This window comes from Borostomias antarcticus (assembly GCF_949987555.1).
Source record: "Borostomias antarcticus genome assembly, chromosome: 2".
In the NCBI taxonomy this organism is placed as follows: Eukaryota; Metazoa; Chordata; class Actinopteri; order Stomiiformes; family Stomiidae; genus Borostomias; species Borostomias antarcticus.
Window position 1 is genome coordinate 5,455,665 of NC_140235.1, and position 137,500 is coordinate 5,593,164.

General features: G+C 45.9%; 8 protein-coding genes across 13 annotated transcripts in view; 4 read left to right on the plus strand and 4 right to left on the minus strand.

Annotated features, from left to right (window-relative positions):
- The window catches only part of hnrnpll (heterogeneous nuclear ribonucleoprotein L like), a gene marked incomplete at both ends in the record, with an annotated part of 35,052 nt that extends 16,956 nt beyond the window's left edge, over window positions 1-18,096 (plus strand). For both annotated transcript variants that reach the window (XM_084452643.1, XM_084452644.1), the window contains 12 exons: window positions 426-544; window positions 5,543-5,780; window positions 8,575-8,667; window positions 8,760-8,849; window positions 9,034-9,106; window positions 13,102-13,173; window positions 13,768-13,982; window positions 14,348-14,469; window positions 15,927-16,128; window positions 16,626-16,683; window positions 16,927-17,025; window positions 18,041-18,096. In XM_084452643.1, the coding sequence (XP_084308769.1) occupies window positions 426-544; window positions 5,543-5,780; window positions 8,575-8,667; window positions 8,760-8,849; window positions 9,034-9,106; window positions 13,102-13,173; window positions 13,768-13,982; window positions 14,348-14,469; window positions 15,927-16,128; window positions 16,626-16,683; window positions 16,927-17,025; window positions 18,041-18,096 (1,437 nt within the window). The remainder of the gene's footprint in view (window positions 1-425; window positions 545-5,542; window positions 5,781-8,574; window positions 8,668-8,759; window positions 8,850-9,033; window positions 9,107-13,101; window positions 13,174-13,767; window positions 13,983-14,347; window positions 14,470-15,926; window positions 16,129-16,625; window positions 16,684-16,926; window positions 17,026-18,040) is intronic.
- Window positions 18,097-28,803: 10,707 nt separating this feature from the next.
- Window positions 28,804-52,075, plus strand: LOC311323805 (atlastin-2-like). 2 transcript variants are annotated; one of them, XM_084456102.1, is made up of 13 exons: window positions 28,804-28,879; window positions 35,860-36,227; window positions 43,944-44,075; window positions 44,199-44,303; window positions 44,789-44,839; window positions 44,931-44,987; window positions 45,922-46,014; window positions 46,402-46,540; window positions 46,718-46,845; window positions 48,097-48,153; window positions 48,501-48,572; window positions 48,768-49,199; window positions 50,593-52,075. In XM_084456102.1, the coding sequence occupies exons 1-13, from the start codon at window positions 28,807-28,809 to the stop codon at window positions 50,710-50,712; spliced, it is 1,827 nt and encodes a 608-aa protein (XP_084312228.1). In that variant the 5' UTR covers window positions 28,804-28,806; the 3' UTR covers window positions 50,713-52,075. The 2 variants fall into 2 exon arrangements, with proteins under 2 accessions (XP_084312228.1, XP_084312227.1); XM_084456101.1 differs by lacking the exon at window positions 50,593-52,075 and adding an exon at window positions 49,921-50,579.
- A 437-nt stretch (window positions 52,076-52,512) lies between these two features.
- slc29a1a (solute carrier family 29 member 1a) lies at window positions 52,513-91,827 on the minus strand. 3 transcript variants are annotated; one of them, XM_084455983.1, is made up of 12 exons: window positions 91,800-91,827; window positions 64,148-64,214; window positions 63,956-64,037; window positions 62,571-62,749; window positions 61,483-61,622; window positions 60,169-60,303; window positions 59,873-60,052; window positions 58,027-58,103; window positions 57,695-57,800; window positions 57,472-57,560; window positions 53,985-54,184; window positions 52,513-53,775 (listed from the first exon to the last, which is right to left on the minus strand). In XM_084455983.1, the coding sequence occupies exons 2-12, from the start codon at window positions 64,174-64,176 to the stop codon at window positions 53,664-53,666; spliced, it is 1,329 nt and encodes a 442-aa protein (XP_084312109.1). In that variant the 5' UTR covers window positions 64,177-64,214; window positions 91,800-91,827; the 3' UTR covers window positions 52,513-53,663. The 3 variants fall into 3 exon arrangements, with proteins under 3 accessions (XP_084312109.1, XP_084312110.1, XP_084312108.1); XM_084455984.1 differs by lacking the exon at window positions 91,800-91,827 and adding an exon at window positions 73,963-74,008 and having other exon boundaries at window positions 58,027-58,100; XM_084455982.1 differs by lacking the exon at window positions 91,800-91,827 and adding an exon at window positions 73,963-74,008.
- Window positions 91,828-99,723: 7,896 nt separating this feature from the next.
- On the minus strand, window positions 99,724-101,463 carry LOC311329536 (F-box only protein 5-like; the record flags this gene model as incomplete). Its single annotated transcript, XM_084461411.1, has 4 exons — window positions 99,724-99,984; window positions 100,126-100,239; window positions 100,577-100,667; window positions 100,808-101,463. 4 exons carry the CDS (start codon window positions 101,461-101,463, stop codon window positions 99,724-99,726), a joined length of 1,122 nt encoding a protein of 373 aa, XP_084317537.1.
- A 1,611-nt stretch (window positions 101,464-103,074) lies between these two features.
- mtrf1l (mitochondrial translational release factor 1-like) lies at window positions 103,075-105,838 on the minus strand (the record flags this gene model as incomplete). Its single annotated transcript, XM_084461412.1, has 7 exons — window positions 103,075-103,281; window positions 103,538-103,674; window positions 103,926-104,043; window positions 104,533-104,696; window positions 104,962-105,145; window positions 105,284-105,363; window positions 105,454-105,838. 7 exons carry the CDS (start codon window positions 105,836-105,838, stop codon window positions 103,075-103,077), a joined length of 1,275 nt encoding a protein of 424 aa, XP_084317538.1.
- A 1,659-nt stretch (window positions 105,839-107,497) lies between these two features.
- On the plus strand, window positions 107,498-109,222 carry fbxo5 (F-box protein 5; the record flags this gene model as incomplete). The annotated part of the gene is made up of 4 exons (XM_084461413.1): window positions 107,498-108,138; window positions 108,279-108,369; window positions 108,707-108,820; window positions 108,962-109,222. The coding sequence occupies 4 exons, from the start codon at window positions 107,498-107,500 to the stop codon at window positions 109,220-109,222; spliced, it is 1,107 nt and encodes a 368-aa protein (XP_084317539.1).
- Window positions 109,223-115,878: 6,656 nt separating this feature from the next.
- vip (vasoactive intestinal peptide) lies at window positions 115,879-117,066 on the minus strand (the record flags this gene model as incomplete). The annotated part of the gene is made up of 4 exons (XM_084461414.1): window positions 115,879-115,891; window positions 116,029-116,163; window positions 116,476-116,580; window positions 116,972-117,066. 4 exons carry the CDS (start codon window positions 117,064-117,066, stop codon window positions 115,879-115,881), a joined length of 348 nt encoding a protein of 115 aa, XP_084317540.1.
- Window positions 117,067-127,763: 10,697 nt separating this feature from the next.
- anapc1 (anaphase promoting complex subunit 1) overlaps window positions 127,764-137,500 on the plus strand; it is a 44,947-nt gene continuing 35,210 nt past the window's right edge. For both annotated transcript variants that reach the window (XM_084451952.1, XM_084451953.1), the window contains exons 1-14: window positions 127,764-127,945; window positions 129,190-129,426; window positions 130,750-130,911; window positions 131,705-131,747; window positions 131,988-132,088; window positions 132,651-132,733; window positions 133,057-133,130; window positions 133,319-133,464; window positions 133,723-133,973; window positions 135,092-135,310; window positions 135,584-135,679; window positions 135,775-135,865; window positions 136,384-136,449; window positions 136,584-136,721. In XM_084451952.1, the coding sequence (XP_084308078.1) occupies window positions 129,214-129,426; window positions 130,750-130,911; window positions 131,705-131,747; window positions 131,988-132,088; window positions 132,651-132,733; window positions 133,057-133,130; window positions 133,319-133,464; window positions 133,723-133,973; window positions 135,092-135,310; window positions 135,584-135,679; window positions 135,775-135,865; window positions 136,384-136,449; window positions 136,584-136,721 (1,683 nt within the window). In that variant the 5' untranslated portion in view covers window positions 127,764-127,945; window positions 129,190-129,213. The remainder of the gene's footprint in view (window positions 127,946-129,189; window positions 129,427-130,749; window positions 130,912-131,704; window positions 131,748-131,987; window positions 132,089-132,650; window positions 132,734-133,056; window positions 133,131-133,318; window positions 133,465-133,722; window positions 133,974-135,091; window positions 135,311-135,583; window positions 135,680-135,774; window positions 135,866-136,383; window positions 136,450-136,583; window positions 136,722-137,500) is intronic.

Below are 137,500 nucleotides of genomic sequence, written 5' to 3' on the forward strand. Positions count from 1 at the left end.
CCATCAGGAGAACGTCTGGATGTAGTTGAGCTAAGCCATTTTGAGTTAACAGTTAAATAATTCAACCTGAAAGTGCTCCTCCTCTCTCTCAGACTCTAATTTTAGAGAGGTATTGCAGAGCACACTACACATTTACGACTTTATGATTACCTCTGATTAATGGTAAGCATAACCTGTGTGTGTGTGTGTGTGGGGGGGGGGGGGGGGGGTATGCCAGGTTCTGAAGGGCTCTAACCAATATTGTGTGTTAAAGGTGTGGTCTGTCCCATAACCTGTGTGTGTGTGTGTGGGGGGGGGGGGGGGGGTATACCTGGTTCTTAAGGGTCCTAACCAATATTGTGTGTTAAAGGTGTGGTCTTACCCATAACCTGTGTGTGTGTGTGGGTGTGTGTGTGTGTGTGTGTGTGTGTGTGTGTGTGTTGCAGGATAACGGAGAGGAGTCCCACCGGATCGCCCCGTCTCCAGTGGTCCATGTCAGGGGGCTGTGTGAGGCCGTGGTGGAGGCTGACCTGGTGGAGTCCCTGGAGAAGTTTGGGCCCATATGGTGAGAGACAACAGCACAAACACACCAGCAGATAGAGCGGGAGGGTCGTCACAGTGTGTGTGTGTGTGTGTGTGTGTCTGTGTCTGTATCTGTGTGTGTGTGTGTGTGTGTGCGTGCATGCGTGTGTGTCGGCTGTGGGAGACTGTATCTCTATGTATGAGTATGTTTGTATCCGTGGGTATGTATGCGTGTGAGTGTGTGTCTGTATCTGTGTGTGTGTGTGTGTGTGTGTGTTGGCTGTGGGAGTCTGTATCTCTATGTATGAGTATGTATGTATCCGTGTGTATGTATGTGTGTGAGTGTGTGTCTGTATCTGTGTGTGTGTGTGTGTGTGTTGGCTGTGGGAGTCTGTATCTCTATGTATGAGTATGTATGTATCCGTGTGTATGTATGCGTGTGAGTGTGTGTCTGTATCTGTGTGTGTGTGTGTGTGTGTGTGTGTGTGTGTGTGTGTGTGTGTGTGTGTGTGTGTGTGTGTGCTTGCAGGCCAGCGTGTGTGTGTGTGTGGGTGTCTTTATCTCTCTTCTCTCTGTATGAATATGTTTATATCCTTGTGTGTGTGGAGGGTCTGTATCTCTATAAGTATGTTTGTATCTGTGTGTGTGTGTGTGTGTGTGTGTGTGTGTGTGTGTGTGTGTGTGTGTGTGTGTGTGTGTTGGTTTGCATAATCCCTCCACATCACATGTCGGTGTGAGTGCTGCAGCTCATCACTCACTCAGTGCCTGCGTGGAACAAAGGTTTCTCTCAGGGCCTCATGTCTTATACAGGCCATCTTTGTCTCTAGCCTCAAAATAGACCCACCACAAGGAGACAAGAAGCTTTTTATCCTCACTCACTCTCTCTGGAATAGGATGAAATAAACATCTGAGGCATGGGAAGAATGCTCTGAATTGAGTGTGCAAGACTAAATTAGTGTCTAATAAAGGGATACATGCTGTATCAGATGCAACACATGTTCAATACATTTGAAGCAATTCCCCTGAGGGCTAGCACTGTGGTGCATGACGCATCATTTATCTGGTTGAAATGCCTCCGCACGTACGCACGCAGGCAGACAGACAGATGCAGCAGTATTTTTCATTCATTCATTCATTCAAGCCTCTATTTATTCTCGGAAAGACAATTGAGGTTACCCTCATTTCCAATGCCGCCGAGATTACAAACACATTAAAAAAAAATATATATATAGAATCACATTAAAAAATACAGAGAACAACATAAGTCAATGATTAAAGGAGACAGTAAAAAAAAATATCAGAACTAAATCAATTTAAAACAGTTGCCAGAGATAAATAACTAAAAACAGCAAAAGAGGGAAGAATTTCCAGTTTTAAGATGTTTTGTAGCTTGTTGCAAGAGTTCGGAGCATCAACATAAAATGCAGTCTTCCTAAGTTCTGAGCATGCTCAGGGAACCCTAAGAAGCAACAAATCGCTGGAACGAGTCGCAGTTTCCATTATTCCATTCTAAAAGCGATGAGATGTAGGGAGGTTGCTTACCAACGAGGGCTTTAAAATAAACTGATACCAATGTATATTACGCCTTTCAGTAAGCGTAGGCCAACCTCCATTGTCGTATAAAAGACACTGGTGAGCGTTATAATTGTCACCAGTAATAAATCTGATGGCAGATGGTAGACCGAGTCCACAGATCTAAAGCCCAATTTATGCTTTGTCGAGCGACACTTTTCAAGAAGCATAAATTAGGCTTAAGGGTTTAGCTGCACCATGGCGATAGATTACATCACCATAGTCTTGAACTCATAAAAATACTGATTCAGCAACCCTCTTTCTACTAATCAGAGGAAAGCTGGATCTGTTTCTGAACAGGAAGCCAACTTTCTGTCACAATTTTTAGGCAAGATTGTCCACATGGAATTTAAAAGTAGATTTTTCATCAATCCATAATCCTAGATATTTATATTCAGTGACTCTCAATGCAAGAACCATTGGATATATGTACATTCTTATAAGCAATATTTCTGCCTCTAGAGAAAAACAAATTTGGTTTTGTTAGCCTGAAGAACCAATTTAAGATTAATCAGAATCTGCGATACAGTACACAATTGCATCATCAGCATACAAATGGGCATGACAACTGTTCAAAGAAGACACAATATAATTTATGTAAATCGTAAAAAGAACAGGACCCAACACTGAACCTTGCGGCACACTTTTAGTTATAGGCAGGAACTCAGACTGGGCTCAACCAGACCTCATACATTGGCGCCTAGATGACAAATCATGAAACCAGTTAAAAGCACTGCAATCCCTATGTTAGATAATCTTTTTAATAGTAGGTAGTGATCAACCGTATCAAAGGCTTTTGACAAATCCACAATAAGGGCCGCACAATGCTTTCTCTTATCTAACGCCGAAATTAGATCATTCGTGACCAGAGTAATAGCTGAGCTTGTACTGTGTTGGGCTCTGAAACCAGATTGGTGAGGACTAAGCACTGAGTTAATTGAGAGAAAATTTTACATTTGATTATTTATTCAAGTCTCCAACACCTTTGCCAAGCAAGGTAATCTGTAGATAGGTCAACAATTATCCAAAGGATAATCAAATATCCAATTATCCTCCTTTATGCAACGGAATCACTCGGGCAGACTTCCAGGAAAGAGGAAGTGTACCTGAGGTGATGGAAAGATTAAATATGAATGTCAACTGCTCAGTGACAACTGGAGCAGCTAATTTAATAAAAAAGGACTCCAAGTTATCCTCACCAGTTGAACACTTATCAATGGATAATAAGAAATGAAGTACTTCATTTTGAGTAGAGGAGTGAAAGGAGAAATTTGCAAGGGGGGGGCACAGTATTCAGACAATCAACAGCAACAACAGGATGGGAGCCTTTGTAGTTCTTATCGAATAGATGACCAGCCTCAACAAAGTGCTTGTTAAAGGCTAGACCGATTTCATTGTGATCACAAATCACCGTGTCATCAACTACAATGTGAGTGTGTAAAGAATTAAAGGATTTTTTTATTATTAAAATTCACAGCACTCCAAAATTTGGTCGGATTAGAATAAGTGCTTGTAATTAGCTTCAGGTAATAATTCATTTTAGCTTTTCTTACAGCAGTGGTACATTTGTTTCTAATCTGTCTAAAGCTATCAGTCAACAGTGCTGATAACTCATGAGTAAACCAGGAAGAAACTCCTTAAAGGAGTAGTAAAGGGAAAATGCATGTTTAGCCCTGTTTTAAGGTTACTTATGATCATATAAAATGGTTCAGATCAAAACGTTGACAAACAAACAAACTAGCACTTTTGAGAAAGTCTGATAAATGTAAAAAATCATTCAAAAAACATGTTAAACTCCCAGTTTCAAAGACAAGAAATTCACAGAGGTGTTAGTTGGCGTTCTGACCTATAATTCGCCATAAAGTAAGATTCTAGTTCATTTGGAAAGGCTTTTTTAAATATTTAGCATAGAACTATTTAGTCGCAGCACATACGTGTGTAAACTTCCGCAAACGAGGTAGCCTAGCAACATAAACAATAACAATAGCTACCGTAAGTAGTTCCGCTTCCTGAATCCCCTCTGCGGATTGATCTACACTTTCTACAGACTTTCTCAAAAGTGCTAGTTTTGTCAACGTCTTGATCTGAACCATTGTATATAATCATAAGTAACCTTAAAACAGGGCTAAACATGCATTCCCCTTTACTACTCCTTTAATACGAACCCTCTTAAGTGGCGCATATTTAAGGAATCAACAAAAGAATCCAGGGCAACCTGAACATCAGTAGTCTCCGCATTGAAGTTTGATGTTCCTTCCAAGGTCATCTAGAAAGGCTTGAGCATCAAAGGATCTAAAATTTCTCCTCATAACTGTGTGAGATCTCGATTTAGCCAAACACTTCTCACACAGTGGTCACGTATACCCTGGTCAAAGACACCACAGGCAGAAATCCTATCACATTTATTAGAGAAGATCAAATCAATAAGAGTGGTCCGTGAATAATTATTAGGATTTGACCTGGTGGGCTCAGTAACCAGCTGAACAAGACTAAGGTTCCCACTAACTTCTTTAAGATGAGTTACTACTCAGCCTACTGAGCCTACGACTCATCTAGATTAAAATCACCCAGTACAATCATTTCCTTAAATGTATGCACAGAGTAGTTCTGCTAATCTATTAATAGAGAAAGCAGAAGGAGGTCTATAGACACCAGCCACATAAACAGAATTACTGATCCCCAAATCAACCTTTAGAACAAGCACCTCAAAGCATTTTGGGATAGAGACCGCATTGATGACAGAAACAACAAAACTGGACTTCACACAGATGGCCACACCACCACCCCTACCAACCCTATCTATTCTGTATGAGTTTAATTGATGCAATACTACAGACTTCTTCAGACAGGACTCAAATATCAGGACCAGCTTCTGACCCAATCATTTTTACATGATCTAATGTATGTTCTTGAAGGAGACTTCTTATATTCAAGTGAATCAACCCCAGACCAATTCTTTCTTTGAAGGATTGAGGGTTGTTTAGGAGTAATTAGGAGGGATCTAGCTCAGATAGCAGAGAAATAGAGTGTAGGGGTGTAATAGTTAAGTTAGAATAATTTACTGCTGGCTGTTGAGATATACTAAAATTACTTCAGCCTACTTGAAACCTGTCAGTAATCCTAGTTGCTATAATTAAAACGGTAGGTGGGGGAGGTAGATGGACATTGTGTGGACAAGGTCATGAACGTTATTAATTCCTTGAGAATTGCAGACAGTAATGTAGTCAGTAGCATCCGAGTGAACAGCCCACAACACACACACCTTAACACATCTACTGCACAGCAGACCTGCGGGGGCCGGTGCGCATGACAAATACGTCTGGGTCTATCAGGCATTGAGGGCGCAGTGGAAAATTGCAAAGGTGTGTGAACTCAACATACAGTGTGAGCTATATCTGATGTGCGTGTGTGTGTGTGTGTGTGTTTGTGTGGGTGTGTGTGTGTGTGTGGGTGCGTGTCTACCCTTCAGCTACGTGATGATGATGCCGTTCAAGCGGCAGGCGCTGGTGGAGTTTGAGGGGGTGGAGAGCGCTGACCGCTGTGTGTCCTGTGGCTCCAGCGAGGCGGTGTATATCGCCGGCCAGCAGGCCTACTTCAACTACTCCACCAGCAAGAGGATCACCAGGCCCACCAACGCTGACAACCCCAACAGTGGCAACAAGGTCCTCCTGCTGTCCATACAGAACCCCCTCTACCCAATCACCACGGTAAGAACACTCTTAGAACCCCCTCTACCCAATCACCACGGTAAGAACACTCTTAGTATATCCTCTACCCAATCACCACGGTAAGAACACTCTTAGTATATCCTCTACCCAATCACCACAATAAGAACACTCTTAGAACCCCCTCTACCCAATCACCACGGTAAGAACACTCTAAGAACCCCCTCTACCCAATCACCACAGTAAGAACACTCTTAGAACCCCCTCTACCCAATCACCATAGTAAGAACACTCTTAGAACCCCCTCTACCCAATCACCACGGTAAGAACACTCTAAGAACCCCCTCTACACAATCACCACGGTAAGAACACTTTTAGAACCCCTTCTACCCAATCACCACGGTAAGAACACTCTAAGAACCCCCTCTACACAATCACCACGGTAAGAACCCCCTCTACACAATCACCACGGTAAGAACCCCCTCTACCCAATCACCACAGTAAGAACACTCTTAGAACCTCCCCTACCCAATCACCACGGTAAGAACACTCTTAGAATATCAAGAACACTCTTAGTATATCCTCTACCCAATCACCACAGTAAGAAGACTTTCAGCATTTAAATCTAGCAGATATGAGTCTTTTCAATATTAACAGTTGCATTGCTTGAGGTATAATTGGTGTATCTTGCCTTGTACACTTAATATTAACATAATAACCATGATTGGTCATATTCAACCCTTCAGAGTCTGCAGTGGAATAATGAAACCTTATAGCATCACCATGGTAACAAAATATAACCCTGCTTCCTGCCAGCTTGGCACAGTAGTCATGCCATCACTATGGTAACAGCAATGAACAGGAATGTCCCTATTTTAAGAATCTAAAATATCTGTAATTTACTTCTTTTTTTTTTCTTTACTAATAACTTCCGTCCATTTTGTGTTATTCACTGACTTCATAGTTGACTCATGTCTCTTACTCTCTCCATCTCTCGCTCTTTTCTCCATCTCTCTCTCTCTCCTCTTTGCATTTCTCCATCTCTCTCCTCTCTCTATCTCTCTCTTCTCTCCATCTCTCTCTCCCCTTTGCTTCTCTCCATCTCTCTCTCCCCTTTGCATCTCTCCATCTCTCTCTCCTCTCTCCATCTCTCTCTTCCCCTTCCTACGATCAGACAACCTACATACATACTTACGTAAACTCTTCCAGCGGCTGTTTCTACGTTTATTCCTCCCTGGGTTCCTCCCTCTCCCTCTTACTTACTGCCCTCATCCTATCTCTCTTTATCTCTCTTCATCTCATCCTTTCTTACTGCCCTCATCCTATCTCTCTTTATCTCTCTTCATCTCATCCTTTCTTACTGCCCTCATCCTATATCTCTTTATCTCTCTTCATCTCCTCCTTTCTTACTGCCACACCTGGGAAAGACTCTAGAAACGAGACGCTAGTAAAACCATTGATTTCCTATGATACGGCGCGTCTGACTGGCGTTCCGGCGTCTTTTTTCGACGGGCGTCTTTCATGCATCTTTTCTTGCAGGCGCGTCAGTTTTGACACGCGTTTGTAGACGCTGAATAAAAAAAAAGTTGAACTATTTTCACCTTTTGAGCGTCAGATGCGAGAAGCGCCATTTCGTCATCGTCATATTTGGCCCAGGCGTTTCAAGCGTTCAAGTGTCTTTGAAGCGTCTGCGCTTCTAGCGTCTTTCCCAGGTGTGATCGCCCCCTAACTGCCCTCATCCTATCTCTCTTTATCTTTGTTCATCTCCTCCTTTCTTACTGCCCTCATCCTATCTCTCTTTATCTCTCTTCATCTCATCCTTTCTTACTGCCCTCATCCTATCTCTCTTTATCTCTCTTCATCTTATCCTTTCTTACTTCCCTCATCCTATCTCTCTTTATCTCTCTTCATCTCATCCTTTCTTACTGCCCTCATCCTATCTCTCTTTATCTCTCTTCATCTTATCCTTTCTTACTTCCCTCATCCTATCTCTCTTCATTTTATCCTTTCTTACTGCCCTCATCCTATCTCTCTTTATCTCTCTTCATCTCATCCTTTCTTACTGCCCTCATCCTATCTCTCTTTATCTCTCTTCATCTTATCCTTTCTTACTTCCCTCATCCTATCTCTCTTCATTTTATCCTTTCTTACTGTCCTCATCCTATCTCTCTTTATCTCTCTTCATCTCATTCTTTCTTACTGCCCTCATCCTATCTCTCTTCATCTCTCTTCATCTTATCCTTTCTTACTGCCCTCATCCTATCTCTCTTTATCTCTCTTCATCTCATCCTTTCTTACTGCCCTCATCCTATCTCTCCTCATCTCTCTTCATCTTATCCTTTCTTACTGCCCTCATCCTATCTCTATCTCCACCCAGCCATCTTCAGGTGTAGAGAGAGCTCCTTTGGGGAGTCTGAAGATAAGAGTATTAAGGAGCTCAGATACATCAATCTTTCACACACACACACACACACACACACACACACACACACACACACACACACACACACACACACACACCACATACAAGCGCAGGTACAGGTATCTCACGCATTCATGCAGACTTGTGGAATTCTAATGGTCACAACTCTGTGAGTGTGTGTGTGTGTGCATGCGTGCATACAGGCATGAGTGTGTGTGTGTGTGTGTGTGTGTGTGTGTGTGTGTGTGTGTGTGTGTGTGTGTGTGCGTGCATACAGGCATGAGTGTGTGTGTGTGTGTGTGTGTGTGTGTGTGTGTGTGTGTGCATACAGGCATGAGTGTGTGGGTCATGGCTAGGCTAACACTGCAAGCTGTTCCCCTCTGTTCTGTGTCTGATCTGGTCCTTCTCCTCCAGGACGTTCTCTACACGGTGTGTAACCCCATCGGCAGTGTGCTGCGCATCGTCATCTTCAAACGCAACGGCATTCAGGCCATGGTGGAATATCCTGTCTGATGGCTGGAGTTAGGGGAGGGGGTGTGTGTGTGTGTGTGTGTTGGTGTATATGTGTGTGTATCCTTAACTGGCCCTTCAGGTTTGAGTCAATCCAGTGTGCTCAGAAAGCTAAGGCTGCTCTCAACGGAGCTGACATCTATGCTGGCTGCTGCACCCTGAAGATTGAATACGCTAGGGTAAGAGACTACACACACCCACGCACACACACACACGCACACACATGCACTCACACACACACACACACACGCTCGCACGCGCACACACATGCACTCACACACACACACACGCACACACACACACTTTTCGCATTACCCTTGAGTTAATTCGTCCTGACCACATTCTGTTGTCTGCCCTCTGTAGCCGACACGTTTGAACGTGATCAGGAACGACAATGAGAGCTGGGACTACACTAAACCTTACCTGGTCAGACGAGGTAAGACTGTCACCTCACTCTGACTATCTATCTGTCTACTGTATCTATCTCAGTGCTCTTCTAGCTGTCTTGTACAAAGGGCCCCCATACAGCTCAGCTACTGGGCCGTGGTGTCCCATAGACATCACATTAGACAGAATCAGGTCTCTCTCTCTCTCTCTCTCTCTCTCTGTCTGACACAGCAGTCAGTCTCAGATCTGTGTAGACTGCAGACGGAGCTGAGGAAAGGCAGTGGAGCAGTGGCAGTATCACACGTTTTCTCATTCTCTCCTCATTCTTCGCCGGCTGGAGATAAATCAGCTATAATCTGCCTGGAGAGGGAGAGAGAGAGAGAGAGAGAGAGAGAGAGAGAGAGAGATAAAGAGAGGGGGGTACAGAGGAAGAGAGGGGTAAAGACCAAGGGTAAAGAGAGACTTAATCGCTGTTTCAGTCCGTGTCAGCAGAAATTAGAAAGAGACAAACAGCTCTCGAACTAAGACTGCTGACTGAACTCACTATTGAGTGCATGATGTGGTGACGCTGCCTCTAAACACAGATTTCAGATCAGCTCACGCCCCTCTTATCCTACACCCAGGCGTCTAGGAAATTATGCGAAACTGACCCGGGATACGTATTTAGAGGCAGCCTCACCTCCACCCTGAGTGATCGCTAGATACACAGACAGACGTGGAGAATACAGTGGAGAATAACTCTGTTCCTGTACTGTACCCGTAGCTAGGATACCTGTTATTACCAGGGGCTGTGTTATTGCCGACCCCCCCCCCCCCCCCCTGCCTTTCTAGTCATCATTTTGACTATACTGCCCCCAACTGTTGGGAGGTCATAGAGCACCTGTACGGACCGCAGACCTGCAGTCAACCAAGAGCCTACCGGCGCGCACGCCGCCCTCTCCAAACCAACGCACTCTCACACCCGCCTGCACCCCTACCGCGGGGGATAGAGGGAGAGAGGGAGAGAGAGAGAGGAAAGGAGAGACAGAGGGACGGACGACAGGCTGACCCCGCACTGCAGCACGCCTCCATCTCCAGAGAGACTCCTCATTCACCCTGACCACACGCAGACGCATCAACACGCCCAGGAGGCCACTGCGCCACCCTCTGGCCGGGAGGACCATGCCGCTATCATTATAGAGACACTCTGCTCCCTGTCTTTTCCTCTTGTCGTCGGTCTAGATCTCTTAGACGGCAGGAACCCATAATGAGACCTGCCTTGAGATCTGTGCGCAGAACGTTTGGATCCTGTTACGATGTAATGTTTATGGTCATGTTCTGTATGATGATGTCGTTGATGTTGGCACATGTGGATGAAGAGAGTCAATGTCCTTCTTTGGGAGTCAATGATCTACACAGAGTCACTGATCTGAGCCCACCCCCAAAAAAGTAATATAGACCTAGAAAGACATGCAGAGGAACTTGTATCTCCAGGGTGTGAAAGAACACTGTGGTTGGATGTGATCTGTTTCCTCAGTGCCTGTCAGTGACATCACACACACACACACGCGCGCGCAGTCCCGCTGTTAGCTGCTAGCGGTCAGCCACAGGGCTCATGTTGCTGATACCCCCAGAGTGAGGATTAGCCGGTCAAGAAGCTCTCCTCAAGGACAACGTGTCCTCATCCAGAAACAACCCCCGCAAAGCCACACATGAGACACCAGAATAATCAGTCCACACACCCACCTACAGAAGGCACTCGTGTAGATTGGGGAATCACCCGGAAAGGTAGAAGTAGTACGGAAAACCTACCCAGCCTATCACAGGGCGTGGTGGTGGTGCTGCCATATTGCTCATGCCCGTCCTGCTCTTGTACGTCGTACGGTATGCAGGTACTGTACGTTGGATGATTGATACGGTACGCGGGATGTCAGGTCTCAATGGGTTGTTTCTGAGAAGGACATGAATAGGTTATCTCCTCAAACAGCTCTTCCCCTCACTCTCACTCTGCCCCCGACTGGCAGAATGCCCTTCGGGGGGGGGGGGGGGCTGGTAATAATAATAGCCCGTCGTTTAAACAGAAAACAGCTGCGTTTTCTGAAGATGGGGAAACCGCGTCGAAGAGGCCCGTTATGATGATCGTCGTCGTTGTCGCGCCCGCCGCACAGCGAGAGGGATCGCTCTGGCTCCGCAGTGCGCGCCCTCCTTTACCTGAGGAAAGGTTAGACACACCGTCTTCTCTCTGGGGGGGGGTCCTAATGATGGATGGATTCCCGTCCTGTTTCTGAGCGGAGGAGAGGAACGAGGGAAGACAAGCGGCGATAGCGGGATGATGGAAGGGTGGTTTAAGGCATAATAATAGTGTTTAAGGGGCTGGTTGTGTGTGTGTGTGTGTGTGTGTGTGTGTGTGTGTGTGTGTGTGTGTGTGTGTGTGTGTGTGTGTAAGGCGGGGGGGGGCTGGTATAGGAGATGTTGCTGCCGCTGGCACAGCAGACACGCCCGCCATGCACGCTCGTAATCTCCTGACTGAAGGTCACTCCTGCGTGATGAAGCACTCGCTCTGTATAATCCCCCCCTTATCGTTTTACACCAATGCAGCATCTCGGGCAGTGTGTTTACGTATGTGTGTGAATGAGAGAGGGAGAGAGTCACTTGGCTCTGGACCCTACCCCCATTACACATACACACACACACACACACACACACCAATGATCGGAGAGCTGACCTGTCTTTTTTCGGGTTTATAGATTCACCCCTCCCAGCTACAGCTGGTCCTTATAGGCTATTAAGACAGGATCCTGTTACTGCTTAGTCAACCAGTCACACTGGGGCTCTTTTGCTGGCTCAGTCCTGATCCCTTCCTCTAACTCTGCTCCAGCCTGTTTCTCACTGCAGATCAGGGCACGTTCCGATCCAACGATTTTGATCAGATGTCGAGAGCATGCAAGAGCCTTCAGTGAATGCCCATACATGGACACTTGGAATAGTATAAAGAGATTTGGACTTTTCTCTATCCTCTAACCTCTCAAACAGATGGTTCTGAACAGGAGTACTGCAGAACTTGTAAACAAGGGATCTTTTGACTCGTCCTAGAGGGATTTCTGACCTCTTTTTATCCACTGTGCTTCCCCCCCCTTTGGCATTTTGTAACCAGCAATGTCCTAGGTCATACGTAACGTCACAACATTACAGCCATAACACAACGTGACATTAAAAAAATAAAAATAAAATGCCCAAGGGGGTTACCCCTGTGTCTCCACCATGGACTTGACCTGACTGTACCATACCATGTGATGATCGACACAGGTTGATGTTGTTCTCTGGTCCTGAGAGTGAGAGAGACTTCCTGTCTGAATGAAAGACAGTTCCTGTCTGTGCCAGTAGACAACCAAGCCCTTTCTCTGTCAGATGGTTGCTGTACCCCTGTAGAGCCCAGGTACTGTTCCTACATCCTGTCTCTGAATTAAAACAAGCTGTGTTTTCCTGCTCGATGTACCTCTTCTGTAATAAGCTTTCTCTTCTTGGATTGTATGTTCTCTATTGTACTCTGTGTACTGTAGGTCACCATTTTAAGTGTTAACTGTAAACTGTTAGTGAAGGAATGTCCTGTCGATGCACATGTAGGCGTTATGATACTGAAATAATGCTGTACAGTCCAATCTTTGGTCTTCTTTGGTCTGGTCATGTTTCTGATGCAGACGTGACTGACAGCTCCACTGTTTTATGAACATGGTCTTGAATGTTAGACAAACAGAGTGGGCTACAGGCTTGTGTTACAGGCTCACCTATAATGTCAGACAAAAGCTGCTGTAAGCTGGTTAATTGCCCTGTCTACTGTTATGTCCCTACAATGACCTTTTATCAGACAGTTCATTTGACTAGCTCTAATTTGACTGTTTAGCCCAAGGCCTGTCCTCAGTCTCACTGTGCGTGTGCATGTGTGTGTGTGTGTGTGTGCATGCCTGTGTGTGTGTGTGTGTGTGTGTGTGTGTGTGTGTGTGTGTGTGTGTGTGTGTGTGTGTGTGTGCATGCGCGTGCGTGTGTGTGTGTGTGTGTGTGTTTCAGAGCGTGGGAAGGGTAGACAGAGGCAGGCCATACTGGGAGAACACCCGTCATCATATGGAGACAACGGCTACGGTAAGACGACCCTGGCTCCAGCTATAAAACTCTAGTTCCGCAGTCTGGCAGCCATGGAAATGTAGCCCACTTCCCTGTTTGGTAACTATGCCAACGTCATTTCAGTTGACCTCACAGAGGTGGGGTACGTCCACCACACTCCTCACCTCTTCAGTGAAACTAAAACCTAGGACTTGTACGGTCGCATGCACACACACACACACACACACACACACACACACACACACACAGACACATACACACCTCTTAGGTGAAAGGTATAGATTCCCTACCTTATTGGTTATAGACACGGTGTGCCTTCCACTGTGACTGCACCATCAAATCCCCGTCAGGAGAAAGTTGGAAGAAGAATTATACACATTCAACTGTAGCCTTGTACTTGTACACACCCCACTCTTCCTCTGCATTAGTAGACTTATGTCCTTCATAATGACATATGCAAAACATTCAGAAGGAAATGTTTTCATTCAGAACAGCCGGTCTATCCATGGTTAAAGGCAGCTCTGTTCATCACTCAGACGCCTTCCTTTCCTGGTGGTTAGTAGCCTAGCACCCCCCCCCCTCTCTCTCCCCTGCTCCCCTCTGCTCCTTCAGGCCCACACTGCCCCCTGCTGCCTCTGCCCGGCAACAGCAGATACAAGCTTAGCTCGCACGACGTCCCTGAGGTGGTGTCCTACCCCCTGCCCCAGAGCTCCTCCTACCTCAGCCACGCCCCCAGCTCCGTCGCCATGGTGAGCGGCCTGCACCCCGCCAAGATGAACTGCACGCGCATCTTCAACCTCTTCTGTCTCTATGGCAACATTGAAAAGGTCAGCGGGTGTCCAAAACAACGGGGGAATGAGGCAGAGTGTGTGTGTGTGTGTGTGTGTGCGTGTGTGTGTGCGTGTGTGTGTGTGTGTGTGTGTGTGCGTGTGACAAAAACAAGCATGTGTGTGTGTGCGTGTGTGTGTGTGTGTGTGTGCGTGCGTGTGTGTGTGTGTGTGTGAGTGACTGTGTATGTATGTGCATTTGCATATTCCTTTATGAATTGTTTTAATTGAGAGGCGCATGAATGAGAGGGTAACCCATTGAATTGAATTGCACTTATGTGTGCGCGTACGTGCGTGTGTATGTGTGCGCATGCGTGTGTTCGCGCGTGCGTTCGTGCGCGCGTGTGTGTGTGTGTGTGTGTCAGGTGAAGTTCATGAAGAGCGTCCCAGGCACCGCGTTGGTGGAGATGGGGGATGAGTACGCTGTGGACAGAGCTATCACACACCTCAACAGCATCAAGGTGTTCGGCAAGAGACTCAACGTCTGGTGAGTGAACACCCGCGGTGTTCAGGAATCCCATATCCTCTCATGCTTACCTCAGAATAACAGGGATTACGTTTCCTACACATCCCCTCACATTTCAACTCTACCGAGAGCTGAGGTGTATTAACAATTGGTAGTCCTGAATGCAGTGGGATCCCTTCAAAAAATCTTTTCCTATAGGGAAAAAATTTCATTTTTTTTAAATCACCAAAATAAGGTCTTTGTTTAGCACAGACCTCTGAAACCTTGACATTTGTAGTAAAGCCTCGGATACACTAGAAGACTTTGACAATCTTAACAGATTATGAAATGACTGGGAGTATAGATACACTAGACCACTGGCTTCTGATGATTTTTGTATGACAACTGAAAAACTGGGTATCGCACATTTAACGACTGGACCAGATGGTGACGAGTTTACACTACACGACTGCGTCCAGAATCTGCTCCAAAATATCAAACGTTTGATATCCTCCGACTCGCTCTGACTCAGATCGGGAGAAGTCTGTTCTCATCATACACTTGCCAATTTAAATCTGTACCCCTCATACACTTACAGATTTCTGTGCCAAATTGCCACTCCGACTACCCCCAACTAGTGCAGACTGCTGCTGACTAGGACAGACTTGGCAGGATTGTGAATCGTGTATAAAATCAGGCATAATATCTTGTAGTGTATCCTCAGCTTTAATCTCTTTCAGATGGGATGCCTAGCAGCAATTTTTAAGCGGCGACAACACCTGGAAATAGATTAATCTGTGACACTGAATGTATAATCTGCCCTAAGACACCAACAATTTTTTTCAAAATCCCAAGGGAACATTTGAATGTGAACTACACTTGCCTACAATATGGCGATGTGACTTTGGCTCCCTTTTCAACTAATTTTATACTTCAGTGGATGTCATCCGCATGAGCAACACGTAGCTTCCTTAGAAGACAACAATAACCATCTTTCTCTTCCAATCCTCTCTCTCTCCCCTGGCCTTGCTGCACACCCCTGTTTCTCTCCTCTCTCCTTCTCCCTTTATCTTTCTCCTCCTTCTCCTCCTCTCCCTCCTCCTCCCTCTCCCTCCTCCTCCCTCTCCTCCCTCCTCCTCCACCTCCTCCTCCCTCTCCTCCTCCTCCTCTCCCTCCTCCCTCCTCCTCCTCCTCCACCTCCTCCTCCTCCCTCTCCTCCTGCTCCCTCCTCCTCCTCCTCTCCTCCACCTCCTCCTTCTCTCCTTCCTCCTCCTCCTCCCTCTCCCTCCTCCTCTCCCTCCTCCTCCTCCCTCTCCTCCTCCTCCTCTCCCTCCTCCCTCTCCTCCTCCCTCCTCCTCCTCCTCCTCCTTCTCCTCCCTCTCCTCCTCCCTCTCTTCCTCCTCCTCCTCCTCTCCCTCCTCCTCCCTCTCCTCCCTCCTCTCCCTCCTCCTCCCTCTCCTCCCTCCTCCTCCTCCTCCTCCCTCTCTCTCTCTCTCCAGTGTGTCTAAGCAGCACGCCGTCATCCCCAGCCAGGTGTTTGAGCTGGAGGACGGCAGCAGCAGCTACAAAGACTTCGCCATGACCAGGAACAACCGCTTCACCAGCGCCGGCCAGGCCTCCAAGAACATCATCCAGCCGCCCTCCTGCGTGCTGCACTACTACAACGTCCCGCCCTGCGTGTCAGAGGAGCAGCTGCTCAGGGTGAGGCTCCGCCCCCGTCTGTGAGTCGGCGCCGCCGGCCCTTTGACGCAGTGCAAAAACAACATGGCCCCTGGATTACGGCGTTAAAGTTGAATATATTTGACTGATTCAGTTGGATTTTTTTTGGGGGGGGGACAATATCCTGTGGTTGATGAGGTAGTTAGGGTGAATAACAACAAGCTAATTGATATGTGAGGGTTAGGTAGGGGGTAAAAGGTACCCCCAAAGTCAAAGTAGCCCCCCAAAAAACAAAGATTTCAGTGGAAAGGGTTGGGAGGTGAAGTGAAACAGCAGTGAAGCAATAGTGAAAGAGAATCTGTTTTTACTTTGGCCACTGAGGGTTGCTCCTTCTTGTCCAAAGTTAAGCGTCACTTGGCTGCTTCCCTAAAGAGCTCCATCTTCTGGTGGGCATGGGTAGAACATTGACTACAGCAAGACAGGACTGACTACAAACTTCACTGTGTTTTTGTTGCTCTCTATTTGTCTGTGTTTTACAGTTATGTTCGGAGCATGACGTGCCTGGTTTCGTCAAGTTCAAGATGTTCGATGCCAAGCGTAAGTTTCACTATTAGCAGTCGAAATGATCGTTGAATTGAGCCTGTGGGGGGAGAGTTTGATGGAGTGAAGAGCAGCCGGAGATGGTCAAACGTTTTGTGAAGTACTGACTCCCTCACCTCACCACAATGCATATTGCAGGAACTGGTAGACTATGAAACTAAGATGGATGTGTTGTTCTCACGTCTCCTCTCCTCCTCTCCTCTCCTCCTCTCCCTCTTCTCTTTCCTCTTCCTCCACCAGCCTCCTCCAAAACCATTTCGGGGCTGTTGGAGTTCGACTCCAAGACTCACGCGGTCGAGGTCTTGACTGTGCTCAACCACTACCAGATCAGAATACCCAGTAAGTGACCACAGGGCCTGGCTCTTCTCTGAAAGGCCGACCGCATGCTTGAACCACAGCCGCACTGTGCTCTACCTGGCAACCGTCCACATTCAACCATGATTGGAGCAAGAACTTGAGATGATTCTACCAGGGTTTGTAGGGGAAGTGGAGCAATGCGGCGAATGTGGTCACTTCCTGCAAATCAGTGCGTAATAGAATGAATTGGTCCTTTTCGATTAATCGCTATGCAGAGACCATACATTCAGGCTTTAAAGGATGTGTTGCTGTAGCCATCTTTCCTGTAAAGCCAGTGAGTATGAGTGAGATGAATCAGGCACCAGGAGAGACATAAATCTGGTATCACTGTCGGTGCAACAGCAGGTGGTCGATTATTTCATCCATCTCCGTTGGCAACGCAGGTGTCGTAGCCTGGCCCTGTGGAGCCCTTATTAGAGTTTAGGAGGAAGGTGTGTGTGTGTGTGCGTGCATGTGTGTGTGTGTGTGTGTGTGTGTGTGCGTGTGTGTGTGTGTGTGTGTGCCCGTGTGCGTGCATGTGTGTGTGTATGTATGCACACGTGTGTGTGTGTGTGTGTGTGTGTGTGTGTGTGTGTGTGTGAGAGAGAATGTGAATGTGTGTGTGTGTGTCTGTGTGTGTTTGAGAGTGTGTGTGTGTGTGTGTGTGTGTGTGTGTGTATGTGTGTGTGTGTGTGTGTGTGTGTTTGTGTACAGTACACAGAGAGACATGGGGAGTCACATCAAGTCGCACCATCTGCTGAACAGACCGGACACTGTTGTGTTCATGCCAGGTTCCACAGTAGTTGCCTGGAATGTGTGTGTGCACGCCATACGGGCTTGAGTTGATGATATAGGCATTGTTTGCATAGTTTGTGTTGATGCAACGTGTGCGTGACTGTGTGTGTGTGTGTTTGTTTATGTGTGCATGCGTGCATGTGCGCGTGCATGTGTGTGTGTGTGTATGCATGTGCGTGTGTGTGCGTGTGTGTGTGTATAACTCTGTGTGTTTGTCCTCCAGATGGCTCCAACCCCTATACCCTGAAGCTGTGCTTCTCCACCTCCTCTCACCTCTGAGCTCTCAGTACGCGCCCTGGGAGAGCAGCGCTACTGGACCACGGCCCAGAGAACGACGGAAGGGGGGATGGAGAGAGAGAGAGAGAGAGGGAGGAGTAAAGAAGAGAGGGATAGTGAAGGAGGAAAACGACGGAGAGGTCGAAAGTGGAGCTTTGAGTCATCAGGACGCAGGAAGAGCACGCTACCCAGACTCATCGCCTTCTCGGAGAGAGACTACTGAAAGATACGCGTCTGTGAGACGCCGCAGAACCTTTTCTCTTGTTACTTGTTTATCAACTTTTTTTTTCTTCTGTTCCCTCCGTTTTTGTCACCTGGATTACAGAGAGCCAGTCAGAATCAAGAACGTGACACAACACACTGACGTCTCTTCCCAGCATTCAGCGGGGTTGAGTAACAGGTGACCCCTGTGAAGACTGCTAGCAGACAGGCTGTGGAGAACTTGGAGGTGTTACTGGTGAACCCAGTAACGGAGGTCTAATATGGTCCAATGTGGTGAGACCCATCCAAGATGGCTGCCACACAGACTGGTGAGCTGCTTTTAAGCTCAGCTGAGACAAACGGACAAAACAGCAATGAATCAGTCAGTACTTCAGTTGATCAATGTGTCAATATTAACTTACTGTAATATGTAAATGTGTATAGGGTAATATGCGTTGGGAATGTCAAGTTAATTATGAGGATAATGATTTGTCTTGGGATGCAGAGTGGATCTTTGATGGGACAGGATGGTGGATGGTGAACACAGGTGCTGATCTCGGTCAGCATTGATTATTTCCACTAATCGTCACTATCAAAGGACTGTATAAGCTGCTCCTAGACCAGGGCTTATAGCGGGCCTCTCCCGCCACTGTTTCTGTATGATGTTTAAACACACAGAGCCCACACTCTGGTCTATGTATTACGTCAGTGTTTTTTTAGGGGCGCATATCGTGTTGAGTGTTAGTGCTTCTGGGTTCAGTGTTTGTGATGTCATGGCTAACCTGCATAGGGTCAGTCTGTGTCTGTAGATTTGCACATTCACACTGTTTTAGTGTTCAGACAGAAAGAGAGACAGACATAGATATGGGCCTATGGTATGATGTCGACAGAGGCCTTGCTCATGGCTTCACTGGGGCCAGCTCCTTGAATGAGTTAGACTGCAACCTATTTCACTCACCAGGCGTTCTTCAATCCTTCAGTGATGTGGTCGATGTACAGTAGACTTCATTCCCCTCAGCCCCCTAAAGTCTTCTCAAGTCAGAAGTGAACCGCTCAGCTAAAAAGGTCATCGTAATAGGAGTGTACATAATTTTTTCCACAAGAAACATTGGATTCAGATAAATTAGGCATAAAAGGCAATACATTGTACACAAATCTGTATATTCATTTCAACAATTCTACTCTATGTCAGTGTAATTTCAAAGTACTAACGTTTGTACACATACTGTAAATGTACTGTAGGCCTATAGTTCAAGTCTAACCAATCTGCAAGTACGGCTTATGAAAGGATGAAGAGATGGATGTTGATGTTCCATGTCAGCGTGACTTTCATTAAAGAGTCAGCAGTGTCAAGGACCTCTGTTTTCAAATGATTTCATTGTTCCAGATTACAGTATGACTTCCTGAAATTGGGGAGTTATTTTGAAACTGTCTTAATGAGTTAATTCTGTTACCGAGCAGCAAAGAAGCTCTTTTTATGCTCAGTACAGTCACGGTGTCTGTGGTATACGTAGATGGATCACATTCATTAAATGGTTCTGTGGTTTTGTCTAGTGAAGAGTGTGTGGACAATAGAATAAATTGCTCATCAACACTATAGATGATTGTAGTTTTCCACCAGTAGAACTCCTACACCTTGGATTGGAGAACCAAACACATTCCAACACCTCTCTTTCCTCCCTCTCCAGCTCATGACCATGGGTCTCGGATCTTCATATTTACTGTGGCCGGTTGCTGTCCACGTGTGTGTGTGTGTGTGTGTGTGTGTGTGTGTGTGTGTGTGTGTGTGTGTCTCATATTTCTGTGGCCTGCTGGGACAAGCTAAGAATAGAGGGGTGTTGACACAGATTAGCGCATCCCAACAGAGGACCCTCTCTCTCTCTCTCTTTCTCTCTCTGCTGGGTCACTTTCTCTGTTTCTCTATATTTAACTGTTGACCTGCTCTCAGTATCTCGATGGACTTTGCAGGGTATGTGTGTGTGTGTGTGTGTGTGTGTGTGTGTGTGTGTGTGTGTGTGTGTGTGTTTGGGGGCTAGGTCTGAGCTCATCTGCATAAAAAGGGTGTGTGCATGATGTTCTTTACAGGGGTGTTTTCAAAACAAAACAAACATCTTTATTTGTCAGGCAGTGAGACATGCACATCACACAGGCGAAGCACACACACACACACACACACAAAATGGCTGGAGCATCCACCGATGAAACTTCGGCGCGCCCCGGGGCCAACCAATCACTCCTGTCCATCTTTGCCAGGGGCCGACAACGTTAGCGATCTGTTCTTCTGCATGTTTTTCATATTGGTTTCTTTATGGGGAAAACCCTTGAGAACAGGGTGAGAACATGCAAGCTCTGCACAGAAAGGCCCGAAGACCTTCTTACTGTGAGGAGACAGCACTAGGCACTGCACCACCGTGCCGCAAGTGAGCGATTTTGGGGTTCGGCATCTTGCTCAAGGACACTTCAGCACACTCTGGAAGCTCGGATCGAACCGCCAATTGCTCTACCTCCCGAGCTACGTGCCGCCCACGATTTTTCATGTCCCAATACCTTAATATATGTGTGATCATACTGCTGTACGTGTACCATGAACCATGTCAAGGAGTAGGCCCACCAGGAACCTTTGATATGCATCAGAGATTAGTATGATCTTAGACAGACAGGCGTCAAGATACAACACTTAAATAACAAAGGGGGGATTCTTGCTCCTGGACCCTTCCATACACCAGTTCTCTCTCCAGGCAAACCTGTTCTTGTTAACAGCTGTCATTGAGGTTGTGGATGTACTACATTGTCCCTAAGCACCATAGTTCTGTTCTGTTCAGTGCTTTGTATGCAATGCAGCACATGGCGCCCAGGAAAGTCTTTTGGGAGAGTTGAAATGTCACTTCTAATCCTTGGATGGAGGGGGATCTCCTGGATCAGTATGTGTGTGTGTGTGTGTGTGTGTGTGTGAGAGAGAGAGAGAGAGAGAGAGAGAGAGAGAGAGAGAGAGAAACTGTTTATGTAGGTATGTGTGCTCACTGTTTCCCTGAAAAAGTGTATTATCCCAGTGGCACCCAGACACCCGATCGCTGTCTGCCCCTCAGGTCCAGGTCATCTGGTTGGGCTCTGCAGCGTGTGGTCATTTAAGACAAGCAGTGAATCCTCCTCTATTTGCCCATTGTACCCTGGTGCCTGTCCTGCACATCTGACCACAGAGCCCTGGCTCTAGCCTCGTCACATGGCTGTAGTCCGTTCACTACCGTTTGTCTGGCTTAGCACGGATATCTGAACTGAGCCTTTATGGTTCCTGACAGAGGAGATGGAAAAACAGAGAACCAATGTGATCCAATATGCTCACAGCTTTGCAGGAAAGATGACATTTTCCTGTAACAGATAGGTTATAATCCTCTGCCTCCTAGGAAACAGTTAGAGCATTGTTATGAAAGATGGTAGGCTACTTAATTCAAGACTAATTTGTTTTTCTGGGTAAAGGATCTGGCTCTTTCTCTTTGCCACTGTGAGCTTTATTGAATTGTAAGCAATGCTCTTAGCCCATGGAACAACAAACACCAGGGTAAATATATATTACCATATTACCCCTTAATAAATATGTAGGCTAGTTCTCCCGAGAAATGGCATTACTGTGCAGTTTGATAATGATCACTATTGAGCTTCTCCCAAACTCTTAACAAGCTCATTTATTTAGCTAACTCCAGAGAACTTAAGGGAGACAACAAGTTCAAATGCAGCAACCAGGGAAATTAAGATAGCAAAGCAAGTTCTATAGCATCTTAAATAAAGGGATTGGGGGGGGGTTCTGCTTGGTTTTTCTATTGTGTGTGGGAAGAGATGATTACAATTCATACTATGCCGTCCCACATCATATGTAGCTCACATTCGATTTCACTCCGCAGATGCACGGCATGGACATCCAACCGTTCTAACGGAATCCGCTCGAACAGAAATGTGTTCGTGCCAATCACAACCGTTTATATAATATGGGAGGTTTTAATAAGATGACAGAACAGAGGAGCGCCGTGCGCCGTAGAGGCATTTTCGTTGATTGGTTGTAGGTCTATCCAATTGCGTCCAGAGGTATTTTGATCTACGCCCGTTGGTAACGCCCCTTAGGAATCGGAAAGCAACTTTGAGTTTCCAGACTCTGGCGAAGCGAGGCTAGCTCCTTTCAGTGAGTTTATGATTCAGGTCTCTCTTTGCCCATGTTACCCCTCTTTCTACTGTCTCTCCACACAGGAAAAGGAATGAGATGTGAGCACCAATACCACTGACCACTCCATACATTTTACCACTCTTGCAATGCCATGACTTTCAAACGAGGCTGAAAAACTCTAGCCTACTTGTCAAAGCCCTGAGGTGACCTCTGGGATTGCATAGTAGGCCTAGGCCATGGCCCAGGCCTACCTCGACCATGGTGAAACTGTATTGAGAATTTGATTGTCTTGGCAACCCAGACCCAAAACTGACATGACAGTTATTTGAATAGTTACAATAGGTCAACTTTGACAGGTGCTTATATCCAAATTAACTTTACATTAAAGGAGTAGTAAAGGGAAAATGCATGTTTAGCCCTGTTTTAAGGTTACTTGTGATCATATAAAATGGTTCAGATCAAAACTTTGACAAAACTAGCACTTTTGAGAAAGTTGATAATTGCTCTACCACTGTTTTGGTCATACAATGGATGTGGGTGGGCACCTTGAAAAATCTTTCAAAAACATGTTAAACTCTCGATTTCAAAGACAAGAAAGGTGGGAAAAGTAGGCTAGTTTTACTGCCCTTAAGCAAACAGCTAGAACAGCAGATGTTAGCCACTGAGTAAACTGATAAATTTTATTGCTCCTCTCAGCTGAAAATCTTTATGGATTTTCTAAGTGCCGCAATGATCGCTGTAGGTACTGCAGCCTACCTATCTTCCATGATGACACAAACAAGTCTGCTAGGATGTTGGGCATGGGTCCAGTAACAGAGTCCTCCTCCTGTAGCAATACAGAGCCAGCCAAATGTGCAGGCCACCTCATAATGGCAAAAAATATTATGTTTACATTACATTACAGTCATTTAGTTGACACTTTTATCCAAAGCAACTTACAATAATTGCATTTTGCATAGGAAAAGCCAATGTACTACTTACTTGTACTACTACTTTCTAAAACAAGTGACCATAAGAGCATAATCTAGTGCTGAAGGCAAAGAACAAGAATAGCAATCTATAAGTGCTTAAAAGGGAGAATCGTGGTAGTACTTCTTGAAGAGATTGTGTTTGGCAGCCCCAATGGACAATGTTTGTTGTGTTATCCTCCAAGGAGGCTGTCATGTGATTTCCTTGTACTGGCCACTGATCTATAAACTGTAGGCTATCTATGGAACTGCTGTGGGTCATCGGATCCTCACAACTGTCTCAGTTTTCCTCCTAGTCTGCACTGATGTCCTTCTCTCTCTGATTAAGACATAGACCGGGAGCCAGGACCAGCCCTCAAGATGTTTTCTGCTACCTTTTTTCACTGTTATTTTTTGTTGGCCCATACCTTGGACCATCACAAGTTGATAACGCACCCCCAACTCGGCCCTGTTTGGTCTCAGGGGGCCCAAAAAAAACTTTTGGGGTCATGGTCCTAGCGAAATTCTGTATATTAAGAGTAAAATATCAAGGTACTACAAAACCATAAATAGTCATACAAGTATGAAATTTGGCAGAGTATCCCGACACATAGGTGAAAGAAGGGAAATAAGATAAGGCTTCACAACATCCTCAAAAAGACAAAAAAAGGACTGTCCGCCTGACAAAGTCTCATCAAAATGAGTAGTACATGCAGGACTGGTAGTCTAGCCACTAATACATAGAGGACTGGTAGACTAGTCACTATACAAGAGGACTGATAGACTAGTCACTAATACATAGAGGACTGGTAGACTAGTCATTATACAAGAGGACTGATAGACTAGTCACTATACAAGAGGACTGATAGACTAGTCACTATACATAGAGGACTGGTAGACTAGTCACTTTACATAGAGGACTGGTAGACTAGTCACTATACATAGAGGACTGATAGACTAGTCATTATACATAGAGGACTGATAGACTAATAACTATACATAGAGGACTGATAGACTAATAACTATACATAGAGGACTGATAGACTAATAACTATACATAGAGGACTGATAGACTAGTCACTATACATAGAGGGCTGATAGACTAGTCACTATACATAGAGGACTGGTAGACTAATCACTAGCACATAGTGGATTGATAGACTAGGACCTGTGCCGATTCGGCTGGAGGTCCGCCAGGAGGTAAGCAATGCTCTTAGCCCTTGGAACAACAAACACCAGGGGCAATATATATTACCCCTGAATAAATAAGAGAAAAGGCTTTATTGTGCACAGTTTGATAATGATCACTATTGAGCCTCTCCCAAACTCCTAACAAGCTCATTTATTTAGCTAACTCCAGAGAACCTAAGGGAGACAACTAAGTTCAACCAGGGAAATTAAGATAGCAAAGCAAGACTAGTCACTATACATAGATCAGGGTTTCCCAACCTGGGGTCCGGGTCCCCCTTAGGGGGGCGCCAACGATGGCAGGGGAGGCGCCAGGCCTCACATAATTTGAGGCCTTAATATTAGCTAGACAAATATTTGGCAAAGAATCATGTTGTTGACATGTCACACAGCAATTTTAACAAAATGCTATGCACTGCATCATGATTATATCTGATGAAGGGCCAAAAAGCCTTGTATTTACGGCACTGCAATACCATATAAATTCATCTAATTAATGTGAGACTGTGAATCATGTCAACATTAATATTACTGCTACACTGGCGAAGTGCTTCATTGTACCCTAACTTACACCTGATAGAATTTGCGCACATATGAACACACACAGACTGGATGTTCACAGAGATTTGGGGGGGGGGGCACAAATTCCATCAGGTGTAAGTTAGGGGGGCTCTGGGGAAGAAAGGTTGGGAACCCCTGACATAGATGACTGGTCGACTAGTCATATACATAGAGGGCTGAGTCACTATACTTAGAGGACTGGTAGACTAGTCACTATACACAGAGGACTGCTAGTTAAGGGCTGGTCACTAGCCAGTAGTGAAGAGAAAGAGGAATATCCGCACACAATGTCTGCGTTTGGGTCCTACCTCCACCAGCCTCAGACCCTAACAGAATGAACCGACCAATTATGGACCCAGCGGACAACTTGAGCAAGGTACCGTCAAACGTTTGGCGTTATGTGGAGGCTGCCAGTAATGCTTTTCGTCTTACGGATGAGAAGATGTTTTTGGAATTGGCCCTCAAGGAGATTGAGTTCTGGTCCCTGACTGACTCTCTCCTGTTCCTCGTGAGCCCCGGCAGCCTTCCATGGCTGTGCTCCAGCAGGCCCCCTTGGCTGTGCTGTTCCCTGAGTTTCAAGAGACTCCTCTTCCTCGTGAACCTCAGCAGTCCTCCATAGCTGCGCCCCCACAGGGCCCTGACCCAGAAGGTCTTGTCCCAGGCCCTGTAGCCATCCCTGGACCGGCAGCTGACACTGACCCTGTAGTCGTCGCCATTGCTGTAGCCATAGCTGTGGCTGTCCCGGTAGCAATCCCCGTTCCAGTTCCAGGCTCCAACTCCATACCTGACCCAGTCCCTGTCCCCTTAGTGGTGGCTGTCCCTGACCCCGGCAGCTCTGTTAGTAGCTCCAGTCCTGTTGGCTCCAGTCCTGTTCGCTCCAATCCGGTTAGTAGCTCTTATCCTGTTAGTAGTGCCAGTCCTGTTAGTAGCTGCAGCCCTGTAAGCTCCAGCCCTGTAAGCTCCAGCCCTGTTAATAGCTCCAGTCCTGTTGGTGGCTCCAGTCCTGTTAGTGGCTCCAGTCCTGTTAGTGGCTCCAGTCCTGTTATTAGCTCCAGCCCTATTTGTTGCTCCAGCCCTGTTAGTAGCTCCAGTCCTGTTAGTAGCTCAGGTCCTGTTAGCTCTGGCCGTGTTAGTGGCTCCAGTCCTGTTAGCCTCAGTTCCTCAAGCCCCAATCCTGTGAGCCCTGCTAGCCCCAGTCCTGTTGTCCCTGCAGTCATCCCAGTCCCTGTAGATGACTCGACCCCTGACCCCATAGCCATAGTTGTAGCTGTAGGGGTAACTGTAACTTTAGCAGGTCCTGACCCTGTCTGCCCTGGTAGCCCAGCTAATCTCTGTCCCGTTAGCCCAGCTAGCCACAGTCCCATTAGCCCTGTTAGGCCCAGGCTAACTCATGGTCGACCTCCTGAGCGGTTTCGCCGGCTTCAGGGGTTCTGTCTACGTCGCCAGCCGCCTTGGTGGATCCATCTACGTCGTCGGTCCCCTGAGCGGTCCTGCCTGCACTACTGGGTGCCTCAGTGGTCCTGCCATCACTAATGGACGCCGCTCCGCTCCCCGAATGGTTCGGCCGGGCCTCCTGGTTTGCTCTCGGGTTGCCTGCCTGAGACGCCCTGTTCTGCCCCTAGCCAGTTCTCTGGCTGCCCACCTGTGACCCCCTGTGCTGCCCCTTGTCAGTTCTCTGGTTGCCTGCCTTGGACCTTCTGCTCTGTCCCTAGTCAGCCCTCTGGCCATCCGCCAGAGAGGTTCTGCTCTGTCCCTGGCCAGTTCCCAGGCCGTCCACCCGAGGCCCCCCGGTGCTGTCCCTATTTCCCTCCTCTGGACCCCCTCCGCCCTCCCTGGTTGAGGTTTTGGGCTGTCTGGGATTCGGCCCTTGAGGGGGGGGGGGGGGGGGGGTACTGTTATGGTTCAGGCCGGGTCTGCCTCGGTTCACCCCCTGCTCCCAGTCTGGTCACTCTCCCTTTCCCCAGACCCCTGGTTCACCCTGCTCACCCTCTGTTCCCAGCCTGGATTCCTCACCCTGAGCTCCTGTGCTCCCTGGACCCTCCTGGACCCTGAGCACCTCCCCTCTCGCTGCCCCTGCACTACCCTTAGAGACTTTAGCACATTGTTCACGTTGTCACCTGCTTTGTTCTGCCTCCATGTGTTTCGTCTTGTGTTGCGTTGACTTGTCTTTTATGTTGGTTTGTGTCCTCCCAGCCCCAGCTCTAGACACCAGTCCCTCACTAGTCTCACGTAACTCCAGTCCCTCCTCTCCTGGCCCTCTAGTTCCCCCCTCTAGTTTTCTGCCCAGTCCCATTCCCAGTCCCAGCCTTGTTCCCTGTTCCCTTCCCTTGTGTCCTTGTTCCTCTGTCCTTGTGTTGGTTATTAAAACCTTGTTCTGGTTGGATATTAAAACTTTATTTTTGAACCTGCGCTGCCTACCTGCCTGCTTTTGGGTCCTACTTCCACCAGCCTCAAACCCTAACAACGATGCTATTATCTACCTACTCCACAGTTTCTACTCACACCTGGAGGAGCATGGAAGTTCTGAGTCATGTTCATTGACTTCCAGTACAGTCAACACCATCCTGCCTCTTCAGCTGGCAGAAAAGCTCCCAGCCATGCAGATAGACAGCAGCATGGTGGCCTGGATTACGGATTACCCTGCATGTAGAGGTTCTGGAAAACAACACATTAAAAAATAGTTATGGGGGTCAGAGTTCTTTTTTAAAGTATTATTGTTTATTCTATTTTATTGACATTTGCCATGCAGGCACCTAGGCAAGGCAAGTTTATTTGTAGCACATTTCAGCAACAAGGCAATTCAAAGTGCTTTACATGAGACATTAATAGCATCAAGACAAAGTGCAAGAAACACATAAAAGGTAATATAAAACGAAATGCAAAGGAAAGCAATACACATACTGGTTTATTGCTTTCAGTAAATCTGTTCAAATCGATGTGGGATTAAAAGGCATTCTGAATGTTAAGTAGCCTAACAGAATCATATAATTCACCTTAATCTTTAGCCATAGTTTTCATGGGTGGCAGCTCAATCTAACTAGAACTGTGAGGGTGAGTTTTCAGACATCTGAAAGCGTGACTGGGTGAAAGAGAAGACTTTTTTTTTTTTTTACTTATAGAACAGCCAGAGCAGACAGACGGTCAATAGACAGGGCAGATATTCCAAGAATAATACAGGAAATGGACCTCATTTCCCCTCAGCCTGAAGACAGATATGAAACAACACAAGGATTCTCATTATCAGACCATTGATATGTTTTATTAGAAAAACAAATCAATTAAAGGCCTCTGATGATGACTTCACAAAGCACTGCCCATTCACATGGGCTACCCTTACCTATTTTTTTAATCAAAATAACCTAGATTCTATGTAGCCTAACATTGGTAAATTTGACACATGTCACATTGTAGCCAGCTAAATTTTTGTCACAAAAAAGATACATGTCACACAGCCATGAGTCGTAAATGACATAACTGTGGGGGGTTTTGGGACAAGTTAAAGAGGGCAAACGTGGCAAAATGAACAGTTCATTTAGCTGTGGGACAGGGCAGCGCACCAACTCTGCAACTGAACACGGTAGTCCTGCTCGTGAACTTGATAAGGCACGAGGGGAAACGGGATTCATGACGTCAGCTCTCCCAGACTGACTGAACCAGAGCAACATGGCGGAGGTGAGCGGACTGAGGACTCGGAATCATTTCGAACCAAACTGCAAAACCCGCGTCTTTGACGAAGGTAACTTTTTGAATATTTCAAAAGGAATGTGTGGCGAACATACATTTGGCACGGTTAGAGGCTACAACACACCAAGTTTAATGTAGTTTCTTCTCAGGAGTGACAGTTTGGCTAACTGGCTATCCGTGTTTTCTGTTATATGCTAACGTGTCTGATACAGCCACACCGGTGACTAGGGTTTAATGCCACTTTGACCTGCCTCGGTCCCTCACTTCCAATCGCTCTTGTTGCCCCTTTCTCAACTTGTATTGAATGAATGCAGTTTGTTGAGTGGAGTTTGTGACATTGGCATTACGTTCGACAACTCTGTGAACTCGATCCTGGTTTGCTAGTTAAAAATACCACATGTGAATCTAGCTAACGTTACCATGTTCAAACGTAAGCTAAACAAAGTTACAGCAAGACCCGATAACACAAGGTTTGTCCTCCTTACCCGGCTAATGTGGGATATTTTAAGCGTGCTATTCTTAGTCAATTCACTGCTGGTTTAGTGATGTTCTCTAGCTAACGTTACATGAGCTTAACCAGCTTTGCGTGGGGGTCAGCATTGCATTGCATTGTTGAACTCAAGAGACATGTATCCTACCATACAAGTCCACCAAAGACATGTAGCCTACCATACAAGTCCACCATGTTGAACTCAAGAGACATGTAGCCTACCATACAAGTCCACCATGTTGAACTCAAGAGACATGTAGCCTACCATACAAGTCCACCATGTTGAACTCAAGAGACATGTATCCTACCATACAAGTCCACCAAAGACACGCTTGGTTTGCTCCTCTCGCTTGCTGCAGCCCACGGTTGATGCAACCGGCGAGACGAGACGTTATTGCATTGGTGTTGTCAGGTGCAGCTTGCAGGGCCATGGGTTGTGTTGTAACGTGAGCTGTGTTTACATACAGTAGGCAGCAGGCTGGAGCTTCTAGCCAATTGGTGAAATACTTAGGGTGCTCCACACGTGCTTGCCTGCCTGCACAACCGGCAGTAATATCGCAGGTCACAGTTCTGCTCTCGTCCTGTCTCTGACCTCCCCCGTTTCATTTCAATATTACATACCCATCTTTGTCAGACTTCTGTGGACCATAAGTGTTCTTTTTTTGAATTTAGGATAGAATTCTATTCTAGTTCCAATGGGGGCAAAAGGATCACTTCCAGTGTTTTGATAACCTTTTTGTGATTATGAAGGAAACGCAAACATTCACAGGATCACATTGACCCTTCACCTTTATCATGATGCTCATTCATAGAATACATAGCAAAGTTCAGCACTCACTGGCTAGACTGTACTGGACTTTGTCCTTGTAGCTCAGCTCCCCAGCGGCAGTTGGTACAAATGGCAGTTTTCCCTGCTGGACTCCCATCCAGAGAGGGGGACTTGTGTCCAGGGGCTGCGTCTCAATAAGTCTGAAGTAAGGATGAGACGGTATGGATTTTTTCATTACGGTATGGTATGGTACGGTATCTAGTTACACAGTACGGTTTACGGTATTTCATGGTATACGGCATTTCACCTCCCCAACACACACAAAAAAACAAATATTTTACTTTGAAGGAAAACAGCTTTATTGAACATTAGTGTGCGTGCCTGTGCAGTGTGAAAAAAATAACATTTGTTTAACTTAAGGTTGTTAGTGGGGGAAAAAAGTGGGTGGGGACTGACCTAGAATCATGCAACCTAAAACAGCCAACCACGATGCCGCTTTTTCTGCAATAGGCATAATCTTATGCCAAAAAATGGCAAAACAACTAAATCAAGAGTGATGTTGCAGCAGTCTGAATTTGAATTCCCCCGGTGTGTTGTGAGTCGCTGTTGCAAGGCGTCTGAAATATCTTGTCAAATCGCTTTTGCACAAGAATGTTGCAAGTGATTGGAAATTGCAAGCAGTCTTGTGATTTTTTGGGGATTGAACTGGCCTTTAGAATCAAAGCCTTTTCATGATGCTTTCTTTCATTAATCTCATGGATTTTTCAGAATGTCAAAGTTGGCTAAATCACTGGGGTCATGGATGCTGCGATGGGAGTTACAACTAGTAGGCTGCAGGGCTGAAAATTAACACCGGCCAAATGCAGGTAAAATTTCCAATTGGTGATCTGAAAAAAGAAAAAGAAAAAAAAGTTGGCTGGTAGATTTTTTTCATCTACAGTCCCCTTGGCAGGTGACTCACCGTGAGCCAAAAAGTAAATTTTCACCCCTGGCTATAGGCTACAACATTGGTTATTTAGGCCTGGCTGTATCACACAATATTGTAAATGTTACTAAACTGCTTGTTTAGGTGGAGATTACATTTGCAATATTTTATTTTGTAAAGCTCATTGGGAATGGGAACGCACCTGCTGTCTGAAGTGTGGTGATCAAAATCAAAGACAGAGGAGATGCAGTAGCCTAGGCCTACACTCTCCTCTCGATGCAAAATAGCCTATTTATTATTATATATGATAAAAGGTCCTCTTTCGGCTCTTTATAAGGATGAATATATTTTGTCTCGAACGGCGAAAGTGTGCTGTATCTCATCTTTCTTTGATTATGCCGTTTTAGCAACTGGAAGTCGGGAATGGATATAGAAGGGCCCAGTCTACTTCCTGGATCGAATAATAGGCTTTTTTTTATCGACTAGGCACAGGCGTTTGAATAGGCTGAGTTCTAGAGCCCTACAGTGCAACACATGATGGAAAATAAACACTATTGTGATTAAGCTGTTTATTAATAGCAAGCTTATATTAAATTACAAAATTAACTGCTGCAAGCAACTTGAAATGGGAAGTTTCAGCAGCGCATTATTGTGTAATACCGTAAACACAGGGAATGTCACGGTTCTAATACGGTTTTACGGTATACCGTCTCATCCCTCTGAAGTGCCTGCCAAGGCCTGATTGAACAGCAGTGAAGGGAAGATGGGCTATTTTGCTTCTGTCCACTCCAGACATCGCCTGTCACCACCAGGAGGCCAGCAGGAAAGGAAACTGCTCTGGTGGATCGAAATGCATCCCAGAAGTTGACAATGGTCATCAGTGTCACAGCCTGGGCGGGAGGAGAGGCAGAGGACGGGGAGAGGGTGTTGTTGCTCATGAAGGTCCCTTCATGTGGGGAAAGTTTCCCATATTTGGACAGAGGGCCGAGCTAAGTAGAGCAGGGCTCTTATCAGGGATTCTGTGATGCAGTGCAGGGCAGGAGTCTGGGCAGCTCCGCTCCGTTTTGGGACAGGGAGAGCCAAGTGGAGACTTGACTGTAGTGCTACACCTTACATGGCCGTTAGACTCTGGCCTGTGGGCTGATGGGGTCAGGATGATGGACTTGAGCAGAATAAGAGCGACGGTAATGAGGCTGCACATTCTGGGCCTGGCTGCACCCGGACCGCGCCGAGGGTATAAGCTGAGCGCATGTTTAAAAACTTTTATAAAAAAACAACAACAACAACCTTATCTATTGTTTGTCCCTTAGCAGTCTGAGTCTCTTGAGTCAGAGATAGTGGGCTAGAGATAGTGTTTGGTGGGTGTGACTGAGGGTCCTCTATCTCTCTTTCTAACACAAGCAGACACGCACATACACACACTCTTTCACTCACTATACTGTATGCCTCTTATCTCGAGCCCAGTCCCAGCAGTATAGTGTATTTGTCTTGATCTTATCTAGTTTATCATGTTGAGTGGAGCTACTTAGTTTCAGTTTACCATGTCCTCTGGATGGGTACTAATACAGACAGACAGAGCTATGTAGCCCTAAGTGTGTGGAGTGGTCTAGTTTTAACTCTGGCAGCTAAAAACAAACCTTAGCCAGTGACACAGATGCCTAACTTAACATCAGTAACAGCTCTGAAGCAGTAGCCTAGATAGAAGGACTGCCTGTAGTCTCTCCATGGTGTGATAGATGGTGCTTTTGATGTTATTTCATGCATTTCCCCTGATGTTAATCCACTCAGTCAAATCAAAACAACACTCAAGAATTGTTCATCCTCAGCTCTGGTGGATGTTTTTCCGTGGACAAAGGGAGTCATGTGTCTGTGTTTGTGTGTGTGTGTTTGTGTGTGTGTGCGCGTGTGTGTGCGCGCGTGTGTGTGCGCGTGTGTGCGTGTGTATGTGTATTCTTCTACATAGAACAGTGGGGTGCCTCTGCCAGCTGTGAAGGCAGCCTTTAGCAGGATGCTGTGTGGAATGCTGCCATGTTCTTTCATTCTGTTCTCTCATGCCTTCTGTTCTCTCTGCTACTGGCATCAGACGGCAAACACTATTGTTCACCATAGCAGATGAACGTCAACCTGTACCCCCTAGCCACACACAGCCTGGGGCGTTGACGTATAGAACAGGTAATAATGAATAATGTTCAAAATCACTCGTCTGTTTGCTTGATGTCATCACATCAAGGAGTGGATCTGGCACTGAGGGAAATTTCAGTACAGCAAGGATCCAATTATGACGGATATATCCATGATGTTACAAAGAAAAAACTATTGTTGGTTGCCTTTTGTAGTAGGGCTGCACAATTATGACATTACCATAGCAGGAAAAAACAATACATTTTTATTCCTGATATGGTAAGAGTGATTAATATAAGTGTGATGCCACTTTATATATATATATATATATATATATATATATATATATATATATATATATATATATATAATTGCAACTATCGTTCTAGTTCGCTGTTTGCACAGTATCTGTGCTTCAAGGTCCTCTGGCATGAATTAATGCGCCAAATCTGCATTAAATCTATAATTAGGCCTTGTGCCCGCCCTCATCATGAGCGACTTGATATAGGTCTCGGCTTTATGAATTGTGTGACCCAACATTTAATCTGTCTCAACGTTTTTAGCAGCATTAGCCCAAATCCTATGCGTGAAGGGATTAAAGAGGTGTGTTTAGGCAATATAATGAATGACTTTGTTCATTTCTGTCAGCACACCCCAGAGGACACAACGCACATTTCTGTGATTTATACTTGCGTGCCGAGTAGAGCTGTTTAAATCCAGGAATCTGTGATTTTTAAATGCAGAATAGAATAGAAGTTTAATTTACAGTAACTTATCAGCGCTAATCAGTTCCTCATACGCAGGTCCTAGGTACGTAGCTAGACATCTAAATGTTCCCAAACGGGCAACATGTGACTCACAGGAATGCATTAATCGCGGCCTTTCGAGATTAGTAGGCCTATATTGCAGAGGTCAAAATTGCGATAATTAATTAATTGTGCAGCCCTACTTTGTAGTGAAGGTGGCTTGATGACCGCACTTGCGTGATTGATTAGTAGGCCTAGCTGAAGACCTCGAGACTCGAGGTGGCTTGTCAAGCTCATGACCTAGGTTTAGTTTGGAGAGCTATACAGGTCATGCGGTAAGCAAGAAACCTGGGTTTGAATCTCCCACAGTAAATTAAATTTCTCTTTCCAATGTTGATTTTGTTTCTCAAGTATGACTCTGTCTTTTTGGGCCAGAGGAGGATTCAATAGGCTGTGTGGGCGGATGAGTATCCCTATTTCCTGTCCTACCTGTTTCCATTAATAAGGAGCCTGTTTATATTACAGGTGGAGAAGGTGTCTTCTGTCAAAGGGCGCACTGTGCTATAGTCTTAACACAATAGGAATAGTGTCCTCACCCCCAGCGGAAGACAGGACAGGCTCATCGCTAGGGCTGTAGGATTGTATCGATACAACGATGCATCGCGGTACGTAGTCTCGCGATACTGTATCGATCTTTCAGCCCGGAGTATCGATACAGCCGGGCGCTGTAAAATGTTTAAAAAAAAAAATAAAAAAAATCTTTTTTTTTTTTTTTTTTTTTTGATTTACATTTTTAAATCCAGTTTAAAAAGCATATTCTACAATATTAAGTTAAAAAAGCATACATATAAATAATTTTGAAAAACCATAAATACTACAATGTTGACAGTTTAAAAAGCATGGATATCAAATGTAAAATATTTTAGCTAGCTCTCTGTCCAGTCATTGAGTTTGAGTTATCTATATAGTGCATTTGAGCCATTCAGTTTTCAGTCTTGAACACTTAAAATCTTTCAGTAAATGATGTGTGTATCGCAATACGTATCGTATCGTATTGTATCGTGACCTCTGTATCGAATCGTGACCTGTGTATCGTGATGCGTATCGTATCGCGAAATCCAAGATGATATACAGCCCTACTCATCGCTGGACTAGAGGAACATTCTTTAGTGGACAGACGAAAGAAAAGGAAGAACAGAGAGGAGGGTTTTGAAATGCTACCCTCTCCCCAGCCTGTGTGCCGTTTGTCGATGTTCTTTGAGGTTCGAGAGTGTGGCCTGGATTCCAGTGAAGAAGATACTGCAGTGTTGGCACTTTAGAGAAGGAGCCTAGCTCCGTTCTGTCTTACTGTAGCTAATTCAAAAATACCCTCAACTCCTCCTCTTGTCCCAAATACTTAATGCCTAAAGTCCGGGACCGGGAGAAAGCGCTGCAGTATTGAGGGACTGTGTGGCAATATGACTCCTAGCAGGGCCTTAAACCAACACCCATCGCATGCCAAATGTTAATGTAAAATTTGGCACTGGTGGTAAAGCTGTTCAATATCGTCAGCCACTTTGGCATGTAGCCATGTATTAAAAAAAAAAAAAAAAGAAAGAAATATTTTTAGGTTCACTGTTGTCTGCAATGTCAGCTGCCAAATCCATATTTGAGGGAGACACTGGTGTTTAACTTCTGCCCCTGAGACAAACTGACAAGGTGCCATGCTGCCAGGGGCAAGAGATAAGAGATTTCATGCCCTGGCCTTTCTAGGTCAATGACGGTGCAGTTTTAGACTGCGTAGCAATGGGGAATTGGGATTGAATGGCCAATATGTCCCACGGCTGATGGTTTCTTATGTCCGGATGTTGCATTCCCCTCTCCTTCCCTCTCCTCTGCTGTCTCCCTCTCTTCTCTCCCTTCCTCCCCCTTCCGCTCGCTCTCTCCATCCAGCCGTAGGCGTCTCTGACAGCTGTGTCCTCTCTCCTCCTCTCTCCCACAGGTATAAGTGGTGTGGAGAATGTCCCTTTGCTGCTCCCACACAGGAGGCCTCCTCTGGCCGAGCCTGATGACGACGGAGAGGGGGAGGCTGACGAAGCCCGGCCCCAGCCTCAGGCCTCGGAGCTGGGCTCAGACGGCGACCAAGGCCTAGGCGAGCCGGAGCCCAAGGAGGAGAAGGCGCGGGCCATCCAGATAGTGCTGGCCCACGAGGACAGCCATCACTTTGAGCTGAACATCGTGGAGCTGGAGAAGCTGCTGCTGCAGGAGGAGGTCAGGGACCTGAGCGTGGTGGTGGTGTCTGTGGTCGGGGCCTTCCGCAAGGGCAAGTCCTTCCTGCTCGACTTCATGCTCCGCTATATGCACAACCAGGTGAGACGCACGCCAGGTACTGCACTGCCTAGTCATCAACCAGTACTTTGTACAAGCATGACCTACCAGTTTCCCTATTCGCACACACTTTGAAATGCGCAGACTTATCGTCAGATCGCCCAACTGTAGGCTATGGGAAACTATCCCTAACCCTGCTTAAAAACAAGGGAGCATCCGAAGTAGATGGACAGTGTGTGCTAGATGACAGTGTGTGCTAGATGATGCATGTTTAGCAAGAAAAATAGGCGTCTTTCACTGTGCTGCCTGTGAGTTTGACAGCTCTGTCCCAACTCTGGTCTCCCCTCAGCCTAGGCATATGAGAAAAAATGTAAAAAGGAACGAATCTTTCAATCTCTGGTTTGAACAGGCGAATCTGATTCGACTCAGAGAATTCAGAGTCGTGTACAACCCTAACAGCGCGCGCACACACACACACACACACACACACACACGCACGCAAACCAACTGAGGAGTAATTTTCTTACACTTAATCTGTGTACACCAAATGAGATTCCTACTAGATCACCTTTGTGATCCAGAGAACGTCCTCTACTGTAGCTGTTTCTAGAGCAGCCAGCGGGATATCCCCTAGACACGATGGTCCTACATGGATCCTAGTTGCTCCGACGCCATCCTCTGGGATTAGTCAGTGTCTCCAAACCTCTCCTCTCTCCCTCTCTCTTCTCCCGAAGGCGTCTTTGGTTCCCGGGCTCCCCGTGTCGCGCTAATTAGCTTCCCCCCCAGGTTGCTCCTCAGAAGAGTTCCAGAGCACTTTTGTCTCATTAACATCCTGTTAGATTTAGATGATGAATGTCCTCCGCTGTTTTTTTATTCTGGGGCAGCGGCTCCCTCAGGGCAGAGACACGATTCACCTTGGTTCTGTTACTGCAGCAAGACTCTGCTGGTATTAGTACAAGAAGTACAAGCCGTGTTTTAGAACCCCTGAGCATGAGTGGTGGTCCGTGCCAGAACGCCGTCGCTGTAGCCTGTGGTTTCAGAATAGATTTATTTGGCCAAATTAGGTTTACACTTTCGAGGAACTTGCCAGGGTCTGTTGGTGCATCGCAATAAACAGTGCAAGAACAAGACAAGACTGTGCAAGAACAATAACGAAGAGGCAGATGCAGGGTGGCGGTGGCTGACCGGAGGCTCAGACAGATTGCGGAACGGTCAGCCCCTTAAGCCCCAGTCGTGCTGCAACAACAGCTGGAGAGACGGAGAGACCGAGGCAGCAGCCTGGCTCAACTTACACACTGCGGCCACAGTGCGATTATACAGTTGGTCACGGAGAGGAGAGGGAGGGGATTTTTATACCCCGCCCTTCCAGCTGCCGCAAGGGAGCTGTGCGTGTGTGCCCATGTGCGTGTGTGCCCATGTGCGTGTGTGCCCGTGTGTGTGTGTGTGTGTGTGTGTGGGTCAGCAATGTGCTCCGCTCCAGACAACTGCTTGTTTCCCGCCAGGCTGTCTCAGGACAGGCTGCAGCAAAGTGAAGTCTGATTAGAAACCATGAGTTCACAGTCAGGGCAGAGGAGCTGTTTGTGAGTGAGGGCGCATGGTGTGTTCCAATGTGCTTGCCTGTGTGTGTGTGTGTGTGTGTGTGCGCGCGTGTGTGTGCCTGCGTGTGTGTCTGCGTGCGTGCGCGTGTGTGTGTGTGATCTCTTTAGTGCCCGTGTGAGTGTGTTTCTGATGGGAATACATGGGGTGACACTCAAGAGCCGTGGTTGCCTGCTGGTTGTGTGAGCTGTGAAACGACACGCTCCATTTTGCCGGGGGTCAGCTGTTCAGGATTACTCTGTACCCTAGAGGTCTGTCGGCACAGAACACAAATGACCAGCTCGACCTGTGACATGTTATCCTCCATTTCCGGCAGGTCCTATATGGACAAACTATATGGTCAAAAGTATTGGGACACACCTCTTAATCATTGAATTCAGGTGTTTAATTCAATCTCATTGCCACCGGTGTATAAAATCAAGCACCGAGCCATGCACTCTGCCGATACAAACTTTGTGAAAGAATGGGTCATTGTAACGAGCTCACTGAATTCCCGCGTGGTACTGTAATAGGATGCCACTGTTGCAACAAGTCAGTTTGTGAAATTTCTTCCCTCCTAGATATTCCAGGATCAACTGGTATTATTGCAAAGTGCACTCGTTAAGGAACCACAGGAACTCAGTCACAAAGTGTCAGACCATGTAAAGAGCGAGGTCGTCGAGTGCTGAGGCTCAGTGTGTAAAAATCACCAACGCTCTGCTGATTCAATAACTGCGGAGTTTCAAACCTCCTCTGGTATTAACAGCAGCACAAACGCTGTGCGCTGGGAGCTTAATGACATGGGTTTCCATGGCCGAGCAGCTGCACGCAAGCCCTACATCATCAAGCGCAATTCCAAAGTGTCGGATGGAGTGGTGTAAAGCACGCCACCTCTGGGCTCTGGAGCAGTGTCTGGGTTTGTGGGTTTCTGGGTGAATGCCAGGAGAACGTTACCTGCGTGACTGCATTGTGCCAACCCTTTTTTTGGGTTGGCCTAGGCCCCTTAGTTCCAGTGAAGGGGAATGTTAATGCTTCAGCTTACCAAGACATTTTGGACAATTCTGTTTCCAACTTTGAGGGAACAGTTCAGGGAAGGCCCTTTTCTGTTCCAGCATGACTGTGCCCCAGTGCACAAAGCAAGGTCCATAAAGGCATGGTTGGGTGAGGTTGGTGTGGAAATACTTGACTACCTGACCTCAACCCCATCAAACATCTTTGAGCTAGGCCCTCTCGTCCAACATCAGTGTCTGACCTCACAAATGCCCTTCTGGATGAATGGGCAAAAATTCCCACAGAGACACTCCAAAATCTTGTAGGAAGCCTTCCCAGAAGAGTGTAAGCTGTTATAGCTGCAAAGGGGGGAACAACTCCATATTACATTAGTCATTTAGCAGATGCTTTTATCCAAAGCGACTAACAATAATTGCATTTAATGTAGGAAATGCCAATGTACTACTACTTGCCAGAACTCACAAGTGCATCTAATTTCTAAAACAAGTGATATAATCTAGTGCTGAAGGCAAAGTTCAAGAATAGCAATCTAAAATTGTATTCTTGCAAAGTGCAAGAATAGCAATCTAAAATATGAATGCCTAAGAATTTAGAATGGGATGTCATAAAAACTTCTGTGGGTGTAATGTGTAGGTGGCCCAATACTTTTGTCCATATAGTGTATGTATCTTGTCTGTATGACGCATCAACTCTGCTCTGCTGAAGTAAAGGTACCAACGCTGGTGTCTAGACTGACTATATGGCCCTTATAGAGTACTGCAGTGCTCACGCGCCCATGGAGATAAGTAGAGTAGTTTTATGATATGTGCTGCTCAACGTCCTCAGTCTCCTACTGGCCCAATCCCTGATCCCACCCCTGCCTCTCCTCAGTCTCCTACTGGCCCAATCCCTGATCCCACCCCTGCCTCTCCTCAGTCTCCTACTGGCCCAATCCCTGATCCCACCCCTGCCTCTCCTCAGTCTCCTACTGGCCCAATCCCTGATCCCACCCCTGCCTCTCCTCAGTCTCCTACTGGCCCAATCCCTGATCCCACCCCTGCCTCTCCTCAGTCTCCTACTGGCCCAATCCCTGATCCCACCCCTGCCTCTCCCCTCCCCTCCTAGACCCAGCGCTCCATCCAATCCTTCCCCAGCTCTGCGCTGCAGCACCAGAGTTCTGGAATGAACAGATCAAAGCTTGATCTGGGGCCTCATTTATGAGCGCTGCGTAGGTACAAACCTACAGAGCTTTCTAAGCAACCTTCAGTATTTATAAAAAATGAACTTGGATGTGAGAACATCGGAAAATGTGCGCTTCTCCACTTGCACTTTGACCCACGCGTACTACGACTCCGATGGCAGAAGGATGAAACTCAAAAACGGGTGAAATTTTGTCCCTATACTTTGGGTAAAATAAATTGACATGACCTCTCCCTTATAGGCCTACGTCTCAATGATATACTGTAGGCTTCCTGAATATGATGCGACTTGAATATGAGCAGATGTGTGTTTATGACAGCAGTTATGGCTCAGAAGTTTGACTGTGCTGTGCTATTGAATACATATTAGGGTGTGTGAATGTTTTCACGAATACCCCAACGTGTGTCGGTTTGTGTCCCGCATGTTGTCACTCTTTTTATTAACATTATATCACCGTCAAGAAATAAATGTAGGCCTACTATTTTAAACCCTGCTCTCTTCTCACCTCTAATGGGCATGATTTAGGATAACAGGCCTACAAACGGAGATGGGTTATTTAGCAAAAACAGACCTCGGTTAGGTTGTACAGTAGTGTAATTATGAGTCATATTTCGATTTGTAATCGGATATGTAATTATTGAACAATATTTAGGAATTAGTTTGTTCAAGTGTGAGTCAATGATCACAAGGAATTGGAACAAACCCCTGGGTTTAATTTGGAATAGGCTACAAAACCTTGCCACCCACACACGCAGGCCTACAGGTCTACAGTATGTTGGCTCAAAATGAACAAACAGGATAGGCTTAATCATTTAGCCTAGCCAAACGATTTACACAATACTTGCATGTGTAAACGGATTGGGATTGAACCCGTGATCCTCTGTCTTTGTGACCGACGGCGTCGTTCAGCCAGCGCGCCAGTCATGCCTCAACCTCCGCTACAAGAACTTCTATTTCACACTCAAATCACCGTCATGGCGTCACTATGTATGCGTGGAAGAATGGGTAGTATTTATAGGCAACCGTAGGCGTTAATTAGGGTGTGACATGCACTCACGTGCGCCAAGTTTAGGGTTGATTGTCATTTATAATGGGTAGCTGGCGTTGAACTGACGTGAGTCGACGTGGGGTGTAATACGTCTTATAAATCTGTTTTTTGCGTATTTTTTCAAACTTGCTTAAGCAAGTTTAGTAACGTGGATCCTCGGCACAGTTCTATAAATGAGTCCCCAGGAGTTTGGACGTGACACTGACTGATCCCTCTCCTCCTTCTGGGGAAGAGTTCAGCTAAAATGCAACATTCTCCCCTCCTTCTGTGGAGAAATCACTGATCTGATCTGAGTAACACATTGGCAGCAGCAATGGAAAGAAATGCAGGTCAAAGTCCAGCCGTCCAGGGGGGTTCAATCAGAGCTCGAGGAAGGTAGGAGGAGGAGGGGGGAGGAAGGAAGGAAGAAAGGCTGCATTTTTGGAGAATTCAGACAGCGCGTTGCTCTCATGTACGTGTGTTTTTCAGTCTTTCATAGCACGGTGTCTAGTAGCGGTGCAGATACAGGAGCACGATCCACTGTCTAGTAGTGGTCCAGGCCTTTTTAGGCATCGTCACAGGATCAACCTCTACAAGCTGCGCTATAACTTTTTTCTTTATTTTTTAACATGAATAGATTTTGGTCTAATGGTTTTGCTGTGATAACTGTTACCAGCAGGCATTGTAAAGTCCCCCTCATTCTTCACCTTCCACTCAGGAATGCTGCCGGTACATTGCACACACAGACATAATTAAGATGGTTGTTATTGCGCATACATTAATCCCTTCAGCTATGAATGATATGCAAGGCAAGGCAAGGCAAGTTTATTTATATAGCACATTTCAGCCACAGGGCAATTCAAGGTGCTTTACATGAGACATTAAAAGCATTAAAACAAAAAGCAAGACATTATAGACATTTAAAACAAAAGGCAGGACACATTAAAAGCATTAAAACAAAAAGCAAGTCATTATAGACATTTAAACAAAAAGCAGGACAAATAGAATACAGGAATAAAAGTTACAGTGCAGTATACAGATAAACATAGCTCCTCTTAGAAAGCAGTGGCAAAAAGAAAAGTCTTCAGGCTTGTTTTAAAAGAACCAAGAGTTGCAGCAGACCTGCAGTTTTCTGCAAGTTTGTTCCAGATATGTGGAGCATAAAAACTGAATGCTGCTTCTCCATGTTTTGTTTTAACTCTGGGGACAGAAAGCAGACCTGTGCCAGACGACCTGAGGGGTCTGGATGGTTCATAGCATATGAGCAGATCAGAAATATATTTTGGCCCTAGACCATTCAGTGCTTTATAAACCAACAGCAGTATTTTAAAGTCAATTCTTTGACAGACAGGAAGCCAGTGTAAAGACCTTAGTACTGGTGTGATATGCTCCCCTTTCTTAGTCTTAGTGAGGACTCGAGCAGCAGCGTTCTGAATCAGCTGCAGCTGTCTGATCGATTTTTGCGTATGCCTTGGGCAGCATTTTTATGTAGACAGTCAGCTATTCTGTCATACTATATACTCCTCTTATCCATGTACTGTCTTGTATATTGGAGTATCTAATACCAATTTGTATGGTCCGCTGCTCTACCAGTAACTAGATCTGAATGTGATATCACAGTGCCCCCCAGTGGCCGTGTATGATAAATGCAGTCCAATAGGACTACTCTTACTTGTGTACAGCTAATAACCGCCATCTCTCTCCTGTCTCTCTCTACCCCCCTCTCCCATGTCTCTCTCTACCCCCCTCTCCCCTGTCTCTCTCTACCCCCCTCTCCCCTGTCTCTCTCTACCCCGCTCTCCCCTGTCTCTCTCTACCCCCCTCTCCCCTGTCTCTCTCTACCCCCCTCTCCCCTGTCTCTCTCTACCCCCCTCTCCCCTGTCTCTCTCTACCCCCCTCTCCCCTGTCTCTCTCTACCCCCCTCTCCCCTGTCTCTCTCTACCCCGCTCTCCCCTGTCTCTCTCTACCCCCCTCTCCCCTGTCTCTCTCTACCCCCCTCTCCCCTGTCTCTCTCTACCCCGCTCTCCCCTGTCTCCCCTCTCCCCTGTCTCTCTCTACCCCGCTCTCCCCTGTCTCTCTACCCCCCTCTCCCCTGTCTCTCTCTACCCCCCTCTCCCCTGTCTCTCTCTACCCCCCTCTCCCCTGTCTCTCTCTACCCCGCTCTCCCCTGTCTCCCCTCTCCCCTGTCTCTCTCTACCCCGCTCTCCCCTGTCTCTCTACCCCCCACTCCCCTGTCTCGCTCTACCCCCCTCTCCCCTGTCTCTCTCTACCCCCCTCTCCCCTGTCTCTCTCTCCCCTGTCTCTCTACCCCCCTCTCCCCTGCCTCTCTCTACCCCCCTCTCCCCTGCCTCTCTCTACCCCGCTCTCCCCTGTCTCTCTCTACCCCCCTCTCCCCTGCCTCTCTCTACCCCGCTCTCCCCTGTCTCTCTCTACCCCCCTCTCCCCTGCCTCTCTCTACCCCCCTCTCCCCTGTCTCTCTCTACCCCCCTCTCCCCTGTCTCTCTCTACCCCCCTCTCCCCTGTCTCTCTCTACCCCCCTCTCCCCTGTCTCTCTCTACCCCCCTGTCTCTCTCTACCCCTCTCTCCCCTGTCTCTCTCTACCCCCCTCTCCCCTGTCTCTCTCTACCCCCCTCTCCCCTGTCTCTCTCTACCCCCCTCTCCCCTGCCTCTCTCTACCCCCCTCTCCCCTGCCTCTCTCTACCCCCCTCTCCCCTGTCTCTCTCTACCCCCCTCTCCCCTGTCTCTCTCTACCCCCCACTCCCCTGTCTCTCTCTACCCCCCTCTCCCCTGTCACTCTCTACCCCCCTCTCCCCTGTCTCTCTCTACCCCCCTCTCCCCTGCCTCTCTCTACCCCGCTCTCCCCTGTCTCTCTCTACCCCCCTCTCCCCTGTCTCTCTCTACCCCCCTCTCCCCTGTCTCTCTCTACCCCCCTCTCCCCTGTCTCTCTCTACCCCCCTGTCATGCAGTCTGAGTCGTGGATGGGGGGAGATGATGAGCCTCTGACGGGGTTCACCTGGAGGGGGGGCTGTGAGAGGGAGACCACTGGCATCCAGATCTGGAATCAGGTGTTTGTGGTGCCCAAACCTGATGGCAGCAAGGTGAGACTCTCTCTCTCTCTCTCTCTCTCTCCCTCCCTCACACTATATATACACTCTGGCACACATGCACACGGTGGAATCTCTTCACAGACCAGCAGCATTCAACCTCTTAACCGTCACCAGGTTGCAGTTCTGCTGGTGGACACCCAGGGGACGTTTGACAGCCAGACGACCATAAAGGACTGTGCTACCGTGTTTGCTCTCAGCGCCATGACCAGCTCAGTACAGGTACGTACATGTGTGTGTGTGCTTGTGTGCGCGTGTGTATGTGTGTGTGTGCTCGTATGGGCAGGCTTGCCAGATGGAGAGCAGCGCTGTGATGACTAGTGCTCATTATTGCTAGAAAGTACCCAACCAGCCACAGCCTTCGTCATGGTACTGCATGTCTGTGTGTGATTCCAGGTGTATAACCTGTCCTATGTCATGTCTGTGTGATTCCAGGTGTATAACCTGTCCTATGTCATGGCATGTCTGTGTGTGATTCCAGGTGTATAACCTGTCCTATGTCATGTCATGTCTGTGTGTGATTCCAGGTGTATAACCTGTCCTATGTCATGGCATGTCTGTGTGTGATTCCAGGTATAACCTGTCCTATGTCATGTCATGTCTGTGTGTGATTCCAGGTGTATAACCTGTCCTATGTCATGGCATGTCTGTGTGTGATTCCAGGTATAACCTGTCCTATGTCATGGCATGTCTGTGTGTGATTCCAGGTGTATAACCTGTCTCAGAATATTCAAGAGGACGACCTGCAGCATCTCCAGGTAAGACACAGCTCCTGTGTTATTGATGGCCGCCTGTGCGCCTCGTAGCAGGACTGACGGCCATGTTCTCTGCCTCATTCCCTCCCTGTAGCTCTTCACAGAATACGGCCGGCTCGCCATGGAGGAAATCTACATGAAACCCTTCCAGGTAACCGACCGACCTTTAGAACGGACTCTTCTCAGTGCTACAGTAACAGTCGAGTTGCGTATGGGCCCTTTTTTCAGCCGAGTCATTACTGTTATCTTGAATTAAAAACGAGCGTACATCAAAGGTGCAGGTATGAAGCCAGAGTTGATCAGGAGAGAATTGTTACACAGCGCACACTTGGACGAGAGGATGCATGAAGAGGATCTGTTTAATAGATCGTCAGCCTGGCGAAGCAACATGCGAAACGCCTCGCTCTATTAAACACATCCTCTTCATGCGTCCGTGTTTAAAAAAAAAAAAAAACTGCCCACACTACAAAAATATCTCTGACCATACGAACAGCCAAAACACGAACACGATCGCCCCTAAAGCCTGCAGTGCCATGCCAGGCCAGTAGGTAGCGCTAAGTAAAATGCCAAATACCGTAGAAGAACATTATGAGCATGCGCAGCCACTCAAACGGCGGCAGTGACTCAAGACGTGAACAGAGCACTCTTTGAAACGGACAGAAAAAAGTACAAAATGGACAGAAAAATAATGGCGAAGAATAATATGGTACATCTCCGCCATTGTCGTTTTTGAAAACCGTTTTGCTTCAATGCGCATGTGCGAACGGCTTGACGCTTGATGTCATTGCATCAACACCAGCTCCGTTTAATATAACCACACGGATCCACTCAATCGAATATTTTTTATTATTTCTTCCCTTTTTTTTTTTTACCCATTTAAAGAAATCTCAGATTGAGTGGGTGAAATCGCCGTGTTCGTTTGGTTGAGAGGCCCAATTGTACAAAAGAATGTGCGTTTAGAAATAAATCCGTGTACGTGTAGTCCAGGCCTAAGTGTGCGCTGGGTAACAATTCTCTCCTGAGTAGCGTTATCCGTCGACTTCCTGGAGTGACCCCTGGCTGACCCGCTCGTATTGTTGTTCCAGTCTCTGATGTTCCTGATCCGGGACTGGAGCTTCCCCTACGATCACAACTACGGCCTGAAGGGAGGGAACCGCCTCCTGGAGAAAAGGCTGCAGGTGAGGCGGGGTCGAGGTCCGAGACCGGCTTTCACACACAAGCCACACAGAACTGGACGATAGGAAAAGACATGCACATTCCACTGTACCCGTTAGGCCGGTTGCTGGAGCACTAAATCTTGTGGAGAATATCGTTACGCCCAGAGCCTGTGCTCGAAATGTCACTCGCAATAAAATCTGGTTTGCGGAACTCGATATTCTCTACAAGATTTTGATGAGTCTTAAGTGCTCGAAACGTCACTCGCAATAGAATCCTTTTAACGGAGGCCGTATGGTGTGTGGATGTTCTCCCCAGAATGGGAGGATATGTCTTGGAGAACAAGGGGTGGACAGTCAAGTATTTACCTGTGTGTGCGTGTGTGTGTGTGTGTGTGTGTGTGTGTGTAGGTGAAGCAGAACCAGCATGAGGAGCTGCAGAATGTGAGGAAGCACATCCACTCCTGCTTCTCCAACATCGGCTGCTTCCTGCTGCCCCACCCAGGACTCAAGGTCGCCACCAACCCGTACTTTGACGGAAGGCTAAAAGGTGAAGACACACACACACACACACACACACACACACACACACCTCCAACCCCCACTATAGGGAACCATATGTGCCACCACACACATACAAACAAACACATACACACACACACCTGCATTCTTGATGCTAACTGTGTGTGTGTGTGTGTGTGTGTGTGTGTGTGTGTGTGTTGCTCAGACATCGACCCAGACTTCAAGGAGCAGCTGGCGGACCTGGTGCCTCTGCTGCTGGCCCCAGAGAACCTGGTGGAGAAGGAGATCGGAGGTTCAAAGGTCACCTGCAGAGACCTGGTGGAGTACTTCAAGGTGACCGCTGCTCTCCTCTCTCTGTCCCACGCTGCTCTCCTCTCTCTCTCTGTCCCACGCTGCTCTCCTCTCTCTGTCCCACACTGCTCTCCTCTCTCTGTCCCACGCTGCTCTCCTCTCTCTGTCCCACGCTGCTCTCCTCTCTCTGTCCCACGCTGCTCTCCTCTCTCTGTCCCACACTCTCCTCTCTCTGTCCCACACCGCTCTCCTCTCTGTCCCACGCTGCTCTCCTCTCTCTGTCCCACGCTGCTCTCCTCTCTCTGTCCCACGCTGCTCTCCTCTCTCTGTCCCACGCTGCTCTCCTCTCTCTGTCCCACGCTGCTCTCCTCTCTCTGTCCCACGCTGCTCTCCTCTCTCTGTCCCACGCTGCTCTCCTCTCTCTGTCCCACGCTGCTCTCCTCTCTCTGTCCCACGCTGCTCTCCTCTCTCTGTCCCACGCTGCTCTCCTCTACGCTGCTCTCCTCTCTCTGTCCCACGCTGCTCTCCTCTCTCTGTCCCACACTGCTCTCCTCTCTCTGTCCCACGCTGCTCTCCTCTCTCTGTCCCACACTCTCCTCTCTCTGTCCCACACCGCTCTCCTCTCTGTCCCACGCTGCTCTCCTCTCTCTGTCCCACGCTGCTCTCCTCTCTCTGTCCCACGCTGCTCTCCTCTCTCTGTCCCACGCTGCTCTCCTCTCTCTGTCCCACGCTGCTCTCCTCTCTCTGTCCCACGCTGCTCTCCTCTCTCTGTCCCACGCTGCTCTCCTCTCTCTGTCCCACGCTGCTCTCCTCTCTCTGTCCCACGCTGCTCTCCTCTCTCTGTCCCACACTGCTCTCCTCTCTCTGTCCCACGCTGCTCTCCTCTCTCTGTCCCACTGCTCTCCTCTCTCTGTCCCACACTCCTCTCTCTGTCCCACGCTGCTCTCCTCTCTCTGTCCCACGCTGCTCTCCTCTCTCCGTCCCACGCTCTCAACGTAGACTAGACACGCCTCCTCATCCAGGACAATACTAGTGTCAACAGACGAATACTACCGTTATCATAACCTAAGAGATGGTAGGCCCGCTATCACTCCAGGGAACTTTTAATTTATCGTTCTAATACATTTCCTTTCAATCGCTAGATGGTTTTATGGCGAGTGCAAGGTGCGGTGTATGGGATGTGCTCAAGTTTGATTTGATTTTATACTCTACACACATGCTCTTGAAGATCAGCCTGGAGTCCCGCCTCCTGTCTTCTGAAATGCTCTTTTGAACACACGTTCTTCCCTCCAGGCCTACATCAAGATCTACCAGGGAGAGGACCTGCCTCACCCCAAGTCCATGCTGCAGGTCTGTACTGGCTGGACACTTCTCTAGAGTTTCAACGAGTTTTTTCCCAGTCGTTTTTCAGTCGTTCCACCCATAGTCCCTCTCTCTCTCTCTCTCTCTCTCTCTCTCTCTCTCTCTCTCTCTCTCTCTCACTCATTCTGTCTGTCCATCTCTCTCTCTGACTCTCGCTCTCACTCCCTCTCACTCCCTCTCTCTCCCTCTCTCCTTCACTCTCTCTCACCCTCTCTCACTCTTTCCCTCTCTCCCTCTCTTTCTTTCTCTCTCTCACTCTCGCTCTCTCGCTCTCTCTCTCTCCCTCTCTCTGCTAAACTTACCATCTCGTTCACTCACTTTCCTCTGTCACCTAGGCAACAGCAGAGGCCAACAATCTCACAGCAGTGGCAGGAGCTAAAGACACTTACAGCAAGAACATGGAAACGGTACACTCTCACGCACACACACATACACACACACACACACACACACACACACCACTGATGATGCATCCACACACAATTTGTCCACCCGTACCTATACATCAGTAATTACTGATACATTAGTAATTACATTGACACCACACACACACGTGCACGTACTTGCGGTCACGCCAGCTCCTCCCCCCGCCCGTGTGTCAGATCTGCGGCGGAGACAAGCCCTACATCGCCCCGGCGGACCTGGAGCGCTGCCACCAGGAGTTCAAGCAGTGCTGCGTCAGCCAGTTCCGCTCCGTCAAGAAGATGGGCGGAGAGGACTTCTGCCAGCGCTACCAGCAGCAGCTGGAGGGCGAGCTGGACGACGCCTTCGCCAACTTCACCCGGCACAACGACAGCAAGAACATCTTCTACGCCGCGCGCACGCCCGCCACGCTCTTCGTGGTCATGTTCGTCACCTACGTGGTGTCCGGGGTGACGGGCTTCGTGGGGCTGAGCACCGTGGCGGCGCTGGCCAACCTGCTGATGGGGCTGGCGCTCATGGCGCTGTGCGTGTGGGCCTACGTCAGGTACTCCGGAGAGTTCCGCGAGCTGGGGACCATCATAGACCTGCTGGCCGAGGCCCTCTGGGAACAGGTGGGTGTGCGTGTGTGTGGGCTGTGTGTGGTGGTACTACTAACCTTAGCATTTTCCAGCGTTTCCTGATGATTGACAGGCCCGTGGAGCTCCCATGATCCTTCCCTGTCGGCGTGCCTGACACTTTTGATTCCTTCGGACTACAGATCCCATCATTCCTAGCGCCGACCCCATCCGATCATGTCACCAAATCCTTTATCATCAAATGATCTTCTTCCTCCAGCCCTTTTCCAGTCATCTCCTGTTGCTTTTGCATGTGAAACGGGACAGTCCGCCGGATCACCTGTCTCTCTCTCTCCTCTTACCTGAGATCTCCTCTTCTCTCCCCTCTTCTCTCTGCCTCAGAGGACGCCCAGGAAGGTGAGGTGTTTCCTGGGTCAGTCGTTCCCCTGCCTGCCAGCCAGCCTGTCTGGGAATCTCTTACCCAAACTCTGTCTGGTTGTCTCTTTCACTCTCACTTTCTCTCTCTCTAACTCTTTCTGACTCTCTCTCTTTCTCTCTCTTTCTCTAACTTTCTGACTCTCTCTTTCTCTCTCTAACTCTCTCCTTCTCTCTAACTCTTTCTAAATCTTTCTCTATCTCTCAAACGCTATCTAACTCTCTTTCTCTCTCTCTCTAACTATCTAACTATCTCTCTAATTCTCTCTCTCTAAATCTCTCATTCTCTCTCTCTCTCTAAATCTCTCTCTCTAACTCTAACTCCCCACCTCCGTGTCTCCAGGTATTTTCCAGGCTCTGTGATTTGGCCAAGAGTCGAGTCTCGTGGATCGCTTACCTGACGGAACTTCCAGGAACGGGAGCAGCCGTGTCCCAGAGAAACAGACTCCCCTCTGCCTCCTCCCACTCCAACCACCAGAAGACAAACTAGCTCTTGGCTGTTGTGTTTGTTTGGCTCCGTAGCTCTGTAGCCTCCAGCCTTCCACTCTGCCGTAGTCCTTCCCTCCAGCCGTAGCGTAGCCCACAGGGCTGGTGTTGATACAGGGAGGGGCTCACTGGCCTGGTCCCACCCTACATCTAGGGCTCAGGTTGGAAACTCTCCCTACTCTCCTCTGAATGTCAAACCCACAGCACGACGGTCCCACTGAGAACTACTCAAACACCTCCGGATTTCTGTTGTGGGATTCTGCTTCTTTCAGTTGATGTCATGTGAATGTGTGTGTTTGAGGTGATTTCTTTGGTTTGTGGTCTGCATGCTGGACAGTTTCTTCTTTCTTTCTCCTCATCAGTTTGTCCTCGTCACGTTTCCTTCTGCGGTGATTGGATGAGGACTTATAATCACACCCACACTCCTTCTGTCCCCCCTCTTCTTTTTCTCCTCCTCACTTTGCTCTCACTCCTCCCACTTCACCTCTATCACTCTTTCTCCTCTCCTCTCTCTCTCGTGTGTCTCTAGGTGTTGAAGCCTCTGAGTGAAACCTACATGGAGGACAACGTGAGACAGACTGTGTTGAACTCTCTCAAAGCTAGCCTGACGGACCAGGCTTCACAGCGTGCTAAGCTAAAGACACACTGACCCCCCCCCCCCTCCCTCCCTCCACCTCGTCCGTCTCTCCCACCCCCTCACCCACGGTGGAACTGTTCAAACCAAAGTTTACCCCTCCCATCTGCTGTAGTACTGTAAGACTGCTGGCTGCGCCGCATCACATCGCCCCCCGGTGGCCGGAGGACAATCGGCGGGCTATTAAAGAGCGAGGAATCACCTGCAACTCTGGTCTGCTCTCTGTCTCTGGCCTTCACCAAGATCTGACCTCCCGATTTCATTGAATGTGCCATGTTGTTAATGCACCTGTAAAAGCTAGCCATCACACGTACACACACAGGCAGTTCTGTCAGGTTTGTCAATTATATGTAACGTCAGGGAAAGTGTTGTGTTATGTCCAGTCAAAGCAGATTGCACTTGCTTGGATGTCCACAGTACTTCAGGGAAAAATAATCAGCAGTTTGTAGCTGTGACATTGGACGCAAACTGAATCTTTGTGCATGGTTTATATTGTGTCCAAGTTACTCTGTCCGTGGCCTGAGATACAAACTACCCCCCCACTAGAGCAGATCTGAGAAGACTGGATAAGGTTGAGTTAGATGGTTCTAGCGTCTTCTCGTCTCCTGATAGATTGGAGGGAACGTACTTTGTCTGGCTTCTACCTGTCAAATGTACTCTTGTTCATGGAGACACGGCAGTTTCTGTGTCCATCCCTCTCTCCTCATAGTTTGGTTGAGATTGACTGTATCCTTGAGCCTCTTGGTTGATTTTCATTTGATTTGCTGAACTACCTACCTACCAGTATTGCCCCTCTGTGTGTTGCTAGAGCTCCAGGATGTGGCGTAGCACTAGCCAGGCTCTAGGGCTCAGCTGTTGTAGTTGGCAGGGGCATTTTATTCTGAACATTTCATTTATTTCACTTTTCCTTAAAGCCCATTTCAGTGGGAGAGATCAGATATTTGCAAACCTAGCCGTTTGTTTTCAGATCAACGCAGTAATAATCGTAGCATCAGTTATCTGCTTTAGAACCAATTCCATCCACTACCGTCTTGAATCGAATGCGCCAGTCTTGTACAGTCTCATTTTTATGTACGTATTACAAATAGGGCATGTATACGACAAATATTTAATAAAATTTGTATGCATTTTATAGTGAATCTATTGATGGGGTGATTTTTTTCTGATGAGCTTGAACTTAGTTGTGGTTTGTCAGGAATGTTGAGATTATTACACTAGAATTATTAGGTAAGAGTTTTGTCAAACAGTAAGGAACTTAAAGGTTTTGAGCATTTAGATTCCACCTTCCAACCACAAGCTTTTCTGGAATATGATCAGTGGGTTGACATGTTTTGTCTTGTCTGCCTTTTAAATCATTTCCTGTAATTTATTTTTCAATAAACAGTACATTGATCTTATTGAATAAAAATGAAACCTATTGAATAAAAATGAAACCTACTGTTGACTCGTCTGTTCTACGGGGGAGGAAGAGTTGAACGCTGCATCTCACTTCCTCATCCTGCAGAGATTTCATTGGCTTTAGTCCCAGTTTGATGACTCAGGAGGGAGAGAATGCTTGAAACATCCTATATAACTTCCCAGAGGGTGGGAACAAATCTCTTCCTCTGCCACATTGTGGTTCTCCTCGTCGCCATCTCCGTCATGCATAGTTCAGTACGTGTCGTGTCTGGTGCCATGCGTAGTTCAGTGCTTCCCGTGTCTGGTGTCATGCATACAGTTCAAGCATTCAGTACTAGTCACGATGCACATGGAGGTCAGCAGTCTAATAACAGCAGGAGTGGAAGTCTAAAAAACAACCAGGAGAGGGAGACAAAGTCTTACAAATACACAGGGTTTATTTCCCCCCCGAACTGATTCATCACATAAGCCACATGGTTCAAGAGCCTCCAGCCCACGGCAGGATGTCCACAGAACAACTTGTGCTTTGAGGTGCATGGGCCTGTTGATGTACTAATACGGTGCATATTTGACAAGAGCAGTTTTTAAAATAAAAAAAACATTCAAATTAATCATACAACAAAAAACAGTTAGGCACGTATTTTTATCTCAAAAATAACCACTGACATGTACCAATCAAGTTATAAAAACAGAGAAATCTTTAAACTAGTTAAAATACTGTATATAAAATGGTTTTGATGGCGTTAATGAGTGGTTGAGTTTAAACAAACACTCAAAAACACTTCACAGGCACAGCTGCCATCATAGGCTGTATATAGGCTTTTTTTTTGCTGTGCTTTAAAATACTGAAATACAAAACATTTTATACGTCTGGAAGACAAAGCTATACCATGACAAGTATTTACACACATTCGCATAGGCTAGGCTGGCACAACATTAGAGATGTAAAATCTATTGCTAAACTAGAACTTGTACAATTCAATTTAAATACTTAGACATTAAAAGCTGTGTAGGTTCACAATCATTTTGGCACTAGGACCTGGGTACATACTTATGGTGCACTTGATTTAGCATACGTGGTGGAACTGGATGGGCACATTGGGAAGACTGTGCTTATTTTGAGATGTACATTACATATTGATTCACACTTCAAGCACTTGAAGACACATTTCAACCCAGGCCTACACCACATAAAACTACATGAATCTTTATACAGAAACCGAGTTTAAACTGATTCATCTGAAATTTTCAAAAAGGTCCAAGGTTCTTCTCCACTGGGTTTTACACGTGTGACTTCTGAGATTGGCCATGCAGCAGATCAGCCTGTCAGTAACTACAGCTGCGCCAAATTACAGTCGCATTCCTTCATTACGAAATGGGGGGAGTATCACCATCACCATCTCACTGGAGAAGTTGGGAAACGTTCCCTCAGGCTCCAGCGTTTTGTCAGAGTGTGTAGCCTGTAGTCTGGTGTGTGAAATGTGCAGTGTGCTGCCATTTGAGACAAACATGAGTCAGTACAGAGCAACGGTTCTCGAGGGGAACCGTTCTCGGCAGGGGTGGGGGTTCTAGATCATCATCCTGAGGGGGAAAGAGAGGCCGGCTCCTATGGCCAGACCCAGGGACAGGAAGAAGGCCATGATGGCTCCCGCCGTCTCCGACTCATGCGGCGCCACTTTCCTGTACGGAGACAAGCGATGGACAAAAAAAAAAAACATGAGGGCACTGGGCAACAGGGCGGTACATACTGCACATGGTATCCTCCGAGTAGGTTTTATACTGTACTACAGCATATGAATGTATATTGAACACATGACAAATAAAATGACAATTTCAAATTTCATTTGAAAAAAAATTCAAAAACGAAGCGTCCTCCGCTCCAGGCTCACTTGGGTCCGAAGCACATGCAGAGGCTGGCCAGGTATCCGTTGGAGAAGGCGAAGATGATCATGAAGGCGATGTACCAGAAGTCGTGGGTGAAGAACGCGGGCAGCGTGTGACGGGGCTGGACGTTACACAGCATGAACAGGGGCACGAAAACCACCCGGAGCCCCACCATGATGGGCAGCCACACGCTGTCCTTACCGGGCTGCAGGGACAGGAGAGAGGGGTCAGTACGCTGCTGTACCATGTCATCGTGTGTGTGTGTGTGTGCGCGCACATTATTTCCCAGGGTGAACGCTAGGTCTCTAGCACGTAAATCCTATACAATGTCAACCTCAGTGACGCTGAGACGTGGAGAACCAAGCATATTTGCCTGCGCCAAACCCGACAGTCTCTACTCTACCTGCCATCAGCGTGAACGCCCCCTCATCAGTCACCCCCCTTTGGATGGAGACCTGTAGGGAGTTTCCACCATGTCTGATATGAAACCCATGCAGGAGCGTGAAAGAGTCCAGAATGTTCAGGGAGAACTTTGGGAGCTAAACTCCTGATAAGACAGTTCTCACACCAAAACATATTTCACGGTTTCTAACTTTCTACAGATTCAAACATTCCACTATTGAATGTCTGAGACGCGTACCGTTAACCACCTGGTCTGACATGATATCAACCAGCTGCGTGTACGAATAGTTTGGGGTTCTAGCACTATGTCAATATTGCGCAATCTAGATCTTGTCTGTTTGCTAAGTTGGATGGACTGACATCTGGATTCTATTATACGATCTCTGCTCAGGCACCCATTTCCATTCCTGTGTGAACACAAGGGGCGTCAACATTATCCCACGACCCGATCCACGTCACGAACGAATCAAGAGACAGTTCAATCACTCAAGTACCCGGATATCATAATTGACAAGCTTTCATTTGAGCAACACACTACAGACGCCACACAAAAAAACAACAGTGTCTGTCGGTCATCACACATCTCCGGGACCTCCGTGTCAAACCCAAACCCCTTCTGCTATTGTACTGCAGCATTGTGGAGCCATTGCTCATCTATGTCAACATATGCTTCTTCAATCTGCTCAGAGTCAAACAACGCAGCAAACGGTTACGGATTAGAACACCGCCCATAAACCCCCCGACCTACTTCCTCCAAGTCTGTCCTTATTACATGTGTGCTGTGCTGTGCTCCGCAAAGCAGGGCTCATCTCCACTTCACCTGCCCACCCCCTCCATCCATACTCACTAGAACACACTTATTAGCCTACATCACCTGCCCACCCCCTCCATCCAAACTCACTAGAACACTCTGCCTTCGGGCCGCATGTATCGGACTCTTGAGAAGCCGCACTGAGCTCTTTAAGAACAGCTTTTTCGCCCTACAGCATAACTGTGTTGAATAAGGCGTAGTCTGGCCGGGTGGACGCAACTGTTGAACTTTGTTGTTTTGTGTATCTGATATGCACTGGATGTACAGTACACAGGGTATGTGGGGATGCACTGTTTAATGTATATAGGATCCAGCTGTAGCCTGTCCCTTCATTAAAACCTCAACTAACATCATTTACATTACCGGGAACCAGCAGAGAACGCGAAACCACGGACCCTTTCAACTCGCTCTCCAAACTAAACGGACGTGCTTTACGTCATATAAATAGGCCAGCCATTCCCGTGTGGGTGATGAACTATAGTCCGACTGTGGGAAGCCAAACTAGACACATTTTCACAGGGAGGGGAATGAACTATTCCTCTCTTGGCTGTATTGGATCTAGTTATGTAATTGGACAAGTGATTTTTCCAGGGTGTGTACATTGAAGTGTGTGTGTGGTCATGGTATAGGGTCATGCAGATGACAGTTTAGATGGAGGGGAGGTGGATATGGTACTCAGACAGCAGGTCACTGACAGATAGAGGGTGAGCTGTTGTTAGGGGAGTTATCTTTGATTAGCAGCCTACAGAGGGGAAGTCCAGCCTGAGACGCCCTTACTACATCACAGAGGAGTGTGGCCGGAACATCAGTTAAAATCACTTATTGAAAGGAAATTCAATCAGAACTTGGACGCAGCCAGTCCCCAAGTTAAGTTATGCTGATTGTTTTCTAGGAACTTTTCCAGAAAGCCACTTCAGACAGCTGATGGTAGACAGAACTGTGATGGAAAAAGAAAACATAGCCGTGTTTGTAATAATCAAGAAAACGTTTACAGGACAAAAACAAGTAAAGGTGTTTATAGTATATTATTATTATTTGGGTTATTTAATCTCATGTCTGCCTTTAAGTTAACATTAGAAGTCACATTTGCAGGCTAGCAAATTGCTGGCAAATGTCACAGGGAAAACGTGGCTTGTGCCTCGGCCACAAGTAATTATTTGAGTCTATGCGAATGATGAAACTCATGTGATGCCCAGCTGTGAGCTCGACTGGCACTGCGTTCTACAAGAGGGCTGGGTGAGTCATGATGGGGGAAATGGCGCGAGCAGAGCAGGAATAACTTTCTGTCTGAGACGTTCAACGGTTCGACACGTAATGACATGTCATAACAGGAAGTCAGTCCCAAATCAAAGGGCGGGGGTGTTCCAACGTCAGCACAAGCCCTGCTCTTTTCCTCAGCCCTAAAACCACTTCCTTCACCAGTCACACACTCGCACAACAAACCTCTCTCACATCAAAGACCTCTGTTCCAGACCCAGACTCGGACTTTCTTCTTTCAATTCTTAGATTTCCCACAGAACGTCTGAGCCGACTCCTCGTGAGAATCGAAGTCTCCTCGTGAGAATCGAATGCATCCATACTCTGACCGGCGTTCAGTACGTTGAACGTAGCCATTCTTTGTGTGTTCGCGCACGTCTCGCTAAGCATCTGTCTCAACTCATCCGTGAGACCACGAGAGACATCAGACATTTCATGAAATATTTGGAACACATTTGGGCGGAGAAGGCTGTTCAAACAGAAACCAGGAGTAGTTCTGTTCAATCGCATTAGTAAAGCTTTTAGACACTTTTGACATGTGGGTCAGAAGTCTATCCCAAATATTTTGTTTTTTGTTTTGGGTTAAGACTGATGACGAGGAACTAATGTCTTCTGACCTACGCTACAGGCGCTTGGCCGGTGGGACCCATTTCAACCGGGCGCACCTGTTCCGTGGGAGCTCAAGACTAGGGAACTAACACCCTGGGGACAAGGGGCTAGAGGACGAGGGGGTCGGGGGCTAGTGGTGGGTTTGGCTGTATGCAGGGGTGAAAATGAACTTTTTGGCTCACGGTGAGTCACCTGCCAAGGGGACTGTAGATGAAAAAATCTACCAGCCAAGTATATCTTTTTTTCAGATAGCCTTCCGAAATCTAGTCGCCAATTGGAAATGTTACCTGCATTTGGCTGGTGGCAGGTGTTAATTTTCAGCCCTGGCTGTGTGGCTCACCCACAGACGGACATGGAGCTCGGGTGTAGTGGGGAGGCGTGGAGGTCAGAGGCGCTTGTGGGAGAGGACTTACCCACATACAGATGGCGGTGAGGCTCCTGCCCGCCCAGTCCATCACGTTGAAGAGCAGGAAACACGCCACGGGGAGGAAGTAGGCGGTGCCTAGGAGAAGACGACGACGGCAACAAAAACAAAACCGGCAGGGTGAACGATGAGCGGTCAGAACCGTGGCGCCACGGCGTCCGGCGTCTATCTGAAGACGAGTGTGTGGGTTGGTTGTGTGCGTGTGAACTCACCCCAGAGATTGGTCTGGTCGGAGGACTTCACCTCCACTGTGATGGCGGGGAACACTCCGATGGTGACGGTGAAGATGAAACACACAGACAGAGCCATCACCCGGATCTACAGAACGCGCGCACACACACACACACACACACACACACACACACACACACACACACACACACACACACACACACACACACACACACACACACACACACACCGTAGGTTTGTACGACCTCATAAACGAGAAACTACAAGACAACTACAGTAGAGTATTGGGGGGGCGGGGGGCTCAGGGCTGTGATTGGTGCAGGTGACACGTTGGTGACGTTGGTCGTGTTACCCGTTTGAAGATGGCGAACACAGACATGGCGGGGCTGGTCTCATCTTCTCTTAGACTGAGCACTGGCCTCTTCTCTGCTGAAACACACACAAAATATTGCTCACTCCTCTAACTGGAAACACATGTACGCAGTGTGCCCAGGGCCAGGCCACAGTGAGCACGTCAGAGGAGAAACTCTCGGGTGTCCGGCTAATGGTTCAGAGCCATGCCTAAGGTTGGCCTTTTGCTAAAATGCCAAGTAGAACTGAGGTTAACGCCTAAAAAAACAAACCTCTGGACCATCCACCTCCAACGACAACAAAGAAGTCAATGACTTCAAATGAAAGAAGTCAATGACTTCAAAGAGTTTGTAACTGGGCTCATGGGTCAACTCATTGGAGCAAAAGCTTAAAGGACAATGCTTGTTTTTGACAACCTGGACCTTATTTACGACATATTATAAGACGTTTGACTCACCGAGATCACTTTGGTGTAGTTCGGAGGCATGTAGAAGACATTTAAAATCCAGTGCAAGCCAGTATATCCATGTAATGGCGGTGGTCGGGGCACTTAGAATACAGTTTCTAAAAATCTATTTTCTGCCGCGAAACGGTTGTTTTCATCAATGTCTTGATGAATCGCTAGTTGTGCTTACATAGAGCATAGGCCTGTTGTGTTGTTTTTCACATGCCTCTGTAATATGATCTTTAGAAACGTCTTTAGACACGAAATAGCTTCCTCACTTGCTCCAGCACGCATGCGCACAGCGTGCTGGAGCAACGATTGCGCGCTGTGCGAATGCGTGCTGGAGCAAGTGAGGAAGCTATTTCGTTTCGAAAGACGTTTCTAAAGATCATGGCATGTGAAAACCACAACAGGCCTATGCTCCATGTAAGCACAACTAGCGATTCATCAAGACAGATTGATGAAAACAACTGTTTTGCGGCAGAAAATAGATTTTTAGAAACTGCATTCTAAGTGGCCCGACCACCGACATTACATGGATATACTGGCTCGCACTGGATTTTAAATGTCTTCTACATGCCTCCGAACTACACCAAAGTGATCTCGGTGAGTCAAACGTCTTATAATATGTCGTAAATAAGGTCCAGGTTGTCAAAAACGAGCATTGTCCTTTAAAGTGAGGAAGGCGCTTGCATGGAAGGCTCTGAGCAGCATGGCCAGTGTGTGGAACTCCAATTTCCCCCGACATATCAAGCTCAGCTTCTTCTACGCGACTGTAGAGTCTGTTCTCCTACAATATATGGCTGTGAATGCTGGACCCTGAAGCCCACACTGCAGAAGTCCCTGGATGGATGTTGCACCAGAGTGCTGACTGAAGTACTAAACATCAGCCAGAACAACCGTGTTACCAACAAGCATCTGTATGGGGGGTTGCCAAGGGTGAGTGTGAAAATAGCAGCCAGGAGAATGAGTCTGGCGGGTCACTGACGGAGAGACCGGGAGCTCCCAGCCAGAAAACTGGTGCTTACTGGTGCTTATTGGTGCCAAAGTCAAGACATTAAACCCCTGGAACTTGTCCAGAAAGCTGCTGCTCGCCTGGTGTTCAACCACCTCAAGTTCTCCAACACAACTTCCCTTCTCCGTTCCCTACACTGGCTCCCTGTAGCGGCTCACATCCAGTTTAACACTCTGGTACTAGCCTACAGGGCAATGAATGGAGCTACCTCCCACCTCCAGGCCATGCTGATTCACGGGGGAGAGACTACAGGTACATAGAAGTTAGCCCCTGGTGTTTGTAGAAAATCTAAAACGACAAAGCATTTCACTAATGCGCTGTGTCATTGTAATCTTCAAACAGAGACGGCCGGAGAAACGGCCGGCTAGACGAGCAGACAGACGCTACCTTTGTCCAGCAGGTCCAACTTGTTGTCGTCGTCTCCGGAGGGTCGGGACCGGTTGCTGTCCAGGTAGTACTGGAAGAACTCCATCCTGGGCAGGGTGAGGTAGGACAGGATGGCCAGCAGGATCACCGCGCACGCCGTGATGAAGTAGCCTAACGCGTTGTCCTTCAGGTCCTTGCCAGCTACACACACACACACAGCAGCATCACCACCTGAGAGTTCTTACCACATCCTGTGAGAGGGGAATGTGGCTGGTTGAGTGTGTGTGTGTGTGTGTGTGCGAGAGAGAGAGACTCACTGGCCACGGTACAGATCATAGTTAAAGCAGCAAAGATCCCGGCCAGTCCCTGGCCACTCATGATGGGCGTGGTGTAGGAGGCCGGCAGCATGCCCGCCAGACCAAACAGACTGCCCTGCAACACCGCGCCAAACGCTGGGAGAGAGAGGGACGACAGACAGGGTCACACAACACTCACCGGCCTATTGAAGACAGATCCCAACATCTAAACAAAAACAAGACATGCATGTTGTATTTGTGTGCTGGGGTAAAGAGAGAGGGGGGGGGCACTTCCAGGGGAACAGAATGAGCATGGAGGGGTCGGATTTATAGACCAGAGCGCCGCCGTGACCTCAAATTGTAGTAAATAGGAAGCGGACGCATGTGGACAACCCCCCCCCCCCCCCTTTTGGGTGAAAAGGAGGCGGGACCGGGGCGTAACTAGCCTAATCATCACATTTGATTTCACTCCGCAGATCAGTATCGATATCCAACCGCTGTAACGGAATCCACTCGAACAGAAATGTGTTCGTGCCAATCGCAACCGTTTATCTAATATGGGGCGGTTTTAATAGGATGACGGAACAGAGGAGCGCCGTAGAGGCGTTTTCGCTGATTGGTTGTAGGTCTATCCAATTGCATCCAGAGGCCTTTTGATCTAAGCCCGTTGGAAACGCCCCTTAGGAATCAGAAAGCAAGTTTCCAGACCCTTCGCGTTTTTGCGAATTGGGTCTGGCGAAGCCAGGTGAGGACAGGACAGGACTTCCCCGTCCATTTCAACTTGCCGCCATTCAGATTCAAAGTAGTTCACCCAAAAAGGGGCGGTAACCACACCCACAGCATGAACGTTCCCAGATTGCCGCTTTGCTCTTTAAAGAGGAGAGGGAGCAGGGGGGAGGAAAAGTTACATGATCACAGTAACGTACGACAAAAACAACAAACAAAGGGAACATAACACATGGAGGGCATTACACAAAGTCACTAGCCCTGCCTCCCTATGAACAAACCACTGTTAGAACCAAGAATGTGGATATCAACATCAAAAGGGTCCCTCCGTCCTCCCCTCTAAACCAAACAGAAATGGATGCTCCTCGTTGGGCTTCAGGGGATAGGGTGGAACCAAAGAGAGGTGGGGGGCGGGAGAGGGGGGGGTGAGTTTAATCCTGCTGTTTCAGCTCTCTCTAAATAAGCCAGCCCAGCCAGACTGAAGATTCAGAGCTATGTAGCTTATTATGATGCCCTGTGTGAGTGTGTGTGTGAGAGAGAAACTCCATAGTGAGAGAAAGAATGTCCATAGTGTGTGTGTGTGTATAGCAAGTGTGTCCTCCCACTCACAGTTGATGCAGATGATCTCGATCATGGTGATACAGAAGAAAGGCAGAGGGTCCACGTCCACCTTGACCAGCGCAGCGGTCAGAAAGAACACCACCAGGATGACCGACAGGCTGCCGGAGATACGCAGCTTCTGCGAGATCCTAGGGAGGGAGAAGAGACAACAGCTGGAGGTTAACGCACAGCATACGACTTTAAAGTCTACAACATATGGATGTTAGGCACAGTATACGACTTTAAAGTCCACAACATCTGGATGTTACGCACAGCATACGACTTTAAAGTCTACAACATCTGGATGTTAGGCACAGCATACGACTTTAAAGTCTACAACATCTGGATGTTACGCACAGCATACGACTTTAAAGGCTACAACATCTGGATACAGTATATGCACAGCATATGGCTATAAGTCTAGGTCTTCATCTCGGCTCTTGATCCCCTGAGACTAACAGTGGACTAGAGGGAGGGAAATGTAGTTAAAAGATTAGGGGTGGGGGGGGGGGGGGCAGGAGAGGAGTACAGGGCACTTGGAGTACGGAGGGAGAAGGAGGGGGAGGGAGAGAGATGGGGAGAGGGAGGGGGAGAGATGAATAGCATTCCTGGGCGTTTACGCAGGAGTGCGGGTCAGCAGTCAGGAGCCCCTCTCTGGATTTCTCTAGATAAAGCTCCTGAATTGATCCACATCTAATTAAAGCAAACATGCTGCTTGCCCAGGGGGGTTCCCATACACCAAACCAAAATAATGGTTCAAATATACACCAATGTGTCATGGGGAGTGCGGGGTCCCCTCAAGGGGTCAGGGTGAGGGATCGGCTGGGAGGGGGGAAGCCCAAATGAGCTTTGGTTCAGAGTTGAACGTGCAGTATTGGAGGAGGGAGGCAAAGCAGCAGAGGTCTATTGCACAGGTACAGTCTGCCCACTCCTGGCGCATTAACTCAGCTGGTGTAGGGGTCTAGGTTTGGAGGAAGAAGCCAGGGGTAGGAGTGTGTGTGTGTGTGTGTGTGTGTGTGTGTGTGTGTGTGTGTGTGTGTGTGTGTGTGTGTGTGTGTGTGTGTGTGAGTGTCGGTAGACCAGTGGCGGGCCCTTACTTCTGGTGGATGAAGGAGTTGAGGCAGGTGAAGATGAGCAGGGGCACCATGGCACACAGTGTCATCACATTGTTGAACTTGGCCTCGAGTACGTTCCTGGTGTCACCGTCAGACGTCCCGTTGGCCGTCCCGTTGGTCGTCCCATTGGGTGATGCCTGATTCAGACGGCTGGTGAAGTACTAGAGATGAGGAAGGAGGGGAATTATGAGAGTCTGACACGTTCCGAATCCACACCTAGTCTCTAAACCCAATCCCCATACATGCATGTCCTGCTAGGGCCCCTAAGAAGGCCGGAAGGGGGTAAGAACTTTGGCAAAAATAGACGCGTCAATAAATATAGAAAGAAAATACCACTTGGGTAGCATTGCCATACTGCTTAAAGGCCAGGCCCTCTTAGACTTCTGTCAGTCTGGGGAAGAGCTTAGTTGTGGAATATCTACAGGGAGAGTGAGACCTGGGGTTCACCTCATGACCCGAGCTAGTCTCGCGATACCACACAATTGGAGATCTCTGCCAATATGTCTGGATATTTCTACATTCAAGATAGTCATAAGAAGGGCAGTAAGAACAGCCGCTAACAAACCTACGCCTACTGCCTTGGATTGATTCAAACCTAAACAAACATACGCCCAAAAGACTTTGGATTGGTTCTGCAACGCAGTATTTAAAAAAAAAAAAAAAAAATGTATTCAACACAACTCAAGCAACGAAAGCTGGAATAATGTCCTCATATATCCTGATATAATAACGATAGTTTGGAACAGGAAAATGCCGATAGATGATTAATTGACCGATAGCTTTTTACATTTTATTGCCAGTGTCAAATAAATTAAATACCTGGATAAATAAATCTGGACCATCAAACTCAGCGTAGGCTAAAAAGCAGAGTAATGAAAACTCAAGAGGGATCAGGCCTACCCGTCATGTCTACCAGTCATGTTTCTTTCCTCAGGCGTTTAAGCCTCTACCATCTGCACACACCTGCTCTCTGTCAGCTGTTACGTGTCCAACAGTGCATAACATATTGCCTTCACTATTCATTCCCTCTATGAATGATTGTTTCTCTGAGGAGAATCTCCAAGAGTTCCCAGAGTAGGCTATATACAGGACATTCTTAAAATCCACCCTTTTCTTTATTTTGGTCTTCAATCAAGTTCAAATGAAGAACACTAAAATGTTAATGAATATTAAAAATGCAACAGAACACCTTTAAGTGTGATTTGGTGGATTAGGCCTACAGTACATCGTTTGAACACGGTCTATTTACAATGGCTGTGCAGACATCGGCCACTATGAGCCCAGGTCAGACGATAATAGCAGCTTTAAAAATGTCTTGTTGGTGCCGATTAATCGGAAAACCGATTAATCGTTCGACCTCTAGTTACCACAGTTGCAGTCATGAAGAAATTCCATGGTAGGAGGGTGCCCAAGCCCAGGATGAAGAAAACGATCCACACGGCGTTATACCTGGAAGAAACAGACCCAGAGAGCACGCTTTAATCCACTTACTGGGTATAAGACCCACGCTGGAACGACTGCAAACATGGGAAGAGGCCAACAGTCATCATGCCACTCACTTGTCTCGTGGAGCGTTGATGGCCGTCATGGTCCTTAGCTGCTACCCGAGCCTGGATCTGACACTGTCTGGAGAGAGAAACACACAGTGGTAGTCCTTTTAAATGTACATAGCCACGCTTCCAATTAAGGATTCTCTGATCTGGATTTTTGGGGATTTGTTTGTTTATTAGGATCTCTTTTAGCCATCGGCTAGTCTTCCAAGAGTCCTGAACTAAAACATACAGTACAATACAATAATGCAGAAATTACTACAATTTATGGGATACCAATTTAGATTAAGAAGTTCCAAGTTGATGACAGTATGATGGCAAACCTTCAGGTCATCACCAATAAGACTCCGGTGTTATTGTGTTATAGTTGAGGAACAAAGATATATTCTGTCTGTGTGTGTTATTTTTGTTGGTGGAAATGTACTATGCAGATGATTGTTTCAGTATACCCGTGTCTAAGGCACAAGTTCACAACATCCTGCTATAACTTCACATGACAACAGGAAAACATCTACAATACCACAGTTGGGTGTGTGCTCTCAAAATGTCAGTTTAGACTAGACTCTTCTCCTCCTGAGAAGGCTACAAGTCAACCAGTTTTGGTTCTAAAACAGATTGTGTTTGCGGATATTCCTTTTAAAGTGTTCGATACAGACAACCAACGTAAAAACTGTGAGCCAAATTTCTGTGTTCAAACGCTGAAGATATTTCTTAGAGGAACAGTGATGGCTGTCATAACATGGTTCTGGAACTGGAAGTGAACTGTACAATGCCTGTTTTCCTTCGCTTCCAGCAAGTATCCTAGCCAACCCATCAATGACAATAGACAAAAACAATGAGTCCTAGTTACCAGCTGGGCAAGTTCCCTTTGCTACCCAACTAGCCATGAATGATTAAGGTGCATCCAAGAATGCTACAATGTATCACGTGTGTGCAGATGGTGCAGCTGTTTGAATGCGCAGCCAAATCATTACATGGTCAGAAAGCTAGTTGACTTTGGAATGGTAACAAAGCAAAAAGCCACAGCGTTTAAATGAATGATCCCTTGTTATATATTATAGTTATGCATTGTTTTCAAACGGATTTTTATCTAATACTAGCAGCCCCATCACAATAGGCCACACAAGAGAATGTCTCCTCAGAGTTCATGGTCTATGTCACAACAGACTCGGCTTCTTCTGATGGAAATATGCGTACAGAGCCATCTTCATCATAATCAACATCCTAAGGTTGGTCACGAGTAAAGCACTGTGCTGCTGGTTAGCAAAGCTGAATACAGCTCATTGTGTGATCGCCTTAAGAACCCAATCACAATGGACAGTGAGTGAGTGAGTGCGAGTGCCCCATGCCCTGTAAGCATACATACTTGCGGCTGAAAACTAGCTGGAAAGTAAGAGGACCTTTCTATACAGTGATCAATTACTAGTGATCAAGTGAAACTATACTCAATAAAGGAATTTTACATCACTGGCTCTGCAGATACATGGATAACAGATAATGTTAGTATGAGAAACTATTGGGCGGCAGAAGGTTTCACATGGGGGCCAAACCTTCTAGGTGTATCACAAAAATGGGTTCCCAAGACATTAGGTTGTGATTAAAATGTGGTATTTATGGGCACTGATCTGTACAAAGAAAGCAGTCTTCACCGGAAACTGAGCAAACTAAAGGTCCTGATCAGAAACAGCATTTCAGTAAAAATTCATATTTGGAAAGGTTGACCAGCAGTCTGACAGTAGGCCTACATTTCTTAAGAATAATGACTATCAGGCCTCCTGATATCTGTAGTGACCAATATCATTAAATGCTAAATCAGCAAAAAAATAAAAATATTGTTACATTCCTAATTCCATTGTATGAAATATCATCCATATCACGATTATAGTGACCAAAATGACCACGGCTATGAGTATTATCACGATATTGTTCAAATTTGCTGACAATGTTCAAAAAGTACTGATACACACATCATTATTACTCTCTCAATCACTCATTCCCACACACACTTTTTCTCCATTGATAGTACGCCTCCCTTCTTTCAATACAAAAACTAACACTATGCACACAAGCCTGCAGCAGCGGAACAGTGTAGTGTTTTACAAGAGTAGGTTACACTGAAAGCTTCAGTTTACATTGTTGACACAAGCTATTACAAGTTAGACAGACAAACCATGACCTTCCCATCCATTCTGAAGTCCCCACATGGTAACTTCAGACTTAGTCCTCTATGAAGGTTGGAAAAATCTCTGCAGCTCTGCCTTCCGCCATACTTGCAAAACAACAAATCCACATTGATGTCGGACAGTATCTACCATGGTTTCAAAGCGGAGTAATCAGAAACGGTTTTAATGATAATTAACTTTGGAACGGTAATACTAACAGTCTGGAATTTTTACTATGGTTTACCGCGAAACCGGTAACCGTTTCATCCCCAAATGGAATCAACCCTTCCTTTTATTCAGAAGATCGCAAAAAGCAGACTTTTAAGTCGTTAACATTTTAGCATAGGTCAATGGAGTTAAGCATAGCAAACATTTGCATTGCACCTAGCAAACATTTTCTGACTGGGAGTGAGAGATGAAATGAAAATACTTCTGTGGCTGTAGCTAGCTACATAAATAATGTAACCACAGTTTAGTCTGTCTTCTGATTTAGTAACTATGTAGGTTAAATGAGGTTATAGCTGTTAGCCCACATTTTTCCCATTTAGGCTATGCATTTTCAGCAATGCTTTTGCGATTTCCCTTTTCAGCATTCAGATGCATTTTCTGCAGGTAATGTTTTTTTTGTAGTAATATGGTTTTATGTTTTGTAAAGTTACAGTTAAAGTAGTTTCCTAAGCACTTATTTCAGCTCAGTGTGGAGAAATGCACTGACACTGGCAACAAACATTGATATGCTATGCCAACAAACATCTATGACGACACTCTTGACACCATGTATCCGTGACATGGCCGCCCCGCGACAACACTAGTAGTTGAAAAAAATCTTAGGGGAAACACAAAGTAGTTTTTTTTCTTTTTATAAATCGTATCGGTCGATCCTGAGGAAAACAATTGGTGATCAGTATCAGCCCCCAAAATCCTGATCGGAGCATCCATGTCCCCACAAAACCTCTAAACCTAACCTTTGACCCTAAAATGAACCCTAATCTTATGGGGCCCATCAAAATGCCCCCACAAGGACATTTTTTGTTTCGTTTCACTATCCTTGTGGGGACATTTGGTCCCCACAAGTGTAGTTTAACAAGCGCGCACACACGTACGCATGCACGCACACACAAGCTCTCTCTCCCTCTGTATTGCCCCTTGTGACACAATCATTCAAATTCAGAAGTGCAATCTAATAACTAGGCAAAAGTTCATTACAGCCAATAGAATTAGAGCGTCCCACGGTGTCATATGACTTAAGGAACACGATTTGAGGTCCTCCTGAGCTCCCAGCCATTCATTCTGCTGCACTTCAATGAATGTGTCATCAGACAGCGCCAGCTGGCAAGGGATGGCACCCCTCTGGACTGATGCCAACCTCCTTATAGTCCACCACCCCTCCTCTGGCTGAACCAGCTCTTGTGCAATAGTACCAAATTCCATTTTGTCCAGAGCCAATGGCACGTTAATAGAGCGCCTTACAAATACAAACTGACACCAAGTATAATTGTTGCAATAGAAATAGGATTCATTGAATCAACTGATGACTGGAATATAACTGTCCTCTTCTAGAAGAACTCCAAACTATTTCGACCACCACCACCTGAAAAAATACATAGCCATATCTTTGGTCATTTATGTTAGCCTACATGTTGCTTTACGTGCTGATCATATATCCAATGCCAGTTGTCACATTGCCATCATGCCTGAGAGAGCAAAGGGTCTGGTGGGATAACTCATGGAAACAGAGAGGGATTGCAGGGGTGAGATGGACCGAGTCACCCTAGGGCTGCACAATTAATCGAAATCGTGATTATGACCTCCGCAATTAACTAATCGCAAAAGGACGCAATTAATGTGATTAATAATTTTGCTTTGAATTTAGTGTGCTAGGACTACACGGACGAATCACAGGCGCTTATGCTGTCTGACCAATCACATGCGTTCCTGCTGAGTGCGCTGTGCACAGCAATTTCACTGAGAAGACGGATAGCAGTAGGTCACGACAAGTGTCACAAGAGTACCAGCAGCTGTGAGTAGTGAAAAAATGAGCGAAAACGAGGTCAGTGAGTTAGTAGCAAGAAAGGGATCAACATCCGTGATTTTGGAGCATTTTGGTTATTATATATTAATATTATATATTAAATATTAATCGCAATTACCATTTTGAAGCAAATAATCGCAATTATCATTTGTCGTGCAGACCTAAGTCACCCTTCACTAGAGTAAAGAACATGGCCTACATCTCGATCACAGGAGCCAATCCTAATTGGGGTGGACATGAAGGCATTGTTCTGGCCTACATAAGTCAGTGACTACAAGAGCACATTCCCAGACCCTGGTCTGCTACCCTCCCTGTCTCTCGCTATAGAGAACCAGTCATATGACGAGATGAGAGGAACCATTCTCTTCCGTTTCGCGAGGGGTGAAGGGAACTCTTATCAACGTGACACACTGTTGATAATAAGAGAGGGAGTACGGCAGTAACCAGAAGGTCCACAGGCTCAGCAGAGGCAGTGGGCAACTGACAGTTTCGTCTCAGGTGCTCTGAACACAGTGAGCGACAGCATCATGTTTTTTCCACATGGTGAGAGTCAACTCTCTGATTTACTGGGGGCCAGATCTGCAGGGGCTAAATCTGGAGCAGCGATCAGAGCGTTCCCAGTACACACATGCAATCTCACACACACGCACACACACACGCAAAAAACACACAAGAGCTCTAACTAAATGTGCATCATTCACATGCGAGTCCACCGATACTTTACAGACATGTACACTGATCCCTGACCAGAACCTTCACCGCCCATCGTTAAAGAGACATGTTTTATGACCATGGTCCATTTCCATTCTCAGATTCCTCTGAATTTCCTCTTACAGCGAACCGGTCCAGTCCTGATCACTGGGTGCTGAGGCATACGAGATCATACCCTGGTCGTCATCATCAAGGGCCAAGCCTGTCATGACTAGGCCTGTAATGTGAGGACAGTGTGTCAGTTTCAGATTTTCAGAGTGTCAGAGTTTGGCTTGGCAGTAGTCTGTGTCCCAACCCCCCCCCCCCTCAACTCAAGCCGCCAGTCCAAATGTTTGAGAACTGGACTCCTATGTAGACGTTGGACAGCTACTTTGTTGACAGGAAAGCAACCAAACCGGATCATGGGAGGCCTGCTCCCGACCACCAACCTTTCAGCGCCTAGCATTTATCTGGCCTGCTCCTTAACATGTCAGTGCCACATTTATAGCCAAATACCCTACTGGTTTTGAACCTAGGTCTGGTTGTTGTAGCCAACAACACAGCTTGTCTCCTTGACAGCACCTTCACACATTCATATCGACCTTTTATGAGGATGCCCGCTGGATTTGAGTGGGGTGAACCTCGAGTCCAACTGCTGCCAAGTTCCCAGTAAAACTCCCCATAGCTCATTTGCCTCAGAAGGCAGCTGCTCTGAACTGAGAGAGGCCTGGGGACCAGATAAATATTCAGTCCATAATTTCCACATGGTTAGAGAGCTATTTAGCCTGGCTTTGCACAGCAGGCCTAGATAACAGGTTGATGCTTCTAGGAACAAAAGCCAGATGATCAAAACCAAGATTTTTGTCTAGCCGCACCGGAAACAGAGACCTGCTGTTGTACCAGTCCTGATCTAGGGTTAGCTTAAAGGGGTAGTGTGCCATTTTGGACATTTAGCCCCATTTGCGGTTTGTCTACCATGAACCTGAAACAGAGACCATAATTTCACTGATCGTTCCAGTATTGAGCTAACTGCAGAATGCTGGGCAACAATGGAAGTCAATGGGGCATATGTAAATGTGTAGGAAAAACTATGATAAATGTGCTTTTCCAAGACCGGTAGCACAGGGTGTAATCTTCCCATTTTCAGTATGCTCTCCTGTGAAATGTATCGCAACCCTAATATTTTTAGGCGTTTGGAAATATTTCAATATTTCCCAACATGGCCGGCAGCAGTGAGTAGGCTAAACAAAGCGGAGAGCGCCGAATCGCCGGTAGAAGAAGACAGTCAATGTGCTGTGGATATTAGACATTTAAGTGTACAAATTTGCCTTTTATTTGCAAAGTGGGGGACTACAAACTGTAGCGACCTCGGAGAAAAGGCTTTCATCTTTCCAACGATGTTTTTACTTTGGCGAGTCATGAAACGGTTGTCTGTAGACTCGGACGAGCGGGCCGAGGAAGCGGAGTCATGAAACGGTTGTCTGGACGAGCGGGCCGAGGAAGCGCATTCATAGGTAAATTGCATTGACAGTAACAGGGCGTTATCTGTAGGATATCACCCTGGACCAGGTCTACCCTACTCTCGAAACTCTGTTTGGGCAAACTGTGCCTCATGCAGTTGTCTGATCGGCCAAGTAAAAAATATAGTTGAAGTGTGATAAATATGTAACGTTATCTAAAAATACAGGGAAGAAACACGACGTGGAGCTACACATGCACCCAGTAGCCTAGCCTATGTTTGAGCCAAAGCGGAGCCTCCATCTACGTAGCTTACACGCTGCTGTCTGTCAGTCAGCAAGCATTGTCAACGAGACGGACCACACCATAAGCGCGAGTACAACATGCAAATCAGAGGCGCTGTCCCGACTGATTTATTGAGCGACCGTCTTTTTGGCTGGCTGAACCGAAAGTTGAACGACGCTAGCTTGCGTTAATGGTCCTCCAGTGACCTAAAAAGTGCCAGTTAAAGCAACAGCAAATGCAAGGAAATATCAGTTAAGCATAGCCTAATCTAGCCTATTATTTATGTAAGCTATGTAAAAACGGCAGTGATTGTGGTAGAAGACAGGACCAGCACAGAGTTGAGGGACAGGTGAGAGAGGAGAGGTTGTTGAGAGGAGAGCAGGAGAAGAGAGGAGAAGGAAAGAGATAGGAGAGAGTTAAGATGAGAGTGAAGATGAGAGATTAGAAAGACAGTCTGATGGTTTAGACTGTATGAGCATGCAGTTAAGCATCAATGGGCATCAAACATACATTTTTATTAAATAAAAGAAATAAAACTCTGAAGCAGTACACCCCCCCCCCCCCCCCCCCCCCCGCTTTGGTACAGAAATCCTCCCTATTTTGGCAGTCTTGAGCTTGGCACCACCACACCAAGAGATCAATTCCACAGGAAACACTGATATGCATCTACACCATGGGTGTCAAATTTGGCCCGCAGTGTAATTATATTTGGCCCGCGAGGCAATACCAAATGACTACTAGAGCTGGCCCGCCAGTATTATACAGCGCATTCACCGCTAATACTACAAATTAATGCCATTGATGTGTTTTTTATTTGAAATTCGATTTTGCATGTCTGCACTATTAAGTTATATATTGTATGGTAATAAGCGTTGCTTGTTCCATATTCAATGTTAAAGCAAAACTTGTTTGGGTCCATATTAAAATTTTAATTTGGTCAATGTTGGCCCGCGACTTTGTTCAAGTTTTAAATTTTGGCCCACTGTGTATTTGAGTTTGACACCCCTGATCTACACTGTCAACGATACAGGAACTAAAAATGGTGCTCAGAGAGCACAGACCTCTGCTCCTGAATGCCTGTCGTGACTCTGTGCACGCCAAAATTGAATGGGTTCTAAATTGGCCCATGCTACACCCTTCCACCGAGTTTCGTGAACATCGGTCCAGTAGGTTTTGCATAATCCTGCTAACAAACAAACATGCACGCCTGCGCTGTCACTGGGGTGGAGGTAAAAATGTTTTGAAAAATTATTTGAAACGAAAAATAATGATTTGAAATTATTCAATTCAGCTCAGTCAATACGATGCAACACAATTTGATTTGATACAATGCAATTCAGTTCAGTTCAAAATGGTTGCGTTTAGAAACGCATACTAACACACAGGCTACACACTTTTTTGTCACGTAACCTTTTATTGAACAAACATCATAAGGTGGGGTCATTATTGTATTTTGCCCCAAATGCCTCGAAGACTTGACCATCAATCACTCGATACAGTCGCCATACCATGGATTGACCAGCAGATGTCATTATGGAGAGGATTATCGAACGCTTCGAGAAAGAGTGCAGCTTCGTTCACCAATCACTACTATCCTATAGTATTGTCCTCTGGTCGGTGTTGCCAGCTTAGCTTTGTCACTAGTATATCTGGCGACTTTCAAGACCCCCTTGGCGACTTGGACAAAGGAAACCAGCGGCAAATCTAGCGAGTTTTTCTTGTCATTTGGGGAATTATTGTGTTGACAGAGCTGTGCAAAAGCATCTAACATATCCCGTTCCGCGGTTTACACTACAACGAGTTCAGCGAGGGCTGCCGTCTCCTCCTCCTCCTCCTCCTCCTCCTCCTCCTCCTCCTCCTCCTCCTCCTCCTCCTCCTCCTCCTCCTCCCTCACACAGCCAACTAGACAGCAGCCCCGCCGGCCCACCCAGCTGCAGCAGCCAGCGGTGTGAGCGGACAACCCGACAGCTCTGAGCAAGAGCTGCTTTTCTATTCACTTTGCCTGAGCTGCTTTTCTATTCATTTTGCCTGAGCTGCTTTTCTATTCATTTTGCCTCAGTCAGATATGCATATTATGCAAATGAGTCGTTTATGTCATCTAGCTACTTTTGGGAGAGCCAACAGCTACTTCTCTTACAGATGAGTTGACTGCATCTGTATCTAGGTGACAACAACGAAGGCATCTGTAGCGCTCATCTCCGCGACAAACAGGCAAATAGCTGGGTACAAGCGGGGTTTCTCACATTGTACTTGCTTCTAACTAGATAATGGTGCGTTCGTTTATAACTGGGAGGTGGCAAATTGCGACTTGCTACTAGGAATGATTAAATAAAACACCTCATGAACTCGCACTTCCTCGTCGCAAATTCGGACATGTTTCTCAGCCCCCAGTTGCTCGAATGCACTAGATATAACTAGGTAACTGATATAATGGTATATAGATATAACTAGGTAACTGTGATATAATGGTATATAGATATAACTAGGTAACTGTGATATAATGGTATATAGCTCGAATGCACACAGGTCGGAGGTAGGTATTTTGCCACTTGCGACTTGCCACCTCCGACCACAAACGAACGCACCATAAGTATATACGTATCGAACATTACCCATATAGGCTATCGCTTGTCACGTGTAGACTACGACTGAGTAATGGCAAAGTTAGAATCTTAATATTAAACAGACAAAATCTGATATGTTATTTGAAGTTAGCCGACAACAGCCAAGCTAGCGTAAGCTACAGCAAAGTAGCCTAGTGGCTAGCTGATAGCTAAGTTAAGATAGCTCACCCGTACGGTCCCCAGCACGCTTGAAGTTCGCGCCGGGCAGAATGACACTTCCGCGCTAAAGCTACAAATCATGGGCGCGTGTTCTTGGTCAGCGCCAAAAGCATGGCAAGTGAAGTTTTATTTTAGCTCTATTAGTAGGCTAGTAGCTCTATTCGTAGTAGTAGTAGGCTAGTAGTACCAGAAATTAACCAGCTAACTAAGCATCCATTCAAGAAAAATATCCGCCTCGTTTACTGACAAAGAGATTACTTCGTTTGGCCAGTTAACGTTAGGCTGTGACACAAAATGTTACTTCATCATGGCTGCAGTCGCTAATGTTACTAAACTAAAAAAAGAAAGAAAACGAAAGTAAAACTATTAACGTTACAACCAAGCCAAAGAAAGATAACTTTTGAGTTAAGTTACCTTAGCGAGGAAGGAAGAGTGGTGGTCTGTCACCGGCTGTGTCCAGAAGGTCTATGATGCAAAGTGAGGTCTGTGTTGTATCCTCCCGCTTGGAGGAGGAGGAGCTCATTCACTTGGGGTGTCCCATCTCATAAAACCAGTGTTTGTAATCTACTTAAGAGTTATTGGCAGATGTATCCAACAAAAAATGAATGAAATTGAACTGTTGTACTCTGAATAGCATAACTTTTTATTCTATGTCTTGCTTATTCTTTCTGAAATAAAATATAAATTAAAACATTTTTCAATACTACTTTGAAAATAGGACTAGCCTACTACACAATTTCTCCCCAATTCTGTGGCACAGTAAGTCACAAGGTCGGCTTGTGATCCACACTTCAGACAGCACACTGGGTCAAATCAGGTTAGTAAGATAAGCCAGAGCACGTCCATGAGACTGCCATTCATGAAGAGGGAGACAGAAACTCGACCTGTGCTGTCTGTTTGAGGGCTCAACTAGCTAGCAGCTCTACCACCGCCTGTCAGCCCCGAACCACCATTCTGCCCAATAGAACTGACCATGTAATGTACAGTACCAAGAAAAACTACACATAATTCTTTCCGCCACAATAATGAGAGAGATGAAGCATTCAGAGAAGCCGTTGGAGAGGTCCAAGGCCCTACAGTACACCTTGAGAGATGTATAGAGCAGCCGGCTAGGGACATTTCATGGGGTTAGACAAACTGGGCTGTTATCATTCCCCTGTCTCCCATAGCAAATACACAATTATCACAAAATGGAGTAGCTAGCTACAAGAACCGTCTGCTTGGATGGAGAGACCTGCATGTTGGACAAGCTTGGCTGAGTGTGCACAGGATTTACAGTGCGTTACACATCACACAATGTCAACTCATTTTGTGTCTTTCATGTTTGATCTTTAATGGCTTACTATCCAGCAATGATGCATCGGTGAAATGACTCATGAAAGCTCTCTCGGGATGGGTTGACCTGCAGTGAGGGCAGACTGTGGGGTTTGGCCAATAGTGTTACCTCGTTAGGTTGGTAACACCAACCTAACAGGGACACTGCCTGCTCCGTGTACATTGTTAATTTGGGTTGAAGGTTATGTTACTATTTAAAGATGCTTGTGCTGTAACTGTGTGTAGCAACAGTGATGAGAGAGAGACAATATGTGTGTGTGTGTGTGAGAGAGAGAGAATAAGCTGCTGCGTCTATATATGAAATTGGTTCATTTGGATGGAATTCATCAGAGCCATTGTTTATGTTTACGTTAGACAGTCTGTCTGGGACATGCCATGTGTGATTGTTGTTTGCTCTTTTGCTCCCAGCCAGCCAAGTTGGTGGTGAGCTCCCTCCTACACCCTGTCTCGTCTAAAATAAGACTCCTGTGGTTTTGGGGTGAAACCATCGTAATGACGCTTGTCTGGGAAACGCCCCCCCCCCCCCCAACACTCTCCACCCCAGCCCCACACCACCAAGCAGCAGCAGACCTCCACAGACCGCACTCCCAAAAGGCACCCCGACACTCTGTTATGCTGTGGATGAATATAACCTGATTACATTTCTGACGCAGGCTGAACACAAAGATGTTTACATCATATTCTGAGTCTCTCTCTCCCTGCCCAGCTTCAGCCACATGCTCTTATTTGGCTTATGATCCAGGCGGGAAAACTCACTCTTGACAGCAACACACACACACACACACACACACACACACACACGGCAGAACAGAGCAAGCCTGACTGTGTTTTTCCAGGGCTGTGGTGGTTGGGGAAAGAGGAGTGGCAGGAAAAGAGACCTGTGGTAGTTTGTTTTGGAAATTTGAACAGTCATGCTATCCTCTCTCTCTCTGCCATGTCTTCCACTACCTCCTCAGTGGGTACACTTTATTTAGGCTGAGAGAAGCAAATATGAAATAAAAATTTTGAAACACTTCATCTTGGTATATCAGTAACCTTATCCAGGTCAACAAGGGCAGCTAATGTTGAAATTCAGAAACAAAGTCAAGTTGAAAACAAGTTTACAGTAGAATTGAGTTGAGTCAAAGTTTGAAGTCATCTACCAACTTTAGCTGATGCAATATACAAAAATACAAATGCAAACAACATAAACGTCTTATCCGGTCCCATCCTGTTGGGTCTATGTGGCAGAAAGATCAAAACAGAGAGGGAAAAGGCCAAACAAAAGAGGGATGGATGTGGAATCTGTGATCACATGCTGACATTTCTTAACTCTTAAATGGCCTGACTGGGGGGCATTGAATCCCAGGTGGGATTAGGGGATTTTGGGAGGACAAAAGCTATCCACCTGGGGGACACTGCCCCCGACTCTAAGGATTAACCTCTGGACTGGTCAGAGATGTGTAAACAACCAGGCCAGGTCAAGTCTGGTTTATGTGCGTGGCTGGCTTGTTTCTGTTCAGGACTGGTAGGACGGAAGCTAGTCATGCCACTGAAATAGCTGTGAATTGAAATGACATGAAATAATGTCTGATAAATTAAGATAGGTCTTGTCGCCTGGACACATCAGTTTCAATGCTTCCAATGCTAACCCAGCACAATAAGAGCGGGATAGCCAGTTAGCTCAAGAGCTCACAACAACTAGCAGCAGCTTCCATAACAGTAATGGTAGCGGTCAGTGGCTAAAGCAGTTACACTGATGATTCCTGTCACTAGGGCTGGGTATCGATTTGAATTTCAAGAATCGATTAGATTCTGATTCACAAGGTTCAGAATTGATTATCACGATTCAATTTGATTCAATATCAATTCGGTTAGTGTTACTAAAACCATTTTTTTTTAGCTGTAACTTTAATTATATGACTGCCAAGTTATGCAACACATCAACAGGCCTACTACGGCTGAGTATCGATACTGATTTCCAAAAATGAATGAATAAATGAATCATTGAATGAATGAATGAATGAACTATTCATTCCTTCATTTATTCATTCATTCATTAAATAAAAGATCGATTTTGGGATTCATGAATCAATTCTGAATCATTTGATCGATTCAGAATCAATTAATACATTTTTTAAACCCAGCCCTACCGGTAACGTTAGCTCTTTTGCTGCAATTGGTTCAACTTCTGTTTCTGGACAAAGGTAAGGGATAAACCCAGATAACACAAGGCTAGCGGACCTACAGCGGGTCCCCGATGGACTAGTTGGCGGAATATAACACAAGGCTAGCAGACCTACAGCGGGTCCCCGATGGACAAGCTGGCGGACCTCTGTCGGAATCCGCTGGCGGACCTCCGACCGAATCCGCTGGCGAGTTCCTGGCCATTTGCACATCGAATGGCAAGCGGACCTCTGGCGGATTATTAGCTTCAGGGACAGCGTAATCCGAAATGCTCCCGCTATTGCTCCACCACCATTCCACCAGTAGTTTATTGTCCATAGGCCCATTGGCTCTACTGTAGGCTTATGAATTTCTATTGCTAAATTAACTTACTCTGAACATTTTTTGGGTAACCCTTCCTTTCACAGTCCCCCAAATCCTAAACATTTACCTGGTAAATACATGCAAAGTATAGCCTAGTATATAATGGGTAATTACTGAGACACCTATACTGTGGGTATAATTTCAAAACAGGAGTATTTCAAATGTTCAATTACTGCACATACATTCTATAACTGACATAGCACCACCAGGTAACCACATTTTTACATCCAGTAAAATCCAACACAAATGACAAATCACAATGCTCATATTTATGAAAATGCTTAGAATTATATTAATTATAACTGGATCCCCTCGGGAATCTGGGAGTGGGACCGAGAACAGGAGGAGAAAATAGAGTTGCATACACAGAGAAACATAACAGTAAGCACAAGTCTAGTACAGTATGTCAATGGGACTTGTAATTGGTCACCCAGTTTCTGCAATCAGTTTGACACAGTTAATTAATCTGCAAAACAGACTGTACATTTCCTTTAAAATAAAAATAAATGTTTTGTTTCCATGGGATCTCTCCCGTCTGTCTGAAAAAACGGGGCGGAGAGGAAGAAAGGTCATGGCTAAAGTTAAAAATCAAACAGGCTCGTGTTCAACCAGGAATCAAACCCATGATCTTCCGCATGGGAGTCAGCCGCATTATCCACTACACTACTGAGGAACTTGGCAGTGTGGGATGTCATAGTTTTTTTATTTTGGTGTGCTGGGAACAGGAGGAGGAGAAAATAAAACACAGAGTTGCATACACAGAGAAACATAACAGTAAGCACAAGTCTAGTATATCAATGGGACTTGTAATTGGTCACTAAATTGGTCACCCAGTTTCTGCAATCAGTTTGACACAGTTAATTCATCTGCAAAACAGACTGTACATTTCCTTGAAAAATTTTTTAAATGTTTTGATCCCATGGGATCTCTCCCGTCCGTCTGAAAAAAGGGGGCAGAGAGGAGAGGAAGAAAGGTCATGGCTAAAGTTAAAAATCAAACAGGCTTGTGTTCAAACCCATGATCGTCCGCATGGGAGTCAGCCGCATTATCCACTACACTACTGAGGAACTTGAAAAATGTGTGATATCATAGTGTTTTTGTTCCTATGGAATCTCTCCCATACTTCCAAAACAAGGGGAAAGGAGAGTGCAAAATGGGAGGGAGAGGGATGGAAAGGCCAAAAGTAAACATAGAAATAGACCCACAGGCTAGCAGATGGTGTGGGTATTGTTTCCCAAAATCTTCCCAACCGGGGCTTGAACCCCTGACCTTCCGCAGACTCTTTATCCACTACACTACCGAGGAAATTGAAAGTCCACAATGTCATAGTGTATTTATTTTGGTGTGCTGGGACACTGCCTCTTGTGGTGGCAACAGAGAAATGCAGGTCAACAGCGGGACAGAGGGAAAGGGACTGACAAACCGACAAATTCTATCTATGGTGCGCTGGCTTACAGCCACGCAAAAAAAAAGATAGATCAACAGGGGGGTCTCAGGAAGTACAATTCCTCTGATCTTTATCAGAGCATTGTCTTCAAATCTGCCACCTACTAAAATACACTATCAACAAAGGCCAGTCCAGTACTTCCATGGGTTAAACGCACAGGCATCCTCGCAACAACACAAAGTACATCTGTTTCTTATATCAATCCATCATCCATCCAGGTAATTAATAATGGGCTCCTTATACTGTATCTCTTCCCAACATTGTGTTGCACAATATTGGACATTTGTTTTCTCTTAAGAGTGATCTGTGTGTGTGTGTGTGTGTGTGTGTGTGTGTGTGCATGTGTGTGTATGCGTGTATCTGCCTGTGTGTATGTGTGCCTATGTGTGCACATGTGTGTGTGTGTGTGTGTGTATCGATGGGTGTAGCGGCTGTGGTGATTCTTGGTGGTATGTGGAGTGTGTGCTCTGTGACATAGCTGGCTGTGAGTGGTACAATCCAATCCGACTTTATTTGTAGAAGCACTATAAAAATCACAAAAGACCAAAGTGCTGTACAGAAGAATACATAAAAAACATAAATACACAGCTCACACAGGCATAAGGTACATACAATACAAATAGGTCACAAATAAGTCAACGCCTTAAGTGTCAAAGGCCAGGGAAAAAAGGTGGGTTTTAAGAAGACATGTAAAGACAGGCAGTGAAGAGGCCTGTCTAATGTGGAGAGGCAGATCATTCCACAATTTAGGGGCTGAACCAGCGAAGGCCCGGTCCCCTCTGAGCTTACGCTTAGTTTTAGGTACAATCAGGAGCAGCTGATACCCTATAAGGGTACAGTATGAGATGGACAGACACACTGCTGCAATCAAATCACTTCCCCTGAAACCCTAAACATGAAATAAACAAACACTACCTGTTACTTCTGATCCTGAAAAGATTTAGACGATATATTTAGCTATCAAACCCAGAGGTATATAAATACAGGGTATCCATGGGTCCTTAAAAAGTCTCAATCTCAATAAAAAGGCCTTAATAAGTCTTAAATTCATTACTCAAAGGTCGCCTTTTGTGTTGTATGGATGTGCTGTTAAAGAAGGGCTGATTGGATAAAGATGTGATTTACTTCATGGATCTAAAGGGGGATTTTGCATCTTCATATCAGCAACTTGAATCTCAAAACAAACCGATCTCATGGTTCTGCACAAAGTGAGGTTGACGTGCTCAACATACGCCTCGGAGCTCCAGTGCCACACGGAACATCACTATTACCAGCTAAACCCATTCTTACATCACTATTACCAGCTAAACCCATTCTTACATCACTATCACCAGCTAAACCCATTCTTACATCACTATTACCAGCTAAACCCATTCTTACATCACTATTACCAGCTAAACCCATTCTTACATCACTATCACCAGCTAAACCCATTCTTACATCACTATCACCAGCTAAACCCATTCTTACAACACTATTACCAGCTAAACCCATTCTTACATCACTATCACCAGCTAAACCCATTCTTACATCACTATCACCAGCTAACCCCATTCTTACATCACTATTACCAGCTAAACCCATTCTTACATCACTATCACCAGCTAAACCCATTCTTACATCACTATTACCAGCTAAACCCATTCTTACATCACTATCACCAGCTAAACCCATTCTTACATCACTATTACCAGCTAAACCCATTCTTACATCACTATTACCAGCTAAACCCATTCTTACATCACTATCACCAGCTAAACCCATTCTTACATCACTATTACCAGCTAAACCCATTCTTACATCACTATTACGAGCTAAACCCATTCTTACATCACTATCACCAGCTAAACCCATTCTTACATCACTATTACCAGCTAAACCCATTCTTACATCACTATCACCAGCTAAACCCATTCTTACATCACTATCACCAGCTAAACCCATTCTTACATCACTATCACCAGCTAACCCCATTCTTACATCACTATTACCAGCTAAACCCATTCTTACATCACTATCACCAGCTAAACCCATTCTTACATCACTATTACCAGCTAAACCCATTCTTACATCACTATCACCAGCTAAACCCATTCTTACATCACTATCACCAGCTAAACCCATTCTTACATCACTATTACCAGCTAAACCCATTCTTACATCACTATCACCAGCTAAACCCATTCTTACATCACTATTACCAGCTAAACCCATTCTTACATCACTATTACGAGCTAAACCCATTCTTACATCACTATCACCAGCTAAACCCATTCTTACATCACTATTACCAGCTAAACCCATTCTTACATCACTATTACCAGCTAAACCCATTCTTACATCACTATTACCAGCTAAACCCATTCTTACATCACTATCACCAGCTAAACCCATTCTTACATCACTATTACCAGCTAAACCCATTCTTACATCACTATCACCAGCTAAACCCATTCTTACATCACTATCACCAGCTAAACCCATTCTTACATCACTATTACCAGCTAAACCCATTCTTACATCACTATTACCAGCTAAACCCATTCTTACATCACTATCACCAGCTAAACCCATTCTTACATCACTATTACCAGCTAAACCCATTCTTACATTGCACCATTGTTGAATGTTTTAGTTGCAATGTGCAAGAACAGGATCACAAGCAAGACAAAGGGAAATATATTAACATTATTTCATGATAATCTGACCGAATGAGACAGAGTGCTGAAATATCAGGAAATGAATGTTAGAATGTGAAATTCTACCGGCCCATCTACCAGCCGCCAGTGGTGCAGTAGACCACCTACAGGAGCAAAAGGTTGCAAAGAAGTTGTTTTTAAATGGTGGAGCAAAATATGCACCAATTTATTCAGATTTGATTTACATCTTCTCTAGTGCTCTCTTTTCTCAATCTTTCATTTCTGGAAAAAATTGACTGACTTTTTTTTTGTTGCTGTTTTGCTGTCACTATATGGCCCGGTAGAGGTATCATTAATCTTATTAAAACACATAGAAATATGAGGAATTAGCTATAAATTGCAAAAAGAAAATCTGACCAAGGACCCCCATTTGATTGATCAAAACACTCGTCTCAAGGCTCTCAAGGCACTCGTCCAAAGTGATTTTTCAGTTGAAATTCCAGCCAGGCCAATCGTCCTTTGAATGCAATAACGGAATTAAACCGCGTGACGTGATTGGTTAGGGGATGAACTAATCACTGAGGACTCCTTTGGCAATGCTCATCTTTGAAAATGGCTGCAATGGGAGCCTGTTCAGACTGAATAATGAAGTGAAACGAAATGGCAATGGCAAAGTGTCAGGCTAATTCCAAGTGGCATTAAAAAGATCTTAAATGTAGCTTGCTGAGACCTGCTGATACCCTGAAATAGGGCGAGGTGGTGGCTATGGCTGAAATTCTAAATTCCCTTCCCCTCTTTGAATCCTCTATATGGTGGACTGTGTTTGTATCTCGTCATCAGCCATTAAAAGATCCTCATTTTAAATCCACCCCATCCTGTAGTCCTGTCCAAAAGCCATTACACGATTGTTCTCTCCCAAACATCATCTGAAACACCACCAAAGAAAACATGAGAGAGTTGCCAAGCACAGAGCTCAGCACTGCTACCAATCCATTACGCTGGACTGGCCTGCCTGATTGTTTGCTTGGTTGTCTTCCTGGAAGGCACCTGTTTAAGCCATCAGAGACAGACAGAGATATGCATCACTGGTACGGTACAGTAGCTGGATTAAAAGCAAGCAGTTCGCTCCGCCTCAGGTCACTCATGGTGCCTGGGTCGTTTAAGGTCTCCCTGGAAACTGTACAAGCCCCATATGCACCTTTCATCGCGTGGCACCCCCCCTATAGGAATTTTGTAACATTACGCCACACAGCACAGTAAATGAACCAAGTTAAAAAAGGATCCTCAGATACACATGAGGTAATGAATGGAGGGCTGATCTATTTCACATGTTCTGATTGAGGTAAACTGTTTGGGTCTCATCATCAGGACAGATGCAGGGCAAGCAAGAACCAAAACACATGAATCACACAAACCCAGTGAAATCACTGTGGGTTCAAAAAGAAATCTGATACTGTGAGCCAACATTAACTTCCAGTAGGAGAGTGTACTAGGCACGGACCTCACTGTTGTCATAATAACAACTGATAAAGTGATATCTAGATGGGATGTTCTCTCAACCGGTCTGAAGGCTGATAAACACCACATGACTTCCTTCGAGAACGTCAGGAAATATATCAAACCACACTGGCATGTTTACATACCGTCTTTCTTCATTAACTCGTTCCCATGCAGTAAAATACCCTTTCCTTAACACAGAAGGATATCCTGTTCTTCAGGAGAACGTCTACATAACAGTAGCTTTAAAACATTCCCCAAACCATTCTTTGTTTCAATTAACAGAGAAATAACTCCATCCATCTCCTCACGACCAACGGTTTTTGACGGCAAGATGAGATTAAGTAATTTTGTTGTATAACGTCTGTCATCTGTGTCTTTCATTGGGGGTGGGCTCAGGAAGTACAGTAGAGTGGGTTGTCCAATGACCACAGGGTTGGTGGTTCAAAACCCAGCTCCTCCTGTCTGCATGTCTAGTGTCCTTGGGCAAGACACTGACCCCAAATAGCTCTCAATGAGCAGGCTAGCACATTGCATGGCAGCTGCTGCCACTGGTGTGAGAATGTGTGGGTGAATGTGAGGCCATTGTAAAGCCCTTTGGATAACAGCGCTATATAAGTCCAGTCCATTTACTATTTCAAATGATGTGGCATCATTCAAGGAATTTAGGCCACCGAGCACCTCTAACCTAAGATGACAGGTTCAGCAGGTCAAAGTAACACACACGTTTGTCTCAAAACACCCTCCTTTTGTTATGCCAAAATACATTGTGTTGATGCTCGCTTATTTCCTTAGTCTGAACACCAGAAATGAACACAAATAGCTTTTTTATCTAATCGAGGTGATGAAGTCATTAGTCATTCATCACCACCTAGAGTGAAAACTGCAAGTGTTTTGAAGTGTATTTCCTGAGCCAGGCCTTTCTCTACAGGCTGACTTGGCTCCGAGGCAAGGCCATGAGAGGCACAAAAATGCCCTCGGCCTATTCAGAAATCTGGAAAACAACAGTCTTTTTGGCTGGTGGGCAGAGCCCGACAGCCCTAGGAAAGCATCTGTCCCTTTGTCACTCACTAAGCCCACCAGAAACCCCCCTGTACTGTTCCCCTAGAACGCCCCATGTAGATAGCGTTCAGACGGCAGGGTAGAAGCCCCCCCACCCCCCTCCCCGAGCACAGAGGGGCGGCCTGCTATATGGAGGCAGCGAGAGAGAGAAATTAACTCATTCTTGGATTTCTGTGAATGGGAAAAATGATTTTGCTCTGCAGTAAATACGAAACACAAAGGTCAGTTGTTCGGGGGGCAAATTAGAGTGCTGCTCAGGCAGAGTGCTGCTCAGGCAGTGATCGAGTAAGCGAGAGCAGACCACCGAATCCAGGCAGGCTGGCAGCACAGAGCAGTGGTGTCAGATTTCACTCATGAGAGAAAGGGCTCTAGAGTTTCCAGATCGCCTCATTAATGGCAGATCTCTTTTTGGTTAACAGAGGAACAATCTTGGACATATGAGTGAAGAATGAAAATAAAAGTAGGGCCTATACAGTACAACCAATATTTTATGAGCTAGGCCGTTCAGCTTACATCAATCTCTTACATATTTTTTTTTTTTTTAAAATCTACTGTAGATAAATCTACTGTAGATAAAATGAGCACATTCCTGTAATTATTGCAATCCGTGGCTGACCCCCCAGAAATAACCACCAAGGAAAACTGCTGGGTTTGATCAATCAATCAATCAATCAATCAATCAATCAATCAATCAATCAATCAATCAATCAATCAATCAAAGCTTTATTTGTATAGCGCATTTCATACCCAGAGGCAACACAATGCGCTTTACAGAGAACAAGGGAGGTGGGCATACATCCCACCCCTACATATTCCAGAGGGAAGCAAAAAAACAGTAATCACCCGGGGGCCAGATAAGTGAGCTGTAAAAATTCTTCCATGACCCCTCTCAACAAGGCGATCGCGCAAGCCTTTGGACAAGGCAAGTGCCCTTTTGAAAGTTTTTTTATTTTTTTTATTTTTTACAGTGTAGAACTACTGTATGTGGCCCATGGTGACATCGATCAATTCTCGATTAAAAGCATGTAATAATGATGCCCCAAAATGCGTTGTAATTTTGCCAGTCCCCCCCCCACGCACACACACCCGTGCCCCTCCCCTCCCTCTCTTTCTTTGTCAACGGTAAACGCGAAAACCGGATACAAACGGAGGCGCGCTACTCCTCCACTGCCATCCAGAGTGCCCGAGTGATGTCAGCTAACCAGCCAGGTAACACATAAACGAAACAAGTGTATTGTTTGCCCCCTAAGCCTCAGTTGCCAAACTATAACTTGCATTTATTTGTCACTGTTGTGAAGTAAGTCTTATACAGCGCCAAACAGCTGAGCCTAAATTAGCCGACTGCCCACCTGCTTAACAAGCTAGATGCTAGTCATAATCAATTAATGGATTTAACGTAATGATGACCACCACATGACCAATGTGAAGAATACAGCATGTGAAGCTATCAGTATACTTAAGCTGAATATTTAGTATTATGTAGTAATCTTAACCAAGTCTCACGCCACGCCCCCCCCCCGTCAACAACTCGCGCGACAATCAAAAATCTCTGTCAGCACCCCCCACACCCCCTCAACAACTAACGCGAAAATCAAAATACAAATTATCTGTCTGCACCCCCGCTCAAGGTGCCCTGATTTTTCACTGAGCACCTGCCCCCCAAAATGTCTGTGCACGCCACTGCTATCACTAAAAAAATAAAAAATAATTACGTATTAGGGTCTTGAGCATCCTACCCTGAAACATGTACAGAACATTGTGCATGGGAAACCATGTACTTTACAGCTGCATTTCTTGGAGCTACAAGGAGTTTCACTCTTGCAGCCACACCGGATCTTCTTCAGGATGTAGTCTGGAACCAGTTTGACATCTTCTGGTAGGTGGATTGGGATCAGTGCCCTGTTACTGGTGTCCTTTTCCCATCCAAATTCCTCTGGGTTCATTGCATGTGGCAGATTGTTATTGAGATTTTGCCACAGGTACGCTTGGAAGTGGGCCCTCTTTACATTTTCAGTGAACGCTTCCTTTGTTGGAGGTATAGCAGCTAGATTTGGTGAAGAAATATTTCCTTTCCCGTTCTTTTTTCCCCAGACAAGTAGCCTTGTGTGTGTCATGTCCATGCTCTCCGTTATGCCATAACAGGCTGAGATGAAGGCAGTGGCTTGGTCAAGGACTTGCTGGAATGGTGCATCCACATTGACAATAGCTGATAGACCGTAACCAGCTTTCAGGGCTTTGATGACGGAGCTTTTTCACAAACCATAGGCTTTTTTTCGGGTTAATACCTGAAAATGCTCAAGGGATATCACCGAGCACTCTCTTGTATTTTGAAGAGGTACCCCCAAGCTACAAGAAACAGCAAAGAAAAAAATTCCACCCGACAAAACAAGGTTCAACCCCATGGCTCCCGGACTAGTAGAGCAATTATCAGACTTTCTCAAAAGTGCTAGTTTTGTCAACTTTTTGATCTGGATATGGACCATTGTATACGATCATAAGTAACCTTAAAACAGGGCTTAACATGATTTTTCCCTTTACTACTCCTTTAACATCAAATACGTATAGATGTCCAGATAAGCCAGTGTCTTGGTCTACTTATTTCACCACCTGAAGGGAAGTGCATGAAATTTGGCCTTTAGCCAGGCTCGACCTGGCCTGGTTCTACCTTGGATATCTTGGCCGCTCCACCACAGAATGCACAATATAGTGAGAGTAAAACAGCCCTGAGGCAAACACTCAAATCCCTCCACACACAGACTGAGCCTTCTTGGCACTGACGACCTGATGAAGCGATGGTTTTAGGGGGGTAATTGGTCAATAGAGTTGGCAGGTTCAGCTGGGTTGAAAACATTAAGGTTACGTTCCATTCCAGAAGGTTGTACCCTCTCATGTGTCCTTGATCAGTTTCCTTCCGAGATCTGAATGGAATGGGTAGGTGGACAGAATTAGGTGCAAAATAGCCTACCCGTGCCTTAACATCACCAGCTACCTGATACTGCCTGAAGGGGAGTGTAGGGCACAGTTTTCTGGAATAGAATGTGGCCTTCAGAGTGTCACAGCTGGACATAGGAAGGTGCTCTTCCAAAACAAGCTGATATGAATCACACAAGCAAAGAGGTCAACACTGTGGTTCAAACCTGGTAGATCCCACCTAATTAATATCCTACACGAGTACATATCAAGCTATAGGTGTGTAATGGGCGTGGCCCTCTAAATCTTTGCCATTAAATGAATACAAGGAAAAATATTCTAAGAAAACGATGTTTTAGAAGATAGTGTTATATAACCGTATTATGAGACTAGCTGGGCTATATTATTTCTAGATCTATCATAAGGAAAATAGCAGCTATCAATGATGAGCAGACCTTGAAACTATCCCAAGACTAGTCAGTGTGTGTATTTTCAATCTTAACTCTCAGCTCGGCTTCGTAAAGACTTAAAAAACAATGCTTATTTTCATACAGACTAACTACTAAGGTAACTAATAAGGAAGCATTCCAGCGCCTTTAAATCAAATATACTTTTAGGAATTTAATCCTGTTCTCTGAACAAATGTTCTAGAAACTCAAAGGGGATTTCACCTGAGCCTTGAATTCTTTCAGGTGATTATCTTCTCATATCCCCCTCCCTCTTTCATCTCTCCTGGCTCAAGAAGGTTTGAGAGAACCTCTCCCTATGACCTCACTAATGTGTTGAGATTCTCGGACATTAGTAGTTCAACCGACTGACCAACCGACAGATAGATGGATATCCCCCAGACCTCTGACGTCCCCAGCAGCAGTTATGATCAGCCAAGCCAGCCAACGCTGTTTTACTGACTGCCAAAGCAGCATGTTACTCTGCAAGCTATTTCCTGTTGGCTTTGAAGTCGCACCCTCTTACATTTAGATCCCTTGGCCAGAGGATCCAGCGCTGGCGAAGAGATGGATGTTTGTTTGTTTGGCAGCTGTGGGAGGCTGGGAGGGAGAGGATAACTCCCAGGGAGAGACAATACAGTGTCAACTAAAGTCAGCCTTGATAATGGTTGAGATTTTGCACCATAGTATTTTTAGGACATTTTTAATGTGTCTATAATTTCTTTATGGTTTCCTACTATATTTTATCTTCCTTTTTTCTTACCTGCCCAGGGACTACGGGCGGAAATTAGCAATCTGCTAAAACCTGGTTCAAAACATCTCTCCTTGTTTTACAAGGTTAATGTTATTTGTACACTGTCCCTGTCTGAAAAATAAAGAATTCATTCATTCATTCGTCAGTGTGCTCTCTTCCACTGTGCAAGCCACATGTCAAGGGTTACTGGGAACATGGCTGGCTACTGATGCTTGTGGATTTTAAGGGACATACAGTACCTCAAGAACACTGAGAATGTACTGCATTTCATAATGCTGTTGCACTTGGAGAGGGTTAACAGGAATAAGGCAGGATACCATGTAGGATATCCTGGTGCCTGAGTTACATGGATTTCCAAGGGAAACACTTTGGATTCTTAAAAATTGCACCTACATTCAGATTCAGTCCCAATACTGATGATCCCTAGCCCCATCCTGATCTCGCAAGCTCACGTTCTGTTTCTCTACACGGATCAGTCTAGCAACTCTCAGGAGAGATCAGTTTGTGCTTGGACAAGGTTTTGCCTGCCCAATCGGCATCCAGTTTAGGTGATGACGAAAATCATAGCAATGCCGCTGCCCTTGAGGAGGTTGGTGTTGGTGTTGCGCTTGAATCAGGACTGGTGGCCATACCTTATTGAAAGAACAGAAAATAACTTAGGCCTAATTAAAGACTTTTAGGTGCACGCACCTCAGTGTCCTTTCGAGTTTAAATAAGGGTTTGAATTTTCCCATAGGAAAATGTTTTTTCTCTTCGCCCCAACTGCGTTAGGAAGCTCTGCTGGTAACGATAGTCAATACAATGGATTCATCCAATCAACTGCTACTCAACCTGATCACATGAGCTCACATTCTGTTTCTCTCCACAGATCAGTCTGGTCACACTCCCATTCGACCTAGTTCCACCCGGCAGATATTTTCTGGACCGTTTATCTAATATTTTATATAACAACTGTACCCATTTAATCCGATGCCACGATGACTAACCCACATTTCTTTGCTCTGATTGGTTATGGGTCTATCCAACTGCATCCAGAGGAATTTTGGTCTGCGACCGTTGACAACGCTCCTTAGAAATCAAAAATAAACTCATCAGATCCAGACCCTTCACATTTTTTGCAAACTGAGTCTGGCGAAGCCAGGCTTGTTACATGGGAGAATTCTGATGGCGAGAGGTCTGATGGCAGACGCAGGCAGCCTGGCCATAAAGTGAGTCCACATGACAAATGCCTGGACCAGGAGCTTTGCTTCCTCTTTCGCAAGGAATGTGTGTTATCCTTTTAATGTGGTAGAGGATGAATCCTTTTAATGTGGTAGAGGATGAATCCTTTTAATGTGGTAGAGGGTGAATCCTTTTAATGTGGTAGAGGATGAATCTACAGGAGCAGGCATCACTGTGATATTGGCTGAATAGGACAGTTGGTTGTTTTTCCTTAGGGAAGATTGGTGCAATGTGTTAACTTATCCACTGCTGGTTGACCTTCTTCCACCCCAAGCCCATTTTGCTTTGACAAATGGACAGGTCACCTTAAGCTGGTTTCACCACATGTTCAGGGCTGCCAAGTCTCACGCATTGAGTGTGAGACACACGCATTTCAGCCTATTCTCACGCTCACACGCCACACTTCACAATTCTCACATGGAGAAATGACCAACCCCTTCATTCATTATTTTGAAATTTCTTGAAGGAACGCTATTCTCGCCTCCCAGTCGTTCTTTGTGTTCAAACTTGGCAGCCCTGCATGTTCATTTTAAGTTTTGAACCATTTAAATTAAGCAATACATCATATAAAAGAGATTACAGCAAGCACACTAATAAGACATGATAGACAACCACAACCTCTCATCTCAGACATTACTCCTGCCTATCCCCGCGGCAAAGCAATTTGCCGACCGTGTGAAAAATCTCCTGAGGTTGCAAAACATTATGGTTGTCTTTTTCCACGTAATACCATACGATCTGCAAAGTAAAGAGTTACACAACTGAGGTTGCCAGTCAGCAGTAGGCCTATTTGTCCTTTGAAGCCTAGTCGTCATCAGCCATAGTGATATCTGAAAAGAGCTAAGCAACATCTTTAAAACCGCTGATAAGCACACACACGCACACACATACACACACACACACACCCCCCCACACCCCCCCCCACACACACACACACACACACACTAAGAGGAAGAACCAGGACACATTCAACCTAAAGGTGACCTCTAGGAGGGAGTTGATGGGAAGTGTTTCCAAGATACAGTAGTGATTGGCCTGATGGGAGCTCTGTTCAGAACTCTCCCATGCTGCTCCCCTGCAGAGAAAGGTCTGTGATTATGAAATAACCCAGCCACTGTGCATAACCAACGATTGTTTACAAGATTACATCCTCTGCAGCTAACATAACATCGCTCCTTCTCACTCACCCACTCTCTCTCTCTCTCTCACACACACACACACACACACACACACACACACACACACACACACACACACACACACACACAGGCACGCACACACACACACACCCACACACACACACACACACACACCTCACTGTGTAGACTAGTGTGTCGAGTGTACAGTGAACATTGGCTATGTTGAAATTGTATCATATCAAATTTACATTTCCGTCGCTGGCAGCTAGAGAAATAGCATCCGGTTGCCAATGCCTACAGCAGCCTATTTCAAAGGCAGTCGTGATGCACTCGTGGTAGCGCAGTGCGATGGTGTGACCATTCGACCTTCAGCCAGCCTTGACCAATCTGGTGTTTTTGTTCAACTCCTTCAGAATTAAAATTATACGTAAGGTTTACACAGCCGTACAAAGGGAACCGAAGATGCAAATAATGTAACATTATGCACGTCTTTGCGAATGTCCCGTCGAATCCCTTCGTAGCAGCCAGAAGCTCAGTAGCTATAATTAGCATGCATGCAGTAATAATATAAGAAGATTTACTCACGCTTGACACTGTTGTGTGTGATGTTCTCACGTTCTCGGTAGCGCTGATGTTTCGTCAAAAGTTAAATAGGCAGTCTGTTCGTTTAGTTCCCCTTTATAATTCGTTACAGTAGCAGACTCGGTTGGCAACTCAACTCGGCTTCACTCTGGCCCGTGGTAGCGCAGGCAGTGCAGGTTCGCATCTGGATGTCCCAAATTCCAACACAAACAGGCACCGATTTTTAGACTAGAAATCCAGTATTGTTATCCCCTACTTTAGGGTACTACGAGAATTTACGTCACTGCTTCAAGAGGACGTGCTTTGGTGTGGACTGGAAAATGCTTTATGAAAAGTTGTCCACTGTCAAATACATGCATCTAGGCTACAGAATAGCCTACATGAGAAGCTGTTCAGTGTATTATTGTCTTAAAGTGAAAATATCCTTATCTACTGTGTGTTGACAGACACAACAGAGAATTCCAGTTTCAGGTTGCCCGAGGATTTATCTGTAGCCTAAAGACAGTGAGAGAGACAATAAGTCACCTCTGACTTAACCCTAACCCTACACTCCGCCTAATCCCAAACTTAAACCACGACCACAGTGGGAAGACAGAAAAGCAGACCCAAGATAAATCAGTGTCTAGAGACTTCCCCTACCCCCGCACATTGCCACTGACTTGTAAAAGTAGCTCACATGCTCAGACTCACAAAGGCCACCCAGCCATAATGATCCCCTTGAGGAGCTATTTTTGTTAGGCCTGTTTCTCTGTTTCTTCCACTCTTCTGTTCCCTACAGAGCTTGTCCAGCAGGAAACTGCACAGCACCAACTGTGTCCTCTGTGTCACATGTTGCCCTGCTTTTAATAGCGCCCCCCAGGCCTCAAACAAACGGCTGTGCGGATATCTGGGTCAGCAGGTGTGACTGACCCACTCCATACAATATTGACAAATGACAAAACACTAGCTCACACTTTGCCCCTTAACCTCTCATGCCCATGTTAATTGACTGGGCCCCACAACAATTCCGGGAACAATATAGCTAACACCACAGTGTCTCTTATGACTGATAGTCACTGGAATTACATTACATAACAGTCATTTAGCTGACGCTTTTATCCAAAGAGACTAACAATAATTGCATTTAATGTCAGCCAAAGCCAATGTACTACTACTTGCCAGAACTCACAAGTGCATCTCCTTTCTAAAACAAGTGACTAAGAGCATTATCTTATGCTGAAGTGCAAGAATAGCAATCTAAAATACAATAGGTGCTTAAGAGGGAGGATCGTTGTAGTACTTCTTGAAGAGATGCGTTTTGAGCCTGCGATGAAAGATGGACAGCAACTCTGCTGTCCTGACGTCAGAGGACAGTTCGTTCCACAACTGTGGGGCCAGGACAGAGAAGAGCTGTGATCGTGTCGATCGACCGCAGGGGGCTCAGAGTAACAGGGCAACCAGTCGTCCCGAGGTAGCAGAGCGTGGGTCGGGAGGGGGTATAGGGTTTGACCATGGCCTGGAAGTAGGAGGGGGCTGTTCCTTTCATTGCCCTGTAGGCTAGTGCCAGAGTTTTAAACTGGATGAAAGCCGCTATAGGGAGCCAGTGTAGGGAACGGAGAAGGGAAGTTGTGTGGGAGAACTTGGGGTGGTTGAACACCAGGCGAGCAGCAGCTTTCTGGACAAGTTCCAGGGGTTTAATGGCTGACGCCGGGGCCCCAGCAAGGAGGGAGTTGCAGTAGTCCAGACGGGAGATGACCAGGGCCTGGATGAGCACCTGCGCCGTTTCATCAGTGAAGAAAGGGCAAATCCTCCTGATGTTGTAGAGCATGAATCTGCAGGAGCGTGTGATAGATGTTATATGTGCGGAGAACGACAGTTGGTCATCCAGGGTCACACCCAGATTCCTTGCAGTCCGAGTTGGTGTCACCACTGTGTCTTCGATGGTGATGGCCAGGTCCCGGTGCAGGCAGCTCTCACTCCTGGGAGGAACAGCAGCTCAGTCTTGTCCACATTGAGCTTGAGGTGATGTGTTGTCATCCACTCCAAGATGTCAGCCAAACACCCAGCTATGTGTGTCGCCACTGGTGTATCAGAAGGGGTAAATGACAGGACCAGTTGGGTGTCATCGGCATAGCAGTGATAGGAGAAGCCATGCGAGCGAATGACAGAGCCCAGCGATGTACTGTAGTGTAGAGGGAAAAAAGGAGAGGACCCAGGACAGACCCTTGAGGAACCCCCATAGTCAGACTATGTGGTCGACCCTCGACCCTCTCCATGTCACCTGGTAGGAGCGGCCCATCAGGTAGGATGCAAACTGTGACGCCTTTCTCCTCGAGGGTGGAGAGGAGGATCTAGTGGTCTACTGTATCAAAAGCTGCTGACAGATCTAGGAGTATCAGGACAGAAAGAGAGTTCGCTCTCGCGGCATGGATTGACTCCGTCACTGCAAGGAGGGCAGTCTCTGTCGAGTGGCCAGCCTTGAACCCAGACTGGTGGGGGTCTAGGAGGTCATTCTGGTGGAGGTACGAAAATAGTTGGTTAAAGATTTTTTTAAATTAGTTTTTTATATCAGAGGGGTCGAGAGATGGTTTCTTCAGGAGGGGGGTGACTCTGGCAGTCTTGAAAGCGGAGGGAAAGCATCCTGATATAAGAGATGTGTTGATGAGGTTGGTTAGGAAGGGAAGGAGTTCGGGTGCAACAGACTGAAGGAGAGTGGTGGGAACAGGGTCTAGGGAGCATGTGGTGGGACAGTTCATCTGGGAATCACGTTAGTTGTTGTGTTCTAGAAGGCCTTTATCACGCCCAACAGGTGCCATTGCTTCTCCTGTTTGTCTAGACTAGCCCCCTGCATTACAGCCTAGGCTGTTTCTTTAGAGGTAGGCCTACTATGATGCAAGTCTATGGGTCCCATGTAATGTTTCCTATTAAGTTATCTAGTTATGATATATGATAATATCATATGATATATGATATTATCACCTATTCCATTCAGTGCCGCCACTTCGTGTCCCAAAAGTTTGAGATACTCCACCACTGAGTGCGATGCAAAACGACTACGATGAGACAGTTAAGCGAGTGTTTATTGCATCGAGTCGACACTTTCATGGACTCTAAATCGGAAGAACTAGGTGTACTAATGTCATTTTGACATAATTTACCAAAATAATCAATTATTTTTCAACAATGCTTTATTTACATCAAGTTGACACTTTCATCATTACATCGATAAATTATGTGATGATAAATCATGTGCGCAATACCGATGACTGTGAGAAGTGTTGTAGCCTACTTATTCCATTCAAATTGCATTAATACAAGGCTACTTGCATTAACTCGCCTTATTCACTTCAGCTGCCATATTGGTTAGTCTGACGTAATTGGGGGTGCGGATGCGGAAGTGCCCGTGGACTTCAATGTTAAAAGTTCACTGTAAAAACACCACTTCAAGAATACATGGGAGTGAATGCAGCTGACGGCTATATGGCTCATTCAGTCTGTTATTTTGACTATTTTGGTTCTTGAAGTGGTGTTTTTACAGTGAACTTTTAACATTGAAGTCAACTGGCACTTCCGCATCCGCACCACCAATTACGTCAGACTGACCAATATGGCAGCTGAAGTGAAGGCGAATAAACGATCCGGATCTCAACGTTCCCTATTGTGTGCTGCATACTAAGGGAAGTTTAAAAAAAGAGTAGGCCTACCTTTGTAAACAATGCTTGTCTGTGTGCTGCTGTGGCGTGTTTCCAGAGATTTGCAGCTGTCCTGCCTTCCTCGGGCCCAAGTGTCTGACATCAGGGACAGATACTATCTGCCCCACCATCTGCCTCTCACCTCCGGATGAACACACCCCAAAAAACATGGATGGGACCAGGCACCAGGCCTTATGCACAACTGTCACCAGCAATACAGGGCCCCAGCTTACACAGCTGATAATAGAGTGACTGCAACTGAAGTCTCGTAAACCACTAACATTTATATGAACCTATACAGAGTATAGGCCTATAATATAAAGTTGACATGCAATACGGGTATATAAACCCACACAACTTCCATGTGGCTTTCAAATTATTGCTGTAACAACATTCCAATGCCAAAACCCCTGAGAGTTGGGCTCCCAAATCCCCCACCCCGTGTAATCTATGACAGCACAGTTGCTGGCTTGACCCAATTAAAGGAAATCCCTCCAACTCTCCTGAATAATTAGCACGTAACTTTGCAGATTAACCAGGGGCAGCTTGCCCAGACAGCTACTGTGTGTAGGCTATATAGTGTGTCAAGTCCTGTTTCCAGTAGCTTTAACACTTGGCAGAAACAACTCTAGAATGCAGATGGCCAGGGGTGGAGAGGGATGCTTAAAGATGCTGATATGTCTTGTGATAACAGTCTGCTTAACTCTGTTTAACCCAAGGGGATCTCCCCAGCAGGTCTACAGGGGTGGGCAGTGGTGACTGGGGGCTGATGTTGGAATTAAGGTAGTTGGTTTAGCATTATGGCAGTCAGGGGGCATTAAGGCCAAGCCCCATAACGGGTCCGCTTGGCTGAGTCTCAAATAACTAAGTTTGTGTATGTGTACGTTTGAGAGCACCAAGACCACCACTGCTCTAAAACAAGACACCTCCTTACAGCAAAGAACCTCCTATGGTGAAATGACACCACAGGAGGTCCCTTGCTCAAAGCTTGGGATCATAAGGGGCTGTATGTCGAGATGTCTGGACACAGTAGTGGCCTTGTGGGAAAGAAAAAGAAAACTGAAGGAATTTGGCAAGGCTCTATTTTGACCTGCCTTCAACTTGGTTGTGCTCCATGATAGTGTCAATTGTTACAGTAATCTTTGAAGTTACTTAACACGAGTGGAGTGGGATATGGTTACATTAGCGCAATTTGTCAATGGAGGATAAAAAGCATGTGCAAAAAGAAGCAAGTTCGTTTAGTCTAAAGGCTTTTGCAAACTGTGTAGGGGTTTACTTAAACCACAGGAATTCAATAAAATGATCAAATACCAGCTTGAATCAACTGTTTGCATGGCATTTCTCCTCCTGAATTTATTAGAAGGCAAATTGTGTGTTCCTAACAAAGCTCATTGTAAACAATATTTTGGTTCAGCCCCATACACCTCTAAACTAACACACAAACATTTGATTCTTGTCCTATTGCTGGATGAATAACATTTCATAGAAAACATTATCTATTTATACATTTATTTTTAAATTATTATTGTAATTTCTACACAATTACAAATCGGTATCTCAAACAGTAGAGAAATCCATAAAAAGTTGTACCAAAGCAACAAGAGGACTTGAAAGGATTGGTATTATTGGTATCTCCTGCCACCTGTTGGTCAGGAGTGGTCAAAATTTCCCATATTAGGCTACACCCACATCCATGGCTACACCATAGCTCCATGATGACACACCGAAGCAACCGCACGAGTCAGATCGCCAAAGTTTGGCATCGCGAGACTAGCCAGTATTTGATTGCTTCGGTGTGTAATATGGGAAGATAATTTTTGACTCCTGACCAACAGGTGGCAGGAGATACCAATCCCTCAGACGTCATCATCCATGTCCTCTTGTTGCTTTGGTACGACTTGGTTTACTCTACTGTTATTTAATTAATAATATTTGCATGACACTAACAACAATAATAATAATAATAATAATAATAATGACAATAATAATAATAGCCTAATAGTAACGTTTTCTATTAAATGTTATTCATCCAACAATAGGGCGAGAGTCAAATGTTTGTGAGTTGGTTTTGTGTAGACCTAATGTTTTATGGGGCTGAACCAAAATATTGTTTGCCATGAGCTTTGTTAGGAACACACAGCTTGACTTCCAATGGACAAATGGCAAGCAAACAGTTGATTTAAATTTATGTTTGATAACTTTACTGAATTCCTTTGGTAATTCTATGTATCTAAGTACTACAATAATCCCTACACAGTTTTCAATAGCCTTTAGCCTATACTAACTTGCTTCTTTTTACACATGCTTTTTATCCTCCATTGAAAAATTGCGCTAATCGTTGCCATATCCCACTCCACTTCAAGAATTACAGTAACAATTGCCACTGCCATGGAGCACAAGCAAGTTCAAGGCAGGCCAAAATAGAGCCTTGCCAAATTCCTTCAGTTTTCTTTTTCTGGCCACTACTGAGTCTAGACATCTCTACATACAGCCCCTTATGACCCCAAGCTTTGAACAAGGATACTCCTGTGGTATAATTATACATCACTAGAAAAAAGCATCCTTCGGGCGTGTCCATCTTTTCTCCCTAACTCATCCCTGAGCTGTTCCCTGATCTTCCCTGTCTTTTACTCATCCCTACCCATCAACCCCCATCATCCCCACAGCCTCACCTGACCATCCTTCCTTTACTCATCCCTCCCCTCAGCCTCACCTGACCATCCCTCCTTTACTCATCCCTCCCCATCATCCCCCCCTGACCATCCTTCCTTTACTCATCCCTCCACTCAGCCTCACCTGACCATCCTTCCTTTACTCATCCCTCCCCATCATCCCTCCCCACAGCCTCACCTGACCATCCTTCCTTTACTCATCCCTCCCCATCATCCCCCCTGACCATCCTTCCTTTACTCATCCCTCCCCTCAGACTCACCTGACCATCCTTCCTTTACTCATCCCTCCCCTCAGCCTCACCTGACCATCCTTCCTTTACTCATCCCTCCCCATCATCCCTCCCCACAGCCTCACCTGACCATCCTTCCTTTACTCATCCCTCCCATCATCCCCCCCTGACCATCCTTCCTTTACTCATCCCTCCCCTCAGCCTCACCTGACCATCCTTCCTTTACTCATCCCTTCCATCATCCCCCCCTGACCATCCTTCATTTACTCATCCCTCCCCTCAGCCTCACCTGACCATCCTTCCTTTACTCATCCCTCCCCATCATCCCCCCCTGACCATCCTTCCTTTACTCATCCCTCCCCATCATCCCCCCCTGACCATCCTTCCTTTACTCATCCCTCCCCATCATCCCCCCCTGACCATCCCTCCTTTACTCATCCCTCCCCTCAGCCTCACCTGACCATCCTTCCTTTACTCATCCCTCCCATCATCCCCCCCCTGACCATCCTTCCTTTACTCATCCCTCCCCTCAGACTCACCTGACCATCCTTCCTTTACTCATCCCTCTCCATCATCCCTCTCCACAGCCTCACCTGACAATCCTTCCTAAGAACCATAATCAGATCTGAAAACTTTTGCCAGGCATATTTGTAACAATGGCGTCGACAACAAATAAAGCACAACAGACACACAATCTTATCCAACAGCAGCATGAATTAATAATTTACATTATGCTATCTGAGACTAATCAGGGATTATATAATATAATGGTTAAATAAAAAGGTTCAATAAAAAAAATAAAAAAAATGATCCACATTGGATAGAACAGGACGCAGGATTATTGCAGCTCCTTATAGACAATGTTCTCTGTTATTCTCTCACCATCACCTTACTTTCATGCTGTTGGCTCATCTACAACATGAGCATGTCTTAATTATTCAGTTCTGACCCAGAGGTGTCTCATTTTGGAGCAGTAGTGGTGATCTTAGCATGGTCCTCTCAAACTTCTCTATTTGAGACCCAGCCAGGCATACCCGTTATGGGGCTTGGCCTTAATGCCCCGACTGCCATAATGCTAAACCAACTACCTTAATTCCAACATCAGCCCACAGTCACCACTGCCCACCCCTGTAGACATGCTGGGGAGATCCCCTTGGGTTAAGCAGAGTTAAGCAGACTGATCAAAAGACAGATCAGTATCTTTAAGCATCCCTCTCCACCCCTGGCCATCTGCATTCTAGAGTTGTTTCTGCCAAGTGTTAAAGCTACTGGAAACAGGACTTGACACACTATATAGCCTACACACAGTAGCTGTCTGGGCAAGCTGCCCCTGGTTAATCTGCAAAGTTATGTGCTAATTATTCAAGAGAGTTGGAGGGATTTCTTTTAATTTGGTCAGGCCAGCAACTGTGCTGTCGTAGATTCTGTTATCGTGCTTTGTTTTACTTGAGCTACATACAATAAAACGTAAAGCCATTAAATGTTTTTGAAAAGTTTATTTTCAACAGAAATAAATTGGTGTTCGAAACTACCAAATTTTACGACAGTATAAAATACGTTTAAAAGTTTGAGATTTATTAAAACAGTATAAAACACTTTTATTAAAACAGTATAAAATACTTTAAAAAGTCGACACATTTCAAGACTTAACATTACATTTCATAAGAAATGTAGCCTAAAATTCTGTTAAAACATCAGTTTATCAGTACCTGACCAGATCTTTTCTCCTAGTACGATGTCACTTTTTACCACAAAATGGTAGCCAATTGGCATCAGCAACACCCGATTGAATCAGAATACAGCATATTGCACAATATAGTGCACTCCCAGAGATTCATTTGGTTTAGGGAGCACTGATTAAGCTAAAGGGTCCTTGAATAAAACTCCAATAACCTTTTGCTTTTGCTCTTACTCTCATTGAGAGGGTATTAAAAAGGTGTGTGGCATGTTCAGCCTTGTGGTCAGGGATAGGGCTTCTCCCCGTGGCAAGTGCTGCTGTCCCCCCCCCCCCCCCACACACACACACACACACAGCATTGGTTCACAGCCGTCTCACGTTCCTCTTGCTGCGGGCACTGCCAACCAGGATGGGTCTGTCCTTGGAGGTGCTGGTGGGCACCCGGGCCTGGGCAGTGTGGCAGGGCGCGGAGCCGTGGAAGGGACTCCGGCACCTGGTACAGAAGTCAAAGGCGCAGCTTTGCCGGGTGCAGGTGGCGCGGAGGGCGGGGGCGTGGTGCCTGGCGGGGGAGCCACACTGCTCACAGCGTCTCAGAGACTCGTCCTGCTTCAGAGAGCTGGCCGCCTGGAGGACAAGAACACCACCACAACTTCATTTTATGAGGCCCCACCCTCACCTTCCAGTATCTGAACTCAGAACCCAGCAAGGTGCATTTGAAGCGCTTTACAGCAGCATGCGGTGTCATCTACACATGGCAGCTCTCACCTCCTGATATTCCCTGAAACGGGTGGGCTGTGAGTTGGGGGCTCTCTGAGGGCAGAGTCGCTGGGGCAGATTCCTCTTGGAGGACGACCTCTGGGCAGGGGTGGAGGCTACTGTCTGCATGCAGGACAACACCACCCTAGACAGGGCAGCGCTGCGCGTCAGATCTGCCATATTCTCTTTTTCTTGAGATGTCCTTGAATCCTGCATCTAAACAAAGGCAAAGCACGATTTAACATACAATAAGACTGCAGTTGATAAACCATACGGTTAATGTCCCGTTTGACATTTCAGTAGTGTGATAGTGACAAAGCAGAGGGTAGACTGCTCTGTATTCTATGCTCAATAGAGAGCTAGACCGTCTTTGTGTATTGTTGTTATTGTTAAAAATGTAACACCTAATATAGTGAGTTGAAGGACTGAAACCAGTATGTGTGTGTCTGTCAGTTCTTACCCTGAGTCTCTGCTCTGCCTGTTGGCATCTGTGGAGCGCAGACTTGTCCTGGCTGATGATTGTCCTCCAGGTCCGGCTCACTCTCCTACAGCTACGAAGAGTTCAAACAAAGTCAAAACACAAGTGAGTGACTTGCCGATAAGCAGCCCAGCCATTGTTGTGAAACAGTGCTAGCCTTCGTCATCGTGTCTGGGGGAACTGGCCAAGGCTACACTAACCCATCATACTCACATGATCAGGTCCATCTCTCCGAGCAGGCCCAGGATCACAGTGAGGATGTGTCTCATGTCCCTCTCCAGCAGGGCTGCCAACACATCCACACACTCCCGTCCCATCTGTCCACCAATCACCCTGTCCAGGCTGTGATCCTTGGCCAGCTTGCTGATGACAGTCCAGTCATAGCTCTGGGTCCTCTTGAAGTTCTCAGTGAGCTCATGGCAAACGGCACGCTGGAATTTCAGTATAGGCAGGATGGAATCACTGTGTTTACTGGATGAGGGGGTTGATACTGTGTAGCTCTCCCTCTCATATTGCCCAGGGGGCTTCACTAGCAATAGCTGCTCTTCTGAATCGTGGTCCTCATCTTCCTTCTCTGTGTAGCTGTTCTGTAAGGACTGGTAACCACTGTCCTCCAATCCATAACAGTTTAGTGACACTTCCCCCAGTGCATTGTCATGTTCTTTGTTCTCTTTGTTGTGGACACCTCTGGTGTTGTCATTGAGAGGGAGTTTGGTGGTAGCCAGACGAGGAGATAACTGAGGCTTGACCATGAAGCGTACGCAGCCCTTCAGTGGGGAGGTTTTTAGGCTTGGCATCACAAACTCGGCAGCAGCTTTCTCCGTGTTGCATGGAGCCCGGGGTTCCTCGTAGCCAGCAGGACACTTCATTTTGAGTCAACGAGGTTAGCTTGCAAACTACCCTGGGTATTATCTCTATATTAAAGAAAATAAATATAGCAGCATTAGTAACTTAAATTGCATTGCATGTTAATGGAGCATTGCATGTTAATGGACCAAAAGTCGACATATGTGTTTGGGTTGATCTCTGGTCTGCTTTCAAACTGCTTCCCACCATTTTATCTGCTACAGCTGAGATGGCGTGGCAAGTTTGATGCTAGCTAGGCGGCTATCTTGCTAACTACGGATTAAGCGAAATGGCTGGCAAAATAGGTAAAGTTAGCTACCTAGCTATCTTGTTAACGTTAGTTGGTTCAAATATGCATGAAAATATGCATGTCACCTGTTGTTAGAGGTGCGTATGCCGGGCACACTACAGGATAATCTGGGCCTATTTAATTATTACGCATGTCCAATTCCCTCCTCCCAGAATCGAGGTATAACTTTGGGCTAGACGGCTGATCGGCCCCGAGTTTCAGCTCCGATTCTCTTGTAGTCATTATGTCTGTGGTCTCCCACGGTTTATAAAATCGGTTAAGATTTGAAAATCCTCTAGTCTGCGCCCGGCACTAACTTCCAACGTGGAAGTGTCAATCTAACATTAACCCGCTATGTAAAATATTTCTGCTAGATCAATCACATGAAAATAGTTTAACGTTACAGCTATTGCTCACATGTTTATTTGTTTAACATGTTGACTTTCTGGTTAAAAGTAAAAGCTAGTGTGTGTTCGGGTAACAATGGTATCTAACGTTAACGTTACCAGTCTAGTCAGGCTAAGGTTAGCGAGCCTAAAAAGGCTGTAAATTAACGTTCTGCTAGAGCATCATGTTAACTTGCGTGACTGTTGTCGAGATTAGCTATGTATTTCACTTGCTTTGTTTACTATCTCTGCTGTGAAAAACATGTAAAACATGAACATTTTACATACCTTGCGATTTCACAATGACATGAGCACTCTTCTTGTACGTCTCCTTCCCTAATTCAAGTCACATTAGCTGCTGAGCAGGGACATAAATGCGCCTGTTTCCTGCACGTTTGAAATTCGCGTACAAAGGCGCAAGCCAATGAAAGCAAAAGCGGGACAATTACATTTAAAGTCTCAACCAATGAGAGACAAGACCACGTGTTACACCTTGTGTATGATCCCGCTGCTTTTTCCCACCAAAATAGTCTCGCGATGCCAGTGTTTAGCGACTGATTCGTGAGTCTACACCAAAAACAAAATATATGAACACCCTCAACAACGTCTAGACATAATATAATAGTTCTGTAGTAGCTTCAAGTAGTATTCTAGTACATAAACAACTTTCATAATGAATGAAATACTGAAAACTATGTATATATAACCAATATAGGCCTATTGAGTTTTGTGCAATCTACAATAAAAGCACAAGGGTACTGTCATTATAAAAATAAAACAGTAGGGTAAACCTATTGATAGAAACAGTTGTCTTTGAGAGTATCCTATCCTCAAAGCACCATGAAGACAGGTTATTCACACCCTGGTGGAATGTGTGAATGGGGGCACTTCCCTGAAACCAGAGTGGGAGGGAGACTGACACTCCATGGCTTTATTGTGTAAATTCATGCTACACATTATCAATCTGAGTCGTTCTCTCCCAGGATGTCCATGAGAGTCTCCTGATAGAAGAGCTCCTGCAAGGCAGAGTTCATGTCCTCCAGTAGATCCTCCCCTATAAGAAACCCTCTGACGTCATGGACTGTCTTCCCTATCCGGTGGTCTGTTATTCTGTCCTGGGGGAAGTTGTAGGTCCGAATCTTCTCAGATCTTCCTTTGCTGCCAATCTAGAGAAATAGAATTTGAAGATTTGAAGGTTACACAGGCGTCTCAAATCCCCACCCTTTTCCGAGTCCTCTCTTCTCCACACGTCAGGCGTAAGCATCCATTCTTGGAATTCATGCCCATTGCATCCTTCAAAAACTTTTTAGGTTGTTTAAATACAATAGTGGACCTTTACAGTCACAAACATTGAGTCTGAACTCGTTTTCCACAGCAAGATTCTTGCACAGCACAATGCATAGCCAGAGAGATATTCTCTACCTGGATTTTACGTGCAGTGTATCGTTTGCTGGTCTCCTCCTCCAGCCTCATGCTGTAAAGCTTGGCCCGAAGCACCTTCATGGCCTTTTCCTTGTTCTTCAGCTGGGACCGCTCCTGTTGGCACTCTGACACCACGCCTAGGAAACACAGACAGACAGAAAGACACCTCTGTAAAGATACACTTACAGTAAGATACAGTGAAGAAAAAAAATCCTTTATTTAAAGCTGCCAGGCTGAGTGATAATCAACACCAAGGCATGTTTGTTGCTACAGGTCCATTTAGGCCATGTATTGAACACCTGTCCTGGTACACATTCTACAGGTTCTGGTCCTTAGCTACAGAACATGATCTGTACAATGGAGTGGCCTATGTGAATTGTCAGCTTACCTGTGGGGAGATGGACGATTCTCACAGCACTGTCTGTGGTGTTGACATGCTGCCCACCAGCTCCGCTCGCCCTTTTGGTCTCAATCCTTAGGTCTTTGGCACTGATGGTGAATGAGATCTGAGGAGGACAGTAAATATACTACACTTATCAAAAAACACTATAATAATGTGCCACTTTAGGACACCATCTTACTAATCACCTTCAGTCCTCCCTTACAAATATGTAAAGTTAAAAAAGGCTTTTGATCCGATGTTGAGTGCTGATGTCCAATGTATCAGTGTGTAGCGGTACAGTAGTACTCTGGCTCTGCGTTGTGTCGTTTCGGTTCAACCCAAGGCAGGATTTGAAACCATGCTTCAACAAGCTCTCTCGCTTGTGAGTCGGACACGCTAACCGTTGCGCCAAAAGGGATGTCCCTCTTGGATGGACTGTTAGCGCTCCTTTAAAGAGTGACTTTAACCAACCACTCGCTACCACTACCTGGGATGCAATGGAGGTAGTTCAGTTTAGTACTTAAGACTTAAGCCCGGCATTCTAACCCAGCATTGGAGGCACCCTGGGACAACCAGATTCAAGCCCTGGCAGTAGCACCAGTGACAGTCACACCTCAGTGGGCTGGGGCAGCACAGCCACAGTCATGGTGCTGGTGTGCATGCGGCCCTGTTTCTCAGTCTTGGGGACCCTCTGGACACGATGCACTCCCGCCTCAAATTTCATCCTCTTATAGCTCCGGGGACCACTGATGCTGGCCGATGCATTACGTAGCCCACCTGCAGGCATAGAGACCCAAAATAGGCACATTAGGCATCGCAATAAAGAGAGACTCATCATTCACTACACACTGAAAGTTCTCCAAGGCACAGGACCAATCCTAATAATAACTACTCCCCTCCCCTCCGGCAGTACCCTCCCCAAATCCTTAGGCCTTGGTCCACCTTCAACAACAGATATGGTCTGTTAAGAACCCACAATGTTCCTGACAGCAAGGCCTGACCAGGACCAACACTGTTGTACTGATCAAGGAATCCCACTCACCCATCTCACTTTTCATGAACTCCAGGATGTCAAAGCCCCACCCCTGGTGCTGGGCGAAGCTCTGGTACATATCAAAAACCTCGGCGGTGAACAGCATGGCCTCCTGACCCCCGACCCCAGCCGTGACCTCCAGGACCAGGTCACTCAGGTCCGCCTCCTCTTCGGGGATCAACAGGCCCAGGATCTGAGGGTAAAGGAGAGCAGAGCAGAATAAGAAGACTCACTCTGTATTCTGAGCTGAATAGTGGGGTCATTTTAAAACGCTGATGTGTGTGTATGTGATGCATTTGAATGGAGAGAGACACTGTCAGGTACCCTGTACCTTTTGTCTAAGTTCCTGAATGCCTGTCATACAGGCCTCTCTCTCCATGTCTGCCAGTTCACGCATGTCTGGGTCTTCATCTGCAAAGACAAGACGCAGATCATGTGAAGTGGTTTGTAACTGTTTAAAGACAATGTGAGAGGAAAATGATTTCCCTTAATGAACAATACCTTTGAGTAATGTTTCAGTCTCAGCAAACTCCTGCTGTTTTGTCTCCAGCTCCCCGATACACAGGATCAGTGGGGATAGCATAGACACCCTGGTTCTCTTCGCTCTCAGCTCCTCCTCGCAGTCCTGCAGCCCCTCTGTTAAGTTGACAGCCGCTAGGAGCTCGCTGTACTCCGCCTCCATCTTCTTCAGGTGGTCCTGCAGAGACTTCTTGGCAAAGATGTCGCCCACCGTCAGTAGTTTTGTCACCATCAATGGCTGCGTTGAATGCAATGTCCTCTTGTAGCAATTTGTAAGTAACGAATTGGTAAGTCCATTGTGCAGTGAAGCTCGGTATCCTCTTTTATACAATAACGTTGCGGGAGACCACATCTGATGCCGGGACATCGAGGCCAGAACATGCACCTTCCAAAAGGACATGTGGACAGCTCGACCACAAGACATTGTCAGTAAAGTTTTCAACGAAAGGCTCAGAGTGGCTTAAAGTTACTATACAGCCATACTGCAGGCTAGCTAGTCGCAATACAATTCAGTCAGCACACTGGGAAATTGCACTGGTATAATCCTCACGCATCCTTAGCGCGTGTCTTTGTATTTACAATACCAGAGACGACACATTCAACACAATTACTTTGAATCCGTTACTTTGAAATAATCACACAATCTTTCAGAAGGTTCTGTATGAGTGGGCATGGGCGCTGCCATGTTTATTCTGTGCACATGCGCAGTATTGCCATAAATATTACAGTACCGTAAATAAAGAAATAGCCTCCGTGTCGTTTGAGAAATTAGGAATATGTTGAATGCTGCATGCCTGCATCGCTGAAGAAGTCTTACAATATCCTTAGTCATTCATCTATCAATACAGAAACACATTGTTGCCAGCCAGTAGATAGTCGAGAAACCAAATACTGCCTAGTTTCGCGATGACAGACTTGTGAGGGTCTCTGCGAGTCTGCAGATAGGTGCTATTGGTCTAATCCAATCCTAATGCAACTCTTTTCTATTTCTTAGGCTACTCAAACCTCAATATCAGTGGTTTCAACTGTCTTCCCTCTAGAATGTATCCACTTCTCGCGTACAGTTTTCAATATTTCATTGGTTATGAAAGTTCTTAATTTACTGTTTTGCTAGAATACTACTGAATGCCGTTACAGTATTGGGTGTTGATGGTGATCATATGATTTGCTTCGGTGGGAAAAAGCAGCGGGATCATACGCTCAGCGCAACACGTGGTCTTGTCTCCCATTGGTTGAGGCTTTAAAGGTATTTGTCCCGCTTTGCTTTCATTGGTTTGCGCCTTTATACACGAATTTCAAATGTGCAGAAAACAGGCGCATTTCTTTCCCTGCTCATTCAATAGCTAAGGTTACTTGTATTACGGAAGAAGACATTGACTAGGGGATTGCTATTGTCATTTTGTCGCAAGGTATGTTATATTGTCATGTAATTTAGCAAATAAGCAAAGCCGTATTGATTCTAGCAAAACGCTATTTGCAGCTAGTATTAACGTTAGAAACATCAGAAACTCAGCATGTTAACTTCAACATAAGCATGTTCTCATAAGTTATACCTGTAAAGTAACTTTAAACGCATGTGGTTGATCTAGGTGAAAGGTCTAACGTTAGCCAAACTATTGTACGTAGCGGGTTAACGTTAGCTTACGCTTCCACGCTTGAAATTAGCGAACGCGCCTCAAATTACACTTAATGACGCTATTTTCATGCATATTTGATCCAACTAACTAGGTAGATAACGTTATCTATTTTGCCAGCCATCCCGCTTAATCCGTAGTTAGCAAGATAGCCGCCTAGCTAGCATCAAACTTGCCACGCCATCTCAGCTGTAGCAGATAAAATGGTGGGAAGCAGTTTGAAAGCAGACCAGAGATCAACCCAAACACAGATATGTCGACTTTTGGTCCATTAACATGCAATGCTCCATTAACATGCAATGCAATTTAAGTTACTAATGCTGCTATATTTATTTTCTTTCATATAGAGATAGTACCCAGGGTAGTTTGCAAGCTAACCTCGTTGACTCAAAATGAAGTGTCCTGCTGGCTACGAGGAACCCCGGGCTCCATGCAACACGGAGAAAGCTGCTGCCGAGTTTGTGATGCCAAGCCTAAAAACCTCCCCACTGAAGGGCTGCGTACGCTTCATGGTCAAGCCTCAGTTATCTCCTCGTCTGGCTACCACCAAACCCCCTCTCAATGACAACACCAGAAGTGTCCACAACAAAGAGAACAAAGAACATGACAAAGCACTGGAGGAGGTGTCACTAAACTGTGATGGATTGGAGGACAGTGGTTACCAGTCCTTACAGAACAGCTACACAGAGAAGGAAGATGAGGACCATGATTTGCTAGTGAAGCCCCCTGGGCAATATGAGAGGGAGAGCTACACAGTATCAACCCCCTCATCCAGTAAACACAGTGATTCCATCCTGCCTATACTGAAATTCCAGCGTGCCGTTTGCCATGAGCTCACTGAGAACTTCAAGAGGACCCAGAGCTATGACTGGACTGTCATCAGCAAGCTGGCCAAGGATCACAGCCTGGACAGGGTGATTGGTGGACAGATGGGACGGGAGTGTGTGGATGTGTTGGCATCCCTGCTGGAGAGGGACATGAGACACATCCTCACTGTGATCCTGGGCCTGCTCGGAGAGATGGACCTGATCATGTGAGTATGATGGGTTAGTGTAGCCTTGGCCAGTTCCCCCAGACACGATGACGAAGGCTAGCACTGTTTCACAACAATGGCTGGGCTGCTTATCGGCAAGTCACTCACTTGTGTTTTGACTTTGTTTGAACTCTTCGTAGCTGTAGGAGAGTGAGCCGGACCTGGAGGACAATCATCAGCCAGGACAAGTCTGCGCTCCACAGATGCCAACAGGCAGAGCAGAGACTCAGGGTAAGAACTGACAGACACACACATACTGGTTTCAGTCCTTCAACTCACTATATTAGGTGTTACATTTTTAACAATAACAACAATACACAAAGACGGTCTAGCTCTCTATTGAGCATAGAATACAGAGCAGTCTACCATCTGCTTTGTCACTATCACACTACTGAAATGTCAAACGGGACATTAACCGTATGGTTTATCAACTGCAGTCTTATTGTATGTTAAATCGTGCTTTGCCTTTGTTTAGATGCAGGACTCAAGGACATCTCAAGAAAAGGAGAATATGGCAGGTCTGACGCGCAGCGCTGCCCTGTCTAGGGTGGTGTTGTCCTGCATGCAGACAGTAGCCTCCACCCCTGCCCAGAGGTCGTCCTCCAAGAGGAATCTGCCCCAGCGACTCTGCCCTCAGAGAACCCCCAACTCACAGCCCACCCGTTTCAGGGAATATCAGGAGGTGAGAGCTGCCATGTGTAGATGACACCGCATGCTGCTGTAAAGCGCTTCAAATGCACCTTGCTGTGTTCTGAGTTCAGATACTGGAGGGTGAGGGTGGGGCCTCATGAAATGAAGTTGTGGTGGTGTTCTTGTCCTCTAGGCGGCCAGCTCTCTGAAGCAGGACGAGTCTCTGAGACGCTGTGAGCAGTGTGGCTCCCCCGCCAGGCACCACGCCCCCGCCCTCCGCGCCACCTGCACCCGGCAAAGCTGCGCCTTTGACTTCTGTACCAGGTGCCGGAGTCCCTTCCACGGCTCCGCGCCCTGCCACACTGCCCAGGCCCACGTGCCCACCAGCACCTCCAAGGACAGACCCATCCTGGTTGGCAGTGCCCGCAGCAAGAGGAACGTGAGACGGCTGTGAACCAATGCTGTGTGTGTGTGTGTGTGTGTGGGGGGGGGGGGACAGCAGCACTTGCCACGGGGAGAAGCCCTATCCCTGACCACAAGGCTGAACATGCCACACACCTTTTTAATACACTCTCAATGAGAGTAAGGTTTATTTATTGGTGATTTGAGGGATTTTAAAAATCTCATACAAGACATTGTAACATTGTAAATGTTTGAGATGCTATGTTTTACTCCAGATTGAAAAGCTGCGTTTGTACTGTTATGTATTGTTGACTGTTGTTATATCGCTGTAACTATTGTATAGCGCTCCTGCTCTAGACTCACTAGTCAGTCTTTAAACGCTGCACTCAGCTGGCGGTGTCAGACAGGCGGATATCTCGTCTAAGTCTGGCATCGTGAGACTACTACTACCCTGGTCAGGTCTCTCAAAAGAGATTTTAATCTCATTGAGTTTCCTGGATTGAATGAATGTTGAATTAATTCTTTTTTTAATCTTTCAGCTTTCAAACTTTTATTTTATACTTAAATTAAAATGCAAACAAAAAAATCCCCAAAACATGGCTTATCGTTTTATTGTATGTAGCCCAAATAACACACCTTAACAGAAGACGCTGTACTCCTTTTCCTCCACTAGGAGGTGTCATATAATCAGCTCATATTACTGTCACTAAATGCATACCTGCATGTTACCTATTCTCCTTCCTACTGTTTCTCCCTCACTCCGTTTATTCCCTCTGTTTCCAAACATGTTTTGTTTATGCAGCTGTAACACTCCCACCAGTGAAAGGAGGCAGATCTTGACTGATGTAGGCTGAACGAATTGGATGGAGACTAGGCTACACACAACGGGCAAGGGCCATTATTTACACATTTAGTCTACCAATGAATCACAACCATCGCAAGGTAGCCTAATGATTTCATTTAATTAGGATCAACATCGTATCCAGAGCCAGCTTAGTACAGCACTAGCCTAATTGCTTCGGAATGTTTTATTATTTTAGAGTTCTTTCACTGATGGACTACGTAAACTACGCTAACTACATCACTGCATGCTGCAGATCTCTCTGTGGGTCTGGGACACTTCATGCAAAAATCTGGTGTTCAAATCCTGGCAATTCATTGGTCGCGGCGACAGCAATCAGTAACGACTTTCGCAATCAGGCGTTCCCCAAACATAGATATGCCCCGCCCATGTAACCTGGGCTAGCATCTCTCATTTGCTGCTACGACCTGTCAATCTTTCAATTTTGACCCGTCGATACGCCCTCAGAACACCAGCTTGGGCGGCGAAGTGGCACAGATGCGGAGCGCGTAATATTTGAGTCTGGAGAGAGAGCTCTCTCTCACTTGAGGTCCTGGGAGATGACGGTGCCCAGGAAGGGGGAGTCCACAGCGACTGTAATATAATGTAATGTAACCCTGATGTGTATACAACAATAGACCGGGTGCAGGGACTAGACAGGACAGTGCAAAACAGGGAGCATCAACTCGGAAAGGCAGCCATCTTGGAACATGAAGATGGTCCTGACATAGATTAGTCCTGACTTAGACAGACATTTCCATCATGACGCACATCATATGCAACTTTGTAGTTTAGTGAGTAAGTGTGGTGAGTGAGAGTGGTGGGTTTGTTTTCTTTGTGATCCTTTCAACATGACATATTTGTACTTATATTTTTTGAATAGATTAGAAATAGGCTAGATCTTAGGCAGAGGTTGGCTTGTTGACACCAATGCGCACGCGCACACACTCACACATACAGAAATGCACTTGCACACCCATGCACATGTAACCGTTCTACTCTTGTCTGCATGGTAAGGTGGTAACAGCATGGTAACACTCTGGACCTAGTAATAACAACAGGGCTAAACATTGATAATGTATCAGTGCTCAAATTACAAATTAATTAATTAATTAATAATTAAACTAGAAAGTACATTTCCTGGAGAAAATGTGAGGTGGGCTAGCTGAAGACCGTGTGTCTCTAGGGTGGGCTAAATGGTAGGCTAAAACAGGAAAAGAGAAATTAGTAAACACATATTACTGTGGCGAATCCCAAACCAATTAGCCTACATCCTCAAATCTGATTCATGCAATTGAAATAAACATTCATGTTCTAGCCTACAGTCGCAATTCAAAGGTGACTATTTTTGTGGCTGTGCAATTACATAGGCCTAGCGCATGGAATCATGACAGCCTATCACACATTTAATCATACAGATGAGAAATGAGACAATAAATGGCATATATAAGCTACACAACGGCCAATCACTGCGACAAACACCTACAATAGGCCTAATATTATAATATAATGACCGGAATTTCTCCAGTTTGTCCGGAAAAGTCTAATGTTCCCGGACACATACGTATTGTGACGTTTCTGTATCGCGATATATTGTGGCACGATATATTGTTACACCCCTACTAGCTACTATGGATCTAGCAACCATATTGAATGACAGTTCAGGGGCTCGTGGTGAGGTATCACGGGCGAGGTCGCCGACTTTGATTACACCCTGCGACTGTAGCTCTGTATCTTCCTAAAATACTAAATTATCAGGGCAGGCGTATCATTTTTACACTGTATTTTACTTGATTTCTTATCTTGATCTTTTATTGTGTTTTATCTTCATCTTATTTTCCTGCTTTTTGTTTATTTTATGTCTATTTTTATATGCAGCACGCGCATGTACATTCCCAGCTGTAAAGCACTTAGAGCTGCATTTGTTTGTATGAGAGGTGCTATACAAATAAAGTTTTTTCATTATTATTATTATTATTGTTATTTATTTATTATTACTCTCATCTGTGCTCAACAGTTCGACCCATGTTAAGGGCTTGTCTAGGGCGAGATTCGAATCCACTTTCAACAAGCTCTCACGCTAATGAGGTGGACACGCTGACAGTTGCGCCAATAGAGACGTCCTTCTTGGAGGGACTGTCAGCGCTCCTTTGAGGAGTGAGTTTCACCATCTACTCCACGTTTCACTCGGTTACACACAAAACAAACAAACATCCTTATTTATCACGCAGTGAAACACACATCATACATGGTACAGGGAGCTGGCAACGCCGAAACACACACACACACACACACACACACACACACACACACACACACACACACATACATCATCATCATCATCATCATTGTCCTAGTGGTTCAGTAATGTCTATGATGCTACATGATGACATATACAGTACAAGTCATAACATACATAAATAAAGTTCCTACCTACAGTACATAGTGTTATATTCAGGTTGTATAAATGCTGCTAACAGGTTGTGGAAAAAAGACTGTTGATTGTGACTGAACATTACCAAATGGTCTGTTTGAGCTGTCTGTCAGAGTAGCTCATGATTAGTCTGTAGGCTGCCCTTTCCAGGGAACAGTTCCACCTGGCCATTCATTCAGCTGATTTATTGAACTGCAGCAACACTGGGACATCTCCCCTAATGAGACGTCCCCAGCTGAAAAAAATCATTAGAATGTTTGTAGCACAACCAGGTGCTTCGTGTTAACCTGGGTCTTACTCAGGTGACCCCTGGAGAATAAGGGTTGAAAAAGAGGAAAATGGAATGCTACCTGTAATGTCTAAAGGATAGTTTTTGTCTCTTTGTTTTGTTCTTCATCTCTCTTTCTCATTCTCTTCCTGTATGTCTCTCTGTTCTTTCTAACCTGTCTGTCTTAGAGTGGGATGATGCACAAACACACATGGGAGGATGAACCACAGGATGATTAGCGAACCAAAGAACCCTGGACCATGTGACGTTGATGCGGAGCGACGCCGATGCGGAGTGATGTCACAGAGCCAAAGGTCAGTCCCTTTCCACGCTGTCACACGACGCAACTCCTCCGGACAGGAAGCAGGAACCGAGGGGGACAGGAAGTGGAGTTGTGAGGCAGCAGCAATCCAGCCTCTGCAGCCTCTTCCACTGATCCCCTGCACTGGTTTCTACACCCTCTTTTACCTGGGGTTTCTGTGCAGCGGTGTGCGCATGATAACTGTGAATTGGAGGGGATGGAGATCAGCACACACACACACACACACACTCACACACACTCCATATCTGTATGGATGGGTCATTATAAGTGGAGGCAGCGCAATGACCCCCCCCATTTCCACACACGCACATACACAGGAATGCACACATACAAACCCACACACCTCCCTTCCAGTCCAGTGAGAGTGGTGCGTTTCTCTCTCGTTGGGGTCTGACTGAGCTCTAACCCCTTTCTATTTTAACACAGGGGGGTGGTGGGTGGGGGGGGCTGTAGAGCCATTAAGATCAACAGTAATGAGAGTTAATGAGTCAGGCCTCTTCACAGGGCAGGGCATTCGCAGGGCATTACCACATATTGTTCACTTTGCACTGGAGAGTGGACACACTCATGGACAGTATGTACACAGACACAACAACATACTCACACAAAAAGGGAGAAGGATTCTTATTTTCAGAGCTTTTGTGTCCTGTAATTAATGACACTATTCAAATAAACACAGACAGCAGTTATCAGTGAGAGCTCTGTGTGCAATAAGACACGTGGAGACATAGAATCCCTTAGACATGGCATTATGGGATGGATTAAACTTTGGCAATCCAGGTTGGCTACATTATGTAAATGAAACTTTGGCGTCGCTGATGGCCGTGGTTAGTCATCGTCACCGTAGCGTTGTGCCTCACCCCCAGCTCTTCAGTGTTGAGGATGAGAAATGACAAATGGACACGCATGAAAAACAAAACACACTTTATTTTTCCACTCGTCCCCTCAGATCTCTCCGTTTGTGCTGTTTTCAGGGAACATGGATGTTGTCATGGTAATCAACTGGTATATTGGTCAGCAGGTGTTAGCGGAATGCTGTCTAGATGTTGTTTTCCACTCTCAAATTACACTGTTTTTGTGTGTGTGTGTGTGTGTGTGTGTGTGTGTGTGTGTGTGTGTGTGATTATATGTGTGTTATTTTGTGTGTGTTATGTGTGTTTGTATGTGAGTGTATGCAAATGAATGGAATCATAGATTAAAATGTTTCAGGAAAATTCCATGATGGGTCTCAGTGTCCCATCCACGGCATGTAGGTCTATATCCTGGAATGTCCACAGACCTTCTGTTGGAATTCATCATGATATGTATTTAGAAGCCTTGATAGAGATGTAACCTGACAGTGGTTTTGACGGTAATTCTAAATCAGGATACCGTAATCCCTACAAACAATTTAGCATTTCATTTGGACCCCACCTCACGGCGCTTTGCTTGTGACATTTATGAGTCAAATATACTGCGCCATTTTGACACATGTAAATACTGACTCATGAGTTTGGACAGACAGCTACAACAAGAGGTAATTGAATTGGTTGTGTTTTCTAACTCTAAAATACAGGATGATGACCTATGTGCTGTACCTACATCATACAGTATTGGCACTATAGTCAATATTCAATTGCTGGGTCTGTCGCTAGACCTGGTCATAATCAATGCAATCATTACATGCACAAATCCAAATGATGCAGTCATCTTAGGTTCTTATTCCTGATTGTTGAGGACTATGCCACTATGCCACTATGTTGAGGACTATCTCCTCGCTTTGCCACCTGGGACTTTACTGGGGCTTGTGGGAGGGAACACACTTTGGTAGTAACATTGTTTCTGTCATGAACAGCGTCAATACCACAAGTATCAATAAAGTTGAGTGCTTTCAAGAGCACACTGCAGTCGCTCTCTTCCACGCCATTCGGTGGCTTCACACATCACACACAATTTTCAGCATCAATATTCACTTACAAAATACTCAGCTTTGAAAAATAAACAGACATCTTTTTATTTGGTGAATAGTGTTACATCACTAAAATGCTGTAGGCAGGATTATGCACAGATATAGCTTTGTTTGACATGGATACAAAGTGATTGATTATATGCATCAGTGTTGCTCAAAATGTGGTGTTCCTCTGCTTGAGGTCATTTGGTTGAACAATACCAGAGTAGGGCTAGAACTACAGTGGACTGAGACCCGGTAACAGCAGATCTGATCTGGAGTCAGGTGGACACACATCTGATTTACTGTGGCCTGCATCTCCAGGGCCCATATCTTTCGTTTTTGTGTCTTATATATACAATGTAAACAGGTACTTGATAGATAACCACATTGGACTCTGACACATGTCAGTTGAAGATGTCCTTTTTAATACTGTTTGGAATGGGAGGTCAATGTGGATGACTGGTTGAGGTTTAAATACACAGGCACGCACACACAGAGCTTTCCCTCAAAGTGGCTGCAAAATAAAGTTGGATCAGAGAGAGGAAGACAGTGAGGGAGAGAGTGATGAGGAAAGAGAGAAATAACAGTTAATTGATTACTGATTGAGATGGACGATCAATCACGAAAGCGAATTCCTAGTACGTTGAAAAAATTAACAAATTCTGATTCTGTAGAAATATTGAGCTTCAAGTATATTGATAACGATAATGGAGAACTCATACTGTAATTGATCAAGTCCACCCACGTCCCATCCCTTTTACTATGGAAGAGGAGTGCCTAACCTACCAGTTGGAGGTGATTTGTGAGGTGATCTACATTGACGTCATCGTAGCTCTCCTGAAACGGGTCACTTATGGACTCCTCTGCAACACTGGGAAGGTCTTCAAGGCTGGACAGAGATGAGAGGAGCGTTCTATTCCACAATGCTGAGATGAGGAACCATAAAGAGGCACACACACCGACACATGCAGGCAGCCACACACACACACACACACACACACACACACACACACACACACACACACTGCCCCCTAGACACACACATGAATGCACAAGCACACACCTTCTCTTTCCTGTGAGGACCGAGTTCAGGTATTTCTTCACAGCCATCTGTTTGCGGAAGCGACTGTAGTTGTCTGTGAAGATAGCATCTGAGTGGCGCTTCACTGGGACCTGGTCCTCCTCCATCATGTCATCACTGCAACACACAGGTCAACCACAACACTTTAGTCCACAATTCAGTCATGAATGTGGTGAGCGTTTCCGCAAATTTTAATTATATATCTTGACATTATTTCACCACTACAGCAGCAATAGACAATTAATCCATAATAGCAGGCTTCAGTTGAGACTCATTTAAACCAAGACAATGCAAAAAGCGTACAGAAGTGACAACGAATCAAGAAATAAAATTGCTTTAATGTTGATTAATTGTCTCCAATAGCGCAAATCATCAAACTATTCATTGTGCTTTTTCAACGATAAGCAGACATCGTAAGCTACGGCTTACCTGACCCGCTTTCCGATCAACGATTCCAAGTACCGTCGCGCAGAGAGCTGCCCAAGAAGTTTGCTGTATCCGCTAGTAAAGAGACCGTCTGCGTGTCTTGTCGATCTGCCAACAGGTTAGAAGAGATTTCTACAAATTATTGGCAACTACGGGAGCAAACGAGAAGCAACAAAACAGCAACCATAAGGGGCAAACGCCTGCGAATGTGAAACAACTGGTTTACCGATTTTCGATTTTCTTAAATTAAATCAGTTTAAAAAAAATCTCAATTCAAAAGACTGAAATTAAAGCGTGCATCGTTTGGTAGATTGTGGAGAAATGTAGCCTATAGTTGTCTTATTACATTAATTTATAGGCTATACTAGCCTATTTTAGTTATTGTATTTACCAGTATTAAGATGTATATCTTAATTTGGGATATATAAGTTCGGATGTTGAAAAATGATATATAACAGCATAGAGAATATTGTTGCCCTCGTGATAGCCTATGTCCTACCTCATAGATGCATATGGCAAACTCAGAGTCCGGGAATATAACACACTGCACAGGGCTATAAGGAGAAGGAGCTGGGGCCCGCTTCTTTGAACCATCGCTTTAAACCTGCAGGGAGAGGGGAGCGCAGTTATTATGTCCCCTGTCACACACATTCATCAAGAAAATGCTGTTCATAAACAATTTCCCTCTCTCTTCCATGAGAGAGGTAAACCATGCCTCTTGAGCATTTTACGCACAGGAGTTTTGATTAAAACATTTTCCAATATAATGTGAGATTAAGCAATTTGTTTAACAAAATAACAAGGCCTTGTATGGTTTATTATGTGGGCATAATTGAGCCAGTGAGTTACAAATACCACCTAGAATATTTAAGTGGACTAGAGATACATGCGTAATTGCGCACGGGTCATATGGCAAGCACTTGGTGTCCAGTTTTGGATGAGGCACAGTCATTTCTTTAAATGCCGCCAACAAATATTGTCAATCTAATTTCCTTTATCAGTAACTCTAATGATGATCTATAGCAAGTATGTCAAAATCAGTCAAGGGATGTAACCAAACATCTCTAACAAAAAGAATCACATAAAAGGTCTTACATGTGCTTTAGGTAAATGATCCGCTGTTCCTGTCTTTTTGGCGCGGTCCAGGGTAGGCTACTGAAACGCTTCTTGTCGCTGCTGTATCTCCAAAAGTAGTTACGCAACGCTGTTGAATATCTCTCTGTTGCTTCTCTGCCGGTTAGTATCTCTCCCTGTACCCACAACCCTCCCTCGTTTTATACATCTGAATACTTTTCATCAGACAGGAGGGCAATCAGATTCGATCAGAGTTTATACGTCACAGCAGTCCCATCGGAATTGATGCGTTCGTCATTGGCATTCTGGCATCCTCGGTTTGAACCCTAAAATAAGGTTTTGTATAAGAATGACTTATTTATTATTGACGATGCTGTTGACTCATTTTATGATATAACCACACTATTCGCAATGGACCAAACTATTATGAAGAGGTAAAGAGGAAGTTTGGTGCAGGTAGCTATACTGTATAATGTTGGGAGGGAAGTACATTTATTTGTTTTCATACAATAGACCTACATTCTCAGCTCATACTGTGTAATGATTGTGATACTATATCATTGCACTAATAATAAGCTAAGAGTTAACCCTAAATAAATAGCCATATTGTAAAGTTAATATCTGATTCAAATAAAGACTCAAACAAAGGTACACAAACTTTGGGAACCAATGAGTCACCTCGTCCAATCTCAACACTCAAATGATCCTCCCTAACCTGACACCAGACGGTTTGCTTCGCATAAGCATAGCAGTTTGTATTTCAAATTTGTTTGTATTTCAAATTCCTCAGAACCAACGCTGACTGGGGAGATTCAAGATGGCACGGACCTACTCTGCAGCCGTCTGCATACAGACCCAACAGATCTACAGAGGATGTGAAAGCTCACATCCTCCACACCACCTATCCCACATAGACAAGAGCAAGGGGAACGTGTCAGGTTATGTGAGACTGCTGTTCATTGACTAAAGTTCAGCTTTCAACACCATAACCCCACCCAGACTCGACACCAGGCTCAGGGTCCTGGGGCAAAATGATGCCTTCTGCAAGTGGATCCTGTAACTCCCAGGTGGTGAAAATAGGCAACCACACCTCATCCTCCCTCACGCTCAACAAGGGCACCCCCCAGGGCTGTGTGCTGTCCCCACTACTGTACTCCTTATACACGCACGACTGTACAGTCACCTTCAACTCCAACACCATCGTCAAGTTTGCCGACCACACAGCAGATAGGTTTAATCACCAACAATGATGAGAGGGCCTACCTGGAGGTGGTGAGGCTCCTGACCCAGTGGTGACAGGAAAACAACCTCCATCTGAACGTCAGCAAGACAAATGAGATGCTGGTGGACTTTGGGAGGAAGCAGGAGAGGAACTACACTCCTCTAATCATCAACGGGACCCTTGTACCCTTGGGGGCGGCTGTAGCTCAGTTGGTAGAGCGGGTCGTTCAGTGGTCGAAGGGTCAGTGGTTCGAATCCCAGCTCCAACTGTCTACATGACGAAGTGTCCTTGAGCAAGACACCTAACCCCAAATTGCTCCCAATGAGCAGGTTAGCACCTTGCATGGCAGCTACCGCCATTGGTGTGTGAATGGATGAATGAGAGGCCATTGTAAAGCGCTTTGAGTGCCGCTAAGGTGGAAAAGCGCTATATAAGTGCAGTCCATTTACCATTTGTAGAGAGAGTGGATAGCTTCAAGTACCTTGGCGTCCAGATCACCAAGGACCTGACATGGTGAACACACATAGACACTGTGGTGAGCAAAGCACATCAGAGACTGTACCACCTCAGACAACTGAGCGAATTCAGTGTCCCACCAGATTCTATGGAGCTTCTATGCATCCTGGTAAGGGAACAGCAGCTCTCAGGATCGCAAGGCCCTACAGAGAGTGGTCCGGTCAGCTGTACGTACCTTGGGGGAAGGCATTTCCCCACCTCGTGGACATCTACACCAGAAGATGCAAGATCAAGGCCAACAGGATCCTGAAAGACCCCAGCCACTCAGAAAATGGACTGTTCTCTCTGCTTCAGTCAGGGAAGAGATACCACTCACATGGCGAGCACAGAGAGGAAGAGCTTCTTCCCAAAAGCCATTTGGCACCCGAATTATTATCTAGAATATCTAGTGTATGTAGTGTACATAAACACATAACATAACACACACCCCTCCCAGCCTTGTAAACCAGACTCATCGCGGAAAAAAAATTACGTTTTCTCTATGAGTCAATCAGTGTAACAAATCATAGATCAAACTTTTGCCAAATCGCCAAATTTGCCCATTTCCGCTGAACAAACGCCACTTGTTCTTCTTTAATTGTTGTTGTTGAGTCTATTTCTGCAATAACTGCATTAACTCAGCTTGTTAGTGATGGGCGAAAATGAACAAACACATTTTTTTGAATTACTCTTTTTAGTGTCCGATATGTATTAATCAGTCTGTCGAACATCCGAGTACAGCACCCTGCTCCCTTGACAACTGAGACATACAGGTTATGCACACAGTTGCAGCTTTGACAGAATTAACACAAAAAATAGTGTAGGTCGCTATGGGGTCAGCTACTGTGTAATGTGTGGTGCGTGTGTATGCGTTGTCAGTATGTGTGGCGAGTTTGAGTAAATGGTTGAACTATCTTCTGTGTCGAACTGGATTATTAACTGGATTATCTTTATTCATGTAAATACACGTTGACTAGAAATGCATGCATTCTTTGCACTGGAGAGAAGTTTTGTGGGGTCAGCTATCAAACGTGCGGGTACTGGGCTGGCGCTGGCAAAAAAAAGTATAAAAACTCGAAGGGTTTGAAAGGTTCGATACAATTAGATGTATCGACTAGAAGGAACCGAATCTTTAAAAAGAGTCGATCTACCCATCACTATTGCTTGTTGCTTCATTCTACCAGTGGACTCATGTTGATTTTCTGTTCATCATCTACAGGAACCAATCAGGGACTGGGGGCGGAACAGCAGTTAGAATGCAGTCTCCTGATTGGTGCCCCATTTTTGTAATTTGTATTTTGAAAGTTCAAATAATTCTTGGCAGCTGTAAGTCCAGACTTATCGTAAAAAACTTTTTTTTTTCTGCAATGAATCTGGCTTACCAGGCCCCCCGGTTATTTATTTATTCATTCATATCCATATATAGCATTTTCTCCATCCAGACCGGTACCTATCTTATCTTACCCCTATCTTATACTGTATGGAAATGGTACTTATTATGTATATTTGTAAATGTATAACTTGTAAATTTGTAAATTGAGTATTGGAGTTTATCTGTATTGAGCATAATCTTGGAGCCGGCAGCGACATTTCACTGTTACTGTACACATACTGTACATAAATGGTAAATGGACTCCACTTATATAGTGCTTTTATCTTTAGCCCTTTACAATGGCCTCTCATTCACGCCAGCTGCCATGCAAGGTGCTAGCCTGCTCATTGGGAGCAATTTGGGGTTTCGTGTCTTGCCCAAGCACACTTCGACATATGAACAGGAGGAGGCGGGATTCGAACCGCCGACCATACGATCATTGGACGACCCGCTTTACTGCTGAGCCACAGCCACAAATATTGAATCTTTTAATTGTTTTCTGATCTGTCCCAAAAGCATCTCTATCAAGAGTATCCAGACTGATTTGCGAGAGAAAAAGAACATGAGCTTGTGAAATCAGGATGGTCTCATGAGGCTAGATCCTCCCACCCTCTCTTGCAACCACTACACCGTCAGCCTCTCCCCTTCCTGTATCAGTCTCTCCCTTCAAACCACCACCTCCCCAAATTCTCGCTCACTCAATTCTTTCAACCTGGAAAGAGTGTCGAAATGTCAAGTAGAGAAGGTCATGAACCCACTGAAAACCAAATGGTCAAAGGATGTGTATGAAATGGATTCTGCTATGATCAAGAGATGAGAGGAGACTGAAATCCCATCTAGGAAAAGCACATTTGGTCAATCCATTTTTAGCTACAAAACTGCACATGAAAGGAATGCATTCCCACTAAACATAAGAGACTCCATCTCATACAACTCCTTCAAGAACCAGGCCAGGTCCAGTGGCTGGCTTGTTTCTGTTCAGGACTGGTCGAACGGAAGCTGAAATGCCACTGAAATAGCTGTGAATTGAAATGACATGAAATAATGTCTGATAAATTAAGATAGGTCTTGTCGCCTGGACACATCAGTTCCAATGTTTCCAATTCTAATCCAGCACAATAAGAGCGGGATAGCCAGTTAGCTCATGATCTCACAACAACTAGCAACAGCTTCCATAACATTAATGGTAGCGGTCAGTGGCTAAAGCAGTTACACTGATGATTCCTGTAATGTTAGCTATTTTGCTGCAATTGGTTCAACTTCTGTTTCTGGACAAAGGTAAGGGATAAAAAGATTGGAGTGAAAGGATGAACGTGTGGAGGTTTGGGGTATAGTCCCATAAAGTCATCCCCACGGGGGCTTTGAACCCCCGTCTCCCGGGTGGGAGTCCTATGCTCTCACCACTACTCTACTTGTGCAGCGGAGATAGGTGGGTTGGTTTTGGTGTCCTTCTTCCAGTCCCTAGTGTGGGTTGGGGTTAGAATAAGGGTTGGGGTTAGAATATGGGTTGGGGTTGGGACAGGATCTGACCTATAAGGCAAGGGGTAAAGGTTGGAGTGAAAGGATGAACATGTGGACGTTTGGGGTATAGTCCCATAAAGTCATCCCCACTGGGGCCTTGAACCCCCGTCTCCCAGGTGGGAGTCCTATTCTTTCACTGCTACTCTACTTGTGCAGTGGAGATCGGCAGGTTGATTTTGGTGTCCCTTCTTTATTTTGGTGTGCTGGGACTACTGGCTCTTGTGGTGCCAACAGAGAAATGCAGGTCAACATTGACCGGAGGGAGGGAGGGAATGATAACCGGATAAACGTTATTCTAGGTGCGCTGGCTTAGAGCCATGCACAAAAAAACACTGCCTCTTGTGGTAGGTGTTTGCTGGCTTACAGCCATTCCCAAAAAAACCACTGCCTCTTGTGGTAGCAACATAGAACTGCAGGTCAACAACCTACAACCTAATTATAATATTACTTAGATATGTCCTGTATTTCTTACTGTTATTATTGTTAGGACCCAACGATACCTGCTAGCCAAATGTGCCAGAGACCCCAGAAGCAGAGACAGGACACTGGATGGGGGTGAGGCGATAGGGAGAGTCCGAGAGGTGGGTTCCTGGGTTGAAGGCGTGGGGGGGAGATCCATCCGGGAGGGTCCCTGGAAGGGGAGCACGGGGAGATGGGGTCCCGGGGAGGAACGAGAAGGTGGTGGGAAGGAGCGGTGGAGATGGGGCTTAGGAGGTTCAAGGGAGGGCGTAGGTGGAGACACTGGGTCTTGAGCCGGAGGGAGCCTGGGAGAGCAGAGGAGATGGTAAATGAACCGCACTTATATAGCGCTTTTCCACCTTAACGGCACTCAAAAGTGCTTTACAATGGCCTCTCATTCACCCCATGCAAGGTGCTAACCTGCTCATTGGGAGCAATTTGGGGTTAGGTGTCTTCACTAGTAGAAGTAATAAGCTTGCTCACCGAACCACCTCCGATACACTGCTTACACACTCCTGGCCGCTCGAACACTTCACTGTTACACAGGATCCTCCTGCATCCGCCTCCAGCAGCAGCAGCCTTGGGGAACGAAATCACAATCTTTAATGTGATCAGGCCAAAGATAAAGTAGATTAGGGAAAAACCACTGGGAAAACATAACCCTTATTTAATTGACAGTGTTGTGATGTGAAACAGAGACTGACCCTTATATATATACCCTTATACAGGAAACAACTGTGATGTTTCAGTGGAATGTCTAGAATATGCAATTCCAAGGGATGAGAATATTTCCTTGCACATTAGACCTAATTAGCTTTAAACATTGATGAGCAGGGTGTCTATTGCATAGCAGTCTTTGACCTCAGTGACACTATATTATAAACAATCTTACAAATCCTGATCTTAGAAAAAACGGTCCAGGTTGCTTAAATTATGAATAAAAAAATTGGACTACCATTGCGTCATCGGAGCAATAAAGAATGACAATCCATCATAGCAATAAGGCTATGACAATCCATTCCCATACAGAAGGGAGAGAAGCACCAGCAGGGAACACCTGTCTGCCTTATGAGTCTTACGCTGGGGAATCCCCAGATAGTTGGCATAATCTCATCACTAAACACGGGAGATATGTTTGTTGACAAATTGGCCCTGACAGGCTAATGCATTGCAGGTCTAGGCACAGGGGCTGTTAGAGCTGGAGTCTAGAGTGACAGCCTGCCATGCCCAACCCTTACAGTGAATCAGTTCAATGCAGTTTGCCAGTGAAACACACACAAACCACTCAGTGGGTGACTAGCATGATGCTAATGGTATGACTCCATGACCAGCAAATCCATTGCATGCACGCACACACACACACACGCAGACACACACACGCGTGCGCGCACACACACACACACACACACACACACACACACATACACACACATAATTAAATGTTTTTAATTTTTTGTCAAATTTTTAATTTTTTTACAGTTTCTTATTTTCTATTCTCTTTTATCATATATTATCAGTCCTATTTTATTTTAGTTTTTTATTTATCATTTACTAATAAATAAATATGTTTTTATTTATCTTTTCTTATTCTTTAAAGCAGTGAGCTACATTTGCTTGTATGAACATGTGCTATATAAATAAAATTGACTTTGACACCCAATGTCAATGTCATTTTATTTCTAAAGCACCATTCATACAAATCAATGTACAGTAGCACATAATGCTTCACATAAAAAGAGATGGATAAAAACATAACCCATTAACATATTTAAAAAGAAACAATAACATTTAAAGAATTACAAATGTACAAAAAATAATATAAAATGGCTATGTTTTAAGATCTCTTTTAAAAGTTACCACTGTCTCAGACATTCTCAGGTCCTCTGGCAGGGTATCCAAAGGCTGGGGACACAGAACTGAAGGCTGCCTCCCCATGCCTCTTAGTCCTGGCTCTAGGAACCATTAAAAGCTCAGTGCCCGAGGACATAAGGGACCTAGGTGTATATTTTAAAAGGAGGTCTGACATGTATTTAGGTGCACTAATAGACTAATAAAATAATCTTAAAATCTATTCTAAAACTGACGGGTAAGCAGTGTAGTGAACACTTGCTGCAGCATTTTTGATTCAGTTGGAGTTGACTTAATAATCCAACCTGCTAGTAATAAAGGCATGTATTAGTCTTTCAGTATCAGTCTGGAAAAGGAAAGGTTTCACCTTGGCAGTTTTCCTTAGGTGATAAAGTGAGGTCCTTGTCACATCCTTTATATGGGCCTCAAAACTAAGATCAGAGTCCAGCACGACACCAATGTTTCTGGCCTGGCATTTGATATTTAGTGACATTGTTTGTTTTTTAAAGTGCTCCTTTTTCACCAATTTCACCTTTTTCACCAATGATCAAGTAGTCAGTTTGTCCTGGTTTAACTGGAGACAGTTCTCTGTCATCCACATATTTATGTCAGCAACACATTCTTTCAAACCGTCAACTGAGCAGTCCACATACTATACACATACGCGCGCGCGCGCACACACACACATGCTTTCAGATAGACACACACACACGCACACACACAGCTAGACTGACAGCAGAGGAACTAATTTAGGGCCCGGGAGTATCCCCTAATGTAGTTCTGTTTTGGTCTAAAATCTCTGCAACCCATCAATTAAACAACCAGCTCTTCATTGCATCCTAACTAATGATGTAAATTAATTTGTGTTTCCAGCCACATGGAAGACATTACCTACAGTAATGCCCTCTCAGACCGTCGTTAGTCTCCCATGATCAAAGCCACAAACCTGTACCCACAATGCTCTGGGGAATGCCGGTCATCAGGACCAATCACATTACAGAGTTGTCTCTCCAGTCTGGTCTCCGAGTCGTGCTTCACTTTCATCCTCCAATGTTAACAAGGTAAATGATAAATCTACCGTCTGGTTTTGAAATCTCTTGAGAATTGTTGGCCTCCTACCTTCATCTATCTATATTATACAACTATTTACATGGACTTTTGTAGTAGTATGTGTTACTTGGATGTCATAAATATGCCATGTCATTGGTGATCTTTTTTTCATATGAATTTTGTTTTCATAAGAATAGCAGGTGAATTTCAAAACCTGGCTGGATAGTCCTACACAATAATCTGATGCTGGACTAGAGGCACACTGAGAGTGCATTTAAATCCAGTTTAAAACATGAATTGGTAATGCTTTATAATACAGCCTGTGTTTTACACTGTCTTACACTGTTTTACCAGTGTCTTACCCATGTTTTACACTGTCTTACCCGTGTCTTACCAGTGTCTTATGGGGTACACCCTTACCCGGCACGTACCTGGCACTTACCCGGTACTTACCGGTATTTACCCCGTAGGATTTACCGGTACTAACCCGGTACTTAGGCTACCCCGTACTTAGCCGGTACCTACCCGGTACTTACCGGTAGCCTACATGACACTGGTAAGACAGTGCAAGACACTGGTAAGACACGGGCTGTATTATAAAGCAGTATCCATGAATTTTGTAGATTTCTTGGAGCAAACATACATTATTATTTCCCATTATTTCCTTTGATCGATATGTGGTGTCAAGAACACCACAATGAGGGAATGAGAGACAACTGGGGTTCCAGCTGAAACAATCAAGATCACTAACACAGAAGTTATTGACTTTGTCTCCATTGTTGAACCAGGGGAGATACAGAGTTATTGGCAGACAGGACAACATAATTTGGAGGGGATACCTATAGGGACAGACCACTCATTTATTGAGTTCACATAACATCCGTCCCGCAGGGGCGTGCACAGATAGACACGAGGTGGTGCTAGAGCACCTGCCCTTTGCCCTCTGGACAAGGCAAGTGCCCTTTTGAAAGTTAGGCTACTTTTATTTTTTATTTTTTTTACAGTGTAGGTCTACTGTATGTGGCCCATGGTGACATCGATCAATTCTCGATTATAAGCGTGTAATAGTGCCCCAAAATGCGTTGTAATTTTGCCAGCCTCCCACCCCCCCACACACGTGCCCCTCCCCTCCCTCTCAACGATAAACGCAAAAAGCTGACACAAACGGAGGCGCGCTGCAGCAGCGCTGCACACATCACACACATCTCCTCCCCTGCCCTTTCCCTTTCCCCATCCAGAGTGCCCGAGTGATGACAGCTAACCACTAACCAGCCAGGTAGCACATAAACCAAACGAGTGTATTGTTTGCCCCCTAAGCCTCAGTTGCCAAACTATAACTTGCATTTATTTGTCTCTGTTGTGAAGTAAGTCTGATGTAAGTCGTAGCTGAGCCTAAATTATCCGACTGCCCACCTGCGTACAAAGCTAGCTAATCATAATCAATTAATGGTAATCGGTAGATTACTTAAGCTCAATATTTAATATTATGTAGTAACCTCAGGGCTGCCAAGACACGCGCGTTCAGCCTCTTCTCACGCTGACACGCCACACTTCACAATTCTCACGCAGAGAAATGAGCAACCCCTACATACTACAAGCCCGTAGCCAGGGGTGGATCGAACGAATCGAACAGGACAAAAGCCCCCCTCTCACCCTCCGGGAAACAACAAGCGCAACAACCAAAAATCTCTGTGAGCCCCCCCCCCCCCACCCCGTCAACAACTCGCGCGACAATCAAAATACTTAAATTATCTGTCAGCACACCCCCCCCCTTCACTGAGCACCTGCCCCCCAAAATGTCTGTGCACGCCACTGTCCGTCCCTGTACTCTGTTACTTGGAGGCATGAGCTTCATCACCAAGTGAATAGGAACAAAATGCATCACAGTATGAGGACCCACTACTCTCCATTCCAGGAAATTCAAATGGCATGAAGGCTAATACGTTACGGTTTTGCATCTATCCATCTGGGTAGAATAAAGCTAATTCTATTCTATGATCCACTATTTCGTACGGAGGGAGTGCTTTTATTATAGTCTACCATCTGTAACTGATCTGTCCTTGTTAGTGGATTAATGATTAATGATCTCTGATCTCTGCATGTAGAATAAAATCTGCAGCGAACATAAAAGTACAGTAGAAGTAAACACGTCTGACAATTCACTGTTCACTCTTTTCACTGTTGCACGTCATGCTCCCCTGTCCCCTGACTCTGTAGCTCATTGGTTAAACCTGCGAGGACGGGAGCCTCGGAGTAGGGACAGGAAGATGTCCGCGCACATTTGAAAAGCTGATTTAGCAATATTCTCATTTTATGGGTTGATCCAAATAGTGTTTATGTTGACATTATTGACCACGCGGTACGCAAGAAACAGTGAAATAAAGGAAAGACGCGGACTGCGAGACAAGACACAGACTATTCCTTATTACCAGGTTTGTGTCAGTGTCTCTGCTGCTAGCTCACGTTAGCTAACGAGCCAACGGTAGTAGCCAAACTGCAGTGCCTGAAAGTATGAGAAGCTAACACATAGCTAACTGTTAGCTGTTCTGTGCTTGAACATCGGGTATGTTGTTAGCTAGCAGCTAATAGTTGCTATATGCACGTGAATTGATACCTAGCTTGAGCTAGTTTAGCCAGACGATGTTCTTCTAGCGTAACAGCTAGCTAGCTAGCTAGACCGGTGATGCTAGGGGGTGAGCTAGCTCCCAAAGTAGTCAATGCTACACAAATACATGGATGCCTCGATTGTGCAAAAACATGCCTAAACTGTGCAAGATTAAAGTATCAATTAAATAGTAACCAACAGTAAGTTTGTCCATGTTGGTAAATGTATAACGTTAGCCCCTTTCGGGACTGCGTTACTGTCTGGCGTATACATTATAAAAAGTAAAATGCCCCTTCCAAAGTCTTTGCACCCTCCAAGCTGACTCCATAGTGCCCCATAACGAGATCCATAGTGCCCAGACTGTCAGGGGATGAATCGAACAGTCTCTGAACGTATTCTTTCTGTCTATCAGACAGCTAGAGCATGTGATGATGATGCCATTCACCTCAATGGACTGTAGCCTACCTGCTATACTCCTATGCCAGGTGACGACATCAGTCACGATCGATCAGTGATATGGGTTAGGACTACCTGTCATTCAACCAGTTTTCTAGTTTGAGTTATAGGCTAGTGAAACCTACCAATAAGTCAAAGCTAGCTGCCTACATCATATCTGGATACCTTAGCTACCTTTACTGTAGCTATTAGGGATGTAACAATATATGGTGCCACAATATATCGCGATACAGAAACGCCACAATACGTATAGTCAAGGTGAAAATAATATTGTGATATGTTTATTGTATATCAGTGAACGCTGGCTACACAACACTGGTAATAAACACGTCGTTTGTGTAGGCCTATCCATGATATTACAACAGTTAAGCTCTAAATTCACAAAGTGTAGTGGAGTAGAAATGTGGAGAAATGCACTATTGGTGTGAACAGCAGCACTACTGCAACGCTTCACACCTGCCCTTAGTGTATCGTATCGTATTGTTATCGTCAACCCGATATCGTGTATCATATCGTGAGATTAGTGTATCGTTACACCCCTAGTAGCTATGTACTTACTAGTTACTTTATCTGTCATAATAATGCCACATCTCCCTGTCCCTTCCTCCTTTTCAGAAATAATGCTGATATCTGGAACTCATGTCGAACGTGTATGAAGAGAGAGCCACAATGATAGCCGCAGGGGAATTGCAGTCGTTTGTCCCGTTCGGCCGTGAGCACTGCAAGGACCACCCGAGTGCCGTGAACCTGCAGCTCCGGCAGCTGCAGCCTGCCTCCGAGCTCTGGTCATCGGATGGGGCTGCCGGCCTGGTGGGCTCTCTCCAAGAGGTCACCCTACAGGAGAGGGAGAGGGTGAGCGGAGCAGGGACTCTATAAAACCATGGGTGCGTTAAGTAGCTGAGCGCTCAGTCAGCGCTCAGTGATCAGAATTCACTTAACGGGTTGCTCAGTTACGCTCAGACTGATCTGCTCAGAGCACAAGTGAGCAGTTTTGAACTATGATCTGTTTGAGCCAAACACCACGTCATAATCATCATCATCACCTGAGCAAAAAAAAACAAGGCGCGTTTTGGCTTGGGAATCGTTGGGACGCTGCTCGCTAATCACACATGATTGACAACAGGTAAAAAGTTCTCGTCTCCTAGCAACTCAGCGCTCAGAGTGAGCATTCACTCACTGAGCGCTCCGCTACTTAACGCACCCCATGTTTTGTGTCTATCAGCTCTCAGCCCCATATCACACAATGTTGTGGCAAAGTTTCAGAAATTTACTCTATGAAATTGTGATGGATGTCACAACTCACAAGGTCACTGACATGTACGTGGCCAGCACCTCAAGTGTGTATCCAGTTTTGTGGTCGGTTGTTTACTTGAAACATGTGACTCAAGAAGAGTATTTCTTTGCGAGCACTTTTGGGGGTGGGTTGGGTTGGCCAAACACATTGAACGTGACCATACGGTTGCACGTTTAGACTGCATATTTAGACATTTAGATAACTAGTTAGCAAGCTAGTAAGAACAGTAGCTATCTACTGTTCTTACTAGCTACATAGTGTTCTTACTGGCATTATTACTAGCTAGCTAGCTTTTTTACTAGCAAACTACTATTCTTGTTAGCGAACTAGCTACTGTTCTAACTAGCTAGCTACTGTACTTACTAGGTAGCTACCAGCTAGCTAGCTATTCACAGTGTACACAAGCACCAGCCACGTGGACACGGGTGGGCAGATTTACGAGGTCGGACCCAGGAGTGAAGTAACTCAGTCCACGCTTCAGAGTGGGTGTACTCCGCATATTGCAATATCGCAGGCAGGCGCGTACGGGAATTGCTCAATGCTCGCTTCCCGCGCGCCTCCATGCATTCGGCCCATAGTATTACATTGGATACACACTCGTGGTGCTGGCCACGTAAATTTCAGTGACATCGTGACACCCGCCGTGATTTCATAGATTACATTTCGTAACTATGCCACAACATTGTGCGATATTGGGTCGCAGCCCTTAATGTAACACGGTATGGTGTTTTCCAGGGATGCCACTCAGTCACTGACTCGCATCATAGCTTGACAATAAGCTTGATCATAGCTTGACAAAAAGCACTGATCTAAAGCGTCCCCACTGAATGTGCCCCCGACAGACTATAACCAGCTCTATTGTTTCTCACCGTTCCATCCAGGAGTGCTGGCAACTGAGGAAGGGCAGCGTTGGAGGGAGTGGAGATGCAGAGTACGAGGAGGAGCTGTACACAGCAGGGAACATGGTGATCTGGAGCCACGGCAGCAGGAACCAGGCCTCCAGCGTATATAAGGCCTTCACTGTAGACAGCCCAGTACAACAGGTAGGCAGGCCTGCAGACCCCAGGGAGAGCCAAGGCTAACGTCAACACATGATGGTCAACAATTGAGATTGTTGTAGGATATATAAGCGTGTCGTCAGTTAATCAGTTGTTATTCAATCAGTGTTTCCCCTAGGATTTTTTTCAGGGGGGGTGGTAGGCCCCCCGAAACTACTAGTTTTGTCACTGGGCAGGCATGTCATGGAGTACAGTAAGCCGTTTGTTAGCATAGATATCTATGTTTGTTAGCATCTTTGCATACACTAAGCTGAAATGAAACGACTGCATATAACTTGGGTAAATAAAAACGATTTATTTACAACAACATAAAAACATATTACTAGAAAAAAAAACTTGAAACGCAGAAAATCTGTGTCAATGCTGAACAGCTGAAAAGAAATTCCGAAAGCATTGCTGAAAATGCATAGCCTAAAGATGTGAACTAACTTCAATGCAACACCATTTAGTCCACAACAGATAGCCTAGCTAATGTTAGCCTACATAGTTACAAACCTCAGAAGACATACACTAAACTGTAATTACATTATTTACGTAGCTAGCCAGCAACAGAAAATATTTTCATTTCATCTCTCACTCCCAGTCAGAAAATGTCTGCTAGCCGCAATGCTAATTTTTGCTATGTTAAACTCTATTGACTTATGCTAAAGATGTTAGCAATCTAAAAGTCTGCTATTTGTGGCTTTTTGGGTCATTCAGTAGGGCAATGGTAGAGGAAACACTGTTCAATTATTTGTTCGTCATGTCCATCCTAAGTTTCCCAATGTGTTTTCCCCAGGCTTTGTGGTGTAACTTTGGTGTGCCCCAAAATAAGAAAGATGGTAAGTATGTAACGCATCCTTAGAAACCTTGGTATTGTCTGTGGTATGGACATGAGGTCCTGGGACACACTGGTGTCCTGTCTTCTACATCAAGCTGCCTCATGATACAGGAACAGGAGATGGATTCATGCCCCATGGGCCATTACGGGTCAGCAAAGCTTACTTGCTTACATACTTGAGGCCCGACTGACTTCATTTGTGTTGTAATCTGTCATCTGTAACTCGCCTCCTCATGCACAGAGCAGGAAGTTGAGGAGCAGACGGTGTGTATCGTCCAGAGCACCTGTGTCAACGTCCACAGTGTGACGGGAAAGGACTTCATCTCCCCTCTGCCCTTTCAGGTGAGTGCTGGCCGCCTCTCTGCCTTCTGCCAGGCTGCGTCCTGCCAGGCTGCCTCTCTGTCTCCTGCCAGGCCGCCTCTCTGCCTCCTGCCAGGCCGCCTCTCTGCCTCCTCCCAGGCTGCCATTTTGTTTGTTGAATATTTAGCCCTCGTTTGTAGAAACAGACAACGCGGGATTACAACAGTTTGCCAAGCATGTCTCAGTCCTGCAGATTCCACACACATGATGTAAGCTTTAGGGTGACGTGAAGAGTAACTACGAGTTATTTTACACCGCTAGCTACATTGTGATATTCCGCAGGACCTGCCCCATTGTCTTCTTTACCAGTCATAATTGGTGATTTGGCTCACTGACAGCCAACACGAGGACGTCGAGTGGAAAAAAAAACATCAGTATGGGTGGGGCAATTAACTTAGTGCGTGTACGTGTGTGTGTGTGTGCGTGTGATTGTGTGCCTTTAGTTTTACATCTACGCAGAGTCAGACTAGTCATAATTGAGTCAGGGTTTGTTTTCCTTGTCAGTTGCGGGAATCTCTCCAGTGTTCCGTCTGTTCTCTCACAGGTGTCCACTCTGTGGCCCACTAAGTTTGGACTGCTGCTGGAGCGCAAAAACCCTGCTTCTGACGCACCTCTGAGCCCCCCAAGGTAACAGACGCACACACACTCACGGTTTAGGTCGGCCTACTCATGGAGAGCAAACCGTAGCTCGTGACCGTTTAATATTTCTGTCAGAACACAGGTGCTTATACTGTACAACAAGTCATATCCACCCCTGACATTATTGGCATTTCTGAATCTTATATCATCAAGTAGATGAGTTATCTCCAAACCTCCCACTAGGAGATGATGAAATTACGTTGTAAACACAACCCACACACAGACACACACACACACATATACACACACACACACACGTCTGGTTCCCATGAGGAATATGTGTCGGAACGTGTCTGTCTCTTGTGTCTCAGGGAACCTCTACCTACACTGTTCAGCATGCTGCACCCTCTGGATGAGATTGCTCCAGTGGTGTGCAGGCTTACAGGTGAGCCACACACACACACACACACACACACACACCATGTCATGCAGCGGCGTGCCTGGCTGCCCCGTTCCGTCAATCACCTCAATTACTGCCTTGTTAGTGCTGGTTCAAGAGGACGCTCATTAGAGACCCATCTCCTGTTTTTTTTTGCGAATGTGTGTCCTTCCGTCCATCCGGCCGTCCGGCAGGTCTGTTCGAGATGGCGCGCGTGCAGTACGTGTCCGATGTCAGCATGAAGATCGTGTTCTCCTGTAGCGAGCCCTCCATCATGGTCACTTACGATACTCTCCTGGGGGTCCACTCTGTTTGGGCGCTGCGCAAGGTCACGTCTGACGTAAGACAAAGCACACAGCATGACATCCGGCGTTAACATCCTGTAAACGGTCAGCACATAAACCATCCTCGAAACGTGACCACGGAATGAAATGCTTGATGAAAGATAGAATCAAAGAATTAAATGCTAGAACAGCATCAGAGATGGATGGATTGTTCAACATTTTCGACATTTAGCCGTTTTTTCCAATTATCTAGAACCCTGTTGATTCATCCAGACCATTTTACTAGACCATAACCTTTGACCCCCCTCGTCTAGGAGCAGTCGGCGGTTCTGAAGTGTCCAGAGCAGGTGGGCAACACATCCCAGCAGGGCCTGATGGCCTCTGGCTTCCTGACCTCTCACCTCAGGAACGTCTCCCGGCTGGACTCCCCCGGTGGTGGGGGCGGGGTCGGGATGGGCTCCCCGCTCCACTGCCACGCCTTGCACAGCCAGAGCAGGATGACGTCATCGCCCGGCGTCCACTCTCGGACTCACTCGCCCAGCATCTCCAACATGGCTGCTCTCAGGTCAGTTTGTAGTCTCACAGGAGTGCAGAACAGGCCCGAGAAGCGTTTCAATACTCTCAAAGTGCATCCTTCCTTCCTTCCTTCCTTCCTTCCTTCCTTCCTTCCTTCCTTCCTTCCTTCCTTCCTTCCTTCCTTCCTTCCTTCCTTCCTTCCTTCCTTCCTTCCTTCCTTCCTTCCTTCCTTCCTTCCTTCCTTCCTTCCTTCCCTTCCCTTCACTTCCTAAGGTGAACAAGTAGCGCACACTTGACGCAGCTCGCCAGAGAATGGAAACAGTACATCAAATCAAACTTTATTTATATAGCTCATCTCATACACAAAAGGCAGCACAATGCACTTTGCAGAGAGGAAGGGAGGGGAGAATGTACATAATGATCCTACCCCTGATTCTCCTGAGGGAAGAAAAAAAAAAACAGGGCCAAAGAAGGTGAACTGTAAAAATTCTTCCCTGACCTCTCTCAACGAGACGATCGAGCAAGCTTCTGGAAAGTTGAATTCGCTATAGGAACATTTAATTGGGCACTACCCATGGAATAAACACTACATTAGAAACCTAAGACTATCAGGAAAAGAGTAGATAAATAATTTCAGACATGTTATCTACATAGTAGGCCACTATGTGTTAGCTGTCCCAGTTAATTTTCGGATACATACATCACATGATAAAACACAATAGAACATATTGAGTGGATTAGGTACACAGCCAACAAAGGAGAGAAACAAAAAGCACACATCGCACGGGGGGGGGGGGGGGTTGATGATGGCTTGATTGGGATAAATGGAAACACAGTGGGATGGAACTGGACATGAAGACGACAGGGGGCTTCTCCAGGAACCATGAGGGCCGCAGGAGGACCTTACCCAGGAATGAGGAGGGGGGGTGGGGGCGGGGGAGGGGGGGGCTCTCCGGGGCCTGGGTGGAGTGCAAGAGGGAGAGACCCTAGAGAGGGGAGAGGGAGACGGGGTGAGTGGCAGTGCTCTACAGGGATCAGGGGGGTTTCTACCGGACACAGGAAAGCCTCCAGGAAAGACGCCGGGAGGGGAGACGGGGTCAGGGGTCGGCGGCGGCATCGATGGATCACGACTCTCCTTTTTCTCCCCTCGCTCCCTCTCTCCTGCAGTCGGTCTCACTCGCCCGGCATGGCGGCGCCCTCCTTCCCCGGCGCGGCGCGCTTCAACATGTCCATCCACCCGCTGTCCCCCAGGGGGCAGCATAGCCTCCTGCCCTCGCCCAACAGCACGGTCAACGAGTCCGGGCTGGGTCCTGAGGTGGAGCCCATCGTGCCGGATCTCTGCATCGAACAGCTGTGGAGCGAGACCGCCACCGCTGCCTCCCAGAGGTGGGAGGCCGCTACTACACTTCTTTATGTAATCATGGTCAACATTTAATAGAGTGACCTTCAAAATAAAGCCTTACCTGGTGTTGTGTTGTCTATGTTTGCTGACTGTGTGACTCCTCATTCCATTTAGTAGTGAAATTTTAAAAATATTTTTTATATATTTAATATTTATCTACAGAAACCACTATGATAGATGAAATATGATATTCAGGGCCTGAGGTTTTCCCAGTTGGACATGGTGTTGAGGGTTGAAGTCTTGTGTTTGTCGTCCAGGGAGATGAGCAGCCAGGCATCCAAGGTCTTCCTGACCTCTGACCTGTGCGAGAACCACTACCTCTGCTTCCTGGTCGAGTCCCACCAACAGCTCAGGTCAGACAACTATATCTCTGTGATCTTATCTCCCTCTCTCGTCTGTTTTTCTGCCTCTGTCCACATCTGTCTCTCTCTCTGTATTTTATTCACAGATGTGTGAAGTTTATAGAGAGCAATGACCCCTCCCAGCTAATCTTCGCGTCTGTGGTCACCATCCCTGCCAAAGATGCGGCGCCGTTGCAGGTAGAATCAGTTACACGCGCGGCGTCACGCTGTTCATTCATGCTGATTAGTTCACAGGTAGATCAAGGACACGTTTGGATAAATGAATACATCATCAAGTTGTTTTTACGCTTCAAATCTGTTTGACTTGAAAGAGACCACAAGCTGAAGAGTGAGATGCATGATTCAGGAAAGGGAATGACGGTGTCACAAACACGTCTCACACAAATCCATTTAATCCACATCTCACAGCTGGCAAGGAATGGCAAGGAAAGTATGCTGGGATTACCTCTATACACAGATTATATGTATATATTATACTCTGCCCAGTTAAACAGGAGCCAATGTGTGGTTATAGATCAGGAACTGCGTTCATATCTCTCTGGACACAGTCAAGCTGTTTTCAACCGTAAATCTCCATGTATTGTAAACATATTACAAAGCCTATTCCTTTTGATGAATAGATGGTGAGTGTGTCAGTTGTGGTCTCGGAGTGTAAATGTGTCGTCTCACACCATCTGCTCTCTTCGTCCCTCCAGGACATTGACACCATGTTGGTTCTGGAGGCCAATGGCAGCCTGGCTCTGTACACAGGAGTGACCAGGGTAACTAAGAACCAAGTGCTGACGTACAAGTAGCTGCCTTGACTTTATTTGATTCATATTAATTGATTTATTTGAAATTATGAAGATCAGTTGACAGTGCGTCCCCCCCTCCTCCCCCCCCGGTCCTCTCCCAGGTGAGCAAGGTGTTTGTCCCCGGCCTGCTGTCCCCCAGCTTCAGCCTGTCCAACCACGCCGTCCACCTGATCACCCCCATCGAGGGCGTGAGCACCCCCGCCAGGTCCACCGGCAAGCACATCAGGACCATGGAGGAGGTACCACTCACAGCGGGGGAGGGGGTGGATTACCAGACCTGGGGTCCAACAGCCAGTGGCGGGGATCTGTATCCAACTTTGGGGGGGACATTTACATAGAAATGTTGCAAGAGTTTTTTTTCTGGGGGACATCTTCCTACGCGGCTGTATGTTCATTTGAGTGCCACTACCCCAATCTAAATATTGGGGGGGACAATTTTAATGATCTCAAATATTGGGGGGGGACATGTCCCCCCTGACCCCCCCCAGGATCCCCACCCCTGCCAACAGCGCTTCACATATTTTCTAAAGCTTTGATTCGCTAGGGTCGTCCGTGATGTACGCATGGGCGGGGTTTACACTCTCAAGGCCATTCCGTCTGGCTTCCGTCGCTCAGGAAAGCCCCACCGACACGGCGCGTGCGTTTGACCTATTGAGGACATTAACGGACGCAGAAATAATTGATTCAGATTTATGAAACAAGGGTAGAACACCACAGGACACCGCTGAGACAGTAATCAGAAATAATGGATCAGCCTCAGCATGAATCCTGGTGCATAGCTGCGGTCATTTCTCTGTGTGTGCTTAACTGAGCCGGACGTTAGGAACGGTGTGTCCAGCCCAGTGATTGATGAGGACCGTACAAACCTTCTGATCAATAGTGTAATTAGATTTTAACTCCGGGCCGTGACGTGGCCGTTTGACTTCAGAGACGAACAGACTGAGGTAGAGAAGCTAAAGATAGCTTGTAATCGATGGAATGTATCAGTGCAGAATTGCTGTAGTTTAGATTGCTGTCA

What these genes read in the sequence shown, in the direction of transcription:
- LOC311323805 (XM_084456101.1), top strand. Translation starts at nt 28,807, where the DNA reads ATGGCGGAGGTGAGCGGACTGAGGACTCGGAATCATTTCGAACCAAAC. An exon ending in TCTACATGAAACCCTTCCAG is followed by an intron (nt 44,988 to 45,921) that starts GTAACCGACCGA and finishes TTGTTGTTCCAG; the next exon opens with TCTCTGATGTTCCTGATCCG. An exon ending in CTTTGACGGAAGGCTAAAAG is followed by an intron (nt 46,541 to 46,717) that starts GTGAAGACACAC and finishes TGTGTTGCTCAG; the next exon opens with ACATCGACCCAGACTTCAAG.
- slc29a1a (XM_084455983.1), bottom strand. Translation starts at nt 64,176, where the DNA reads ATGACGGCCATCAACGCTCCACGAGACAA. An exon ending in TCTTCATGACTGCAACTGTG is followed by an intron (nt 62,750 to 63,955) that starts GTAACTAGAGGT and finishes CCTCATCTCTAG; the next exon opens with TACTTCACCAGCCGTCTGAA. An exon ending in CGACCAGACCAATCTCTGGG is followed by an intron (nt 57,561 to 57,694) that starts GTGAGTTCACAC and finishes GTCTTCTCCTAG; the next exon opens with GCACCGCCTACTTCCTCCCC.